This window comes from Sphaeramia orbicularis, chromosome 4 (genome assembly GCF_902148855.1).
Source record: "Sphaeramia orbicularis chromosome 4, fSphaOr1.1, whole genome shotgun sequence".
In the NCBI taxonomy this organism is placed as follows: domain Eukaryota; kingdom Metazoa; phylum Chordata; class Actinopteri; order Kurtiformes; family Apogonidae; genus Sphaeramia; species Sphaeramia orbicularis.
This window is the reverse complement of record NC_043960.1, coordinates 35,512,485-35,628,539: the sequence shown is the minus strand read 5'-3', so window position 1 is coordinate 35,628,539 and position 116,055 is coordinate 35,512,485. Positions and strand designations below refer to the sequence as shown.

Here is a 116,055-nt window from a genome sequence, read left to right as displayed (position 1 = left end):
TGTCACCACTACCCTCTGTTCCTCTGGTCTACCTTAACACTCTCTCTTCTTGCCAATATTCTGGCTGTGAAACCTGAGCCCGGGGCCAAATATAGCCCCACACAGTGAGCAGTTAGAGACCGAGACAGATGGGACAGCAGGCCACTGCAGAGGCAGCGCGCAATTGGACCCTGAGCTTTAGAGAGTTCCTGCTGACTGCCCGACCAATAAGGCTGCTCTTCTGGAAAGAGAAGCTTCATTTTGGCTCCTTTTTACTTAATAAACAAAGCAAACCTGGAAACACAAAACCAGGAGAGATCATTTGGACAAATAATTCACCTGAAGGTAGGTTTTGAACTGTTTATTGTTAATTCTCGACATAGGATTTTGTGGTTTGTTTGATAACTAGTTATAATATTTATGAGCTTAATTAACAACCCTTATAGCTTCTTCATAAGCACTAAGTCGAGAATGGTATATACAGTCATTGTTTTATATGACCACTTTATTTCTACTATTTATTTAGTATTTAATATAACATAAATACTATTAAAATTAGATTATACTATTATAAGGTACGCACTTAAGTTCAAATATTAAGCTTTATAAATTCCAGGAAAGAATAAGTGAAATCTGTGGCAGAAAATAGAAATGTTGACAGCACTGGGATGGTTTAACGAGCCGTCAGTCTGTGTCAACGTTGAAACATTTTCCACATTCATATTTAATCAGTGCTGTATTGCTTTTATTGTTCTGGTCAGATAATACAACAAAGAGCATAGTGTGGGTTTCCGTCCTTCATGCTTTTACCCAGTCCCTGTCTGTGTTGTCCACGTCCACCTGAGTGGGCTTCAGCGACCATGCTCCTGAACTCTGGGTTGGGTTATGCTGCTGCTGTGAAACATAGCCCAAGGGATTAAAAATAACAACAGCTGGTCTTCAGGACGCCATGAGGCACCGAATGTCGCCCTGTGTGTGTGCTACATGTATCAACACTATCAGTTTGACAGCATACTATACATTTAGAGTCACAGTCTAGAGAGATCAGAACGGACAAAATATAGCTTATGAATATATAAATAATATAAATATAACTAGGTGGATGTGACCTTTTGGAGTCAAAAAGCGTCTGTCAGGTACACTCATTTACAAGCATCATGTAATTTTGGATTATGATTTAACATGCACATGGCTCTGATGACTCCACAGAAAAAAAATATGGCAAGATATGCTGAAAATGAAGAAAGCACAGAATGAGAACAAACAGTCTTGTACATATTATGTTGTACTGTGGCAAAGCTAATGACACTGTAGCCATTCTCTGTCTCTATAATATTTTTGTCACTGCTAACAGGCTCAGTCATTTGATAATTAGTCAAGTTATTGTTGCAAAATAACTGATTTTTATTAAATTTAAGGCACTATATAATCCATAGTTTTTGTTCACTTCTTGGCAGCTTGTTTAATTGTTTACCTGAAAAATCTGAGCATTGGTGTTTTATAACCATTGTCAATAATAATAACAACTGGTTTCATTATTTTACTTCATTTGGAGTGACATACATATACGGGTCAGAGAATAGAGTTATGGAGTAAAATGTCCTGACAGATACAGAGTGGGTACAAAATGCCAGTCATGTCCACTATGACCGAAGTAAAAGCCTTTGCTAATACCCACCAACTGTGTCCAGACAACACTGGCCTGAGTCATCCTGCCAGCTATGGCTGAGACAGACATGATCTAGTACTGTCTGACTATTCTTATTTAGTTCTAGTTAGTATTTTATGAGAATGACTCCCTTTATGTTTGTCATTTCCATTTCTTCTGATGGGTGTATTTTTGTACTGTCTAAAATGTGATTGCGTGTACTCTTCCGGATAGTGAGAGCTGCTGTGTGTTTCAGGATGCAGGACGGGAGTTGGAATCAGCCACTCCCCATCTCCCTGCTGATGAAGGACCCAGCAGGGGGAAACTTGGAGGGCGATGGCGGGGTGTTCTCTGAGGCTTCCTCTGATGGGGAGCTCTACCTGGACTCCACAACAGAGCTGGGTTCGGCAGATTTTGCAGATCTTACTTCTTTCTTGAGTGCAGAAGAGATTAATCTTAGCCTAGATCTGGCCCGGGAGGCCTTTGGTGATACATCTGATGATCCAGGTCGCCCTAATCCTTCATCCCAGGAGCAGGCTCTCCCAGTTGTCCCCTCTGTCCCAGTGCCCACCCAGACTATTGAAAACCTCAACACAAGCCCATACTTGCAAAACCAGACCAAAGCTCCTTGTCCTGATGACAATGCCACAGTCAAAGCTTCGTCCGGCCACAATGCCCCCCTTAGGAAACCTGTCCAGGTATCCAGTGAGGCTCAAGCGTCTGCTGAGAAGATTGTACGTCACAAACACATGCAGCCAGTATATAAGCAGGATAAACCCAGGCTGGTCCATGAAGGCCTGGAGCTTAATGATCGGGCAGCGTCAGCCACAGAGTTCTGTAGCCGAGCAGCCACTTTCATTGAAGAGCTGTCATCCATCTTCAAAGGCTCTGCTCATCTGGAGCAGCAGGTGGAGGAGGACTCATCCTCTCCTGATAGTGGTTATCTGTCTCCTAGAAGCCAGCGGCCAGCCCCTCAGGGCTCAGCTTCTGCTCCCTCTCTGCCTCCTGCCCCACAAGAGGCAACCCACTACAGTCAGCCAGCAGTGGGCCCTCAGCCTGGAGGTCTAGAGGGGGTGATGGGGTCTGCAAGGTACCAACATTCAGGAGCTCCGACCACAATGGGACCCCTTTCCCTTCCACGATTCCTCCAGAAGCTGAAGAGTCAGGAGGTGGCAGAAGGGACGCCCATTCGTCTGGAGTGTAGAGTCATAGGAAACCCACTGCCACTCGTCAGGTACTGTTTGACCTAAATAATATGTGTACAATGTGTTTGATACCTTGATCATTTATTTCCCAAAGAACTTTACTACTTATAAAAAGCTAAGATTTATTGACAATTTTCCTACATGCTCCTAAAACAGTATCATCACACATCAGTACACTTGAGGTTGTAGCCTCTTAAGCCTAGTTGCCCCTGGTAACGGAGGAAGCCACAGTTCTGTCTGTGTTACCATGGTAATACTACATGACACTTGTAGTATTATACACATTCTATACATCCACATGACTAGAAAAACATCAGCTAAAAACTCAACTAAAGCAATTGTCAGACAACACAACATAATTCAAACAACAAGTGCTTAAATGAGTAAATATCTAAAACAAGCTAACAGTCTGAAACCAGCTTATGTCATGAATGATTTGATAGAACAGCAGACCAATGAGACAAACTATGCTAAGCTAACACTAAGCAGATCCCACAGTACAAGTACTATTTGTCACTGAATTAGCACAATTAAAGGTTGGATTATGAAGAAATGATCATGAATTTTGTCTGGCCTTTGCTGTTTTCTGCAGTGTGGTATAAAGTACTGGAAGGTCATACGTGTGTAGAAGTACAGGTACCCTACCAAAAAATTACTTTGGTAGAAGTTCACATCACCAACTGATATGCTACTCAAGTTAAAGTGATTAAGTTTCTAGTATGTACTGTACTTAAGTCTATCAAGTAATCTACAATTAAATGTACTCAAGTAATGTAAGTAGAAGTACAAGTAAATTATAATAATAACAATAAAAAAAAGCAGGCAGAATTTTGAATATTATAAAGTTTATCCAGGATTTTAAAACATGGTAAACTAAAAGACAAGCAGTCAAACTATTGAAAATGATGCCTACATCACACTTGAAAAACAAGGTTTCTAAAACCTAAACAGGAGTAGGCTACTGCTGGTGTTAGAAATGTCAGAATTTTTTTTTTTTTTTTTTTTTTAAAGAAAGAAAACTATGTAGATTCTTTGGCACCTCAAAACATGGAGTCTACACTTAACACATCATGAACAAGGAATCCAAAGTCTAAATAGTTTAGGCCCAATGACAAATCAGCTTCCTGACTTTGGAGTACAGTAGTGAAGTATTATTACTTTGTTACTATACAACACTGGTTTTCTTATTGTAACTTGGTTTAAACGAAAGAAACTTCTGCTATCAGCTAATAATCTGTTATGTTGTGTTACATTGAAATGATTCCCACTGGAAACAAATGGCTGAGGGCTTAACAGGATTTATTAGTTGTGCAGGTTTAAGATATATGTATATGAGATTTCTGAAATCTCTCCAATACAGTGAGTATGAATGGAGCTACATTTATAATGTAACATGTTTTTACAGAAGCATCGTGACTATCATTACTCTTTAGCTGTTTACTGGTTTACTGAGGAAACTTTTCCAATTAGATGATGAAGGCACATCATACATACAATAATGCACTGACCTACAGGGGTTGGACAAAATAATGGAAACACCTTCACCTCAAGATGATAATGCCCCAATCCATACAGCTAGAATTGTTAAAGAATGGCATGAGGAACATTCTAATGAAGTTGAGCATCTCGTATGGCCGGCACAGTCCCCAGACCTCAACATTATTGAGCATTTATGGTCAGTTTTAGAGATTCAAGTAAGACGTCGATTTCCACCGCCATCATCTCTAAAAGAGTTGGAGGGTATTCTAACTGAAGAATGGCTTAAAATTCCTTTGGAAACAATTCACAAGTTGTATGAATCAATACCTCGGAGAATTGAGGCTGTAATTGCCGCAAAAGGTGGACCTACACCATATTAAATTATATTTTGTTGATTTTTTAAGGTGTTTCCATTATTTTGTCCAACCCCTGTATATGAACAGAACCGTTCTTCAAGTGTGAGTGATGCGGAGCAGGCTGAACTTCAGAATATGGCTGTGCTCGGCCTCCTGTTAGAGATAAGCTGAGTGGGGTGGAAGGCAGCCTTAGAGGTGAGAGACAAACGTGTTGACAAGCGGAGCACCTGGTTTCGGGTTGTGGGGACTTCCACGCTGCATAAACACATTTGTCCATCGGTACCTGTGCCAGTTGAAGCAGGGACGCTGTCAAGTTTATGCCTGGATGAACTGTTATTCCATTTGAGAGGTCACACCTCCTGCCCCTGGTTATTTGCAACTATTCACCAGCACACTAAAAATACACTCCTCTCTTGTTTCTAGATAGGTCAGCCTCACAGCTCAGTCAACATCATTGCTGTTTACTAGAGAGACATACCTGAACTAATTAAAGTTTATATATATTTGAACGTGACAAACATGGCAGTGGGCTGATGGTCTTTCCACTGGGTGGACATGTGTCTTTCTGAAAGTTTAGACGTTAGGTCTCATGTTCAGTGAATTTGATCACTTTTATTATTATTATTATTATTATTATTATTATTATTATTATTATTATTATTATTATTATTATTATTATTATTAATCACTTCTAAATGTTAAGTAAAATCATTCTGCATATTCCTAATCTTGTTTTCATCCTGTACTTAGTTGCAGGACCTTGCTTCATTACTATATTATTGGAATCCAATAAAGCTGTAATGATGCAAAGTAAAGCTGAAATGTATGTCATGTGTGTACATTTCATACACATTTTACTCTGTGATTTTACTTTCTGCCACATTTGATAAATTTCAAAGCCAAAATTGAGGATAATGTGGGTTTAGTCAGTCCCTGTGTTGTTAATATGAACCATCCCTCTGTACAATCTGATCGACTTCCAGAGATTAACCTTTCAAAGTGTTTTGAGCCGGAGTTTGTGTAATCAAAGGGCATAGAGCCGGTGGTCCAGGATGGGTATCTCCTCCCCAATAGGCTCTGAGGGGCCTCTTCTGCGACTGTATAAATAGTCCACAGGCCAACAGGAGCCAGGCACAGGAATGCAGTCAATGTAATGACAAGGCGTTTTCAGTCACTTGGCACTACATCTCCCCACACCTTCTTGGGGAATATGAAGGTAGTATGTAGCATGTTTAACCTCAGAGAAACAGGAGAGCCCAGACACTGTGGCAATACTGGTATTATATAACAGGACAAATGAATGGGAGGCAAGGAGAAATGAAGCAGTGAAGTGGAAAAGTAAAAGAAGTGTTTTGCTTTCTTCCTTCCCTCCCTGTAATTTCATAGTATAGTTTACAAAGTGAGCCAAAAACTTATGATTTCCTTGGTGCTGAAAAGAAATAGAACTCAGCCGTGGAGTATGACATCGAAATAATTGGATCCTAGTGCAATTTTCTTTCCTTATATATTTTATGTTTGCAGGGCCACTGCCATTTAACCAATACCAAACACTCTGTGCTGTCTGTTATTTAGGAAGTAAAGAAAAAGAGGAAAAAAGTAACGGTATTGACATGTCTGCTGTTTTTGAACACTAGATGGCAGCAAATTATTGTTATTCAAAACAAAACTGAGCGTCGATAAGAAGCAGCGTCCTCTAGATGTTGATGAAATACATCCACAGCACTGTGCAAACCTAAATAGCACAGATATTTATGTACCAGTCTGTGTAGTAAGTAACAAGTAAATACAGGAAATGTGCGCACACTTTCACCACTAAATTGCTTCTATAGGCACAAGTCAGGATTTCTTCCTATCTCTGTTCATATGACAAACAAACACCTGAAAAACAGAAAGAAGTGTTTGACACGTTTCCCCTGTAAAGCCTGAACCAGCGACAGAAAATTCCAGTTCTTTGAAACTGGAGCCTTCATTGGCCCCTCTGAACAACCAAAACATTTTTTTTTCAAATATCAGTTTCCATGTATGAGTTTCAATTTTGCATCATATTTGATACATCGGGTCTCAATGGCCGAATATTATTATTTTTGAACAAATAAAAACATAATATAACACAAACATGTCTAACAAATTGGTAATTCCTTTACAAAATTGGCAAAGTTCTGCCTCCTTCTTCATTAATGACAATCTTGTAGTGTCACTGGAAAGGCCTCTGGTGGATGAATTCCTCCCCCGTGGTGGATTATCCGTGTATTGCATGTTTCTAATTGTATGCATCAGGTTTTTCAAGAAAAAAAAAAAATCACACTGATCATGTAGAGGGCTTCAAAACTCATGTATCAAATACAATACGTTTGGCGTTATAGTGTTAAAACCTAGTGTAAAACAGCTGTAGTTTAGTGCAGTAAATCTCATGTTGTCTACACACAAGTGTTCAGATCTGGTTAAGTGTGAACTGAGGTCACGCTATATGGTCTGAGCGGTAGGAACTGTAAAACTGATTAAACAACAAATCAAGAACTTTTGCATTGTGCTAGTGTTTGATTGAATATAAGGTCAATGAATGTGCACTGAGTTCATTTGAGTTGTAGGTCATATTTACATTAAAATGCACTCAGTCACCACTGAGCTTGTAGGTCGGCATATTAGCAGTATATTGGCTCTATTAGTTTTTATAAAGAACAGATTGACCTATATAGACCCAATGCTGTTTTTGCGCCACTTCCCAACTAAATATATTTGACCTTTCAAGTGATTTATCACAATTTACTGTAATATTATTGTCTGTAGTTTTGCATTTTTCAGTGTAAAATGTATTTTCCTATATTTAATTCACAGATCACATAGATGTTCATTAAAGCTCAGAGTAAATTCAAAGGTTATTATATCAGAAAAAGAGAAAACTGAGGAAAAAGGGACAGCAAAGATATCAATAACAGAACATAAAAACAAGTGTGTCCATCCACTGTCATTGATCCAACTCCATGGATTTTATTGGTGACTCAATGTTGTAGAAGATGACAGTGTTTCCACATTCACTACGGAGCCTCTGAACGTCCAAATGGGTCATATCTGATGACCATGAAAAGATGACAAACTGCATTTTACACCAATTATTTATATGTACTGATAGGTTTAGTGGTTCAGAAGTTATTAAACACTTTAGATTAGCAGATAATTTGGTTACCAATGGCTGTTTCGGTCTTTATGGGTTAATGCCTTATTCTGAATTAACATTCTACATCTACAAGGTCATTAGCTAACTGTTCATTAACTTCCTAATTACTGCTTATTGACGGTAAATAAATAACCTGTAAATAAATAACAGTCCTAATTTGGTGAGGTCACTCTCCTTAAAGAGCACTCAATAATTATCGTCTATTGTTACAAAACCACAAGCGTCTAAATAACGCCTTTCTTGCTCAGAATATGCTCTGCATTTTTCCAGTGTGTATGCAAATAAGTAACTACTTAATGATGAATATGTGCACTGTAGATAATTTACTTTACAATCCATTTTAAAATGTTTTTTTTCTATGGTTGAAGTGTGACGTCTGCATTCCACTCATGTTGTTCTACATTATTCAAGGCATATTTTTCTACTTCAGCTCAACTCATCATCTTCTTATATGTGCATATACATAACTTGCCTTTTGTATGTATCTTAAAAGTGACACCAATACTACTCATGTGTTTTTCCATATTTTCACGTGAAACTTAACGGCCTCCTTTCACCTTTTATCGTCACATCAGCCTAACCTATGTATGATGATTATGTTGTTTCATGAAAGCATGCAGACACATGTTTGTGCATGTTTTTCTTTCTTTTTTATAATTTTGCAATGGCTGAATATAAATGCGTTTCTCCCAGGCGAGTGTTCATTTCCCATGAGCAGGACCTTTGATGCGGCTGCCAGTCCGAGCAGGTGATGCACCTCCTCACCTCTTTGTTCATTCAGAATAATGAGTTGGCCCTGAACTGATGCGAGCATTTTGCACAGCCAGGGAAAGAGACATTCCTGGTGGTTGGGTGCTGGGCGCGGTCTTCCATGGTCAACCACAATTTTGTCTCAGCCAGAGAGTCTTATGGTACTGGGTGCCCGGTATTCTTCGATACGTACTCATGCTGCTTACATTCAATGTTTTATGCACTGTTTTGATTATAATGATGCATCTCTGGTATTGGGATCTGTGAGTGTGTGTGTTATGACCATGTGGGATCTAATTTGTGCATTTTTGCAGACTGAGGTCATTCTGGCCTTCTTCAAGGAGCTTGTTCTGGGGTTAAGATTAGCTGTTGGCATGAGGGAAATGAGAACGTACGCAGGCAGCACGAGATGCTTTTATGTGTTTCTGTGTTGTTAAAGAGAGCATAAATAAATAAAATTGTTGGTGTGAGGTCTGGCTGTGCAGAACACCAAACATGCTGTGGGTGCCTGATGACTGATTTTGCACTATTTCAATGCAGTACAAAGCAGACAGAGAAAATTCATCTCCAATTGTGGCGTACTCAGCATGTTATTTTAGGCATTCTGTGTGATGCTCTTCCATGTCATTACCCTAACTGCCTGCTGTGCAAACAGGGCATTTCAAAACTCCACTTGGAGCTGAAATGAGAGTGATGGGCACTTATGTTAGAGAGCAACTTGGCTTCTTCATTTCAAACATACTGTATAAACCACACAGGAAATTTTTAGAAGATGAGAGGCTGTCGGTCTTTTCTACAAAGAAATCTACACAATGCAGTGTCTCCAACATCAGGAAGAGACGACATTCCAGAGACCAGCGCTGGAATTTATTCTCAAATACATGATCCGTGTTTAACTTTAAACATGGCGCTCACTATGAGCTAATATTGACCGCAAGGATCACACACACACACACATGCACACACACACACCAGCAGGAATGCAGACCTACTACAGAAGAACACACACGACACACACACACACACACACACACACACACACACACACCCACACACACACACACACACACACATTCTCCAAACTGTTAAAGCTGATTTCATCAAATTTAAAGGATTTACAGATGCAAAGGTTTGGCCTCAAACATTGACAGTTCAGTCTTGGAATAATGGTGGAATAATTCAAGCCTTTATATCCAGAAGGGTTAAAATCATGACTTCTTGATGTCTGATACTTCCTGTTGGAGTGCAGCTACACTTGGATTCACTTTCTGTACTCTTTTTATACTTGGTCTGTCATTGAAGCCTTATACAGCTCATGCTCTTTGTGCTGAAAAGGCTTAATTTAACAAACTTATGCATTGTGTATCCAAAAACTAATTCATGAAGTACCATCTTACTATCCTTTTTTGTTTGTTTGGTTTACATATAAAATGCTATACAAAAGTCTTAGGTCACCTCTAGTTTTGTTGTTATTGCAGGGTTTAAATGAGCATGTATATTTATTTCTCATTCTCTTTTCTTCAGATACAACAAGAAAATACAGGAAATATGTGCACAGCCTTAAAAGACACTGAACTACATAGGTTGTAAAGGTTAAAGTTGCTATTTAGTGTGACCCCTGACCCCATGACAAGAAGCAGCACAAACTGAAACATCTGGCATGTGTTGAATGAAACCTGGTATAAAACATCAGAAAATTAACACAATAAACCTTTGTCTGAACAAAAGGGTTAAGTGCAAAGAAAGGTCACACCAAATACTACCACTGTGATTTATAGAAGTTTTTTTTTTCCTGATATGTCAGGTTTTTTTTTTAATTGCAGTGCATACTTCACATTTATCCAGATTGAATCTTAAAACATAGACTTAGAAATGCATATGTGCAGTCATTAGAGCTTCCCTAAACCAACAAACCTAATGTTGGCTGAGGACTTTTGCACAGTACTGTACACATTTTAGTTCATTCTATAAATGTTAAAATAAAAAAAAAAAAAAAAAAATTAGCAACAAAAACAATGAATAAGAATCCAAACAGTGAGTAAAAAGCATGTGATTTTTTTATTTATTTATTTTTTTTGAAAATTAAGAAAGGGATTTGCATGAACAATTGATAAGTCAGTCAAATGGTAAGCTTAGTTGGCATCTTTTTTTTTTTTTGTTAAGTCAACATTTTTATTTGGGTCGGAGGAGATTAATCTTTTACTTCATAGAGAAGTAATGTTTATGACTGTGTTTCTGCTTGAGTGTGGCATAAGTACGTAAAGTCTGAAAAGGTTTTTAAAATGCTCTAAAACTGAAGTGCTATAGTTATAGTTCAGCACTCCTTGGTTTGTCATTATTTTATTATCACTATAATTTGAGTGAAGGAGATGTGTAAACTATGATGTCATTACCAATCTGATGGACTTAAACTGAGTTGATAATTTGACTCCTAAAGTAAAGCCCATAATATAAAACCTTTCTTTTCTTGTTATTTTTTAATACACACCTGAATCAGTAGATGCACTACATAGAGATAGAGAATCAAACAGGTTAAGCATATTTTTTATTTTTCCTTATTAGCTTGTATGTTGTTACATTATTGAAGTTTTTTTCAGCTAAACTAAAGTATTTGATCTACTTGAACAATAAAACAGCATAGCGTTACATTCATTTTACACACGTAAAGAGCAAACACATGACAGTTTTGATTATGGCTTGGTTTTACAATGCTTGGTCTTATACAGACTGCAGTTTGGCATAGATAAAGGAAAAGACATGATACCAATTTGTTACTGCAGAAGTAGATAATGTGCTACCAAACAGCTTCGGTAGCCCTTCCTCCCACTTTGTATAAACCAGTCATGGTATGAGGTCATAGCAGGTGACCCACTGCTGACTCATGACGTAGTCTCGCTGTTATGCTGACTGCTTGGCCTGTTTCAGGAAAGCCATAATTTTAAGTTCCCCCTCATGGGCTCATTTGATCTTTGCAGGAGGAGGGGAAAGGAAAAAGCACTGGGATTTTTATACCTGCTTCTCTAAAAATTTTTGCAAGCATGATGTCATTTCATATTTAAACCCTAAATAATGAGAAAGCCTGCAGTGACTGCGTTGGTAAAGTTACACTCAAAATTAAGACTATATGGGGTAGCATTCCTGAAACCTGAAAACATTCAAGAAGGTACACCATTAACTACAGATACCACAGAGATATTTCACACTTTAGTGAGAAGGAGTCAGTTTGACGTATTACTTAGTTGTCGATAGGCTGATAACTGCACTGGCTGCGGTGAGTGTGTTATATATGTACAAAAATGTATTAAAGGCATGAGTACATTTGAGCTTGTTCACTACAGTGTGCCAAGGAATTTGAGTTAACCATAAATAGACAAAAGCACCGTTGGACAGACTCTATGATTACACCTTTCACTCTGCTGCTATTGTGCACATTGTACACATGTACGCATTCTTATACGCACGGTAAAACATGCAGATTGACACGCAGGCCATCGCTATTCCTCAGCGGTATGTTAATGGAAGTTGTGACGAATGGATGTGTCTGGTCTGTAGGTCTCAGCAGTGGCCCCTGGCCCTCTGCCGGTCTGGAGACACAGTGTGAAGTTTCACTCAACAAGGTGAAACTTTTCCTGCTCATCTTTCACCCGTGCAGTCTGAGGGTTTCTCTGACCTTGAACCGTAATCACATACAGTCTCAGAATTTACCCTGATCCTCTGTATCTGTGATGGTTTTACCCATGAACAACCCAAACACAGACAGGGACACTTCATGGTGGACGAACTAAGTGCTTTTACTCAAGTACTTTACAACATGTTTAGGTACTTGCACTTTACTTGACAATATCTGTTTTATACTACATCTTACTTTTTATTCCACTACATTTGTATAACAGTTACTTTTCAAATTACAGTTTTTATCCACATCCTATCCACAAAGGTCTCCAGATGTGTTGATTTTAAATGTTAGAGATAGTGGATTAAAGGGTCCCTAATGGGTTCAGAAAGACTTAAACTGCATAAACTTTTTTTTTTAAACTGCTGTTGGATTAGTTGAAAACTGCGTTGTTACAAAGCTGGAAAGAGGCATGTTTTGAGCTCATAAAAAGCAGATTTTTTTTAGATACATGGTTCATTCAGAGCAGTGATGCTACAAATGCATGATATTATGGAAAATGATCCATTGCTGTTGGTTAGGGCATTCACTTTTAAAATAAACTCAATTTTAAACATCTACAGCAGTAAAATGCAACATGCAAAAAAATAAATAAATAAATAAATAAATAAATATATATATATATATATGTGTGTGTGTGTGTATAAATATATATATACACACACACACACACACACAGTACTACATATATATACACTACTGGTCAAAAGTTTTAGAACACCCCAATTTTTCCAGAATTTCACTGAAAATGATGCAGTTTAATGTCTCAGTGTACTCTGAAATTAAAGCATAGAACAAATAAAAAATTGAAGTTAAAAAAGAAATCATGGAATCAATTTAGAAACCAAAAAGTTTTCTAAACTTATGATTTATCAAAATAGCCACCTTTGCCAGATATAACAGTTGAACCCCCCCCCCCCCCCCCAAAAAAAAAACCAACTAAAAAAACCAACTAAAAACAAATAAAAACTTAAACAAAAAAAAAAAAAATAAAAAAGGGAGAAAAGTAGTACCCCCCGCTCCACCCACATTGGTCCCCATTCACTTAATTATGAGTATTACATAGCTATTCTATTCAGTTATGTTTTCTATAGATGTTTTTATCAAAGTAAGAGAGGAATGGCTTCCATGTTATGTAAAATTTCTTGGTTGATCCTCTGAGAGAAAATTTGGTCTTTTCCAGTTTCAAGACAGACATTACGTCTCTTAACATGCATGAATATAATACTAATGTGAATATCATACATAATAGTAAAACACAGACAGGGACCTGTTTATTGCAAAGAGAACACTTTTAAGTACTTTTATCTGATAATACTATTAAGTAGGACATTACATTTTTACATGGTAGTATTCAGTCCATCACAATAGTAAAAGACCAGTGTACCTTTTCCACCAGTGGGTATATGCAATGATGCATGTGAGGCCTTTCATGATTATTATTCTAAAATAGGGACATATAAAAGAGATAATGAAGCATCACTTTGTACATATAATAGTACGCACTACTTCTACAATCACTTTTCCAGAGGTCTGTCAAATGAAAATAAATGGTAAAAGGAAAAAGACACGGTCAGTAAAATACAACCAAACCTAAAACCCATTTGAGAAAGGGTTAAATAAGAAAGGGAGAAGAGTGAGAGTCAGGGAAATGAGATTTGTAGAGAGTTATATAAGTGGATCAGTGACAGTTGAAGAAGTGGAATACCAGATTTAATATGAAGCATGTCTGTTGTGGACAAAGGCAGCAGTCATGCACGGCAGGAGGATGGTAATCTAAGACAAGTTCAACAGGAGGATGGGCAGAGGACACTCCATAAATCTTAACTCTGTGCTAAAGCTTTTCTCCCACACAGAAGGTCAGCGGTCCTGTTTGACCTCGTCGGAAAACACACACACACAGGACCATTACATTACTCCATCAAACCATGCACAGAAACCAGCAGCAGTACAGAAATCTACTAGAATCCACTTTACAAGAGTTCACAGAAAGACACTGATTCAAGAGTAACCGGAAATAGGAAGAGTAGAAAAATCTGTACTCGAGTAAAAATGGTCAATCAGTAGTAGAAATAAAAGTACTCATGCAAAAGTACACAAAAATACTGAAAAAAGTGTGTCAGTTGTAACTTGTGAACTTATGTAAAATATGCAAAAAGAAAAGAAAAAAAAGAAAGAAAAGAAAAGAAACACCATCACACTCCTGCCCCCCCCACATACTTTATTATATGGACATTAGTGGAATTGTTTCAACCACAGAGGTATTTTTATGATCAAAAGACAAAAAATGATGCATGTATCCAAATGTAACACAATAAAAGTAATGATTTATGAATGAACTTACTCACATAAGAGTAATAAAAACTATTGTCTGTTAGAACTCTTTCAACAAGTACAGTTTACAGACAAAACAGCATTTAAATAAAGTACATGGAACTCACTACAGCAACTCTCTGGCCTGATAGCTTTCTCCATGTTCTTCTAAAAGGCTGCTCTACCTGAGCCACGTTTCCACACCTTGTTGTTGACAGTAGCCAGGTCTTCAGGTCTGCCCTGGCACAGTCAGGTCCTGTCCTGTCTCAGTTCTGGCCTCAGTTAAGGTTTGTGGTTCTGAGTCATCCGGGCCTGGGTGTCTGCTGCACATCTGGGCTGTGAACAGTAAGCACTGGGCCACATTCCTCTGTTCACCTGTTAAATGACTCGGTGCTATTCATCATGCTTGATAAGCCAAAGCCATTAGATTCAGCTTACAGTAATCTGCCTTTTGATGAGATATTTCAGGCTGTTATTTTCCCCGCTCTTCGGATTCCTGTGTTGCTGCCAAAGACCTGTGTTTGATGTTGAGCCCGATCCAATTATGTATCTATGACATTAATGAAGTGGTGGAATTTCAAGTGGTTTGTGAACCTTTGATTGTTTTTGTCCACGCAGAAATTACAAGACTCCTTCTGTGTTTTTACTGTTGTCAGAATTCATTTCAGAACTGTAAAATTTGTGCTGTTGTGTTGCGTACTTGGCTGCGTGTTGTGTGAAAATCAGACTGTGCAGAGACGCTTGTTTTACAAGCAGATGAGAGGTCAGATGGGACCCGTAAAGACGAGCCCAAGCCTTCCTTCCCATGTACATGTGACAGGATAACAGCTGTATGGATGTTAAACTGTCTTACACAGAAACTTGTGATATGCATCTTTGTTCCTCAGTCTTCTCCATGTTTGTCTTTTGCCATAAAATATTCCCTGATGTCCGTCCTGTTAGATCAGATCTGTGGCTCCTGATATCATGGGGAGTTGGACTGAGGGGAAAGGGAAGAGGAAAAGAGGAGGATGCTTCATGCCTGGCTCATGTGTGTCTGTTCACAGTTCAGTCTATAAATTGTAATGAGGAGGAGAGGTCATGGAATTCCAAACCCAGCCAGCAACTTCAACTCTTTTTTTTTTTCTCACCATTTATCAACTATAGTAGTGTTTGTCTGCAATATTTTGTACAGTCATTTTAATTATATGAGCTATTGTGAAGGAGCTGTGTCCGGCTGTGTCGTCTTCATTTTCATTGTCATTGTCTTTTAGCAATTTCTTCAAACATTATCTCTGACTAAACTACTGGTCGGATTCATTTCAAATTTTATATGTTTATTTGAGATATTTAGATTTTTCAATATTTAATGAATTTTTCAAATATTAAAAAATTGCGTTTGATGGTTAGCTACTATTGAGCACTGATATGAAGTCATGTATTCACTTTGATTTGGCTCCATGACCTTTGACCTTGAGGAGTCAACCTCAAGGTCACCAATGTCTAGATTTCAACAATTTTCTTCTCCGAAACAAGTGATTGGATTCATTTAAATTTTTTATGTATCTTCATTGGGACAATGTCTACAAAGTTTGTTCACAGTTTTGAAAAATGTAGATTTTTAAATTTCAAATTTTTTGAAATATTACAAATGTTCCTCTTTACTTATAATGGTCCATATTATGATGGCTTATAGCATGGAAATGGTTACAGATATCAATATAGTTACTGTTGAGAACTAATAGGAAGTCAAATATGGACTTTGGGGTTCAGCCGTGGCCTAGATGACTGGAGTCAGCTTGTGAGCAATGGGTTGCTGGTTTGATTCCCTGGACTGGCAGAGAGTTGTTGGCTGATGTGCCCCCCATTTGCTCCCCAGGCACCTGATATGGTGAGCCCACTGCTCCTGGTCTGCAGTGTGTGATGCATGCATGATCTAGTGATGGATTAAAGGCAGAGGGAAAATGTCGGTCTGTTTACATGTGTGAACCTACTGACAAAATAAAGATTCCTCTTCTTCATTAAATTTGTTGAGTTATCCTCCAGTCAAAGTACCACCTACTGCAGTAGACTGATCTCCTGCATCAAGACCACAAGACTCTATCTAACATAGCAACAGAACCTGACAACCTCACAAATTCAACTTGTTATTGTACGTGATAGAACATGCTGGTGAGATACAGGGACACTGGTCCTGTTTTTCTGTCTCGGTTGAATTAACAGGTATTACTGACTAGTGTGTGTGTTCCCTTTATCCACAGTCTGGGTTCCATTCAGACTGAAAATATTTACACATAATGATGCTGAGGTAAACTATCCACCCACACACCAGGAGAGGTGGTCTGGCTGTCATACATGCAGATGTTTTTGTATGTTTGTGTGTTTGTGGCAAGGTCGTGGGTGGCTGTATGAGGAGGGATCATTTACTTGTCTGGGCTTAAAGATTTGCCAAAGTATGCTGCATCCTCTAAAAAAACATCTCTTAGACATGGCCTTTGCCTGGGATGTCAACTAAAATAGGACAGAAGCTAGCAGGCGAGTGACATTATTATATGCAGTACACAGTAGTATGACTCGGACCATACATGTGACCACAGATTTGCTGTGTGTGGTTACGCTGTTGCATTAACTCCATCTAATTGTTGTTCCCAGAAAGTTATGATACATACTGTGCCATAAATTAGCAGTGGCACAGACTGTTATGTGGTTTGTCTCCATCTGTAATTGCTCAGTGGCAGGAAGATTGATTATTGTGGCTGTGGAAGAACCTAGAAATTTGTAAATTGATGAAAATAACCGGATGTGATGTAAGTGCAGGTGTGGGCACATTCTCAATGCCTACTATTCATAGTTAAAATGAGCTGTTTGGCCACTGGCCACCAGTTGATTTCATTTATTTAGAAAAAAAATAAAAGAGAACTCAGATATATTACCTGACTATGAGATGAGCCTGGGTTGTGTTCTTCAGAATCCCATCTCAAAAAAAGCCCAGACACTTAAAATCACACATAAAAGATGCTACAGCAGTCCTCATCTAAACCACAGGAATGCTTTATTTGACACTTGGAGAAAAGAATTGATTAGACTAATTGATAAATTATTGGTTACTGAATTAAGTGACAATTATCTTGACAACTGATCATCAGTTTTAGCATTATTTTAAGTATAAAAAATTCAAAATTCCCTAATCGTAGCAACTTAATAATGAATAATTCCTTACTTACTTCATTTTTTATGACAATGAACTGAACATCTTTGGGGTTTTGGACCGAACAAGACATCTGAGGATGAAATCATAGGCTTTTGGGAACACTGATTGGCCTTTTTCCCCATTTTCTGACACTTGATGGACCAACAATTAAACAGGTCAATTACTGACAGATTTATTGCCACTGAAAATATGAACCTAGAACCCATCATTATAGTGTGTGATGTTTAGTGACATCTCCACACTTATCTTTTCAGAATGAGTGTGAGTTTTGTTTCATCTTTAGTTGAGAGGATACTAACCCTGGTCCACACTCAAACATAGTTGTCAGCAGCAACACACTTACATACAGTCTGTGACCTGAACACTCAGTGCCACCCTGGGGAGAAACACAAGTCCATTCTGAGCTAATGTGGAAACATGGTGGCCTTTGTGAAAGATGACCCCCTCCCTCGGATGATATAACTGTCTGATTTTAGGTTACAGAAATAATTATTTTTTCACAAGATTATCTACTGACAACAGACATATGAGTATTACATTCCACTTATGCCACTAGAGCCTATAACTTGGCTAACAGCTAGGTAATTAAACAGTTAACGTTAACATTTAACAAAGAATTTCAAAGCATACCATAAATTTAGTACCTTTTAAATTGTTGTGTTTTATATGTTTTATATGTTTTATATGTAAACTCTCACCAATGTTTCATACTTTTAGTACCTTTTAAATCATTGATGCTGTTTTATATGTATACTCTTAGTTTAGTGATTTATGTACAGTGTTAGAACTGAGATTTATTCTGTGTTTTATGTATTTTTTTTAGTGTGGATGTATGGATGAAACCCCTATTGTCTGTAACTTCTGCTGCTGCTGTCTTGGCCAGGACAATCTTGCAAAAGAGATTTTTAATCTCAATGAGCTTTTTCCTGATTAAATGAAGGTTAGCCCTATCGGCCCACCCGCGGGCCGAAAAAATTATATTAATATTCATCTACTATAAAAAATATAATAAATCAGGACAATGGATGTTTTTTCAACTTTTGCTCAAAGTTTAGATGCTAATGTTAATAAAAGTACATCAAAACTGTATTTTAGTGCAAACTTTAATGTTCAAACATGATTTTTAATCTTTGTGGGGTGAAATATACGCTATTAAAAATCTCCGACACAAACAATTAATTTATGCATATCATCGTCAATCCAGCCGAAAACAAAACAGGTGAGGATAAAAAAAATTCAAATTTCTCTTTTAGTTTGTTACAGTTTACTCAGGCATAGTAATAGATACAATATTTTAGACAGTGGGAATAGATTCTGTGAGGTCTCTAAATGTACATAGACACCAAGAACATCCATATGAACCTTATTATTGTGAAGTAATTCTTCATTTACTTTGGGTATGTCTTTTTAGGTGTTTTTCCCCTGAAAATATGGTCAGGGTTAAACAGGTTAAATGAAAAAAAAAAATCATCAGTACAAGATCTCGGCCAAAAAAGAATGCAACTATGGACAGAAATAAATGACAGTAACATTATTAGAACTTATTGAAAGTCTGTACATGCCACAGTCAAAGGCAGACCAACAAAATATTAGTGAGTGACTTTTTTAACCTGACAGTGTACTTTGGTGTGTGCTGTAAATGAATCACAGATGTCTAAAAGTTTGTTTGGCCACATATTTTTGTTTCTTTGTCTTTTGATAGACAAAGTAAATATCCCTGGATCAAAAAGAGTGGAAAATCGACAGAGCTGTGCTGCCTTTATGTCATGTGACTGATGTCTATGAGTAGCAGGGATGTTTGAGGGAAGCGTCTACTTTAATTCGACTTATAATCGATGTAACAATGCTGACTCTTTTTAACAGAGCTTTCATTGAACCTGTTGTCTTTTTCTCTTGTTGCTTGGTATGATAACCTGGCTCTGAGGGACAGAAGGTCTCTCCAGCAGGTGGTGAGGTGGGCCTGCAGACTTATGGGTAGGCCCCTGCTCAGTTTGTCTGAGCTTTACTTCTCGCAGCTCCAGCGTAAGGTCAGCTCTGTTCTCCTGGACAACACCCATCCTCTGCACAGGCAGTTCCAGCTCCACCGCTCTGGGTGCAGATACGTGGTGCCCAAAGGGAGTACAAAGCCATACAGGGACAGTTTCGTACCTGCAGTGATTGCACTATTGAACAGAGGGCATGTGGGGGAGCTCGAGGAGGCTCATCTCTCTCACCTTTAACTGTTTCATTCCTATCGGATCTCACTGCCAATAACACTTGTTTTTGAAGACTGGTACGCTGTGTTATCTGTTTAGTGTCTAACTGTTGTCGTGAGTTAACTTTGTCTTGTTTTTATTGTTATTGGACTGCTGTATACTCTTCTGCAAACAAATTTACCCTAGGGTACTAATGAAGAAACCTTGAATAAGTCCAGCATAAAACTATTTATTGCTCTATCATAGAATAATAATAATAAATAATAATGGATTGGATTTATATAGCGCTTTTCTAGACACCCAAAGCGCTTTACATTATTAACCCATTATTCATTCGCTCTCACATTCTCCCTCACACTGTTAAACCCACAGTTACATCTACAATTAAAAGTCAGTGCCGGTCTCAACAGGCCAAGAAGACACATCTCTTCTTGTCAACCAGGACTCCTCCACATTTACTGGAGGCTTCATGTTGCTGTTTGAATATGTGGCTTCATTTGTTTTATGTGGCTGATATGTTTAATACTGAGCTCTTCTCAAAGTTACTTTTGTTGGTTTTCATGCTGGATTTATTTGACAGTTTGGAGAATATATTGGTCTTGCACAATGACATCATGAGAGGACAGAGTCTCTGTTTTTGTTAGTATCATGTGGTCTCCTTGGAGTAAAAACAGTAGTTGCTATGACGATGCATTTATTTGTGACTTCAACTGACCCACAAATGACCTTGTTATAGAGTAAAATCTTCTGTGTGAATGGGCGTGAGACTGAATATGAGTGAACGCTTTGTTGCCTGTGGTGTGACTAAGAAATTATTTGTATTTGTGTGTGTGTCATAGGTTTATGCACCTGTGCAAGTGTTTGTATTCATGATGCTTTGAGGGACTAATGTCTGAATATTGTTGACTCATGCTTTGCTATCTGCACAATTCATGCTTTTTTATTGTCTTGTCTTTCTGGGTACAGACTGATCAGACATGAAATGGGTTCTGCAAGTCAGTCAGTAATTAACAGGAACATCCAGACTGTAAAAGCACTTCCTTTTATGTTTTATGGTCACTTTGGGAAGCACAGTGTTTGTTATCACTACATAGGCAAAGGGTTTTTTCCTAGCTGAAGAACTTAAATAAAATAACCACATGATTACAGTGTGTGCTACTGGGAGAAGCTGTAAATCAGTGTAATCTCACACACTTATAGAGCAGACCTGTCTCCTAACAAATAATCACTCTTGCCATTTCCCAGTGGTGGGCTTTAAGGGTCTTCACTGACCAAAATATCACTAGCTGCTTCTATGTTCAGGCCTGAGTGGAGCCCCTGCGGAGAGTTAAATGGCAAAACACAGCAAACCCTTTCATTCTACGCTGCACTGAGCATTGGCCATGAACTCCAAACAAACCTCAAATACTACCTTTATATTTGCTGACCTGGGTGAATTGTTGTTACGTTTTGTGAGTGTACTTTATGCATATATGTATGTGTGCACAAAGCATTACCAGACACAGTAGCCACAACCATCTGTCTTGTACTTGCCAGGTGCTGCCAGCTCAAAGTGGTCTATTTGGATCCTGACTTATCCAGGCTATTTTTGTTCAGCCCCAACTGGGCTTTTTAAGAGGCCTACTTAGTTCTGCCATGTGGTATTTATTAAAGAAGGACCAGCATATGTAGTGCCCACCCTGTTTTTGTCACACTGTAATACATATTATACCACTGTCATCTTTTATTTTGCCTTCCTGCCATCACAGACCAGAGCTCCTCGGGTTTCCATAGTGACAGGGTCATCTGACCATAGCGCTGGGTTTGCTGTGGTGCTTTTGATGGTCAACAGGCTGCGGCTCGGACATGTATAGAAGCAGAAAAGGCAGAGCAATCAAAAGTCACATTTTGCTTGTGACAGGGGTTTTATGAGTAAAGAAAGTCAAAAATATAAAAAAATATATAATCATGAATGTGCCTGTTCCAGTGCTGGTATCCCACAATTCATTTCACATCAGAAGAAGAGGGCAGAGTTTCCAATAAAAGCGACTATTTATTTAACCATTGTAGTCCCTATAACTGAAATTAGGGTGTACAAGCCAAAACCAATTTATTTAAATTAGATGTACAAATCTTTTTTTTTTTTTTTTTTTTTTTCTGCTCCTCTGTCCTGTGTGGAATTTGGCAGCTCCCGGCGGCTCCCTCCCTCTCAGCCCTCGACTCAGACCGAGTATTGTGTGCATGTGTGAGTGTGTGTGTGACTCAGAGTGGCAGTCCTGGTGTGAGAGTGTCAGTGGTTCAGTGTGTGTCATGCTGTCAGGAGGAAAGGCTCTGTTTTCAAACCAGGATCAAGAAAATCAATAGTGACTTCTGTTTTACTAACAGGGAGCAGCACGATTATTTAGGTAAGTGATGGTTAGGACATCTGCCTTTGTTAGTAGTGGCATTTTGTCAGTTTGCTCAGGTGGTAAATGAATAATTTGATGTTTGGACTCGAGCCATACCTTTGTCAGTTAGACTATTAGACTATCCTGAATAAGAGGAGGGTACTTGAACCTGACTAAGGCAATGACTTTAAACTGAGGAATGCAATATTTGGTTGATTATAAGGTTCTTTATTTCTTTTTTAGTGAGTTGTAACATGTTTTCAACAGCTCAATGTGGCTATATATGTGTCATTTCTGTTTCAATGAATGAATGAACCTGTTGCATAAAGTATTACAGTTTGCCTCTCACCTGTTTTAATTACGCTGATATATCTTGTGCTGACAAAACTGAAATGAAGTGAGTGTGTAAATGTGTGTGTATGTATATGTGCATGTGGGGACATCCCTATGACTGTCGTGTTTGTAGCTCAGCTGCTGCACATGTCTGTCACTAAATCAGTTGGGTGTCTCTCTGTTTCTTAAATGCACACCCAGTTCAGCTCCTGCACTGACAGACACTTTATACTTAACTCTGTTCAATGAAACAGTAAGAACAGTAGTTGCCTTGACAGCACTGACTAAGAAATTCTGTAATGCCTGTTGATGGATAGCTTAATATAGCCCTCCCACCCCCTGAGTTAAAATTCCTGGGGAAAAATGCTCTTCATTGCTTCCGGTCAGACCTCTGACTGTCATGTGCAGCTGTCGGTGGTCCAGAATATTCCAGCCAGTGCCCTTTGACCCCTGAGTCTGTGCCCTGATTATTAGAGATCCATCAACCAATGGCTCCCACTTGTTTTTTTCTGCATGTTTCATCTTTAATGAAGAAGAATATAACAGAACACTTAAACTGGACTCAGTGTCGAACCTAGAATGTGATACTTCCTCCATAGTCCAGATGACAACACTCAGTACAAGTGTCATTTAAAATACTTTGGCTCATTTAAGTGATACTGATAATTCATAATAATCCAAGAATTGTTTCCCACCATAAGATGATTGTTTATATTTTAACTAAACTGAATATTAGAAGACAATATACTTCATTACAGTTTGCTAAGAGGAGTAACATCAAACCATTCTCCATGATATTCACATGAGAGATGTTGCTGTTGATACTATGTTTTTTTTGCTAAATTTAATATTTGGCATGAGGAGGGTTGTGCAGGTTTAGTAAAAAAAAAACAAAAGCCATATTTAAAAGCCTATATTACGAAGGAGTTGGAGTTTTGGACTTTAAAAGTGCAACAGTAAAAAAAAAAATCACTATAAGCTACTTAGCCAATATGCTAAGTCATTAATAAAATGTATGTGAAGTAAAACACTTAACACATTATGTACCACTTTTTACAAATATGGACCTAGTCATCCATCCATCCATCCATCCATCCAAATTTTGAATAGTTAAATCCTGGTGAGGGTCACAGGGGTGTGTGTGTGTGTGTGTGTGTGTGTGGGGGGGGGGGGGGGGGAGCCTATTTTGGCCCCTTATGGTGAAGACATGGTACACCGTGGATTTGTTGCCAATACATTATAGGGGTGATGCATATACAGTAGATGAATAACCATTCACACTCACTTTGGAGGGTGGGAGGACCCTGCTTGGAGAATATGGGAACTCCACACAGAAAAGCCCACACCTACTCTAGTCTACCTAAATCACCAAAATCACCTTAAGTAATTTTTCTCATGCATTGGAAGAGGAAACTGGGAATGTCTGCATAGACCTTAGCTGATTGCTTTACATTAAAAAAAAAAAAATCAAATACAAAACAAATTCTGTGTCTGAGAAAAGTAATCAGGTCTTTTTTTGGCAGGTTAAATTGTCCTTGGTATTGAGGTTTTGCGATGGGATGTTCTGGTGTATCCTACATTTCAGCCTTATTAGCTTATTATACCAATATTCGTACAATTACATAACTGGAGGGCAGGTAAATGATGCATTATGTGCAATTATGTAAAATTACTGTAATAAGGACTGTGGTAGGATCTAAATATTTTGCAGCTATAGTGAGGCTGTACTTGCAGGCCTTTCACTGAGGCTTATAGACTTTCATTCATTGTTGGTTTCAGTCAGCATTCATGGGAAAGAGGAAACCTAATCTGCTTTCCATCTTGTGTTTGCATGAATTAGGAGATTTCTCTGTCGTGGGTAATAAAACCAACATTGCTTGCTATAGAGTTTGGGCAGTTTCAGTTGACCTCTATTGTAGTTTGTAATTAGGGATAAAGACAGCCTAGATGCCGCTCTGCTTGTCCAGTTGCACTTTGGTTGACTTTTGTGGTTGGTAGCTTGGAAACTGAAATACTAGGAGCAAACTCGTAAGAGAAAACAGACACAAAGACTTAGATGAAGTCTACACACCTGGTCTATAGGGAATTCAGTCCAATTCTGATGGGTCCTTTGGTGTTAAGTGTGTCTGTCCACAGCTGTCATTTTTAAGCTGTATTGAGGTTATTATGCTATGAATCCCTCCTCCTTTCTTTTTCTCCTCCTTCTGTGCTCTGGCCTCCACTCGTTTTGGGTTTGTGGTGAAACTGAGCTTTGCTTCATAAAATTTTCCATCAACAGCAGCAAATAACAACAGGGTCAGACGAGGAGAGTGTGGCCCTCAGCATGCATTTTCAGAGGCCGGGGCAACAGGCTCTGGTTTGGCCTCTCCCTGTGGAATGCTCTCTTCATCCCTATGTGACAAGTTTAGCGTGAAGTGCACCCTGAGAATGGGATACTCCTCCTGTTGCTATCACAGGCATCATCTGGCCTCCGTTGCTTATAATTGTTTTCTCACATGCTATCTTTATTCAGAGAGATGGTGATGGTGATGGTGTTGATGGTGGGATGTTTAGTCACCACCTGGGCTTGGGGTTGTGATGAGCGAAGCGGTGAGGAGTTACCGAGAACATTATTTACTCAGATACTTCGTATGCATGTGCTGAATAGCTGCGTTTCATAATGGTATTGTATTAAGAGGAAATGGGTGGTTAAGGCTACTTTCTGCCAAGAAATTTCTTCCCTCACCCTGCTTCCCCTCCAAATGAGGCTATTGATGGTTGAGTTCCTTCTCCTCCTAGACTGTGTATGACTCAACAAAGTCCCAGCTACTCCAATGTAAGAAATGCTACAAGCTGCCTCACCACGTTCAGCACATTCCACAGAAATGGAGAGGGGATTAAATAAACATTACCGTCTGTCTCTAAATGAGTTTACTCAGTAATTATGCATAATGGTGGATCATTAAGGTTGATTAATAAGGGGGTTTATTGCTCTTCTTGTTAGGAATGGTCTGTTCTTCCGAGTTTATGTTCAGTCAACCCTCAGAGGAGCACGAAACGATGAGTCCTGTGCCCTGCTCTGTGTTTCATCAAATTGTGCCCAAACAGATTTACATTTCCATTGCTTTACTCCTACTGTGCAGATGGTCTGTGTTTCAGATTCAGCGGGGAAAGCCTGGTAAAACTATGAGACGTAGTCAGAATGGAAAACTACTTGAAAGCTTTTAATAAAAAAAAAAAAAGCCTGACTTATAGGTCAGTGTCAAATGATTGAAACACAACTCTTTTTGCATTACAGTTCACATGTTAGCATATGGAAGTGCTGTATTTTCTTCTGTTGAGGTCTGGACAGATTCAGGCCAATGTGTGGAAAACATATCCCTCTGCTTTTTGTAGAAGTTACACACTTACACAAAACACACGACTACAGTACCTCCAACAGCCGTAGCATCCCCCATCCTGAAACCATAGTCATTAGTTAAATGATGTCATGTGTTACAATAAACCCCTTCCTATATGTGTTTAATTTACCAGTGCTCAGAAATGATTTTCCTACACTGAGAGGGATTTGTATTGTACAGCCCACATGTGATTGAACTCAGAGCATATGGTTGCAAAATCTAAAGTGGCCCATTCTGATTAATACAGTGAGTGACTTAAAAGAAAGTTGGGAGGTTTTTACCAACAAAAGAAACCTGAGTTTCCCAAGCAAATTCACAGCAGACATGGCAGTCACCCAAACGAGTTGTTTTCCCTTTTCCCCTGTCTGGCTGTAATCCGGGAAAATGGATTTCAAAACCACACAGACATATTGGTTTGCTCAAACAATAAACTTTTTAAATCTGAATCTCTGGCTGCTGTCAGTTTTGTACCAAAGAATTTGGGCCCTGTCACATAACAAAGTCGAGTTATATATGATCCCTGTTGTCTCATCCTTTCTCTGTCTGGATCAAGTGTTTGATGCTCAGACAGCTGCTCGGCTGGTTCAAGTGTGGCAGATGAGTCTTGGACTCCGCTGCCTCCGGGCCTGACAGGCCGGTGGATAAAGCCTCCCTGCTCGTGCCATGAACAGCTCTTCATTAGTCTCATGTCACAGTCTGTTTCCTATCGTTTAACACACCGGCGTCTGGCTGCGCGATAAAGCCAGCCAAGTTTCCGTAGTTTCACTTCGTCAGGCGATAAGGCAGAGGAACTGCCCTGTGAAGTCTATTGTACTGAGGAGGGAGAGAAAGCAGAAACGGAGCGACAAGCCTCTGCACTGCTCTACCTGTCACCGCCACTGATGAATGGTGCAGTGGGATCTGTCTAAATGGTGACACAGCGTATAATTTTTCCTGTCTGGCCTGGCCTGACTCATCATGTTCATGCACCTCCTGTTCCTGTACTTAACATTCATTCACATTCTGTCTGACTCTCTGCACCCACACCCACTGTGTCAGGTGTAAATCCTCAAGTATGAAGAGCCGTCTAAATATCATGGCTGATGGATTGGTTTCTGGGACAGGCATTGACCTGCTTGACTGACGCAGCAGAGTGTATAAAATCAAGTAATGACCATGCAGACGGATGTTGGGAAGTTTTATACAGATCTCCAAGTCCGCTGGCATGTCCTCGGGTCAGAGCTGTGGATGGACAGAACAGCTGCTCCTTTTAGGCATTTTGGGAATTCCTGGACCCCCCCCCCCCCCCCCCCTTTCAATGAGGAGGTCAGGAGGTGAACAAGACATGTATTCTCTCTTTTTTAGTGTGGTGATGTGCTGCACAGAGTGTGGAGTGTCAGTGGAGTGTTAAACAGATGTATCATAATGTGCTTAAAAACTCATTTAACTGAGCCCCTGAAATCATGACAAGTGAGCCCAGCATTTCTGTGAGCGTCTTTGGAATCTGACCATGTCTGTTTGATCATGTATTTGATGTGGGAACACATTGTTGGGGGGGTTTGCTTTAGTCATAACCCCAAAGTGATGCTTGTGCTGGGAATCTCATCCCTGCTGGGGCCAGTGATAGAAATATTCAGATACTGAAGTAGCTCTGCATCTAAACCTTATTTGAAGGATATAAGTATGAGTGGTATCAGCATCAACATCAGTATGTAAAGTCTAAAATGTAACTTCAATCATTACCAGCATATGAGATTATTGAACACTAGCTGACACTGTTTCTAAGTAGCTTGTGTTGTTACTGCTGCAGATATAGGGCAGTACAAGAGATACAGTCAAGAACTCAGGAATGAGCATAAGGATTTTTGTCAAAACGTGATCCCAGTTTTCCACAATTAAAGTACAGGCTGCACAAATGTAGGCAACCGAGACAGATAAGACATCGCTTAGAATAGAATTACTTATTGACCGTGGTCTACAAGCAAAATTCTCCCACAATAAAAGTAGTGAGACTTACCCAAATTTTAATCACTAATAAGGAAAATATAAGTCAAAAGTACAGGATGGCTGTAGTTTTTACCCTTGGCCACACTGGCCGTAGGGTATTGTCATCAATCGGTCGTCTGTCCGTCCATCTGTCCAAAAACTTTGCCATGCATTAATAGGTCAGGCCACTAGGTGCAGACCCCCACAGAGTTGGCCGGAGTCAGCCGGATACACTCCATGGATATCTTCGCATACTCGTACTGTACTCAAGGTGGACCCAAATCGGACCGTAAAGTACACAGCATGGTTAAGAGAAAAAGGAGGATGAGTGAAAATGCTTCTGTAAACCATCATCTGGAATCATTTGGAAAAACAAACATTGGAGTCTCCACTTCCTGTCCAGCTTCACTGTGGCTTGACAGTGGAGAATGGGTGAGAGAAATGGAACTAAACAACAACAACTTTCACCAGTATTTAGCTCAGGCCTGTGAAAATGACCCTAATGTTAACGCGAATGTTAATAATGCAGTGTTAGACTCCGGCCTGGCTCTGGGTGTAGGCGACACAGGCGGCTGATTAGGGCGACATCTGCTGGAGGGGGCGCCAAATTACAGACAAACAAATTAAAATAAAAAAATAGATAAATCAGAATATCTGTATAATAAACTTGAAACGCACCCTTTACACTTCCTTGACATATGATCTCTTAAATAAATCATAATCAAGCCTCAATATGACAAATCTTTATTACACTTGTCCTACTTTGTGGATTCTGTCATTCACATTTATTTCTTATTCACTATTAAAAGACATGACACCAATTCACAGGGTCTCTTAAACATGCTAAGTATCTAAACAATTTAAATTATTTCTCATTGTATATTTATTTCTCTTAGACTTATTTCTCATATATTTAAGGTTCATTTACATTAATTCTTTACTGTATGTACTGTTTTAAATACATATCTTTATACATCTATTGCACAAACCAATGTCAGTATTAATTCACAGTCTCAAACATTTTACATATTGCAAATCAACATCAGTGACAGTCAATATTTTGAAGACTTTCATAAGTCAGGCTCAGGGTTTTCAAGTGCGAGCAAATTATGTTTAAGATAAACTATTGGATCTCAATGTCTGAACACTGGAATTAATTCACTTTTCAGATTCCTCCCAGTGTAAAATTTATTAATCTATTTTATAAATGTACATAAACATATTTATATACTGTATGTAATGACACTTTATCTTATATCTTGAGAACATTAATCAAACAGCACTTATGTCATTTTTCCCAATTCATCTTATCAAACTATGTAAGATTGGACATATTTTGTCTCTGAAGTAGATAATTCCCAAAAAACTGTAGACCAGTGCCACCTTTAGAGTTGGTTTAACTGACCTTTTTTGTGTAGAACTGCAAATAATAATTATTTTCATAAGGATTCATCTGATTATTTTCACTCTTAATTGATTGGTTGTTTGATCAACAAAAATCTAATAAAATAATGAGATAATAGTGAGAAATGCTGCCACAATTATCCAGAGGGCTAGACAACCAAACCAAGACAAACAGGAATTATTAATGCATCAAAATAATAATAATAAAAAAAAAGAAAGGTATATTTGAGAGGCTGAAACCATAAAATGTGCAAAATGTTGATTCATTTAATTTAATTTTTAATGTTTTCAGATGAACATTCATCCAACTGATTGTTTCAGTCGTACTTGTCTGGACTACCAGTTTATATGTTTTGTGTAAAAATAATCATTAACATTTTTCAAAAGCCATGAGATAAATGAAGGGGAATAAAAACACTAACATTAGCCTTGGATAAGTAGTGTAGCACAAATATTAAGTGGTATAAAAAAAATGTAAATGTATTACATTCCACTGCTGGTTGGGTCACAGGTCAGGGAACAATGCTGGTGTTTTACAGACTCTGGGATGTGGTACCAGGCCCAGGCGCCTGTCCAGACACACAGGACTCTGATTGGAAGGAGGGGAAGGGTGTTCCTGCTTCCCGTAACACTGCGTCTCGTCACTACCTCAGGGTGGTTGATGACTGACAGACGTGGAAACTCACATATGCCCCAAGGGGCTGTGTGAGTATGTGAATGAGTACTTATTGATGTGTGCTACACTGGCAGGCCTCCATCATATTCACCAAAGGTATACTTAAGTTGGACTATTTGTCATCGCCTTTGCTTGTCAAGAAAAATTTTATTGAAAAGAGGCATAAATTTCAATAATGATCTGTATTACCTGCAGTCTATGATTAAAGTTTCCGTTCTTTACGGGAATATATATTTCTTTTGGCTAAAACTTACCAAAATACTCAACCACAAGACAATGGTGAAATAATATGTGATATTCAAGACTTGTGTCTGAAAAGCTTTAGTTTTCTGGGTCAACAGATTAGCCTTATTGTTTTAGCTCTGTTAAAAGTTACATGTTAATGTGGTTGATGGATACAAACACGATGGTCAAAGCTGCTTAATGTTGTGCTGAATGTAAAGTCATGTAGAAGAGAATAAATGTAAGAAAACAAGTTCAAGTGTAGATTTTATGTCAGTTTGATACCCCTCATAATCATTAATAATACTACACTCCACTCAAGTACTGGCTACATTTGCATGGATCACACTTCTCAGTGATGCGTACTGGGGTACAATTAAAATGTTCTTCCTCCTCGTTCAGGTGGTTCTGCGAAGGCCGTGAGCTGCACAGTTCTCCTGACATCCAGATCTGGAGGGATGGTGACCTGCACACTCTGGTGATCGCTGAAGCCTTTGAGGACGACACCGGCCGCTACACCTGCGTGGCCTCCAACAGCCTCGGAGCAGATAATACATCTGCAGAGGTTTACATTGAAGGTTAGAAATGAAAAGCAGCATTCATCAGGACAGTTCAAGTTCAGAAACAACCAAAGAGAAAAAAAGTAGTAATGAGAAGACTAGCGTTAATCTACTTTATTATTCAAGTAATGTGTGGTGAAACCAAACCATCTATGGCTTAATTCTTGCAGGAGCTTCATCATCAGATTCAGACGGAGAAGGAGGAGTGTCAAAGTCCAAATCAGGAGCCATGCCTCAGTATGTGTGTTTCTGTTGTGACCCCGTGACCCTTTGACCCAATGAACTCCTGAACAGATTAACTCAGCGGGCCCACCGCCTGTTCATGTTTAACTAGACCCTTAAAAGGGCCTTTAAGAGCCATAACCCTGACCCAGCATGACAATCTATATAATGAGACACACACAGCGTAAATGTGGCAAAAAAAAAATAAAAAAATCACCGTTCATGCATTCATTTCCAGTGAGATTTTACTTTTTCTCCACTTTCTTTTCCACTGTTTTTTCTCCTTTGCTGAATACACATAATATTTTGGTCCAGACAGAGTCTTGGTAGACCATTGTCTGTCAATATGTTATTCCAATCTGTATACAAATGCATATTTTGACCTTTTCAATCACTGTTTTGAGGATTGTGGAAAAACCACAGTAGTGTCCACTATGTCCTCTACTTGCATGTTTTAGTTGACCAAATGTTTTGATTGTTATCAGAAAAACTTCCTGGTTCTCTTTCTGTTTACACATACAATCCAAGATGGCTGATATCATCTTAATTGCTGTAGAGACGATTTTTTTTATATAAGGATCCTATTATAACCAAGTCCATTAAGAGTTTAGGAATGTATCACTTCACAAAAATGTAAGTTTTGCTTTATGTATTTTAGAGTTCAGAAGAAGACTACATCAATGTCCCTGACAATACGATCATCATCACCCAAAACCCCTGAGGTCCTTCCTCATCGTTCCACTCTGGTCCAGTCTTTATCTCAGCCCCCACAGCGGGTAAGACACCTGCAGTAGCATCCACTGGAGCCACAGTCATAAACACATGGAAAAAGGTTTTCACTGACATGTACAGACACATTTCTGAATGGAATCAATCTGATCATAAAGTCAACTCATTGTCTTCCAGGTGCAGAGTCCTGTGTCATCACTGTACGGTGCTGATGTGTCAGGTCCCCCTGTGTTCACCAAGGTATGTCTACCTACACACACTACATGGTCATGAGCAGACAGACTACTAATACACATTTAACGTATATTGTAGCTGCAGTTTTCAGTCCAAAAATGCCTGCACTCAGTCCTGTTCAGTTTGTTTTTGATGCTGAACTGGAGGAAGAGGGCTGTCATGCAGATGGTAGTGCACAGCATAGTCAGGCTCTGAGGAGGCCGCTCAGTTTCTCCCACATCAAACCGGAAAATCATTTTCTTTATGTACTTTATGACTTCGTGCAGAGGAACATTGCCATGTTGAAACATGAAAGGGATTTCCCAAAACTGTTTCCAAATGCAGTAGTTGGAAGCACACTATTACTTAAAATATTACCAAGATTCCCTTGAAGGTATAATGTCACATTTCCACAATAATATATTTTCAAAGGTCTACACCTATGTTATTGTACACAATATTTTATGTACTTACTGCTGTCATATTAAGACAAGGACATCATTTTATTTCATCACTTGTCAGTAGTGTGTATCCCCTTTATGTGAATAAATGCTAAAAACTGGACTCTAAAACCAATACAGTTGTATTTTTTGCACATTTGGCCACAGTGCATAATTTTTTTTGTTATTTCCATGCCAATTTGTAAAGTGGTAATCTAGTAGAGAACAACTATATTGATGTTTCTCAATATTTATTGCCTTACTACAATTTACAACCAGTAGCAGTGACCAACAGTTTGTCACCAGGCTAATATGTCCAGTAACAAAATGTCAGTAATAGTACTACTTTCCCATTAGATAAGTTGACCTAATGTTGAATTTTACAATATGTTAGACACATGAATATTTCATTAGAATGTGAATATTTGTCACTAAATATGATGCAAATAAAATTTAAATATGTAATATCGTCTGTAACCATGATTTCTGTCTGAGTCACTACAAATAGAATACTGTTAAAACAACAACTCCCATGATCCCACACTTCTTTATAATGTCACCAAACAATGTCTTCCACTATTGTTTTGATTGAGAGACCCCTACAGGTAGACATTTCATACTGTGAGTTTAATTAGAGCTGAGCCACAAACCAGAGCAGAGTTATGTGGTCAGGGGTCTGCACATACTTTTGCAGATTTTTTTGTATCATAAGGATCGAACACACACACGCTGACACACACACACACACACACACACACACACTCAGGCTCCTTTTATAATAACAGTATGCAGCAGTGTGGCTTTCAGCAGTGGGGGTCAGATAAAACATAGACTTCAATGAGAGCTCCTCCTCCTGCTCAAGAACACCCCTTTCCAGCTCAGACTCTTCAACACTCCCCCGGCAGCCCCTCATTCCCTCTCCCCGAGGCTACAGGCCTTGTGATGGCGAGACTGAAACAGGCCGAGGCAGAGCTTCAAACGGCCCTGCCAAACCCACAAGGGTCAGGTCTCTTTTCACTCTCATCCAGCCAGTCAGCTCCTAAATCATTTTCCACCTCATTACAGAAAGACATTTGTTTTTCTTCACCCCCACCCGCCTTCTTTAAAAACTGTCACAGGCTTTAATCATCTCAATGAGAGGATGTTCGCCTGAAGTGAAGCCTACGCCGTGACATCATCGATATAACACACACACACATGTTGTCCCAAACACAAAGAGAGAAGCTCAGACTCATATGGACTGAAAGCCTCTTGTTGATGGATGTTCTAGTCTACAGCCCTGACCATGTTAACAACAGCTTCTCCATCACTCTACACATGCTCCAGTTTTACACTCTGCAACAATTATCATATTGACTGGTGGTGCACAGTTTCTGCAGAAATTGGATTTATTTATCCTACTTCTGTGCAGATGTTGCAGGACGCTCTGGCATCGGACGGCCAGGTGGTGGTCCTGGAGTGCAGGGTCCGTGGCAGTCCCCCTCTGCAGGTCCGATGGTACCGACAGGGAGAGGAGATCCTCGACTCCCCAGATTTTCGTATTCTCCAAAAAAGTGAGACATTCTACTATGATGTAACACAGTAGTAAACGACACATCATTACCACTCTGGGAATATACTTGAGTGCAAGAAAATGTCAGGTATTCAAAATATGTAGGTAATATTTACTTCACTGTAGCAAAAGCTGTAGAGTAGTCTCAGCAAACTATTCTTAAAGTATGAAAAGTAAAACCAGTCATTGTGCAGTAAAATGGTTCAAGTAAATATGATGTTTTTGGACACATACTATTGCAGCATTAATGTGTATGTTGCATTTTATTGTGGTAGATATTTAAGTCTGAGATCTTTATATCCTCCTGAGACCCATCAATGCATTTTTGGCATTTTTTTCCTCTGTAGGGAACAAGAGTCGCTGTCCACTGCATAGGACATTCCATAAAACAATCAGTTGCATCATGCTGTTTCCAATTAAGGCAATTATTTAATGTAAAAAAAGCCAAAACTTGTACTTTCTTAGCTCTCAGGAGGATGTAATGTAAAGGAGGTTAATTCCCGCACATGTTTGTAGCATCACTGTCATTTTTGTGGTCTCAGAAAAGGAGGCTTGTTTGCAGCTTTGTGATAATACATTTCCAGCTAAGCCAAGAGTGCTTATATATGGGTGCTTCTGTGAGAGTGGTCCCTAAAAACAGGACATGGGGCTAAAAATTCAAACTAGATGTAGATTAATGTTATGAAGCACTTTGAGTCTATTTTAAAAATAAATATTTACTGAGATAAAAGAGAAACTATTTTTCAGATAAAACACATTTTAATATTTTTTTAATATTATTGTTTTATACAAAAATCTGCATGTAAGACGGTAAAACGGACACGAAAATTAGGTGCTACTATTTTTTTGAATATCTTTTATTCTCTCACAGATACATTTTGGGAATCAAACTAATTATGCAAGGCAGAGTGTTTCACAAAAATGACTGCTGTTGCAAAATCACTCAAGATTTATTTGTGTTTAAATGGGCAGGTTCTGTATGTAACGCAAGTGGACACGATGGGTTACACACAAAACCTGGTATGAGACAGCCGATGAATGCAAAACCCATGTCTGGATTAGAAAAACCACAAGGATCCTCAAATTTAACAGTGTCTTTATTTATAGCGCTATATAAGACCATTTCAAGCCATGTTTTCCAAATCAAATGCACTGACACCTAGGTAGCTTTTCCTATCCCAATTTTGGTCCTATTTTTGGCCTCAATATTTTATTAAAATTCATTAATTTTGGGATGGCTCAGAACAAGAGTATAATTTTTTTTTTTTTTTTTTGCAATTATATTAGGTCATCATTAGGTAAATCCTGGGGGGATATATGTCTAAATTTGTCTTTTATTATTGGGTCTAAAAAGCTGGCAAAGTGCCAGATTCCAAAATGAACCCAGTTTCATCAAAGCATGATAAGATAGAGCCGTTTTTCAGCACTTAATCCTTCAATTTATCATTCAAAACTCAACACATTTGAATATACTTAGGTTTTAGAGGACAGGAAGTGGAAAAAAATCTATAAAGTTAGTATCTAAGGGTGAAATGTACAACAGAAGAAAAGGAAAGTAGTAAGGTGATAGTAAATACAGGTAGACTACCTGCAATTTGTACACTTCATCACTGTTATAACACTGTATTTCAGCACTTACTTAACAACCAATACTCCACATATGAATCAGCAAAATATCTCTCTTTTTTCCTCCCTTCATCCCTACCTTCGACATCCTGTGCATCAGAACCCCGATCTGCAGCTGAATCAGGTAGGTCACCTCCTCCCACTCACAGTCAGCGGTTAAAATTACTAATGGGTTATCATGTGGTGTCTGGAGATGACGCTGCTGCTGCTAATGATGATGATGATGATGTTAATAATCAGTGGTTTCATTATCAGCTGTAACCTTTCGCTTGATTCTGCCTCCAGCAAATGATCACACCTACTGTGGTCAGACTGGGGAAAGTATGTGACACCCCAATACCAACAAACTTCAACTCACACAAACACATACTCACCGCCACAGATAAACAATGACACACACTAATTGATGTCAGATACTTCCCACCTGTATGAATCGGGTCATTTGTTGTGTTATTTTCATGCTGTGAGTCACTCAGGAACATCTGCACTCCTGATCTCTGCGTGTCTGAAAGTGAATGACATTCATCTTCATTTGTTTTAACGTCAGTCTACTGTCCACATTCGGGGGGGGTAACTCAGTTCATCCTCCATCTATTTCTCCCAAACATTATGACTTATCTCAGGCTATAAATCAAATGTCATAACAGTCCGATCATTGGAGGTGTACTGATATTTGCCTGTTTTTTCCAGAGGAGATCTGCACACTAGTGATAGCCGAGGCCTTTCCAGAGGATGGAGGTCTGTTCTCCTGCACGGCGTCTAATCCCTATGGCTCTGTCAACTGTTCAGCCCAACTCACTGTCACTGCAGGTGCGTCAACACAGACACGAAGGCAGCATCTGGGGTTAAAAAAAAAAAAAAAAATTCACTGACGTCACCTGAAAACACTCAAATTATGTCTGGATTTAAAATGCCATTTATAACAATAAGTTGGGGTCTGGATAACACATCTGGAAAACATTCAGAGGATATCAAGGCTTTTGAGGGGGGATATGTTAATCTTTATTTGACAGTTTCCTTTGCTTCACATCCATTTAAACTAAAGCCTTGCATTGCCAATTTTTTTTCCTCTCAAGCTTCATACTGTACCTCAGATGTGAAGGATTATGATATTGCATAAAATGCTTATTAAATCCTCATGTAAGAGATTATCTTGTTTTCAAAAGGTGGATTTCTTGTTACAAAATAATGAATGAAATCTGAATACTTTTTTCCCAAAGCGAGTGTATTCTTGCAAGTGAATCAGGGCTTCATCATTTCTCTGACCTCACATAGCCCCGTGTCTCCCCTGTGGTTTGAGATCATTTATAAAAGATTGATGTTTTGTTATCTCCGGCATCAAGATGTCGATCCTTTGTCCTGTTTATGCTGAGCAGCTCTGTGTGAGTACAGCAGGACGTACATATTTCAGTGTATTCCCACAGACTTAACTGTGTTTCTACTGTACAGGACTCACTGCTCAGTTTAAGGAAAGGCTGAATAAACAGAAATGGCTTCAGCCTGACTGGACACAGCTGCCACTTTAGATCAGATGATACAGACTTGTATGTGTAATCTTTACAGAGGAAAAACTAAACATTAATGTCTGACTTTTTCCACTTTCCTCTTGTTTGTTTGCCCTAGCAGCTGAAGATTCATCCAGTAATGGCATGTCTGGTGATAGCTCAGGGTTTGAGGATGCGGCAGCCTTCCCTCCTCCTCCCCCACCCACAGAGATCAGCCTCCTGGAGCTGCCACCCAAGATGCTGCCTCAGCCCAGCGCTGATGCTGTCCATACCAAGGAGCTGGAGATCTGGCCCAGCGTGTCTGCCCTGCCTCCGGTTCAGATTCAGGGCTCAGAGGTGGAGGACAAGGGGAAGGGATCTGTCCAGAACGGTCAACCTCTGAGTCCACCATCACCTCCAATGATGCCTAAAGAGACCACGCCACCCCCACCACCACCTCCTCCTCCTCCTCCACCTCTACCACTGTCTGAGCCTGCTACAGATTTCCCAGTCAAAGCACAGAGTCCAGCCCAGGCGGCACCAGACTCACCTCCGACCCCAGGCAAGCTGTCTCCATCCCCTGGGAGGGACGCTCTTCCACTGCCCATCAAGCCTAAACCAAAGCTGTGAGTACCTGTGATGTCCCAAGCGCCCCGAGGGAAGGCTAGTCACCTGTGTGTGTGTGTGTGTGTGTGTGTGTGTGTGTGTGTGTGGTGGTGGTGGTGGTGGTGGTGGTGGGGGGGGGGGGGGGGGGGGTTAGACAGACTAGGAGGCCTGTCTGAGGTCAACTCTATGTCTCCACTTTGTGAAAGGGTTAAAGGGGGAATCCCAGGCCTTGTTAGAACAAAAGCATTCCCCCGGCCTTTATGCTGGTGTCAGTGTGGCATCGTGTTTGCCAGGCCAAGCCTGCCAGCTGCCGTCTTTCTGTCTGTGGCTGTAAACAGATCTGTGTGGCTTTTTCTGGATGGCTCCAGTTGATTCTGTCTGACCTCAGACTGCATGCCCAGCCCAGGAAACAGCTATTGTATTTTTTTCCTTTGCACCTTTTCTGCTAGCTCTGCAGGGATCAGGTAGGATGTCACTGTTAATAGAGTACAGTTGGGCATCATATTGCTTTGTTTTCAATGGCCTGGTATTTTGGGATACCTGCTGTGAACGAGCCTCTTGTGCATGGGCTTTGTCTAAATTGCTGATAAAATTTCTCTGGAAATTTGTCCTTTTATTCAATATCATACATTCTGGAACACTTTGAATATTGATGAGCATTTTTTGTAGTGTAAGGCTGGTAAGATGGACATAGTGCATGGGAGCTACTGCTCACTTGGCATGCAGATGGAGCTCAGTTTAAATAGATTTTGCACCTAAACTAGCAACCTCATTGCATTGTCCTGTCACATGATGAAAAAGAGACTTTTTATATTTTATGTAAAATATGCATATTATTTTGATATTGATTGCCACTGACTACCCCGTAAACATCAAAAATAATGATGAAATGAGTTTGCGTTGTCAAGAAATTCTAAAGTTAATTCCATATGTAGTGTAATCAGTCATGTTCTGGACTGGTTCTCTTTTCTCTGTTTATGGGCCTGAACTGTATTTACATCCTTGAGTATTTTGAGCCTCCAGGCATCACTAATATGTTTATGATCTAAAATCAAAATTAAATAGGACTGTGTTACCAGAAAGTGATACTTTTGTGGCATTAATTCAATTGCTTTGATACTATTGAATATCAAAAATATGTTTACATCTGATACCAAATGTACTAAAGTAAACTTAATTAGCATCAGTGCAACACAGCACACATGTATATTATAGCCTACATTTTTATTAAATATACAATAGCAAGTGACGCCTAGTTGTAGCAAAGAGGCTTATTTTGTCTGTTGTAAAATGCCGAAGTGCAGAAACAGATGACTTCACTTAAACCAGCCGAAGAGCTAAATGATTTGTAATTTTCATTAAGTTAATATTGTATCAATAAGTATTGATAAACCAAGCTTTTAATACCGAAGATATTTTCACAGTAGTGCCAGTGCTTTACTAAAGTAATCTGTCTTCCTCATCTGTCTGGTCTTGCGTGGCATTTCTGCATTTTTTTTTTGCTTCACAAAAATGACCTAGATATGTAGATTTACCAAGGGTATAAGCTGAGGGTTTACTGTTTCTCTATGTGACCTGCTGCATGTAGGCCAGAGGTTGTGACAGTTTAGTAAAGCCTCGTTGTTGCCTTGCACAGTCCAATTCCATAGCATGTGTGCTGGAAATGGTCCTGCTGATGGGTGCTGCTGTATCTTTGTCAATATAAATGTTATGACATTTTAATTCTGTGCTTCCAGAGCTGAGAATGTAGAGGAGGAGACAGAAAATAACAGGTAAATATTCAAGTGTGAGGGTGATGGTCCGGATCAAATTAGTCATCATCATGAGAGAATAGACTATGTAAATGGTGTGAAGGGAAATGTCAAATCTGAATAAATGGATCACATGACACCAAAATGTGAAAAATACCTCACAGACAACAAGATTATGTATAAACCATAGCCCCAAATCTTTCAGCTGTGACAAATGTGGACATTCTAAATATTTACCTTTGTCTCCAGACCTTGGTTTCCATTTCTAGGTCCAGTTTTTGTTTCTCAAAATAGATAACAGTAAAGCTGCTTCTCCTGGAGTTTTCCACAATAACAACATGAAAACACTGCTAAAAACAATCAGCTCCAAACTGTGAAGCAATTAGGAAGCCTAAACTGTCCCTCTCCTGCCCCCTCCCCCTTAAATTCTGTAATTACATAGTAAAAACACAGCAGCCTTGTCATTAACCACAGGTCATGTTTGTGCCAGACTGTGCTCTGTTTCCTCAGGTTATGTGTAGGGACAGATGCTGCCCACTGAGGCTTATAATAAAGCCTGTCAATGGCTTTAGACTTTTAATATTTCTTCCCTGAGTCACACGCTGTTGTGGGGCATTAGCGAAACCTGCACATTTTACAGTTCTTTGTAATAAGTACCAAGAGTTTTTAATTAACCACTTTGTTGAATTGCTTTACCTTCAATAAACAGAGTGGAAACTGTGACCTTTTAACTACATTTCCATAAAGGCACTATCACTGGATGAAGTTTAAGTGGTTTATTGTGCAGTTCAGGTAGCTAGAGGCAAAAGTGCCTAGACATGAGAGTAACCCTCAATGGGAATTATTCCTGAAGTTTTCAGTTTTTACACCCAGGTAAATGCTGGTCATGCTGATATCCTTAAAATCACTTTGAGTTTTCATAGCATCCGTTACGATATATATGTGATATCACATGTTAACACTAGTGTTTATAGCCATAAACTAGATGAGTTCATGTTCGCAAATCTAGAATAAATTAACCTAAGTCATAGGAATAATACACTAGAAGCCCATGTGAGGGATGATTTCTGTTTCAATAACAGTGAGCTGAGATGAAGGAAGTAGCTGTGTGACTTGGCAGGCAGGAGAGACTACAGGAGACCTGAACTGTGAAAACAGTCCTGCTGTTTTTCTGTGCTGAAGGAAGAGGGAGCAGGGTTGGTAGTTATTTGGGTTTGATGCCCAGTGCTGATGCCAGACGTCAGGATAAGAATCAAAGGAAATTCTCAGGGGAGAGGCAGAGTTTGGAAAGTTAGATGTGGACCAGTCCCCAGGTTTAGAGAGCAAGCAGATTCTTTTAATCACATGGTAGAAAATAGAGGCAGATTCTTTTTTAGATTGTAAAGTAAGGCTACATAGATGCAAGTCATTAATAAACAGTTCATACATTGCTCCAGACTAAATCAAGTTACTCCTTCATTTTTTTCATCGATGTCTCCTGTTAAATCTCAGATCTTCTATTTGCATTTCTTACTCTAGTCATTGAATTAGATCATGTACTAATAAACTACTACTATTCATAACCCAGCAGAGGAAGCTTCACTTTAAAATTTGCAGCACATCATCATTAATACTACTAAGACACCAGCCAACATGAAACATCACTATATATAAAGTTATACCATTTTATTATATGGTTTTGTTGAGTATTTGATGATCAGTTCATGGCAGCGCTCAATGGTCTGTTATTTCTGTATAAGAGAATCAGCTCCATGTATAGAGTATAATTGTCTGTTTTATTCCGCAGAAGCAAAATATTCATGTAAGAAGTGGGATAATGTACAATGAGCCATTGTTATTGCAAGATAAAGCCCTCCATGATGATCAGGATGCTGTCTGGGTTTATTTTTCAATAATTCCATTATCCATTAAGCAGTGAAACCTATGCCATATGTTATATCATCACTAAGACATTGGCAAATCCTTAGTATATAAATCTGCTACGTTGATATGATGTAATCAGATATGCCAAATGGAATGAGTGTAAACATATGCCGATGATTAAACGCCAAATGCTGAATTCTTATGAACCATTTATAAGGCACATAACCTAAAAGAAAAAGGTTCAGCTAAAGTGATGTATTTCTCTGAGCAGATGTGTAATGCGACTTAACTTGTCTACAAGACTTTGATAAAGACCTGTACAGGTTTATAAATCCTGTATAAATAAGAGATAATATTATGAGACGAGACATAAGTCAGACTTTGCTCTCAACACAGTCATCACCATGTTGGACCAAGTTAAAGTGCCTTTTGATTCACCAACACAACTCAACCTTTGTACGACTAAAGGAGCACGGCTGGGTGTAAATGTTCACATGTGGCCATCGATAAAGTCATATCATAACACACTGATAACACCTGGAGTATGGTGTGTTCTTCCATGTTCACATGTGTAGATGGTTTTGATGGATGAGGTGTTGGTGCCGATGGTTTTCAGTGTCTGCAGTTTCCTGTACTGATAACGGTTCATATTTATTTGGTGTGACTTTTCACAAGAATGTTTTCACAAGAATGTATTATGACATAGTTTTCACATGTTTTATGAAAGCCGTGCTTGTAAATAATGTTTTTCGTATCGTCATGTTGACAAATTGCCTCTGTGTGCCTGAGAATGTGAGACAGGAATACCAACCAAAGGACAAGACATTCAGAAGTGACCACACATCAAGGTGTGACCACCATGATACTGACTGTGATAACAGGGGAACGCATTCTATTATAGGCTGGGATAATGTCTGGATGAGTGTCATACGTCAGGCAATGAAGCAGAGGCAACAATTATCCCTTAAACCATTCCACAGCCTAATCTCTCTTTCATAAGACCAGGAATCAACTTTGACAGTTGAAATTGTTCTCTTGCACGGATGGCGCTCCACAAAGTGCTTTTTATGTGAGAACAGAACTCTCACTAGAAAAATGTTCATTTTTACCCCGTATGGTAAGATTAGCAGTGATGAAAAACAGACACACACTAGCACCTTACAGGAACCTCATTTAGCTTTTTCTGTGACTTTTATGTTTTTGGAATTAAAACTAAAGCTAGATTGATTCAGGTTACATTGTTTTTACTGAGGATTTGTGTCAGGGCAGTCACTATGATTGAATAAGGGGTTGAGGGTTGGTGGTTGAGTGGCTTTAAACAAACCAAGGACCTGTTGTATAATGAATAAGCAGTGGCTCCATTAGTAATAGAGCATTTTAAAGTGACATATCTGAGGTGCAGGAGTCTGACTAACAAAATCAGAGATCATGCATTCACATCTCAGCCCAGTGGTCAAATTAGAATTTAGATCAGCAGTGTTGGGGAAGCTACTTTGCAAATGTAGCTCATCAGTAGTTCATCATGGCAGTTGTTCAAACAAACTACATTTCTACCCCTGGAAAAAGGTAGTTTGTAAAACTACGGTTAGAAGAAGTAGTTTTAGCAACTACTTTTTATTTTCAGCGTTAATTTGAGAATGTACATGTGGTGTATATGAAACAAAATATGGGCACGGCTGGGGTAGGACGTCGCTATCGGGTGGTGCTGGCAGGAGGGTTGTCCATGGTGGTGACAACCACTTGACGTTAGTAATGATAAGACATCTACGAAGCATTCGAGTCCTGCCAGGGTGAGCCAATCAGAGGCAGCGTTAGCTGTCAAGTCATGACATGATCATGTCTTCAAAGCAATTCAGGATGAAAGAAAAAGGGACTGTGTTGCGTCCAATGGTGAAATACAATTTATATTACAAAAAATAAATCTAAAAAAAGACACCTTAATTTTATGTTGCCTAAAATTGTAGTTTGCAAATTGAGTAGTTAAACTACAAAAAATTCCCCAAAAAGTACTTGAACTACTTGACGCAGCACAAAATATGAATGTAGTTTAACTACCAGCAAGTTACAGCAAAATGTAGTTTAACTACATAGTTCAACTACATGTAGTTTAAGTCTCCCCAACACTATAGATCAGATAATATCTTTATGCTTGAAATATAATAATGTAAAAGAAGTCATTGTGCAGTAATATGGTCCCTGTCAGTGTTTTACGATTATATATAATGTTTTTGGGTTCACGTCACTGCTGCATTACGATGCATTCTGCAACTAATTCAAGAGTTTTATGAGTTTATTTAGATTAAGAAAGAGGTTGTTTTTTTTTCTCAGCCCATGACAGAACCATTAATTCTTTAGGTTTTCACAAATATTGAACACATTTATTGATGCATGAATTTTAATGGAAGGTAAAGGGATGAAAACTGTAATGTGTTGTGTGAAAAATAGGAAAGTTATCAGACAAATGTGGTGGCGTAAGAGGTACAGTATGTGCCTCTGAGATGTAATGGAGTAAGTAAACATGTGGATGAAATTCAAATACTTAAGTAAAATGCAAGTGTCTTAATTTGTCCTCAAGTGCAGCATTGAGCAGTGTTCTAAAAGCAAAGCTGTCACATGAAAAAAAATTATGACGTCCACACATGCATTTAATTATAATACTGGCAGTAACATACTTCCAATATTAATATTTTACACTGGTGCTAAATATTTTAGTATTTAAGGATATTTTGCTTGTCATCATTCATTTTGACCAATACGATTATGTCATTTCAATACAATATAAAACAGACGAAAATCCAGTTATTTTGTGAATTATTACAGAGTGCTAACAGACAGAGACACACAGTCTATGATCCTCTACATGCAGGAGCTTAGAACAACATGCCAACAGTGTGTAAGTCACACCATGTGTGACATTTACACACTTTAAAAGTTTTGTTTCAGTCCACAGCATACTTACATACCACAGTGATAAAGATGAGGAATGGCCTAATCCACTTTAATGTGGCCTGTATTGCATGCAGCTTGACCTTATACATTTCAATCCCTATCCACTGACATAATTGCCATACCAGCGAGATTAAATGATTTTTGCAGTAGCTCCAAACCTCTTTAACCCCACTGAGGTTGTTGTCAGGGGGACGGCACACAAACTGAAGGCAACAAACTGCTCCTTGCCAACAGTCCTCATCATTCTCCCAATGTCACACACACAGAACGTATTGTACAAATGGAGCCGCAGCAGGTGATTGATTCTGTGTGTCTGTCCTTGTGTATTTTTTGTCATATATATCACATTCTTAGTAGGATTTCTCAAGGCTTGTTGTGTTCATTCAAAGCAGTGTCTATGTTTATCATTGTGTTGCATTGCTGAGCAAGGAGCTCTGGCTGCCAGGATTTGTCGCATATCTGCGCTGTGACTCAGAGCTTCCTCTCAGCAGTTTGTTTGTGTTTACGAGGTGCAAGTCATGAACTCTCTAATGAAGTATTAACAATCACTTTCTTGTCGAGGTGTTGCTTGTGGTTTTATGGAAAGGAGGAAACATGCATGTTAAAGAACCACATATGGCCCTGGCTGCACACTCAGGCCTTTGGTTGTGGTTCGTCATCCTCAAAAGTCCAATTGACCGTGGATCAGTCCCATAAGGAGTGTTTCACTGAATGCTGCAGAGACAAATTAAGAGAAAAGGAGAAAAGGTTGAGTTAAAAGGCAAAATGAAGTCACCAGATCCACAAGAGAGCAGGAAAGTAGATAATTTCACATCAACCTCCCTAGTCAGAGATGGGCAGTCCTTAAAAGGACATGGGAGTCACAGGATTGGCTGAGACTCCAGACCAACAAAGCACTGGATTGGTCGGTCAAACTATAATGACCTGCGTGGAATGGAGAAACTTTCCAAATAAGGAAGAGAGTTGTCAGAGCTGACCTTCATAACACAGAAAAGGGGGTTGGAAGAGAAAGAGAGAGTGGGGTGAGCAGAGGGATGAAAAGACACACACAGGGATGAGGGGAGCGAGACACCCAGGCCCAGGGGTTGACAGCATGGAAACTAACAGGCCTCAGTGATCCGCATGTAGAAAGCACACTGTGTTTCCCAGGAAAGAACACCCTGGTATGTTAAACACAGAGAAACACACAGATAAATACACATACTCACAATCACATTGTTTCCGGATGAGGTCAATCAACCTCTGATTAGATCCTGACCCTGGTTGTGGTGAAACAAGCGGTGTGTGTGGCTGCACGTGTGGTACAGACAGGATCTCCGTTTAGACATGCTCCCCACATGCAGTTTCCACTTGTAGACGCTAATTACAGGGTGTTAAAACAACTTAATGTATGTACACTCTAATCTCATGAGAGTGTCACCAAAAAGTGACTGTGAGCTCAGAGGAGATTCACTCTGACTCGCTTATCGGTGAGTCACCACGTAGAGAATGACTCATACTTCTAGACGGAGGAAAACCCACTCCTGATGACACTTTGACCTGCCCTCAATATTCAGACACAATTACACACACGATTCTAATAAATACCCACAACATCCCCCTAGACTCCCACCTTCCATCAACCCACTTGACTCATCTGGTGCTCCACAAATAGAAGCATTCCTCCCAAAAATAGAACTGAATAATCCTCTAAAGATTTGATTTCATCCCACAAAATGGAAAAAGATTGAGAAACTGAATATTTTTGAATCTATTTCACTTAAGGAAACCAGATCTGTGTGTTGGAGTTGTCTGTACACTCACACACCAGGCGCTAGAACTTTGTGTCCATTAATCACATTTTTCCAAACCTCCAAGACTGTACATATTACATCCATCTATTATTCTCTGCTCCATGTTTGGCCTGTAAATAATAGTGAGTGTGTGAATGGCAGATAGAGTTTCTGTGTGAAGAGGACACTGAATGTGGATTTTATTTCCACACAAGCTGTTGTTTCAAACTCCACATTAGAACGGACAAATTGTGTTTGCGTCATCTGACACTCAGCAGATTATCCAGATGATTCATTTCTTAAATCTGTCTTCCCAGACAAAAATATAATATACAGCACACATGGTGATGAATCAAGAATGACATTAGCATATATGTTACAACTCTATAGTGAAATATATTATTATCACACACACCAGTTGAATTTTAATCCAACCCAAACCTTGTTTCAGACACACAACAGGAATGAAAACAAAACACACAAACGATAGAACCACAACAATTCATCGTTAAGTTTAGAAGCAGTTCATACGTAAACTAAGGCCTTTACACTCATGGTCTGTATGATACACTGGTCTAAGACTTAGATGCTTTCAGAATAAAAGTAGTGAAACTTTATTAAATCCAGCTCACTAATAAGGAAAAATTCAGTTAAAAAGTGCAGGTTGGCTGTAGTTTTATGACTTAATCAAATAATGGGTATTACCCAAAAGGGAACTTTTTCTCTGAGCTAAAACACTGTCTGTACATTAGAATTCATTGACTATTTACAACCCCTCCAGTGGAAGATTTATCAGTCTATTATATAAATGTACATAAACATATGTGTATACGTAATAACACTTTATCATATATACTGAAAACATTAGACAACTAGTACTTGGTCATTTGTTTTCCAATTCATCATATCACACAGCAGAAGCAGATATTTACCAAAAAATTTAGACCAGTGACATATAAGTTAGATTTACACACACACACACACGCACACACACACACACACACACACACACACACACACACACACACACATATATAATAAAATTCAAATAACAAATTCAATTTAGACAAATATGAAATCCCCACTTGTATCATCATCCATATTTATATATATACTGTGCATGTCTCAATTTGTGAAACAGTTTCCATTTATAACAGGCTTTATATCTTTTGTACATATATCTGCATGCATGTTTTCACTTTATGTCCATATGAAAATTGATTATATATTCCATCAGCATATGGGTTCAATTCTGTTTCCTCAATCACCCTGTCTCTCTAGTCTGAAACCATCTAAAAAATAATATAAATGTGGGCAAAAAGGAAAAGGATGAGGAAATAGATATGGGTGTCTCTCCTAATCTGTCTTTCTTATAGACTTTTTCTTCTCTATGACTCTTAAAGCTGTTGTTATTTTTGGCTCCTGACTCCCAAAGGGAAGTTCCTCGGTCAGCAGCAGCCCACGACGCAGTGCACGTCTGAGCTTTTATTCTGAAAAGAAAAAACAACAAAAAGAAAGACAGTCTAACATAGAGTGGGCGCTTTTATTGTGAAGAGGAGGAGCTCCCAGACAGACTGAGACTGACTCACACTGAGAGAGAGAGAGAGAGAGAGAGAGAAAGAGAGAGAGAGCAATAAGCGACTGTGTCTGTCACCGTCTGGCTGCTCGGCGCTCTATATATGCTCCTCACACCTGGCAGACGTAGTTCACTCTCCTGTAGGGAAATATCAGGACAACCACCTAACAAGACCGCAGCACTGAAGGTAAAACTTTACACTTACTACTTTGTTGCACTTCACTTTAAGTATGCAGTTATGAGAGAATGACAGTAATGGATAAAACACAAAACTAAAGAAAAGCTCTGTAGTCAAGGTATTATTAGGAAACACTGTCACAACGTTATTTGGTCAAATTATATAAGGCAGTGCAAGAGTAAGATAAGGTGATTTTTTTCTTGGTTTACCATTTCGGTTTGTTAATATTTTATCATATGCTTTCATAGTGGGTGTGTGGTTTTCTGTGAGACACCCATTCATTTGCTGGAGGCTCTAGTAAGGTAGTGAGTTCAAGAAAAAGCTGGAGACGAAGCAACATCCCTGACAATGTAAAAAACAAAACAAAACAAAACAAAAAAAAACAAAGAAAGTTTTCCTTCTGGTGTTGTCTCTGTGATGTGGAGCGTCTGTATTTATATGGTGAGGCTTGTTTGTTTGCAGAGCTCCTCGGTGGAGTCAGATGGATTAGTGGACACAATAGCGTCTGTTAGGTGAGAAAGCTCAGGCTATAAGTCTGAACATCGATTCCTTCTGAGCCACTCTTTCCCCTCTCTGGCTCTTCCTCCCCTCCTCTCCTGCTGCTAATCCCATTTGATGGCGATGTCTTTCCCACTCCAATCCAGAGAAGAATGTCTTCAGCATTCCTGCTTTAGAGAAAGAGAAAAAAAAACCTCCCTGTCTCACTGGACAGAGAGACCGAGAGAGGCGGAGGAGTGGGGAGAAGTGATGGATGGAGGTATATAGAGAAAAGCGGGGCTCACTGATTGTGGAGAGCCCTCTTCACCTACACTTGGATATGAAATAGGAGCTTGTATAGAGAGAGCCAGAGGGGAGTTAAAGTAAAAGAAAGAGTATAAAAAAAAAAAGAAAAAGTGGAGCAGGGCAGGGAGAAAGTGGGTGATCGGAGCAGCCGTGAACTGTTGGTGTGGCTTGAATAAGGAAAACGCTCTGTGCTGTGCTTAAAAGAGAGGGGGGGAAAGGAAAACAGTCTGGTTCTGTTTTATGTGGTGTGTGTGTGTGTGTGCAATTAGAGCCAAAGAGAAGAAGGAAAGGAAGGGGGGAGATGGATGGAGGGGGGTGGGGAGTGGGGGTGCAGAGCGAGGAGAGGGGTTTGAAAATATGTTAAGGACAAAGACTGAGAGTGAACATGTCAGGGAAGAAATAAAGAAGAGAGAGGAAAAGTCGTGTGTGTAGCAGCAGCAGCTCAGACAGACTGTGAGATTATATTGAAATGTTATCGGAAACTTGGAGCTGCTTCTTCGCTCCCCACTGGTGAAAGTGGAGGGAGGGAGAAGATGAAGAGGAGGAGGAAGGAGTCAGGAAAGTGTTGTGTGTAAATGACAGAGACCAAACACTTGACATCTCAACATGAATACACTTTAAAATCCTAATTACTTTTACTATGGCTCATTTTCTCTCTGTTGTGTGAAAGTTGCATTAGATTTACTTTCATGAAGTCTTTCAGTTTGGTTTTAATTTGTTTTATGAGTGTAGGAGCACTTATAAAAACTAGAAAAGGCAGGAAAAAAAAGTTAATCAAACCATTCAATTCTAGTACAATATGTTGATTTTAGCTGCAGCTTTCAGTTTATTTCATGTTGCAGTGTTAATTTGAATGATTTTGAAATACTTTTTAACCCTATTTTGTCATCACTTCACTGTGAAACATTAAATCCTGAATCATTTTGTGTGACCAGACTTATTCCCAGTAATTACATGTTGAAATCTTACACACAAAAATAGAGAAATTTTGTCACTTGTCGCAATCATTCACCGTCACACATTTCCAGTTAAAATCTATTTGTCAGGTCATAATTTCTGCAACTCGTCCATCTGTTCCAACAGAGCGTGTGTTACTCATAGTCTGTCAGTCTGAGAGCTACGCGACTCACTGTGTTACATTCATGGTGTGTCGTTGCTCCAGGGCATCTGACAAAGTTCAGATTGACGCAGTGTAGTGATGATGCAACGCTATTAGGTGAATGCATGTGAAGAAGACGTGAACAGGGGTGTGTAGAGAAAACAAAACAATATCTGCTTCATTATTTTGATGAAATAGGTGTGTAAATCCAAGTAGTAGCACCAGTGTTGTCTCGATTTTTTCTTCCATTAGTGTCAGATGCATAGTGGTCTCTATTATAGGTTGTGTTTGTAGAATAGGTGTGATTCTGGACTTCAGTTTGACTTACTTGGATACACAGTAAATGATTTACAAAAGCGAAGGTCGTGCTGTTACTAAGCCACAGGTGTTTTCTGAAACAAATACAGTGAGGTGTAATGTAAACACACAACGGGCCTGTAGGCTGAAAGTAGCCAGAGCCTCGGCTGCCTTCACCTTTTTTTGCGTCTAAACACCTTTTAAAGAGAACAAGCAACGGCCTATTCCCCATCATGTTGTTGTTTACAGAAGGAAACCCCTCATTACCGCTGTTGTACACTCAACAACTTCCTGTTCTCTCCCTCGCACGCTTCCTGTCATCAGCAGGCCCGAGTCTAATAACGCGGCTGCGTACTTTTCAACCAGCTGCAAAGCTACTGAGATGAGCGTTGGATAAACCTGCAGTAGGAGAGTGGATGACATTCTCACACACCCAGCTGTTATTGATCAGGAAGCACAAACAAGTGGCACCGAGTAAACATCGCCATTTAACATGTTGACGTCTTCATTGATTAGAACAAGATGCTGCTGTTAAATACCCTCTAAGTCTGGCATGTCCCTGTGTTCAGATACATCATGTGGCAATAAAACACACTTTCTGTAAAGTTACTGTCAAGCTGTTCCTGGGTTTATTGAGCTTTTGCATTTAAGAGACTCCAGACTTGATTCACTTTGCCATTTCTGACCTTATTTCTTTTTTTTCACTCCACTAAAGAATTTACAGACAGGATCTAGACAAAAGGAAAGTATTTTTGAGGATGAAAATGGAAAGACAAAACACTTAACTACTTTGGCTATTTATACTCCCCCCAAAAAAAGAGGTAATGAAAGAGAGGGCGCTGTAAGAGTAATGCTGTGTTACAGTTGGAATGACAGACAGAGGAGCTGGAGCATTTTCTCTCACCGAAGCGCAGTGCTTTGTGAGCCAGTTGGCCCAGACCAGAACAGCAAAACACAGAGCTGTTGGCATGGCGACAGAGGAACACTTCCCTTTTCTAACTCCGCCACAGAGACAAAGAAAGAGAGAGTGATGGAGCCTCTCAGAACTCCATGATCATGCATACAGTGTACCCAACAGAAGAAACAACACACAGGTCACATTTTAAGAGGCGTCGTGCTGTTTTAGAGTAAAGTGTAGGTAAAAAAGTAGACAGCTTAGAGTTAAAAGCAGGATGAACTGTGTGAACAGTGGCCTTGGTGTACACACTGTGGTCTGATCCTTGTCCTCTGCTTGATATAAATCCCTAAGTGGACAATAAAGCTATTCATGCTGCAACTGAGATAAAATGGCCTTTACACTAGCAATTATAAAGCACCACTAAATAGTCCCATCCAATCTGACAAAGTTATGATACTATTAAGTCTAGTGGTGTTCAGGTTGGTAAATGTCGTGCCACTGTGTTTTAAAGTGAACACAGTACAGGATTCTGGTACATGTCACAAGAAACAAAAAATTCTCCATCATCTGCACATAAATGCTCTGGTTTAAGCTGTAGTTACCGTCTATAGAAAGCAAAAAGCACCTTTTAAGGCAAACAGTGATGTCAGTCACAACTGGACAACATCCATCCTGAGATTAAAAGCAGAAAAAACTAATCTCTTTGAATAATACAACCAACTCCTAAAATACAATGCGCTACATAAGTGGGTGTTAAACATAGGAAAATGTTGTCAGGGTCTTCGAGGTCTTCCGTGCTGAGGCAGTAAAGCGGCGTGTCAAACGGAGGAGGGATGAGGCTGTGAGGAAATTAAGTGTGTTTCCTCTCTGCTGGAGCAGACGGGCAGGGTGCTTCTGCCTGCCGCTCTAAGAACACAGCCAAAAAAGGAATCAAACGGGCTGCAGAGCTCGGCGAGCCTCAGGAGCTGCCAAACTATTCCTGTAAAAGCACTCTTTTGGTAGAGGCCTGACCAGGAGACGTTCAGGGAATGTAAAGAAAAATGTACACAAAGAGGAGAACACACTGAGTGGACTGCAGTTTAGTGAATTGTGTAAGAAGAGCACCAGACTGACAAGGAAGAATGATTGCAATGGACTTGTATATTACATTTATTTGGGCATGTCTCCTCTTGAGTGAGAATACAGCCCAAATAACTGCTTAGGACAGACTAATCTGTCATGTTGCTGTTGGCTGGTGTCATGGATTTGTTACACTATGCTACAACTGTCAGGTTTGCCAATTATTCAGCGGTGTTGTTTGCGATGTGTATGGGGGGCAAGGCTGCAGGGAGGGGTTTTTTTCCTCTGCATTCTTACAGATGAAAAATAGTCCAAATGCTCCACTGATTATTCGACATCTGGAAAAGATTTGGACATGTGAACTGGGTCCTGGTGGACTCCTGACAACGTGCACCGCTGGGATGTACAGTATATTCAGAACAGGCGTCCTATGAAGAACTCACACACACACATAACAGTGCACTCTGAAGGGTTATAACTTTAACCTTTTCCCAAAGACCCATGTCCCACTGTCGGTCTTCGAGGACAACTTCTTAGAGTTCACTTCTGTCTTGTGGTTTTCAGAGTTAGTCCACTTTAAAGCCCTCCTGATGAATGTAAAGTTCAGTGAGAAAAGAGTAACTCTGGGTTTCAAACTGATGACATTACAACATTTCTAGCCTCCCTCTGTCCCACAATGACGTTGCAGCTCAGTGAATCAACCGAGCTGGGGGAGCAATTGGGTGGCCACACCTCTGGGAAAAAACATCATCACGACCCGTGCATGGCAACATCACATTAGTGTTTTTCTTTCATCACAATGCCTTTGACACGGCAGGAACACAGACACAAAAATATCTGAGCCCATTTCAGCACCAGACTAGTTCAAAGTCCGTCAGGGTAAACTGTGGCGCAACAGGAACTCTAATACCACTGTTACACTTATCTCCTGAATCCTTTACCATGTCTGATGGATTGTCAACAGGCTGGCTTTTTAACAAGTCTTTGTTAACGGCTAGAGGCTGATAACCTATCAGTCCGCGCTGCTGGTACAGGGATTTCCTTCCCAGAAAAAATACTATCACACACACAAATTGTGTGCATACCACTGCTGCTAAGCCTGAAGCTATGTCACCTACAGAGCAGAGGAAAAACAGTCCACTTCCATTCACACTCGTACTGAAGGTCATGTGCTGATGTCATCCTTAAAACGCTTATGTTGTAAAAATCAGTTTTTAGACCAGTGGTTTCTGCTGGACAGTGGTGGAAGAAGTGTTCAAATCCACTGAACTTACACTGCGAAAATAGTCAGAGTAGTTTGGGATTCATATTACTGCTACTTCTATTGTAGATGAACCTATTTTGAATGTTGTTGGGTGGTTTGATCTACGGCACTGTATCATATTCCAAAAGATCATCACATTTGTAGCTTTGCTGTCCAGACAGATATGTATGTGACTAAAGAGTCACTTTTCCTGAGTTTAGAAAAACAAGCCCACAAAGTTTACTCCAAACATTCAAAATCACCACATTTTGAGGAGACGCAGTTAAACACTGGACACGAACAGGGTGAAAAATCTGAAAACTAACTGAAGTTGTCAGACAAATGGAGTGGAGCAAAAAGTACAGTATCTGCTTCTGAGATGTAGTGAAGTGGAACTAGAAAGCAGCATAAAACGGAAACACTCAGAAGTACAAGTACCTGAAATATGCTGTTAAGTTGAGTAATTGAGTAAAAGTACTCAATTCCATTCCATCGGAGCTCACTGACTGCTTCCTTCTAGCTCTTTGATTGACATTTAAACTCTCCATCGATTATGCTAACATCTGGCATCCAACATTTCTGCCAGTTCTGTTCTGACTACAGTTGAATAGAGACCAGGCTATGGAGTCACGCACAAAGTGAAAACAGCTGCAGGATTTTGTAACAGTTTTACAAATCTGTTACTTTACTGCAGACCCCCTAAAGAATAAAAACATTCTTTATCAAAACATAAGATGACTTTAGTTTCTGATGACTGTGACTGATGACTACCCCTCCTCTCGTCTCTGCAGGAACGCCTCCCAGCTGAAGCAGCTGCACGACCAGGTTCTTCTAGAGCAGCAGGAAGCAGCCAACTGGCACCAACAGCAGCAGGAGGAGCAAAGCCAGGAAGTCCCGCCTCCACCACAGCAACCTCCTCAAGAAGTTCCTCCACCTGCTCCTCCATCCCCACCTCTCCCCCCTCCTCCCTCCTTCCAGGAGCTGGAGAGCAGTACAGCCATGCAGGCCAGCACCTTCAACTACGCCCGGCCCAAGCAGTTTATCGCTGCTCAGAGCCCAGGGGGGGCGGGCTTCATTACCCAGAATTCTGGATCTTCAGGGTCCAGTCTGTCTTCACCCTTGTCTCCTCCCACTTCACACAAGCCCTTCAGCAGGGTCACCATGCCTCCTTTCACCAAGGCCAGCAGCTTGGAGTCCCCCAGTTCTCCTTCTTTTCCTCCTCCACCTCCGCCATTCCTCAGCTCCAGTAACCTGTCCTCTCCATCAGGCCCCGCCCAGGACTTCCCTCCTCCTCCACCTCCTCCGCCTCCACCTGTCTCCATGTCTCCAGCCCATTCAGATATGTCCTCGCCATTCTCCTCTGTTCCCCCGTCTCCGGCTTCCAGCTTCTTGTCTTCGGTGTTGCCCTCCACACCCTCCACGCCTTCCACACCCAGCAGTCCTATAGTCAACGCCCTGGGTCTTCCTAAAGGCAACGGGACTGTGTAAGTACCCCTCCCACAAATACACCCCAAAGCAGGGATCCAAAGTGTGAACTTGATCCAGATCTAAGCAAAATGTATCCAGGGGCCAGAATTTTTTTATGCAAACATTACATGGGGCTGGTTTTGAAATAAAAATGACATTTTTGTACAAACATTTCTTCCAAAAATGACTACACTACAATACTTTTTGCTGTACAAGTTATGAAATGGAAGATTCCTATTTGCGGCCCAGATGTGGTGCACGGGCCGCCAGTTGATGATCATTGCTCCAGAACTTTGGTTACAGAGTCTGTCAGGTTATGTAAAGTTTTTTATACACAACTCCAAGCCAGAACAGCACGTCTCAGGCAAGTAGAGATGACATGTTTACATTTTCATATTGCATGTTTACAGGAAATCGCTAAGTAAAGGGCCTTCTAAAACATACACACACACACACACAGACACAAAAGTCCTGTCAAGGTGCATGAGCCTCAACTCACATACTGCAAGAAAATATTCGCATGGACCTCAAAGAGAAAAATGTGTTATAATCAAATCAGATTTCAGTATCAGTATGAAGCTGTTGGGTGTTTTCCCTGACAGACTCTTTCAGATTTAGAGTTGTGTTTCCAAAAGTGCAGTTGGACTCCAGTTCCATGTTAACCTGCCGATAAAAATCAGCAGTGGAAGAAGTACTGAGGTTCTTTTCTTAAGTTAAAGTGCCAAAACAGCAGAGTGCTAATCCTTCTTACATGAGACCAAATTGAAGAACAGCTATTTATTTGGTTCCTATGAGTGATATATTATTGTACACAACACCATTAGATTTCCATTAGTGAAGCATTAGAGTTGTCGCAGCTTGTTACTGTTGAAGTTAATCTGAAAAAAACTTTACATCCAGTTTTAATTACATGGACACTAGATAATTAATGGGAAAGGAAGGAAGAAAAAACACAGTTCCAATACACAAATCTGTTTTAGATTTTAGGCTTTTTCTCTAATCTTTGATTTTGGTCGGATTTTAGATCTGAACATTAAATAAAGTGAAAAAAACACTATTTAGCAGAGCCATAAACAATTGAGAGATCTAAAATGTTTTCAAAGTTGTCAGAGGTAAAACTACTAAAAAAACAAGACAACACAATATTTCCTCTGAAATGTACTGGAAGTAGCATGGAGAGTCAAATACCTCAATACTGTCCTTACATGCAGTACTTAAGTACATAGTTACTTTTTTACCACTGCTGAAAATCTTGTGTGGATAATTGTATTCTTATGACGGCCCTACAGTAAGACATTAGCTTTTTTTCTCCCCTAAGGACATTCCACCTTCATCTCTTTGCCAGTAATTTTTCATCAGCCCCTCACTCACTCTGCTACTCCCCCTCTCACGCTGGCATTCCTGCAGGAATTGCAGGAGATAAGAAGACATGCTGTGGAATGCTACAGCTGGACATGCCCAGATAAGGGTTGATATGAAATGTCCAGAGAGAGGAAAGAGGAGATGCAGCACGTGTGTGTCTGTGTGTGTGTGTGTTGTTAATGTTGACAAATGTCCCCTTTCAGCAAAGCGTTCCCCAAAAAGTCCTCGGTCACCAGGACGCCACGCATGGCCTCTGACTCGGACATCCAGGGATCCAAAGATGCTGTGATCCAGGACTTGGAGAGGAAACTGCGCTTTAAAGAGGAACGGGTTAGCAATGGTCAACAGGTGTGTTTGTGTGTGTTTTAGCATCATTTAATCATGTGTGTTTGCAGTAATTAGAGAATGAGTGTGTCCAGTAATCATTAACACAGATTAACAAGACAGATAAATATTTACAGAAGAGCACTGTTAAGTGTATTTAACCCATAAAGACCCAAACATCCACCATCAGCCAAAACCATCTACTGATCTACACTGTTTAATACCTGTTGATCCTCTAATTCTATCACTACATGGAAATAATTGATGTAAAATGCAGTTTGTCATCATTTCATGGTCATCATATATGACCCATTTGGACGTTCAGAGGCTCTGTAGTGAACATGGAAACACTGTCATCTTCTACAACATTGATTCACCACTAAAACCCATGGAGTTAATCAATGACAGTGGATGGAGACATTTGTTTTTACATTCAGTTATTGTTATCTTTACTGAAAAAGTCACTTTTTCGTCAGTTTTCTCTGTTTCTGATATAATAACCCTCAACTTTAATCTGAGCTTTTATGAACATCTGCATGATTAGTGAATTAAATGTAGAAAAATGCTTGATTTTTACAGAAAAAAATGCAAATTACAGAGGACAATATTATAATAAATGGTGATAAATCACATCAGAAAGGTTAGATATAAAGAAGAATTCATTTGGGAAATGACATAAAAGTAGCACTGGGTCTTTATGGGTTAAAACACGCTCAAAGGAAGACAAAATGTTTGGTTCAGACATCTGTAATCAACATCAGGCGCAGATACAGTAGCTAAGTGATGTGTGTGTATAATGTGTGTGTTTGCCACTCACACACTAACCTGCGCTGACCCCATTAATCCCTGCTTCCAGAGGTTAACCTATGAGGAGAAGATGGCTCGCAGACTGCTGGGTGCTGACAACGCTGCCACAGTCTTAAACACACAGGAAACAGAGGAGGAGCCAGTCACACAGGTACAGTGGCTCTTAACTAAGATCCACACACCTCACACCTGGAAGGGGATATCTCACACACACACACACACACACACACACACACACACACACACACACACACATACACACACACTTGAAAGAACACAGGCTTTGTCTTCGCAAGCATTTTACACACATACAAACCACAGTGTTGCATGAATATGACACAAGCACCTTCTCTCCTGTCTATTGTTTTGACCACTGTCACTTCACTGGCGTCATACCTATCTTATGAACACTGGCTTTCCTTTATATACTCTCAAATCAGAACACACCCCCACCTGAGTCTTGTAAACACTGCTAAAGCGGAGTATATAAACACTGTACAGTCCTCCAGAACCCTCCATAAAAAGCTCTGTTTATGCAGACTTGCAGAAGCCAGTGTTGCTGCAAACATGCTTAGGAGTAACACTGTTTGAAGGATTGTGTAGTCATTTGTCAGACTGTGAAAGACCCAAAGGATTTCTACAAGTGGGAGAGAATAGCTCCTCCACACAGACTCATCACTACCTTTGCCCTTATATTAAGGTCCTCATACAGTATTGGCTTTGAACTTGCATGAACTAGCTTGTTTCTTCTTTATCAGTCATTATAAAGCACATGTTAAAAGCCTTCATATTCTACAAGGCCATTAGACCTGAAACAGGCAGAAATCGGACGACAAAAGAAAACCCCACAAACTGAAAACACATCCCCCTTTGTTCTCCGTCAACCAGACAAGAACAATCACTGTAGAGTTGTACAACAGCCAAAATGAACACCCTATGATTGATAATGGTCTGTAATCAGGGACAACATTTTCTAAATCCTGAAAACTAGGTCAAATAAGGTCCAGAAGTCTAGTATCCTCTCAAACAGCTTGAATAACAATATGCTGAAAAGCTATTATTATATTTTTGCCTTGTTTATGCCACAAAGAACTGTCTACCCCAACTTAAATAACAGTTTTCCCTCAGTTTCTGCTTACAGGTAGTTAATAAGAAGGCTGTTGTACATGGATTATTAAAGATTATGGATTATTATTGTTTTTGGTGTATTCTTTCTTTCTTTCTTTCTTTCTTTCTTTCTTTCTTAAGCGACGTCTGGTTAATAATGAGATAATAGCCTAGAAGCTGTAGAATGTAATGATTCAGAATAACAGTTTAATAAGTGCTTTGTAATGACTAATAAAGAGCTACTATGCTACTAATACAATCAAATGAATATGTGTACATTAATAATAAAAAAGTGCCATTACTGTTTTCTAATTTCAACAGTTTACTACATTAAATACAACGATCAGTGTTTATATATAAAATGAAAGTAAACAGAGGCTAAACAGGTTCCAGATTTAAAATGGTATATTCCGTTAACAGAAACTTGATTATTTTCAATAAGTCAAGTCACAGTTTTCAAGTCCAAACCACGCCATCCCATGTGATTCTGCCCGTTGGCATGTGGAGCAGTCCGATCGGTCGAACACTAAAGCATCGCATGTTATGAGTAGAACTGAACATGTGGCTGGTGATGCATCAGTGCCAGATGGTGGGCATGTTGTGTTTTCTTTGCCTTTTGATGTTTTAATGTGATGTCATGCATGTTTTTCCAAATTTAATTTAAATTTAATTTGGAATATGTTCACATACACACAACCATGTATCGCCCACTTTGTCATGCACAGTGACAGCAAAAACACAGGCAAAAACTTATTTTTTCTCCCAACAGGAACACAAGTCATCTGAATGTTTCCCTCAAAAGGTTAATGAAGCCTTTGTCTCTTCCTATCACCCATTGTGTTTTTCATTCACCCTGTGTCAAATCTTTCACCTCCTGCGTGTAACTGTGCACACAAAGTCACCCTAAACTATTTGTTGTGTTCATGGACCAGACCAAGATCAGAACTGGGAATTAACTCATAGGGAAGCGAATGGCAAAAAACAAATAATAATAATAATGCAGAATTGGCTCGTGGTCACTTTGGTTCTATGTGGTTTCTCCATTATATTGAAAAACCGGTCTAAACACAACAGAAAAAGGCAGTGTTTTTGTTGTGTTTTGGCTCAGCTTCTGCACATTTTACTGTTTGTTGCCTTTCATTTTGGATCCAAATGCTGCAGCATGTCCAAACTTGATATGTCACCACTTTTACTCTTTATATCTTCTATTTCCTTCTTCGGGAGTCGCAGTCACACAAAGCATGCAGCATTGTTATTCTGCATTTGATATTAAAATGCTATTTAAAAAGCATTTTTACTCTCGTTTGAGCTATTGGTAGTAGGAGTAATGTAATCTGGTTTAAATATGCAGGAGCATGCTGCAGCAGCTGCGTCTGTGCTGTTTTACGATAATACCTCAGTAGATCAGGACTTGTGTGATTTGCTGTCATTATGAGCAGCGTGGTGAGTTCAGGGGCATACATGCTGGTGGTGCAGCTGTGCCCGAGGCCTGTCATTATCTGTGTGATGTGTCATCAGACCACGTTGCTCTCCAGATGTTCCCTCTCCCTCGCCTCAGCACAGCTAAAGTGATGAGAGATTGATGGAGGAGGTGGGAAGGAGTGGCTCATCTGGGAAGGGAGAATTAGGAAATTGGGAGAAAGTTAGTAGTTTTGGTGAGAATAAAGAGGTGTTAATGTGTTAAGGTCTGATTTAGGACAACTATACGGCCTTTAATAGTTTTCCTGACACTCGCACGCTCTTCGCCTGTGCTCTGTGATCACACAAACCACCCACGCTATGATCTCATCCACTGTCAGTCTGTCTGACTTCGCTCTCTTGTTTATTTAGGAATATAAAGTGTCCAGCTTTGAGCAGCGCCTGATAAGTGAGATTGAGTTTCGTTTGGAGCGTTCTCCTGTGGAGGAATCAGACGATGATGTGCAGCATGATGAGGACTCTGCCGGCCGGGGGGTGGTGCCGTCCTTCGACCAAAAGCTCAAACACTATAAAGTCTTTGAGGGGATGCCAGTCACCTTCTCCTGCAAAGTCAACGGAGACCCCAAACCAAAGGTGAGAAATACTACATGTCAGTAATAAACATAATAACATGCTGATGCTGTAATTAATTTGGGGCTCCACATGAACCCACTGTTTTCAGCCTTTTCTTCTGTTCCGTCTTCTTTCTTCTTCTGCCACTTGAACACATGGGAGTCCCTCTAATTGGAACAATCTCCTCATTCTGTTCATCAAGTTTAATGTCTGTGCCTCGAGCACTTTGGCACCACCAGTTGGTTGAAGGTGTAGAAGTATTCATGCACCTAACTGGTTTTTAATGGAAGGATCAAGCCAAAGTTCAGCACCAAAAATTTGGGTTGATGATCCTCAAACCAAACCTTACAAAAATGATCACTATGAAAGTGTTTGTGGAAATTGGCAGCAAAGTTAAACAGGAAGTGAAGTCATGTAACAGCAATGCAATGATGTATCAAAACAAAACTTGGAACGCGGACGTAGGATCCTGTTTGAGGAGGAGCGTTTTAGTTTTATTTTGCCAAATAACTGTTGCAACAAAAAAGAAAAATCTGTAGCCCACTGAAAAAGACCTGATAGATGTGACTGTCATATCAGACTATCAAAAGTTTTACACATTATAGGCTATAATTTTCTGAGATGATAGGTGAAGCCTCCAGACAGACTTCAGAGATTGTCCAAAAACACCCCTTCACCATTATCAGTTCAAGTCTCCATGGTAACTCTACCATGTTTAACTGCTTGTTTTATTATTAGATTTAAGTATTAAGGCCTTTTAAGACATGGATAATGGCTTGGCTCTCTTGCTTGGGAGTTGCTGATTTGTGATGTTGGTGATGGAGGGTGTAGATACTATACTATACGGTATGCTCTGTGTGGAGATAAGGGGGGGCCTGGGCTGCCTGCCTGTCTGCATTAATGATACGGTGATGACAGTCCACAGGATGAACCCGTTTGCACCCGGTCTGCAAAATTATGGCACTTACTTGTGGTCATTGCTTCATAGGTCTACTGGTTTAAAGATGGCAAGCAGATTTCCAAGAGGAGCGAGCACTACAGGATCAGCCGTGATCCTGATGGGACCTGCTCTCTGCACACCGCTGCAGCCTCCCTGGATGACGACGGCAACTACACCATCATGGCAGGAAACCCAGAGGTGAGCAAGCTCTGGAAAAAAAAAGATTAAAATAAAACGTATTAAGGAAAACACATGCATTCTCAAAATGCATTCTCAGTTTGGCTGCCCAGGAGATGTCAGCGCTCATTAGCAGGAGAATGATGAGTTCAGAGATAATGGTCTTTTGCCTGAAGAGGAAGAGGGCGTTGAATGAGACAGGAAATAACTAAAGCCCTCATGAGGGTCAAAAGTTCATGCGCTACAGGCTTTCTAACAGCCTTTACAGCTCTAACACTCACATTTTATTTCCTCCTCCCTGTCGGACTGCTGCTTGTGCTGCGGTGGAGTGTCAACACCTCATAAGCTCCCTCTCTCGTCTTTTTCACAGGGCAGAGTGAGCTGCACCGGGAGGATGATGGTCCAGGCTGTGAACCAGCGAGGCCGAAGCCAACGCTCTGCACCTGGACACATGCGCAGGTGAGGCTTCGACGACCGACGCGATGGCGGAAGCTCTTAATCACGATCCCAACCTTCTGGATGGCACATCTGCTCAACATCTGCACCACTTCTGTACTCACTTCCTCTCCCACACAGATTTAAAAGTGCATAATAAAATATTCCAAGAAGCACAGAGAGGCTTTCAGCTGCTATTTACCCAAATGTTTGCTGTGGGCTGAATCACACTTTGTCCATTCAGTAAACAAAAAGCTCAGTGTTAATTGAGAGGGAACACCTGTTTGCTCTGTTTTCTGTTGCTCTAATGACCTTGTATAGACAGTGTACATTCATCCAAGTCCAAATATTAAGAAATGCACTGAGGATGGCAGACGCCCATCACAGAACACAAAAAAACACCTGTAATCTGTTATCTACATCAACACTCCCAAGGGCTCAAAGATGTTCTGAGAGGAGATAACAATCAGTGTGTCCCAGTCTCTTTATTTTCCTCTTTGGCTGACATGCAGGCATTATAGTGAGGTCATTGTTATTACAGGGCAGAGTCACAGGAACACCTATGGGTCCTGACCTGCAAGTTTAAGGTCTAATAGAGACTCTCATAGACCGAGAAAGAGTCTATGGATGGATGCCAGATCAGGAAATAAGACCACAAAAAAGGCCTCAGAAAGTTTATATTATGTCTGTGAAAGTGGTGGTAAAAAGGGTAATGAACTATAAAAAAAATCAGTTTTTCATTCTATTCCTGAAATGTTAACAAATGTCATTAAAAACAAATTGTAAGTTTGTATGTTTCCTTTAAAAGCATTGGAATTCATGCTCTGCAAGGGGTTCTTCATGTGAACCAATGAAAGTTTTATTGGCTTAGTGCAGCAGAAATCCATTTTAAATCTGGAACTAATCTGTTTTCAACTTAACAGTTTAAGTGATTTTTTTTTTTGTTCAATATGTTTTATAGTAAAATTCCGCTGTTTATGAGACAGAGGTTAATTCAAAGTTGCAAAATGCTTCTAAGAAAGAAAAAAAACTAACTCTCACTCTCTCATCTTTTTCTTATTCAGGCCCAGATCCAGGTCCAGAGACAGCGGGGATGAGAACGATAACATCCAAGAGCGTCACTTCCGCCCTCATTTCCTGCAGGCGCCCGGCGACCTCATAGTTCAGGAGGGTCGACTGTGCCGGATGGACTGCAAGGTAAATACACGCCTCATGCCGAGAGCACAAGTACCTGGACCAACACGGATGTTCACGCATTGATAAAAAAAATGGAAGGAAGGCAAACATGTTGATCTGAAATTTCCATATTAAACATCTGTTATGCATTGATTAGATTGATTTCCTGACTTCACATGAGTATTGACATAAAAACTGTAAATGATGCATTTACTTGTTCAAAGAATCCCATTTCATGCTCATTTCATGCTTATTTCCACGCAGCTTCCATTGGTAAGAGGATTCGCTTCAGTGTAACTGGTCGGATTTCAACAAAAAATGTTGGGTTTGGGACATTCTGAGCCTGTTTTAAACTTAAGAGAGAAGACAAATTACACACTGTGTTTTTGGTTTGTAAATCTCTGAACTTTTATGCGAAAAAGACGGTTTTACATGCGACCGCAGTTTGAAGGCCCTCATTGGGGACAAATTGTGTCAGAATCTGCCTCATTTACAGACACGTACGGTTAAGTTTAGTGCCACTAAAAACCACAGACTCTTCCTCGTCTGATTCCAGTTAGTTAGTCTTTGATAACAGAAAGAAAGGAGTGATATGGGTTAAAATAACTGAGACATGGCTGGAAAGGAAAATGCCTGAACCAAAGAGAATATGTTAATCATAGTAATAGAGAAAGCCATTTCAGATCCGCCCTTTAATTCAGCGTCTCTTACTTTCAGGGAGGCTCCGTGTCAGTGCTGCCAAAGAAACATTTCCCTTTCCGTGCATTCCAGTTTCTTTAGGCAATAAAAAAACTACATAGAAGAGATATTTCATCACTTCCTTGTGTTTTGAATGGCTCACACAGCAGACAGGGACAATACAGAGGTGTCACTTTTCAAGGATTAAGTGGGATCAGGTTTTCTGCAATTATTCCTCCCCTACGCCTTTGTTGCCACATTTGCTCATTTTCTGTCTTGATCCACTCCGTCTTCACCTCAACCCCCCCTCCCCTTACATCTGCAGAAACTCTTTGAAAACAGTCATGTAACAAAATAAAACAGACCCACAATTAACTTACTATAAAAAGACTGTCTTTTTGGGCTCGTCAGAAATAAACCCAGTCTCCATTCCTTATGAGCCACTAATGTCAAGGGTATTTATAGCAAATATTTATTTCCAGATCATTCGTGGCTTTCTAAACTTTCCATGCTAAAAATGTCCCAAGCACTGAAAGAGTATTGGTCTCATTCCAAAATGATCGGAGCTGACATTCCTTTGTGTTATCTCTGAGTGTGTTCACTCAGTTGTTGGTCATTTGCACATGATAACGTACATATCCACAGTGACATGTTTTCGAGGTGCATTTCTGAGCAGGGAAGCGTGTGGATAACCAGGCTCCTCAAGACAAACACAGCACAGACTGATTAACCAAACAGGACTGTTTTCATACTCCCAGTAAACACACACTGCTCCCACAAAACACATGCAGATAATATTCTGATTTTTGCCAACAAAAACAAGCACAGACACAAAGCAGTTTTCAAAGCATTCAGTGGTTTTTGACAGTGGTTTTCTGCCTCCTGTAGGTGAGTGGTTTACCCACTCCAGACCTCATTTGGCAGCTGAACGGACAGACCATCCGCCCTGACTCCGCCCACAAGATGCTGGTGAGGGAAAATGGTGTCCACTCATTGGTCATCGAGCCTGTGACGAGCCGCGACGCCGGCATCTACACCTGCATCGCCAGCAACCGGGCCGGACAGAACTCCTTTAACCTGGAACTCATCGTTGCAGGTAAACAGAGACAGAGCATCTCTGGATAAAGTCTCTCTGGTACCCATAATGCAACATGCTAATATGAACTCCATCCACAGCCAAAGAGATGCACAAGGCTCCATCATTTGTGGAGAAGCTGCAGAACACAAGCGTGGCCGAGGGGCATCCTGTACGCCTGGAGTGTCGCGTCACAGGCGTTCCATACCCACAGATCTTCTGGAAAAGAGAGAATGAGTCGTTCACTCACAACACAGACAGAATCAGGTACAAAAATATTCAAAACCAGCCCAACAAAGGCTCTCTGGTGTTCACTTCAGCCTACAGGTTTTGCCTTTTCATGAAATTTTAATCATGACATTCCTTACATTTTTGTCAATGTTCTTGTTCTTCCCAGCATGCACCAGGACAACTGTGGCTATCTTTGTATGATCATCCAGCCTGCTATGAAAGAAGACGCCGGCTGGTACACGGTGTCAGCCAAGAACGACGCCGGTATCATATCCAGCACTGCACGCCTCGACGTCCACAGTAAGTTCAGAGTCTTACACTTGATGTCACATGAATTAGATCCTAGGATATACAACCTGTTAGACGGGTGTTAACATTATTATGTGTTTGAAGTAAGAGCTAGTATAACCTCACTGACAGCAGTATAAACATTTTTAATTGTTAGATCAAGACATTTCATCTATAAAGTGTTTATGTGGTCAGTGGCAGATCTGGTGGTCTTTGTATGTTGGAATGGGAGGACGGTTTATGGGAATCCTCACATATGTGAAAATGAATTCAACAAAAGTACAAAAGCACAAAAATACTTTAAAACCTATAACTGTTACATCCTACCCCTGTATCAACACACCACCCAAGTGTTGTTAAAGCACAGCAGGAACAAGACCAATGTTCAAGCAAAACTGTGCATTTCTTAAAAAGTAAAAGTATTAGTAGCAAAATGAAAATAATTCCATTTCAAGAAAAGGTTACCCCCTGTGACCCTAGTGAGGATAAAGCAGGTTCAGAAGATGAATGAATGAATGAGTGAATGAAGAAAAGGTTCTGCTCTGTAAAAAATAACAAAAATTGTACTTTTTAAGTCTCTTTTGGTCAGTTTATTGTTTGTTTCAATCATTTGAGAAGCTTGTGGATGTAATGGTTGTGCATTTTCACAAGTGCAATGTTAAGAACACAAATGTTAGGACAGTGTGTGTGTGTGTGTGTGTGTGTGCGTGAGATCAGCCTCTGATTGTATTTATCAGTCTTATAATATAATACAAAACAAGTCCATGATGACATTGACTACACTCACATAGTTTTCTTGACACCTAATTATGTTAAGAGCCTTATAAAGGCTTTATTACCCATTAACGAACTAATACTTATTGTCTGTGACTGGCTGAATGAAGCTTCTCTTGTGTTTCTTCACTTCCTTTGCACATATTTAACCCTGCTCTGTTTTCCCTTCAGCTCAATGGCAGCAGCCCAACCTCCCTAAGCCCAAGAAGGTGCGTCCGTCCACCAGCCGCTACGCCGCACTGACGGAGAGAGGCCTGGACGTGAAGGCCGCCTTCTTCCCCGACTCCAGCCCGCTGCAGCCCGGCGGCCTGATAGAAAGTGATGACCTGTAGAGACGGCAGGGAAGCGTGAGGATCACCACCGCAAATAAAAAATAAATAATAAATAAAGCCTGAAAACTGCCCCCCACTCCCAGCACTCCCCTAGATACTTTGATGACGACGGGGAGGGGCCGAATATAACTTTGTCCACCTGTGGGACTCTGTCATTGAACTGCAGAACTAAAAGGGCAAAGTGAGCTGGTGCAGCTGTGGCTCTCATATGTTTTCTAGTATGACACCATCCATGATATAACAGATTTCATTAAGTGGTTTCCCAAAGCTTCATGTTATTAACTGGACCTGGAAAATGATAATAAGACTGGTCATAAATATGCTCATATGGGGACCCTGTTTAACAAAGGGTCGCCTCTTTAAGTGCCTCTCATGTCTGTAAACATTAAAACAGGTCTCAATTTGACGTATTACTCCGACTATGCATGTTCAAGTGGTGCCATTTGCAATACACAGACTAATCTATAAGTAACCCTCCACTGACTATTTGTAGAGGCGCCAATGGCTGAAGAAGAACTGAAGGATTCAAAGCATCGTAGCTTTGACGAAGGAGAGAACCCAGACTTTTATTTTGGGATTTGTGTAGCACAGTGTATCTGATTGTAGTTACAGTAACATACAGTCTCCATGTTATCAGGTCATACAGTAGTGTAGTGTTGCAGATATTGGACAAGGCCGGGCCTTACAAACAGTATGTTTAGTGTTTTTTCTAATTTAGACACAGAGGGGGTTTGCGAAAGAGATCTTACACATATAGATGAGATGTGTCAGTTTGTTGAACTGGTAGGAAAGACAGATTTAAGAAACACATGAGAAAGTGAAGGTGGTCGTCATCAAAACGGGAAAAAGCAGGTTTCTTGATGGACATGAACATTTGATAGAGGGATGTAAGTGAAAGAAAAAGAATGAGAGCAGCGGAGAAGGCGAAAGCTGTGCAAGTGACATGAAAAACTCTGGTGATGGTGGGACATTTTGGTGACTTTTTTTTCCTTTTTAGTGGTGTGAATTGAAATGACACTCAAAAAAGGGTGCTGTGAAAGGTTTCAGTGTATTCGTCACATCACCCGTTTTATTTTTGTATGAAAAAAAAAAGACAATTTACTTTCCCGTTAGCCTTAACATAAGTTATAGCAGCAACCTGTTCACTGATAAAACAATCCTTTCTGTATCCTGTCATTTTATAAATATATGTACTGCCTTAAATCACTTTTAAGCTTAATGCAAACACAACTTCTTTGCATGTTATTTTATTTGGACACTTGTACAGTGCCAAACAACTTTTCCCACAGTATTCCGGGGCAGCATTACCCTTGTACTGGGGTGAAAAGTGAAAAGCAAAGGTATATTTATATCTACTATTTTTGTCACCTCTGTAATACTATACAAAGTGGACATCTTTCTCTCTGTGTCTGTTCAAAGCTTGCATCAGCTGACAGTTACTGTGTTTGCACATTTCTATGCCAATCGATGCCTGTATATGGATTGTTCTCCTGATATTATTTTAGGTTATGAAAGTTAATAAAAGGCAAACTCTTCAGAGACAGCGTGAGATGTTTTTATAGTCCGGCAGGCTCATTCTAAAATAATAATAGACAAAAAAACATGCAGTGGAAATCTCATTCTTTACTCAGAATTTTAACAAGAACGATGATGAATTAAAAAAACAACACAATTTAGATTAAAACTTACTTTGATTATGTTTATGGGTGAGAATAGTGTGTTTCAAGAGGGAAGTGAAGGCAGGTTTTTTTAAAATCTAATCAGTCGCCTCAGACCTCATCAATCCACACTACAGGACCAGAGACGTAACCAGACACTCAAAACATTCCCTGAGCTAAAAATACCCCCCACCCCATCCCCACTGCTACCTTTAATTTCCTCCAGCTGCAGCCCCGCGTGCCTGGCCCCTCCAGAGGCGGACTCAGGAGGCCGCTGGTGGATGGGGCCACATGTGCAGGCTGTGAGGGGGTCTCCCATGGGGACGTGGTGGGGAACAAAACATGAGGCCGGTGATCAGTGGTGAGCGCTTTACAGTCATGGAAAAAAACAACAGCGTTAAATCTACTGATCAGATTTGGGACCGTGGGGCACGGAGGTCTGGACTGGGCCAGACACTCTGGAGTCAGAAGTGTTAGTCATCACGACCCGCTGTCACTCACATCAGGCCACGCCCACTGTGAGTGGACGGAGTGACTCAGCAGAAAAGCAGTGATTCTCTGGCAGATGTGCAGCCGAGGGTCCACTGTCAGTAAGCACATGCATTTTTAGAACATGTGCATTGTGATATCGCATTCATCTTGTTTAAGAAACATTCCTTAGTGGGTTATGTCAGAAGTCAACCTAATGTTAAACATTTTCAGTTCATTATGTAATGACACCCACATTTTGGAACAATTAACAGCCCGGATGCATTATTTAGTACATTTCATCACCTTTTGTCGCAAAGAGGTCTTATTGGAAGAGTGAACAGGGTTTTTCAGGTCAGCTTTTGACATGAATTTAGGTTACATTGGACATTAAATATGATAAAAAAAAAGCTGATATAGTTTAATGTACTTGTTTACAGTAAGCTAACATGCACAGATTAAAACATCCACTGAAGCCGGTTATTACATAGAGCACTGCATTATTACAGTTTCATCATAAAAAAGTAAGACTTTAAATGTAATCAAAATGAAAGAATTTATAGCAATATTTTTACAAACTGTTAAGCAATGTTTTACAAAATGCAGCAGGTATTTACAATATGCTGCAAATTACAAATGTCTTACAATTTGTGAAGATGTTACACAATATGGTGTTTTTACACGAAACGTAGCAATGCCTAAAACTTGATGTAATATTAAACAGACACATTCCCATGTAAAAAGTCTAAGAAACATCAGGTCTTGGTACTTCAACGTGAATTTTGTAGTTACAGCATTAAAATGACTCAAATATTATTTACTTTATTCTTTATTTATTTACACCAAATGAAATCTGAATCTCTCTAGATAAACATGTAGATATAAAATGTATAGACAGACAGTTGACAAACTACAAGGAAAACCTGCTTTAAGTGTCATTGTTGACCACTGTGTCTGTGACATTTACTGGTGTGATTCATACCATTCTTCTGAAACATATTCCCTCATTTGTTGTTTTGATGATGAAGATGGAAGAGGATTCTGGGTCTAAAATCTCCCATGGGTTGAGATCAGCTGACTGTTAAGGCCACTGTGTATTTCCACTCTCTACATGGCCAGCTGCAGCCCTCCGTCCACCACTAAAACCTGTCCTGTAATGTAGGGAGACTCCAAAAGGAAGAGGACGGCATGGGCCACTTCCTCTGGTTCTCCAAATCTCCCCAGTGGGATAGAACGCAGCTTGTCCTGCTCCTCCAGCCCTGTGGTCATGTCAGTGTGGATGAAACCTGGTGGCGGAAACATTAATAAACTGTAAGAGAAGATGAGAACAGATGTAAAGGGACAGTTGGACACATGTTCTGTACCTGGAACTAGAAGGTTGACCCTGATTTGGCGTGAAGCAACCTCTTTAGCCAAGGAGCGTGTGAAGCCCTCTAAACCAGCTTTACTGGCGCTGTAGACACACTGGCCAGCGTTGCCTTTAAGGCCCACAACAGAACCTGTAAACAGGAAACAAACAATGTAGAACCTGTCCCTGTCAAAAGCGCAGGTTTACAAACTGATAGGTGAGGTTTTACTATTTCTGGTTTTAATTCATGTCAGAATTCATAAAATAAATTAACTACCATTCTTGTTGAGGTTAAAGGTCCCTGTTTGTGCCTATAACTAAATTTGATAAAATACACTATAACATATCAGTGCAAATTCTGCATGTGCCTCCTACTCACTATTCTCAGAGCAACCCATAGATCCATTTGTTCAACTAAATGTTTCAGATCTCAAACATTTAATTATGTCATCGTCATTGTAGGAAATTTGGCTTAGGAGGCCCTCAGTCACAGGCAGTAACTTATACCACCCAAAAAAATAATAAAAATCTAATTCACCAAAACCTTTTTGACATAAATTTTACAAAAGCTTTATAAAATTAAGAGATTGACAGCAATTTATAAAAGAGAGTTGATTGGATTTGAAGAGAAATCTCTGTTCTGATTTATTCTGTGGATTTCACTCCTGTCACTTTGAGGCTTTAAAGCCAAACTCTGTGAGTCACAGGGCTTTGGGAGTCAAACCGTGTGAAAAAGAAAGCAGCTACATTTGTGGAAAAGGGTTTTACTGGTTGTAATTGGTCTTTTGATTATTTCCAAGAGCTTCACTCCACTCCGGTGATGACATCATCTACCCCAAGTCTGAACATTCTGCGCAACTGGAAAAACTGGGATTTTGAGAATAATCAGATTCTTATGTGTGTATCGCAGGTGAATAACACACATTCAGGATTTAGTTAAAGCTATGGTTTAGTTTTAAAGAGATGACAAACTGAACTAAATATTACTAAAAACTTAAATCCAGGTTTGATTCTTTAAAGCAGCCTCTGAAAGCTGAGGAGGCAGAAAGAGTGATGAACATCGCCACCTAGTGTGTGAACTGAAAACAACACTACAGGTTTACGGTCACAGTCCTCACTATTTGAAAGAACATATGAGATGCAATGATAGCCTGAAAATGGCAAGTACTGAAAAAGGCAAACGTTTGTTTATGTGTTTTGGTTCCTAAAGATTTAGTCATTTTATGACCATAAAGCTCCTCCACATCTACACATGTTCAACCAAAACTACTTCTCTCAGAGCTGCCCAGTAACCACCCACATGACTTAGGATAGTAGAGGGTGCTAGAATTACCTACAGCATGTGCGTGGTGTTAAAGTGTGGAGATTGGTCTGGATATATAAGACTTTACAGTTAGTACCGATGTTAACAATAGCTGCCCCCTTGGTGTGTAGCATGCTCCGCAGTGCCGCCCTGCAGGTCAGCATGGTGCCCAGCAGGTTGGTGTGAAGCTGAGAAACCATGTCCTCTGGTTTAGACCTCAGTAACAAAGCATCCCTGAACAAATACAACAACACAAGTCAGCTGTTCTGAGCATTCACATGTGCTCGTATGTTGTTCAGTAAATACAACCAGAGGTGTCTGCTCACCTGTTGATTCCAGCTGCATTCACAAGATAAGAGATGTTTCCACAGGTTTTCTGGATTGTGTTAAAGGTTTTCTGAACCTCCTGCTCTTTGGAGACGTCACAGCTGAAAGCAACATGTTCAGCTAAAAGGAAGATAAAGGTACAGAAAGTCCATGAGCCATGTTTACTGCAGTCTAATTAAAGCAGCCACATGGTTTACAGTTCCTGTTTTTCACATGCGAGCATTAGATTTGGCTTTATAGTAACTGCACTGAAATTAAGCTGAAATTGGTTCACTGAATGAGGCCTGCCTTCTGACACATGCATATATATGTACAAACAAGTGACAAATTACACCAAAATCCCACATGACAAGGTTTAGAAAGTGAATATACACCGGCTGCCTCCAGCACAGCCTCAGTGTGACTGTGAACTGGATGAAGGACAGACACCAGAAACTCCCTCATTTGTGGTTTTGATGACGGTGACAGATCAGGTATCATCAGGTATTTTCTTTAAAGCCGTAGCCAAAGGTTTTGGCAGTGACACAAATGGAATCTTTGAATAAATGTGATTTATTTGCTGGTAAATGTCTTTGATACCTATAACATAGAAAGTCCTTCAAAATGTTCTTCCCTGCACCTCAGAAAGATGAGTAAAGTCTTAAAAAAAAAAAGAAAAAGAAAGAAGAAAAATTTTGTCACTGTTAAAACTTTTGGCCACGACTCTAACTTTGGCACCGTCTGTATGTGTCTGTACACTCTACCTCCGTGTAAAGACGCCACAGTGGCCTGGGTGGCGTCTTCATTCCTGGAGACCACCACCAGCCTGCAGCCCCTCTCCGCCAGCAGACGGGACACGGCCCGTCCAATGCCCCTGGAGCCCCCGCAGACCACCGCCAGCCTGGACATGAGCCCAGGAGATCACACACCCTGCAACACTCAGTCCAAGAAAACCAGAATATTTGGATGAATAATCTACGAAAAATCTTACTCACTTTTTTTTCCATTTTCAATTCTATCATATTTCAACCATCTGATTTAATTTCTTCATTAGCTTAACATTTTAATTGACAAACTGGATTATTCTTAAGCTTTTATTGTTTTTATTATCACTGTTTTTCATGGACGTGGCTTTATTAAAATTAAGATCTTTATTTCACTATAATGTGAGACGAAATATATGTTGTATTATAGCATTGCCATTAACATTATTCTTTAATAACCCAACGAACTGAGCACAAAACAAAATTGTGCATTAATATTATATTCTATTTTTGTTGAGGGGATTTTTTTTCCCCACCAATATCTGGTCTAATTTATGATATCAAATACCAATCAATTTTTGAAGATTTTAACCGTTTAAATGTCAGGGTTTTGTCATAATGCCAGATGAAAAAACAAAATGTGAATTATTTTCAATATATTACATGCAAAGTAGATTATTTTGTGTTGAATTATTGCTGGCTGGGATATGTCAGTGATCAGCAGCAACATTTTAATGTGCTATTATTTTCTGTGCAATGTCAAACACTCACACTCATACTGCTCAGCACAAAAAATGCTTTCTTCAATTCTACTTTGATTTGACTGAGTTTTAATGTCACATTTTTTGCAATAAACAATGTAAGTGTAACACCTGTTTGTACACAGTGTAGACTTAATGTAGGAGCTGAACTGGAAATAACATGATAAAATAAAAATACATAGTCGTGTCAGACTTCATGCCATAGTCATGAAGCCCTGTGAGGGGACTTTGCTGTGATATTGGGTTCTATAAATAAAACTGAAATGAACAGAATGATGAATATGGCAAGAAAAAAAAAAAAAAATTAAAACAAGAACACAACAGTATTTACGGGTTAATTAGATACATGAATTATTCTTAAGGTTTGATTGTTTTCATCAGCACTGTTTTTATGGACTTGGTTTTACTAAATATTATACCTTTATTTCAATTTATTACGAGTCGAAATAAAGGTTAATGTTATTCTTTATTAAAAACGACCACAAATTAACAGAACTATGGAGAAAACAGTGTCACAGAGTCACTGCAGTCTGTTAATACGGTTAAACCTCAGGAGTTAGAGTAACTCAAACTGAATATTTTATGTCATAAAACATGCAGTTTCATACCTGATATTTATACAGTATGACTCCAGCGAAATGAGTCTTGGGTGGAGAAGTTTATTGACTGGAAACAGCCGGAGTATGAGAGGAGAAGGTGCTCATGGACGCCGCCATGTTTTTTCTCGGTGTTGATGCGTTACGTCACTTCCGTCGATAGATGGCGCAGTGGACACACAGCACCTTCATTTGTTTATTATTCCATGTCCAAGGTACTCGGATTTACTTCTGTAAAAAGTATTGAATAATTTCACTTTATTAGCTTTAAAACAGCCGGAACTTACATTAATATGTGTCCAAAAGAGTAACAATAAGATATGATCTTTCAAAAGCTTCTGATAATTTTGAAGTTTAACTTTGAATATTTCGATAAAACATTATAATAGATTACAGGACAGTAAGAGCACACTGATAAAAGAAAATTAGAAAGAAAAAAAGAAAAAGAAACTAATACTAACAAAAATTATAGAAACAGCGGCAAACACGAAATAACACATCAGAACTACTACTACTACTACTACTACTACTACTACTACTACTGATAATAATATTAATAGTAATTAGAAATAAAAATAAACATTATATTGATGATGAAGTCTCCAGTATACTTATTCTGCATTAGTTTCATTAAAGCTATGTTTTTGTTTTTTTCAGTCTAAAGGGTAGCAGTGCATTTCTTAGTAACACATTAAAAAAAAAAACATCTCTGACTTAACTTTCAGGAGTTCTCTTTATTTCGCAGATCTCACATGGTCACCAGATTACCCGACTCACTGAAATAGTACATACTCTGTTCATCACAGTCATTTATTCTCCTGATTGTGTCATGTGTCATTGTTCCCTATGGAAATATATTTCTGTAGAATAGCAGGCTGGTCACGGGTGTATAAATAAGTGAGTGATGCTGAGAGTAGGTGGCCTTGGCTTACACCTGGACCATCCATCAGACCGAGCAGGATTGATTTGCTGGGGTTAAATCACATTCATAACCTGTGCCAGAGAAGACCTGTGACCCGGAGCCTCATGAATCAGGTTCTGTGTAGTGTAGTGTATAGTCCTGCTGCAATGTACACTAACAGTGCAGTCACCAGACATATGAATAGTATTAGTAGTTATACAAATGCTTATTAATATTAAAATGTGACACAGACAGAGGGTTTGATTTATTTTGTCTATAATCCAAGACATTATTTCCCTTTTTCACAGCTTAGTGATCTAACAGTGCTTGACACCAGACTGTACTTTGCTCCCTCATGCGCAAACGCATGACTGCATTCAGACGTGCACAAACATTCAGATGCACATACACACAGATATGCAACTAGGAATGCACACACACACACACACACACACACACACACACACCCATATGGACCTTGTTCCATCTCAGTAGATCCTCTGGTGATATTTTTTGTTTACTGACTTGTGCACGTATTCCCTGAACCGATGTTTGCTTTCGATATAAATGACAAAAACCTTGTAGATTCAGTGTTGCACCCTAGTGTACCTGCTGTGCTGTAGCTATTGTGATGCATTTCCTTTCTGTGAAACGCCCCATGAAAACTAATCTCTACTGGATTAAAAAAAAAAAAAAACAGTCTTATCCTCAATAAAAACACATTTCCACACTATTTGGTATAAGGTGGGGATATTTGGACCGTGCACTTAATCCGAAATGGCTTTGCCGGCTGGAGTCAGTTATCTATTTGTACACTAAATAGTTCAAGAAAGATTTAAGTCAACAATCCTCTCACTTAGTGGCTTTAAATGGTCGACACACCCTGAGCTTATCAAGAAATTCTTGACCTTGAGACTCAATTCCTGGTCATGCTGCACATATAGTTCCCTGCATTTAAACATATCTAAATCCCCATCCTCCACTCTGCTGTAACCAAACCGACAACTCACATTTCTGTCAGGCTGCAACGTTCCTGCATATATTGTAAGTGTTTGTATGCAGTCCACCAAGGCAAAACAATGCAGAGGAACCCACACAAAAAATATGATGAACTTTGACAGAATTATTTAAAGTAGGCATATTCTTTGCAGCAAAAAAATGTTTTTTTTTTTTTATTATTATTCCTGTTCAGTACAGTCTAGCTCACAAACTGGGATAAGTTATTTCCATGGTAACCCATCCTCTGCAGGGAGCTGTGTGCACCACAATGACCTCTCTGGGTGCCTGTCAGTTCCTGTCAGTGTTTCCGAGCCAAACACACGGCAAAGGCTCACCTCTCTTTGTAAGAGTCCGCATGAGGAGCTCCGCATGTGACTTAACCCACATAGATGTAATTAGGAACACTTGTCTTTTTACTGCTTTTTTTCTTTTTTTTTTTGCAGGAGCTGATTCTTAAACAGTAAAACCCAGAACCTGTGCACCTTGAGTTTATCAACACCACCAGATTTTTCTTATAAGGAAGGACGTGACAGAAAGGTGAGGTGAGGACATATGTATTACATTCTGTTTGCGCCAGCTTACATCTCTGAAAATCCATCAGGTTTGAGAGTTCTGCCCTGGCTGCAAGTGGTCAGCATCACTATAGGGTGCTCAAAAAAAACAAAACAGGTAAAGATAGTACAACATTTCCACACACAGGACACAATAACTCAACCTGGGAGAACAAAGTATGGAAACCATTAGCTTTTATTGTTATATAGATTTTTACAAAATGTGCTATTCCCTCAAATACTTCAGAATGTTTTTCACATAATAGACTTGTGCCAAATATGTTGTTCAGTTTCACCATTTTTGACATTAAAATAGACTAACTAGACAAAAAAAAAAAAAGAAAAAAAAATCAAGTAAGTCACCTTGGCATGAGGAACATCTGTTAAGTTAATAAATGAAAACATACTGTAGTATGGTAACTGCTGAAAGACACACAATTCACAATGTGCAACTGTGCAGCCGATGCATGAATAACATGGACAAGAAGTCAGTAATGTTACGGTAGTGCATGAATGTGTGCATTTGTATTTTAAAGGCTTCCCAGTGAAGTGAAAAAACACTCAAGAGAAAGAGTTTAGCACAGAGCCTGAGGTTGGTGTGGTGACTGCCAAGACAACAAAGCAACATCAGGTTATTTTCTAACAATAAGTACCAATTCAGAAAGACAAAAAAGAAAATAAAGGCCCTAACAGTGATTTGTACCATCCTTTTCCACACTCCAAATTTCACACAAACTACAACATATTCCAGCAGTCAGTTACACAGTGGTCCCCTCAATTAACAACAAAACACAAAAAAAATAAAATAAAAAATACAAAAACTCTGGTTCTCAATTCAGTCAGTTAATTAATTCTTAAAAGCAAAATATGAAATGTCAAATTCGGCACAATTCAGTGATTGCCTCAGTCTTGAGTGTTATAAATTACCCCTCAGACCTCAGAGAACATGGTGAAGATCAGATGAATAAGTCACATTACAGCCAGACTATAATGAGCACTTCCAACTATAATGAAACTTTTGTACCTTCAGGTGCACTAGCAGGCTTTCATTTACATCAAACAACTTAACTTTGGGGGCAAAATACATTAATTTGTGCTTTTGTGACTACAAACTGGTCTTCACTTTCCAAAGTATTCAATAAGAATCTACCTATCCCATTTCTTTTTAAACACCAAAACTACAAATCCCCACTGATCACAAGGAAAACTTACAGTAATTCAAGTCTTAACAACACTCATTAAAACTTTGTGTAGACGAAACAAAATAAAACCCAACCCTAAATCAAAAATCAAGGGGGTCAAAGTGATTGGTTTCTAGACACATTTCCACAGATTTCCACACCTCTTTTTTGTGGAGTGATACAATGATATGTTACTTTAGGCAAACATTCTGTGCTTTAGCTAGCTTTGTTTTTTTTTTTTTTTATTGCCTTAAGTCACATTAGGAATGAGTTTAGTGTTTAAAGTCTAGAGCTTGATGAAGGGTGTCCTGTGTGCCTCGACTGCGTCTCCAGGTTAAGAGCAGCAGGTGTCAGCCTCTGTGGAATTTGTAACATAAATATACACTAAAAAAGAATCTGTTGTGCGCCGTTACTGAAATGTCTCGTCACCCTTGTGATTCCGAGCTACGTCTGGGTTTGGCTAGAGACGCCGAGAGGTTAGGAGAGCAGCTACTCTGGTCAGTAAATAAAAAGCAGGTACAAAGTAAGCAATATCCGAACTGCAAAGCCTGTTTTGGAGTGTGTTTTTTTTGCATTTTTAAAAAGGCATAACAAAATGCTTCTGCGGTCACTTCAAATCCTGCATGTTGCATTGCTAATCACATGCAAATATTAAGCCTGCAGGTAGAACAGTCTTTAAAAACTTCAACCTCTGTCACACCAAAAGCAGGAAAAGATGAGAGGCCAGTGAATGACCCACAGATATACCTGTGATGTGCAATGTTCACACGGATGTGAATTGTAGCTAGAATGTGAAAAATCTGTTCACCAATCCTCAGGTTTAGGTAATGCCTTTGGAGCTGGCAAAAAAAATCCTTTTTTTCTACTCTGCAGCACAAGGGATGACACTGCCTATTTGTTCTGGCATGCTGCATCTGATCCTCCCATCTGCTGAAAGTCTAGGACGATAACTTTTATCAGCAGCATAAGGGAGAAGAGTATAAATGTTAAAACAGAGCATAAGGCGTGTGCCAGCTTAACCCCTTAAAATGTTGCACTACAAAAAAGGCCAATCTATGAAATAAGTTAAAGTGTGTTACATATCTATATCAACAGCTCATATTGGTTGTTTTAGGACTAATTGTCTTTGTATCCTTATATACAATAAAGTGAGGAACAGTACAAGGCACACATTTAACAGCTGAATTGTTACAAAGATATAAATAACGAAGAAAAAAGTAAAGTTCATGAGTAGTGTGCTCTCCTCCGACTTTCTCCACTGTGCTTTTATCGACAATATATCCTGTTCTTCTCTGCAGCTTTGTCATTGTTCTGTTTTTAGTGACCAGAGCCACAGTTGGCCCCGAAAGAAAATCAAATGTCTGACAAGTAGGGTACTGGCAACCTTCACTGGGCTGATGTGTTTGGTTGTGTGTTGTTAAATGCTGTCTACAAAGCTGCCGGGGAACAGTCCGGTCCTGCCGTTCCTCTGCAGCGTTCCTTTGAACCAGCCGTCTTCCCTCTTCCTGTGAACAAACACAATGTCTCCCTCCTTCAGTTCCAGCTCAGCCTCGCTCTGGGGAGGATATGATACCACCACTCTGTACCTGGGGAGGACAGCCAGAGGCACAGTCAGTGACCGATACACACCGCAACAAAGGCGCCATACCTGTGATATAGTGTTACAGTTTCAATGCACAGGGCAGATGAGTTAACAATACGGCGAAACTGCGGCTTTACGTGACTCTACCTCTCACATATGATGGGCCGTGCGTCATGTTGTTGAGATAAGAGAGAGGAGCAGGGCTGCCGGGGAGGAGGGGCGATAGGGGCGCATCCATCCAGGGGGCTGCCCTTCCTGTGAGAGGGCTCTGGGGCTGAGGAGGAAGATGATGACGAGGAAGAAGAAGAAGAGGCAGAAGCAGCAGCAGGTTCAGGCTCCAGGGCGATAACAGAGCTGGAGGGCGAGGAAGTGTCAGGTCCCACAGCGCCTTGGAGGAGCTCTCCAGCAGCGACCTGTTCCGCCTCCAGGGTGGGAGACGAGGGGGGCGAAGGGCGAGACTTCTTCTTATTGGAGGACAGCAGCTTCAGTAGACTTTTCTTTTCTCTCTGCGGCAACGAGACAGAGTCAGAGACACAAGTGATTTTGTGAAACCACAGACAGGTTGGGTCTAGTGCCTGGGATTGTCTGTGTCTATGACAGACACCACTGTGGTAGGAGAACTATTCTTAGCAAAGACAGGCTTTAAACTGTTGGTTAGAGGTATAAAAGTATGTCTGTCTGTTCAGAGACATCAAAACCAACCAATAAAGAGGTGAAATCAAAGACAGAAGCTAAAACTTTATACAGTGATTAGTGAAAGGTTTCAGTGACTGTTTACAGCAGAAAGAGCCAACAAAATCCAATATTCTTACTAAGCCATGTACATCACTAATGAAAATCTGATATTCCTCTAATCATTAAAGAGGATTTTTCCCACCATTAACACACTTGTTCGATGGAGTAAACACGGCCAATGATTTATATTCAGTCTTGAACAGGTTGCCGTTACCATATTTGCACAAAACTACACTTGTTAGAAATCTTACTCTATATTTGCAAACCAGAGGCTTTGTTAGTGAATTGTAGGGCATTTTGCTTTGTTTATTAAATTTCAACTAGCTTCACAGAAATCCCAGTCTTTCATATTGTCTAGAAGTTGAGGTGTTTCACCTTTTAATCAGAATTTGGGTTTTGAGCCTTGCAGGCTGTTGGGCAGTTGGTTTGTGTAGAAAGTACAGAGTTGACTATAAACAGGTGAGAGGCTGTAAATATGCACTGAAAACACAGTAAGTCCAACACAATACTTGCATAATAAGAAGAGAAATCATTTAAACCCAGATGTCCAACAGTTCTTGATGGTACTGGAATACTGCTCAATTCCAAATGAAAAATGCTACAGGTGTGATTAGCATTTAATAAATATGTGTGGGTTCTGAGAGAGTATTTAGAGATCAACCTTGACATCCTTGTCCAGTCTGCAGGCGAGGGCAGCGTTGGTGGATTGGTTGGGGTTCAGAGCAGAGCTGTTCCCAGGCACAGAGAGGACTGGTATCGGCCTCAGAGCGTCACCCTCCAAGGATGCAGCGCTGACGTTGGGTGGGGTCAAAGAGGCAGCGGCGCAGCCCATGGCCACTCCAGCCCGGGTGCAGCCCAGGGAAGCATTGGGAGGAAGGCTGCGGGCACACTGCGAGATGTGGGAGATAAGTCACAGGTGTCGCAGACTGGATGGGTGTCACTGCTGCTGTGGGGCGGTCCTGGCTATGACAGGCAGCTGCCAATCAACATTCAACAAACAAACCCACATTAGACGTTTAGAACCTCTCGCGTACAGCAAAGCATGTAACAATACAAACTGTACTCAACAAAATGTAAGACATTCATTATGTAAAAACACTCACTGTGGTAATAAATCATCTGAACACAATGTTGATTATATTTCCCTACATTCACAGGTTATTTAGGTAATATTTTTGAGGGGTCCTGTCAAAAGACCACTGCAATATTCAACACATGAATGAGAATTTGCATGTCAGTTTTTAATATTAAGTTCCTCAATTTGACTTGAGCTGATTTTATTACGTCTCTTGTGAATAAAACATGAGAGCCAGATGTAACAGTGGTCTAATTCAGTATTTGTTAAATTAATTTCAGACGGCAACCAGGTCCTGGGTTTAATCCCAGTGCTGGAACGAGTCTGTATGTTTTCCCTTTGTCTGTGTGGGTTCTCTCCAGGTGCACCATCTTCCTCCTTCCGTCCCAAGACATTTACCTCAATAGGTGACTCCGTCAATCTAAAAGTACCAGTAGGTGAATATATTAGGGCTGCATGATATTGAAAAATACTGACACTGCCATTTTTTTTAACCCTGCAATATATATTGCGATATGAAAAAATACTCAGGAGGATATAATAGCTGTGTGGCACCAACGAAAACAAATTAGTTGTGTTTCCAATCGTGGCGACAGTTTTCAAGGCACTGTCGACATAGAACACGTTTCAGTATCGTCCTTCTTATGGCTGAAATAATTCTAGATAACTGATATTGCTTTTCTTTTTGGCACCAAGTCTTCATTTTTGGTGATTTTCTCTTGTTCGTTGCTCATTTTTCAATGTTGCTACCAGTGACTCACTCCATGTGCAGGGGCGTGGTCTGCTTCAGCAAACTGATTAAGAATGATTGTGATTGGTGGATCGTTGTGTGCCGTGTGTGTCAGGTACCCAGGTTGAACTTCGATTAGAACACATTGAGTTCATTTGCCTCCTACACTGCAGTACCTGCAATGTGACTATTGTGCACACGTACATTGTGACAACGATGCTCAAACGATATATTGTGCAGCTCTAGAATATATGTATATATGTCAGCCCTGCAATTAATGAGCAACATATCCAGGGTCTGCTGTAGCTTTGCACTTTCGAGGATTAAAATCAATGAATGAATGTTAAAAAACAAACCAACAATGCAGAATAAACAATACACCCTGGAATTTCATTTACAACATTACAAAGTTCAACACCTGGTATATTTAACTCTTTCAGTGCCATGGGCCGATTAAATCGGCTTTACGAATACAACCTTTAAAGTGCCACGGGCCGATCAGATCGGCTTTGGAGAACACGCCATATTTGTGTACAAACAAACCATCCACCCCCATTTCTTTCTCACATTTCGATGACGTTCTTTCTGTGTCCCCCTTTTGAGACCAATCAGATGGGAATTTGAGGTCACGCGACCGAATAATATTTTTATATCTTTTTAATGTTTCTTATTCTCCGGTGTTTCATCAGAGGGAGCCCTCCATGCCGGGGGGCGGCTGTGGACTCCGGGGGCTGTGGCACCTTCTCTCACTGGGGTCCGCTCCTTTCTGGTGGGTGGGGGTCCCAGTTGGCCCTCTCCCACTAGTTGGGATGCGGGGCTGTGTTGCTGGTGCCTGGTCGCCGGGGTCGGTGGCTGCCTCCTGGTGCGGATGGCTCCCTGAAACAGCGCCTCCTAAATTGATGTTTTACTTTTACTTGTACATTTTTGTTCTGGTCTACCCGTGCTCAGTCAGTCTTCTTAAGTATGTGTGAGCTTGTGGGTTTGCATGTATATATGTGTGTGTGTGTGTGTGTGTGTGTGTGTGTGTGTGCGGGTGGGTGGGGGGCGGTACTGATTTTTAAACTGATATGTAAAGCACTTTGTGCTACAGTTTTTAATGTATGAAAAGTGCTATATAAATAAAGATTATTATTATTATTATTATTATTATAAATTATGCAAATTCCGATCAATAATGAATCGGCTGCGTCCGGTGCGTTTTGAATCTAATCAGCAATCGGTCGGATGTTACCGAGCGGTTTCCTGCAGGATTCTTCAAATATTATAAAAACGACGCGAAATACTGAAAAACGGCCAAATTCTGTGGCACTTTCAAGGCTTATTAGCCCCTTAACTGTCTGGCACCGAAAGAGTTAATAATGTCTTAACATAAATTTATCAGATTCGATTCAAATTGCGTGTTACAGAATAAGACAGATTATTAGAAATTGTGGGTGTTATTGCATCATAAAGAGTTACATTTTGCTGTGTTATTACATAATTCAGTGTTTTTCATAATGCACTGTTTCACAGCTTCGGTCCACATCCTATCAGTGTCTGCATTGTACCTGTCCTGACTGCGTTGCGAGCCTGATTCACAGTCATCTGAGAGCTGATGTGCATTGGAGCCTTTGGCTGTTGACCTGTGGCTGTCTGAGCTGCTGTTACCGCCACCACAGGCTGGGGGCTTGCAGATACAGCACTAGAACACACAGTGAGGGGTTTGTTGAAGTCCGGCCCAGGTACGATGGCACCCAGGGGGGCAGACGAGGGGCTGACAATGGTGACACCTCTGCCAGCCTGAGTGCACAGGCTCAAGGGCACTTTGGGCTGGGTGCTCCCCGATGCTGTCCTGAGGGGAGAACACATGAAGAGGTGTAAGAGGAAAACATTACACCAACTGGATGATGTTTACATCTTACAAAACATATTATTGTTCATTTCATGTTTACAGTGTTTATGAAATGACATGTTTATGTTAAGTCATTACTGTTTCTAATTGGCCCTCCTTTTATTAATAAAGGATTTTGTTCTGCTCTTACAAACTAAAACCCAACTATGAAGAGCATGTGATTTATTCCATGAAGGACCACACATCAGTTTTTTAAAATGTAAACAAAGTCAACTTGTGTTTTGTTGTAATTCCAAGCACCTTAAGTTCCCACCAAAAAATGCAAGGAATTAAAAGCTTTGATGTATTGGAATTCTTCGCAGAGCTTGAGTGTCTCTAACACATGGGAGTCAAACACCACTATCATCTGACAGTGGATTCCATTTAAAATAAACAAAACAGGCAAAGCTCTTGACCTGTGGCTTTATGAAGCTGATGCTCAACCCACCATTTGCGTGACTTCAGTATAATAAGTGACTGACCTGCTGACTGGACTCATGTAGTTTCCAGGGAAGACTCCAATCTTGCCTGTGTGCATGGAAGTGCCTTTGAACCAACCATCCTGACACCGTTCAAGCACCAGAAACATCTCTCCCTTCCTCAGCTCCAGCTCGTCCTCCTTACGGGGAGTGTAGGGGAACATTGCCACGTAGCTAAATCAAACACAAAACAAAGACATTTGCTAAAGACCAAAGCAAACATGGGATTTCACTGTAAACTCCCTCCTGAAAATAACAGCAGTTTAACATTTTCCACATCAAGCCATTTGTTCTGGATTTATCCCGCTGTCTAGCTGTACATCTGTCATCATCTCCACTGAGACCCTCCAGCAGGGACTGTGCCCTCTGACCCAGAGAAAATCAGCACTGGAGGACAAAACAATTTGCGGGTCATCTCTCTACAGTGGAACCTGGGTCTGGCATGGCAGTCAGCGAGAAAGGGATTCTCAGCTGGAATGTTTTCAGTCTGATTTTGTGTCGTCAGATGAAGGGAACACGGATGTCTCAGAGCCCGATAGGTTGCAACGCTGACACAGACAGCAGCAGGAGAACAGGCATGAGTGTAATTCTTATCAGGTGTGTGGCGTCTTGGAGGAGTAATGAGGGTAAAAGGGTCAAAAGTCAGAGGTGACAGAAAGGATCTCCAATGAGACCCAGGAGAGTGTCAGACCACAGGCTTTGACCCCATCACCTGTGCACGAGCTCACACTATGCAGCCCCACACTGACAGCTGTGACGGGGGGGGGGTCGCAGACAGATAAAGACCTCCCCCTCTTAACTGAGCATGTGCAGAAAGGCCCAGGGCCATCGGTGCACAAACTGCTTCTGACATTTCACTGCACATTTAAGAAGAGCACATATTTTAGTGTGGGACTGTTTTTATAACTCACACTGTGGGTCTTTGTCTCCCAGTTTGGTCGCTTATACTGGGGGAGGGTCTCTGTCCGGCAGCCAATGAATATGCAGCTCCGCCAGCAGAGGACTGAGGGGGAGGTGGTGGGGGTGGTGGGAGAGCATCCTGTAATAAAAACAAAAAAACAAACAAAAAAATAAGATAGTTGGAAAGTGCTGTATGTTTAGAAAACACACATCCATCACCTATTTCCTGTCACTACAGCAGAACAGACAAAAAGTAACAGTAGACCCTCAAAACAACAAAGAGTGGATGTTACATAAGTGGAGAAACCAGTTTGTTTATCATTAACAAAAGGGGGAAAGAGAATGAGGGATCATCTGTTATCTGGGTTATTCCCTCCAGTTTGCTGACACTGAGGGAGAGTCTGGTTTGGCAGTCGCTGTACTCTTGTCTCTGACTTCCCCTTGCGACTGAGAATCTCCTATTCTGCTTGTTTGTTTGTTGCTAGGAAACCACATAGCGAGATGTTAAATCCATTGCAGTATTTAATTGGGACCATATGAAATGAAAAACTGTGGGCACACTTCAGAAAGAAACCCAAAGCAATCCTGAGTGAATTTATCTTGACTCACTTGTTTTCCCTTGTTGAACGTCTGTAATGACAGAAGGGATTCAAGTTTCTGACTTGTAGTGGCGAATTAGCACTCTTTTATGCTTCTTGTTTTCAATTTGCAGGATTAAAATTAAGATGGAATGAAGCACAAGAAAAACAACACAACCATGTAACAGTGTTTTATTAAGCTGAAATGATGACTCCTACACCTAAGAACAGACAAGTCTTCCCAAGCTCGACACTGCAGTGAGCAGCAGAGTAATAGCTTCCATGACACAATGGGGGAGGAGAGTGGCACTCAGACAGCCCTGTGGTATGTGTATAGGCCTATGTGTATGTGTGAGTGTCGATGTGCGTTTTGGTTCACTGCTGACGCTTGGGCTGAGATAATTAGGTTGCCTGCAGGCTGGAGAAATCATCTGTACAAAAACATCATGTAGGGTTCCCAAGTGAAGCGGAGAGCTCAACCTTTTGTGTACACATTCCTGCTCATTCAGAAACTCCACATGCCAGAGCATACGCACAGACAGACAGGAAGTGTGAGGGCTGTTGTGTAGGCTGTAGGGATTTCTTGACATTTTCGTTGTACTGATGTTTTTTTTCCTACTACAAACAGGGAGCAGCGTGTTCAGTAAATAAATTTGTACCGTGAAGATGTCACATTAAGTTACAAAGTTGTGGAAGAGCAAAGAGATCTTCTCTAAACAGGCTGAGCCGTGTTGCTTGCTAAAAGCTGATTTTCTGCTGTTACATGTCACATTTTTACATCGACTCAAACTTGTAAAGGTGCAGCAGTGGCTCAGGAAGCAGAGTGGGTCATTCAATAATGCCAGCACATGCAGTTTACTCTGTTAGTCAGGTTTGTTGGAACCATTGGTGTAAGTTATTCAGTCTGCTAAATATTCAAGATGAAACAACATGTCATTTGTGAATTTTATAATCATTTAGTTGGTTTGGCATTGTGATTTCAAGATTTAACACCCCAACAATATTGATGTAAGAGACCTGAAGATTCCACCTACCACAGGGATAGATGTGTAACTTGTCTCTGAGGGAAATGTGAAGACCGTTGCCGTAGTGACAGGACTACTAGGGGGTGGGGTCACGATTAGCCCAGTTGTGCAAATGTGTACCTGTCAAGAGAAGAGAAAATTGAGCCATCAATAGTATGAAGCGAGTCTGATTTTAAGCTAAAATGAAGAATAGAACAGGATAAACAGCGGCAGAGGGTATGAAACCTGCATCGACTCTTTCTGAGGCATATGTGGAATGTTTGATGAATTTTTAGTATTGTACAAGACAACACCTTTTAAATATATACCAACAGTTGTGTCAAAATGACTGTTTTCACAACAGTGTTCTTATCCCTGTGATCCAATTGGCTGATGAAGCTCAGGTGACCAGCCAGCAGAATATCACACTGGGCACATAAAGAGAGGTGGCCTCACCAACCCGTACTCAACATGAGTCACGATGGTGTCCTGGTAACAAGGCCATACTGTTGGACACCCAATACCTCCCTGAAGCTTGTGGTTTCTACATGCATGACTGCTCCAGACAGAGCCGCCTCCTCTTAAGGTGAACCTTTGATTCTTTCTTCCCCGCTGCCTTATCTACTGTGCACCAGGTGTAGCCAGGAAAAGCTAAATGTAACAATGTGCTTATAAGTGACAGTGAAATGACTGCCTGTAAATTGTGTGTATACGCACACCTTGTGAGTATGCTGCTGTAAATAAAAGCATTTGCTTTCATCAACAGCCGCCCGTTTTCTGTCCTTGACAATTGCTCATCTTGTCTGGTACACTGGTAGAAGGGAGGGGTGCTCTTTTCTAAGACAGACAACTCAGCCCCCTAGGCAACTAGGGCTTACCTTTGTTGTTTTTTTGTCTGGGTGTTGGGAGGAGAGAAGATGAGCAGAGGTGAAGGGGGGTTGAGAAGAAAGGGGTTGTGCCGTGCCTGGAGAGACTCTTGACAGTGTTTTTATTAAACACAGTGATCTGTAAATCAGACATACTGCTGGGCCTGTTGTCAACAGGGGAGGATCGTTTTACAGGTGTAAACAGAAGTTTCTTTAATTCTCTAACTATCATGATAACCATTAGTGGGGAAACCAAAGTCTGGAGTCATTAAATTACACCTTTTGCAAGGAAAGAAAAATAAATCACTGCGACATGAAAAGGCTTTGGTCTGGAAAAAAAAAAAAAAAAAAAAAAAAGACGGAACATCCTGTCGAGTCACTATACTGTCGACACATCTCATTCATTGTAGATTAAAGATTAATGGCTACGCTTAATGGGGAGGTAGCTGCAGGAGAAGGCGGCACAGCTGATACATACAGTATGAAGTAGGGAGCCAAAGGCCAGCCTCAATACTGTCTCTGTGTTTATCAAATGATCATAAAACAGCAGCTACAGTGAGGACATATTTACAAACATTTAAAGTCACTTTAATTTTGAAATACTTAGATGTAGCCCCTTCACCTTAGAGACTTTAAGCTTGTTCTGAAAGTTACTGGTGTTTGAAGTCTTATTATGTTAAACCTAGAGGGGATTATTTCTAGATATGGACTATACTTAGTTTATTCATAAACAACATGAAACAAAAATGCACTGTTTATACATTTGTTTGCAGTGCTGCAATAGATCCTTGCTGATGGACCACTGGTAAATCTGTAAGAAAGAAAAACCTCTAACAAATGATGAATGTTTAATTCATTACGCTTTCATAGTCCTACATGCACATAAAAAGGATACCAACTACTTGAAAACAGTCCAAAGGAGTACACTGTTATTTTTATCCATTAACTAAGATTACTGGACTTGAACAATGCATTACACACTGTTCCACAAATACCTAGCCTGGTCCCTGTTCACTTAATGATTTTCAGCAGGAAGAAGAAATGACTTTAAAGCTCTGGTTGGCTGTACACTTGTCCTGCCTGTCTGTCTGTCTTACTATTAAACACCAAGTCAAAGCCAATCTCCTGGGACTGACTTCCATAAAGCAGCTGTGAGTAACTGTAATTCACGGTTGGTGTGGAAACCTTGAGGGCTAAGCTGGAGTCGTTTTTGCGGACGAGTGGAGTCACGCACCCATGACTTCAAACGCTTGGATGGAGCAATGGCCTGTTTGGTATGATGAGGAAAGGGGAAGTGAGTCTAACTGCTGACAGAAGATGCTTTTAAAGAGCAACAAACATCTTGTGAAAACAAGAAGGGCCCAAGCCTGATACTGTTTCTGTGTTGTGTGATTGTGTATTGTTTGATTCTGTCCTTGAGTTCTGCAATTACACACCACTGAATAAGATAGTGACAAGTCATGTGGTTAAGAGAGTCTTTTCAACCTGTTCACTGGGTTAAAGAATGTCACAACATGCCTAATAAATTCTCAATATACAGCTATCCGTGTGAAATCCTTGGTGGACTCCCTGTACGTAATTCAAGCAAGTATGATTTAATGGTTAAATGAAGAGTGTTTCCTTTGGGTCATTCAGCTAATTCTAATAGTGATTTTATTCTCCACAATGACTACAATATGTAGAACAGGCAACACTGTTGTCCTATAACTGTCTCTTTTTGGTGGTGTATCATACCTGTGAAGGTGCGCTGCAGGACAGTCCCCCACTGATCTCCCCAATTCGGGCAGCAGCTGTGGGGTTGCTGGAGCTGATGAGAACAGGTCCACTAATCTCCATGGAGTGGCGCTGAGGGGGAGGAGCTAGCATGGGTTTGTGGGACATGGTCAGAGAGGTGAAGGAATGTCGCTTCTTGCTGTTCTTCTTCTCCCCTGCACGCTGGGCACCATTGCTCTGGGGCCCCGAGGAGGCCCCCTCTCCAGAGTCTCCGCTGGAGTCCGACGGCTTGTCCAACTCTATAAGCTGCCGAGCTGCCGAGTTGAACTAGGAGAGAGGAGGAGGTTCAGGGCCCAATGAGGAGAGGAGTAAGATAGAAAGAGATAAGGTGGTGATAGTAATGTTTGTTATAAAGTTAATTATAATGGATCTTTTATCTTTAACTAGTCACTAGAGAAGAAAAGCAGCAGATTAATCCATCAGATCTTTACACTCCACATAGTAAGTCTCAGGGTGCTGACAGTTCTAATCCAACGGTGCAACTGCTGCCATTGCGACCCTTTCAAGCACCGTAATGTGTGACTGGAAGGTAAAAATCAAAGCAACAACACTAAAAAGGTTTCAGTTAATCACAGGGTGCTCTCACTTGCTGTCACACATTGCCCCAAGCTGCTCCCTCTACTTAAGACATAAAAGGTATAAAAGCTTAGCAATTTCTTCCAATCCAGGAGAAAAACTGTGCAGGTTCATCAGTGACATGCCAGCACATTAAGCACAGAAAGGATTAAGTAGAATATACAAGGTGAGGAAGCTTAAGCTCATTAGATTTAAGACCACATTTAACAGCACTTGTAGATTACTGTCTGACTAAGTCAAAGGTCAACAAAGGCTACTACAGCCATGACAAAACTGAGGGGCATATGCAGAAACAAAAACAGCTTTTTTTGGTTGCAATATTTGTTTATGACTCTTCTCTATTTGTTAATTAACATGAACATGAGTGCACACTTTGGAGTCAAGAGAAATCAAAATATCTTATTCTGTTATTGTTACTTTCTCACTTTTGTGAAAATATATACCCTGACAAGTATCGTGCATACTGTGTCAGTAAACACTTGCTTTGGTGCATGAAATTTGAATAGGTTTTGTACCTGGATAGAATACATAAGAAGAGAATAAAGAGAGCTGTAACAGCTTCAGAATGAAATGAACCTCTTTAAACAAACCTCAACATGCATCTGTGATGCTTCTATCAACTATCGTTCTCATGCAGGTGTGGCAGATCGTTTCATTTTACCGAATACATTTCCCAACAAGATATATTTTGTGCTTGTTTATGCTATCCATATTGATGGAAAGCGAACAGTCTGACAGCTTTTAGGGGAAAATGTTTAAAAGGACAGAGATTTATACATTTAGTCTGGATTATCCCACATACTTTTAAAAGAGAGCTGTATAGCTAGGGGGAGTGTAAGACTGTCACAATCTAAAGCTTCAAAGACATGTTTAGTGGTTTTATGAAATATAGGAACATATCAAAGAGAGTGGAATAGAAGTATTGCACAGATTTTGCAAGATGTGGAAGAAAAAATGGTTGTAACATTGTTCAAAGGATCTCAGCATATTTCTAATGTTCAATATGCATTTACTTTGTTAATGACTGGTGCAAACTGTCTTACCTCAACATATGAGATGGGAAAAATTCCAATTTTATCTCCCAGCATTCCCTCTGCCCAGTTCTCATCCACTCTGCGTATCACAGTCAGGATATCATCCTGAAATTTGAAACATATAGAGTGTTACATGAAGGAGGAGAAAATAGTTATGGATACTGCTTACTAAGTGTTTCTTGTCCTCGAGGAACAAATACTGAACTGAAATAATGAGGCAGGGGCGTTGTTTTATTAAAGAGAACATGCCCATGAGTAAAATGCCAGTGTCTCAGACATGACACTAGGTTTGATAAAACCACTTACTAAGCTTGGTTCTGTTTGTGCTCATGTGGCACACATGACCAATTGATGACAGAATACAACAACATCAAAGTATGACCCCAAACAGCTGGACAGTGACCAGCTATGGAACCACACAATTATTGTAGCTGAGCCGTGCCTGGCTCTGTCTGGCAGTTTTCTATCAAGCTTAATTACAGCTGTTCATCAACAAGCCTGGCTCACAATCTAAACAATTTCTATGGGCGTTTCAGCTGACAACGCTTACATTCTCACACAGGAAAACACATAACTTGAGAAAATGAATGCTTACAAGACAGAGTGTCAGAGTAATGAGAGGTATTTTTATTTTACTACAGTCAACACGTGGCAGAACTGGGGGGGTTGGTGCAACTCCTGCTGCTGTGTCTCACCTTAGAGAAGGGCAGACAGTCTTTGTCTGCCTCCTTATCTTTAAGCTCAAAGTCGTACAGAGCTTTACACTGAGGTGGTGGCTGCGGCAGCGGCTTGATAACTTGCACAAAGTTGGTGGGGAAGAAGCCGTGGATGCCTCCCATCTCCCCATGGTACCAGTTTTCATCCACTTGCCGTCGTAGAATGATGATGTCACCTTTGCTGAACTTGAGGTCCCCTGGTTCTTTGCCATCATAGTTGTAAAGAGCCTTGGCACAAGGGAGCTGAGGTACACCCTGTAAGCAGAGTAAGAGTGAATGAAAACAAGCACAAAGCCTAAGGCAATGTCCACAATAATATTTTTTATTTTAGAATGTAGAATGCTTCAGGACTTCTGCTGCATTTCCACTGAACATCTGCACTACTCTGGCCTTTTCTGGCAGTGTAGTCTGAATGGACAGATGGGAAAATTTTGGTAGGATAATGTAGAAACCGCTGCCTGATAAGTTCTTATCGGTAATGACCTATTCTTCTCGGATTTGTAGATATCCTCTCCCATTTCCAGCTTTGTTATGAGCCCTGCTGGTCATGAATAATACATTTTATGCACGTTAGAATGGTAAGAGAATGTTTCAGAAACTTTGCTAAAATGCTGGGACTAATGAAGATCATTATTATTTTAAAATGATGTTTTTAAACTGAAAACATATCAGTGTGGATGTAGCCCATTTCCCACTTCTCTACCACAAACTCAACAGTGGTGAGACAGCTTTCAAACAAAAAAGTTAAGAGTAACAACAGAGAATGAAGTCACTCCGTTAGTATGACAACTTTGGGAAAATATTTTGCTTTTCCCTTTCTGAAGTTAGGTTTGATATACGGTGAGAAAATGGGACACAGGCTTACTTCAAAGATGCAGCATTCATGCAAAATTAATCACCAATCGAGAGCACACTTCCAGAAAGGTACAAGAGTGGTGCTAGCAAACTGTGGAATGGAAAATATTGAAAGAGAAAAACGCAACAAGGCACTGCAACTTAACAACAATCTACAGCATTCACAGTCTTTTCCTGTATCAACTACAAAGCAAGCACAAACATATGAAATAACACCTCATTTCTGACACTTTACAATAAAAGTTTAAGCAAATCTGCTCGTTTTTTAAGACTCTGTAAGTTGTTCTATTTGTGCTGTGATCATCAAAAGACCTACGTAGTGTGTTGACAGTCAAAGGGTGATGAGCCTCGCTGGTTGTGACTAGCTGACTAACGCCTTCAGAGGGCTCAGGGCTCTGTCCCTTTATCTTGCAGAGGGTGTTTTTGTATCTCAGCCTGCAAGTCCTGGAGTCCTGAAAGGCCCATTCAGAGAATGACAATCCAGGAAAAGAGGGGACAGCGAGTAGGGGGAGTAGCAGGATAGAGAAGCATCAATGTTCTCCATTCAGGGTGGGTGTCCATGAGGAAGGCTCCAGTCCAAACCAAACCCCCCACCATTTATCCCAAGTGCAGTTGGACATCCTTTGCAGTGATCAGAATCACAAACACTACCACCTGACTGCATCTCAACAAACATACTGGACAACATCGACAGTGACATGAAAAATGGCTACAGTGTATGCAGATACAGAGAGATAAAGTAAGCCTGAGAGAGAGGGGTTAAAGCAGAGTTTGGAGCAGGCTCTGCAGTCTTGTTAAAGACTAATGAACCGTTTAAAGGCTCAGAGGAGAATAAAAGTACAGAATGAGCAGTGATGGTGAGCCAGGGTGACATTACCCTACTGCAGAGAATCACACAGCCTGAAGCGCAGAGCCAATCGGTCTCTGGCTCTGCTGGCCCAGCCTGTAGCAAGAGAGAGGAGGGAGGAGGGGTACTGCAGCCCCCTGCATACTGCACTAGAACTGGGCCTCCTTTCAGGGGGGAAAACTGGCTTTTGAGCCCACCCAGGTCTGGCAGAGAGTTTTGGGATGAAAATGAAAATCAAAGTGGAAGTGCTAACATTTTTGTTTCAAATGACACCACACCAAATCAGTAGGCTCTGATTGATTTGGTGAATGTGAAAGGCTTTTCACCCTGGCGGTGTGAGAGTCCTAAGTGACTGTTTGTACAAGGTCAAGGCTTAATAAAACATTTAGTAGCAGCACCATGACCAAAGTCAGCATTGTTATGTAATGACTTTTACACATGGTAAAAGTCATTGTCCTCATAAAATGTTTAAAGCAAATGAAATCTTGCCTGCATATGATCCTGTAACAGAGAAGCACAACCTACTGAATGTACTCAGCATTAAAATAAGGTTAACCACTCAACAGTGGTTTCTGCTTTGCGTTTGTAGGATGATGACCATGCTACAACAAGTCAAAATTCAAATAAAGCAGTAGTATAAAGATAAGGTACAGATTGCAGATTTGCACAAGGTGTAAAAGTGGCCTTCATGGCTTCTCCTCAGCTGGATTTTCTCTCTCCATTTGGGCTTCCAAAAAGATCAGTTGCACAGCAGTGATACTTGTCTATCCTTTATTTGATTTAATTGAAAATGAGTAAGTAAACAAAATTGGCTTTAGGGTTAATATCCGGTTTGCAGCCATGGAGACACTGGTGTGGTGGCTAAATGAGCCTTCATAGAGCAGCAGTCCTCTGGAGAAGAGCAGGGACAGTAATTCTAATAGGAATGCAGATACAAGACATAAAGACACAAGATGTGATTAGAAATAACACATAATCATACACACTATATGTGCATGTTAGCCCTTTAGATCATCATTTTTGCATGGATTTTTTTCTGCAGACAAACCCCGGTACAAATTCAGGTGCCAATACCAGAGTCATGAAAATAGGATCTCCACCAGATATATTTGTCCTGATCAAATTAGAGGCAAATGCAATTTTTCTTTAATCCACTTTTCCAATTGTTTTCTACAAGTGCGCTAAAATTTATGGTAGTAATAAAAATACAGCATATAGTAAGCCACAATTGGGATGCCCTAATTCTCTAATGAGAATCTGTGGGCCTCATCTAATGACTTCTAGCCTCTTTAAAAATTTAAAGTGCATGATTACACACAATGGCAATATTCCACTTGGATCAAAAGGCAGCTGCAAACCACAAGAGGCTCATGGTTATTTATTTTGCAGCCCCCAACAATGTCTGGATATAATTTCATGTTCACTACAATTTATGCCATGTTGATCCCGACAAAATCAATGTCAAATATGCAGTTGTAGGGATGTAGATGAATGGTTCACTGGCTCAAATATTTCTGAGAACAGACAGCAACACAGTGGTGAATGTAGAGGTCCCTGAGGTATAAAGCCAATTAAAATCATAATTTTTGTCCTTTGAATGTGTTAGTACTCAGTGACAGGTGGATGAAGAGATAAAGCGATACAACGCTCAATTAAGTAGGTTGGCAATTAAACCAGGTAAGTGCTTTCACATTCAGCTGACACCACCACATATTACATCACTGAACAACTGTGACAACTCCAAGTTTTAAGTGAAAGGTCAGTCCTGAAAACTGAAGCAAAATGTGATAGCACTTTAATGGCAGCATTGCCTTTTACAGATTTATTTCCACTACAGTTTACAGGAAATGTCAGAAAACATGAGAAATAATAATTATTTTAAATAATATTTTTAAATCTGATTAAGTCCATTGAGGAGAAAAGGGCAAAAATTACATATTTACCAGTCAGTATTTTGTTATTGAGGTGGTCTAAGAGTAAAAAAGAAATCTACCCAGTTCTGTGAAGTCTGTTTTCAGGCTGCAGAAAACCCACTCTGTGATACTAGCATTGGTTGATAGTGGGCAGTTTCAGGTAGGGAAGGGTTAACAATATGATTGACAGCTGCATTTACCGATTTCTGATCAGACTCAGTCAGATGTGACTCACCTGTTCTACTCCCTGGCTTAACACAGAAGCAGAGTGAAATGGTGTCAGATTCATCTGGATTTACAGTTAGTATTTTTATTTGAACACAACTGGAGAAATTGTGAAAACATAAACAAAATCTCTGTTCTATGGTGACATTGTGGACTTTTTTTTAAGTTTGTATGTTTGAAACAGGTTAAAAATCTAACAATGACCGTTCCACCAAATTGCGCATTCCTAGTACACACACTGTCTGTTCCTTAACAGAGCTGATCTCAGCAACTACACCCAGTATTAATATCAATCTAAGTACCAATACCTTGACATTTACTTTGTGTACATGGAGTAAGGAGAGAGCCTTCCCAGCAATACCCAAAAAGCCTGTTTGCACCTTTGGAGAAGTCCATATTGTCATCTAGACTGAGTTCTCAAACATCTGTACTGGAACTTCAACTTGTGTAAACTTTCATTATTACATTTTTATTTTCAGTGGAGTCTGCTTATGCAGCTATGCGTACATAAGGCAGAAAAACAGACAGAGAGAGGAAAAAGAGAGACAGATTAGGTCCAAGGTACAGAGCATCAGCTGGTGTGTGCAATTACTCCTGTATCGCAGATAATGCAATTAGACCGGTGTGCTAAAGGGATTTGGCTGTTATAGTGTTGTCTTCCACAGCACTGGATTATAACTGAATTATCTGAGTGTTCTGCTCTACAGCACAGCCAGATACCAACAACCAGTGAGCAGAGACATACAGTCATACATGCATTAGTGTAGTACAATGGAAGTAACACTGGATCATATGGGGATAATTACACTAACAGCTTGTCTTTACACAATCCTAGTGAAAAAGGATTTTAAGGATAAAGTCTAAGTTGTTTAAAGTTGGAGGGTTAAAACGAATGTGAACTAGACAACTAAACAACACAACAGAAGCACACTTACTAATGAATCTTCAGTGCTTTAAATACACCATGAACAGCCACTAATATGTCAAGGTTACAGTTAACTTCTGATCCGTCAGTGGTTCAAAGGTTGTCTGTAGACAGAAACCTTTACCCCCTACGTCCAAGTGCCAGACATGAATCTTCTCTCATATGGAGACCTGCAGGAGCTCCACAGGGGGTGGGAAATGAACAGGGGGGACCGCTGCCAAAACACTGTGTGTAGGGGTAAATCTGTCTGGTTTGCTTTTCTACAAACACCACCACACCAAGACATGTCAGATGTCCTACAAGAGGAGGAACCAGAAGCATCTGTTGTGCTGACCAGATGGTCATTGTACATTTGTTATTCATTACCAAGTTACTTTTTTTTTAACTCATCATTTTGCCATCAACATTGCAGAACAAGCAGTGACACATGATGAGAATGAGGAATTCTGAAAGCAGAAGCCATCTTGATTCCATTAGAGCTGCTTACGTTTAAATTGATTCCTAATGGCCTTTTTAATGACTACTGTACAGCAGGCTTCTTTCACAGCCTCCCCACGCTGTCTGACAACCTGAGGGTTTCCTAATGTAAAACACAGAATTGGGCAAGAGATGTTATCATGCTGACTTTAAGCAGTTATCCTGCTCCACCGGAGGGGAACATGACTTATTGAAATCTAGCCAAAAGTAGCATCATAAGTTTTGTAAAAACTTTGCATTAATTTGTTCAATAGATGCTAATATATTTCACAGCAGAAGTTCAGTTCTGTATCAAATAGCTTTGTTACAACAAAGCTAAATCTGATTAGCAAACAGAGCGTGTCACCATCGACTGGTTTGGAATGAAAAAACTAGGTTGTATAATGTGCTGAAAAGAGAGGGTAAAAGGTACTTTAATCACCGCTATAGTAAATTGGTATATTCCATTACTGTTTTCCATCTGAAATGGCGGACATTTTGCATGGATGAGACTGAGTAATAATGTGCTCCTCCTCATCAGTCAACACTATCTCTTAGTACCCACCTACCATACTTTCATGATTTACGAGAAAATCCAGGAAAGCACTAAGAAAACAGTTGATCAGTTGTGAGTGAAATGTTGAAAAGATGTTTGAATCCACCGTTAGAAGTTGTACGTTTTCATAAAAACAGGAAAAAAACACCCGAAACAGGCATAAAGTGTTATCTTTTCCGAAGCAATACAAAAACCACAACACATAGTATATACTGATGGAAAACAAACTTTCTGTCATCCCCTGTGCCACGCAACTAACACTGCTTTAAAAAAGGACTATCAAGAGCATGACTCAACGAAGAGTAAACAGAGTTAAACAATCATAATATGTCAAAGTTTGAGTCACTGACATCTGAATAATGTTGTCACACAAGGGCTTTCATAAGAGCAGCAGCCACCGCTTACTCATCTGGAGCTGTTGTCTCCCTCCCAGTCTGAGACAAAAGAAAAACTTCCACCCTGGTTTCTATGGAAACGCCACACAGGAACACTTTTATTTTTGCTATTTATGGGTCTCTTGACAGTGCTGTGAATCTTGAGAAAAGTAGTCATTCAGGATCCTGCCAGTGTCCAGAGGGTGTGGAGATGGGCCCCAGGGTGGTCAAGTTAAGGGGCCAACGCCGTCATAAAAACTAAAGATACAGCAACACACAGTAGGACGGCAACATCAAGGGCCAAGTATCAGGGGCTGCATCTGAACTGAGACAGGTATTTATTGGAGATGGAGATTTGTAAAGGAATGTACTCTTGATTCAGCTTATTTGTGATCTACTATTGTGATTACTTGGGCATCAGTGCATTGTACACATTACAATAAACCAAAGTTTTCACATTCACTTTAGTTCATTTGGTTTCATTTCTTAAATAATGACTTTGAGAGAAAAATGCAGAAATAATACAAACTAACTGAAATCAGTATTCATGAAAAGGTAGGTGATGCTCAGTCTAGCGTAGTGGAAATCATTTATCTACTTCACTGCATTTTCTGAGAATGCAAAGAGATGTTAATCTACTCAAGCTTTTCAGGAACTTTAAGTTATGAAAGTTCTCAGGGATAGCTAGTAATAAATTTTCTTGCATTAGTACGACATTGGTCAGAACTGTAATATTTGGAAGATCCAGTTTAGTAAAGATCCACACATAGTACAGTTGTAAAGGACGTTATAATAGTTGGGGACAGAAAAAAGTTGATATCTGAACAATCCGCCAATAACATCCCCTACTTACATCTAAGTTAGTGTTGTAAAGTAGTAAATACCTAAATGTAAATATAATAACTAAGATGTCCATATACAATTGATTATTGAAAAAATCTGAAACTTGTACTGATTTAAAGTGTGTCCAATCAGGATCCAGTTTAAGTTCTGAAGGGAAACAGTTGCACATGTTGACTCCACAAACAGAGAAAGAAGTCTGTCCAAATGAGGATTTACGTAAAGGCGCCTTACATTTCCCACTGAAAGCTCCTCATGTTACTGATCCTGAAACTCTAAGAGGAACCCCGAGGTCAATGAACGTCTGCCAAACTTAGATACATGGACATTTATAGATGAATTTTAGCTCCAAACTTAGCATATTTTATTTCTTAAGAACATGACACCAATGTCACTGGCCTCCTGTCCAACATTTTAATTGCTCAATTGTATATATCATCATAAGAGGATTGATTATTGTAGATGTTGTACTTCCAGTGAAGAGACTTACTACTAACCAATGGCCACTATCAGAGCCAAGTTCTGCTCATTTCTCTTTGATAGTGAGTTGACAAACACACATTGCTGCAGTGGGTAATGTAATTGTTTTTAAAGCCCTGATCTAAAAGATCAGGAAATATGAAAGTGTTTTCAGTCACTTAAAAAAGTTTTACTATCATTAACTTTTGCTACAATTACACTGATAAAAGCCAAGAAAAGAGGAGTTGCACACTCTTTTCATATAATAGTACTGGTTTTATCTTTTTATGAAAATCTAAAATTTCAAGTCATTTTTTTCATTTTTTCATGCTGTCATAAATGGTACAGATTATTCAAACTTTTCAAGGTATTTCAAGAAGACAATGCATTGCCATGACAACACTACTTACCACAGCAATTAGCATTTCTGCCCATTCATTCATCATCTTACATTTACACTATGCCTCCTACCCCAAACCAACGCCATCCCTACAACTCACTGTGCTCGTTTGTTTCCCCTCACCACATAGCAAATGAGGTCCAACACATTAATCTACAGGCATGAAAACATGCAGAGCAGTCTGGACGCCAGATGGACGCCTGGATCACATGTGATGAGAAGAACAGGAAGTTTTCAAAAGCCCTCAAATCTCTCCTCCTGTTCCTCCTCATGTTCTTTCATGTTCCCAGGTCAGTGGAAGCGAATACTTATGGTACACAGAGAAAGAGAGAGACAGAATATCTCCTACTTCCCTGACTGCCTGTTACAAAGCACTCAGGAGTAACCACTCACTGACCCCTGCAATCTACAATTTTACTGGCAGTTCCTGACCTTGAGCTGTAGCCTGGGGGCTCATGGGAATCTTAGCGCTTGACTGTGATCAAAGCTTACCTTCCTGAAGTGGAGAGGCATGGCCTGTAAGGCCAAAATGTGCCTAACCAGGAAACATAGCGAGTTTTCTATGTAAAAAGACATGTGGTGAAGGTGGAGGTGGTCCAGTCTATAAAAACATTCAACACATGGACATACAATGAATACATTTCTGGGCTGCGTGCATGGTAAGCTATAGATTAGTTGTCTGAAGGAAAGCATTTTAGCAGGAAGAGAGCATGGATTTTACTGCTGAGCTGTGCTACATACGGTTTTCATGAAGGGGTGTGTGTGTGTGTGTGTATGTGAAAATGCAATTACAGAAATCTCTTTACTCTTTATGTAGCCTTACAAATGCAGACTGGCTTCTTTACCTTGCTGGCCGTCGGTGAGGGGTAACGGCTGGTTCTGGGTGGCCAGAGGATCACCCCGTCTGCCTGTCTGACTAAAGACTGAAAGAACAGAACTCTTTAACTCTGCGCCAGTTCATACACTGGGCTTAACAAATGCTCTCACAGGAACCCACTCACATTTCAGAACAGAGGGAGGAAGCCAGTTGAAAGCTAGAAAGACAAGGGCAAAGAAGCAGTGTGAGATTAAATGACTGAAAAGCTAATGAGACACGGAGAGGAAGCTGGATTGACGTGCTGAGTCTATATCTTGTTTCTGTGACACTGACACACAGACAGTGGGCCAAGAACACTTGTTTAGTAAAGCCCAAACAGCAAGAGAAGACAAAGAAATCTGAACAGAAAAACTGGGAAAAGCTGGGGTTTGTAGCTGACAGTCATAATGTCACATTACAGGATACTGCCTTCCTCAGCATTATTATAATCAACAAAAACTAACACAGAAGACGAACAGTGAAAAAAAAAAAGATCAGTTAACTTAAATGTAAAAATGAAGTAAAACTGATGTACAACAATAAAATGACTTTGCATGGCATTTTTAATAGGACCGTGTGCACTTGTAAAACTTACTTAAAGTACAATGAAATCAAAAAACAAACAGAAAGACTGAATATATAACACTTGTTGAATTACACAATTATACCGAAGAACTCTTTGATTCTCGAGCCAGTGTTTGGAGAAAAAGCTTTGTTTCAATCTGATTACAAGCTCAGATGTCCATTTGTCACATATTTAATGCTCTGGATTAGTACCAGGAGAGGAGTTCCACATATGAGACACCTATGAAGTTTGCTTGTATCCAAGTTACAGAGGGATTAGTTCACAAATGTCACAGTATCTGTGTATTGAGTACCAGTCAATATGAGCTGAATACTAAGTATTTCCTCACATTACTCTCCACTGTGCTGGTGAAAGCGTGCAGTGTCTGTGGCCTTTTGTTCCTCTTACTCATTCAGGGTGAGCCACCTGCTCAGCTCTGCTCAGACTGACTTCGATTTATGCAGGACATTGCATGCTGAAGGGAAATTTGACAAGGAAGTTTCTACAGGCTGCTGGCTGACCAATTTAAACTCATCTCAGTTATCTCCTACAGTAGTTAGTTTCATGACTCTTCAATTGTCCAGTGTTGCATGTCAGGCCTGTGGACAACTCAAGATCTTTTGCTTGCATTGGCTGGTATTTGTACGCCTCTCCAGTGGACAAACAAAGACAGGATATTGACACAGAGCTGGCAAAGGGCCAAGGTACAAACACTGCATCTGTTCTCCAACTCAAGAAGCAGCACAACACTGACCATTTTTCGCTTTCTTAATGGAGTGTTTGTCCATTCCACCCTTGACTTAACCCAGAAGTAACAAGTAGCTGCGAGCTCTTCTTTATCTACTGTGAAATGATATATGTGTGTGTGTGTATATATATATATATATATATATATATATATATATATATATATATATATATTCATACACACACACACACACACACACACATATATATATATCTATTAGGGATGTAAACAATTGTCGATAAGAATTTGCTCAATTAAATTATTAATTGTCCGTTAATTGCCCTTGTCCACCTGTCCACACTTGTCCGAAGGCTGCGGTTTGTCCGCGCTGCGACGCCGCAGCTGGGATAGTCGGTCATTGAACCGGATCATGGCGTTGATGAGTTACAATGTCTTTATGGACATGATGGAGCCAAACACAGACTGGCCCGTCTGTTTGTGGGAGCCAGAGCCGCCAGGATGACGTAGGCAAGGTAGGCAGCTGCCTAGGGCCCCCTTGCTGAAGAGGGCCCCCGATGGCCGCATGGTCATTTATCTGTACAATTTATTAAAAACTATCCATTGTAAACAAACCACCACAGTGAGGCAGCGCTAACCCTCTCCTGTACTGTTTTGTGACTGGGGCCCCCCAAACTAGAGGGAGTCCCCCTATGCAATGACAAACGCTATGAGGGTCATGTAGAAGTGACATCCGCCCTCGTGCACCCCCCATCACATCCCCCACTTGCTGTCAGTGGAGGAAGAAATGGTCTGTCCACACTGAGTATGGCGGCGCAGCCATTTAAAAATAACATCAATGATGAAGTGCTCCTACCCTTCAGGGTTTGCAAAAAGACAAAAAAGAAAGAAGAGGAAAAACGCCAACGACACAGCGGTAAGTATTAAGTAAACCATTGTTTTCTCCAAATAGGCTACAAGTGTGTGATATGTTTTAAACTCTGCGAAAAAAAACCCTCACATCAGTGACCAAACACAAAGATAGATGTTAGCATGAGAGGGTGATGATTCAGTTCAATAACTAATCATATACACACAACTGTGTTCTGTGTGAAGAATTTAAGTATAAAATAAACACAACTTCTCGATCGCCCTTTTCTATTGTTGTACAGCGTTCCAAAACTTCTTTTGAGCTAAATAATTTGGATGTGGAGGACCAAAGTACGACAACATTAAAAGTACTTTGTCATGAAAAGCCAAAAACTAAGCCTACTGAAGTGTTTTCACTTACTCTTGACAGTTGTCTGCCCCATGCTGCGGTCACAGAGAGAACTTCATTCCAAACAAAATCGTCTGGTCCTATGAATCCCACCCAGTTTGGCCAAATAATCCATCAAGTTCAATGTACATTTTCAGTTAGCTAGCAATTTCCGTTGGTGATCTCTCCATCCCATTAGGATGTCCCTTTTCCATTGCATTTGTCCATCTCATCAATACGTATGTTCCTTGTGTTGCAGCGACACGGTGGTGCAGTGGATAGCACTCATGCCTCACAGCAAGAAGGTCCTGGGTTCAATTCCAACACCAGTCAACAGGGGGCGGGACCTTTCTGTGTGGAGTTTGCATGTTCTCCCTATGTCTGCATGGGTTCTCTCTGGGTACTCTGGCTTCCTCCCACAATCCAAAGACATGCACTGATAGGTTAATTGGTTAATCAAAATTGCCCATAGGTGTGAATGTGAGAGTGATTGTTTGTCTCTATATGTCAGCCCTGCGATGAACTGGCAAAATGTCCAGGGTGTACCCCACCTTCGCCCATAAGTAGCTGGGATAGGCTCCAAGCGACCCCTGTGACCCTAATGAGGAAAAATGCGGGTTCAGATAATGAATGAATGACTATATATACACAACTATATATACACACACATATACATATGTGTGTGTATATATATATATATATATATATATATATATATATATATATATATATATATATATATATATATATATATATATGTATATATATATATATACACACACACATAAACTCACATCGGTCTTGTTTTCCACGACTAATCAGCAAAAGATGTCTGGCTGATAAAACATGATTTACTCCAATTTCAGGAATTTTGGATATAGTGTCAGTACGTCCCATTACCTATGATTATCTGCTGTGTGGCCGCCTGCCATAGTCTAAACTGCTCATCCAGTTTCATAATGAACATTTTTTACACTTGTCATGATAACATAAAAAGTTCTCCAACATTGTCCATTACGTCTGTGTTTCAGCAAAGCATCTGTGTCAAACCAGGATTACTGCACAGTCTGATGACTTGGATATCTGAAGAGCAATGCAGACAATCAGGGCTCATAACTCCTCAGTGTCACAAACACATTACATAAACTCCTGCGTGTTGAAATAGCACAACCAAACACTTTTCAAGCTGACAGACTCTAAAGAATCACTATGAACTGACTTAAATAGACTCACAAGTCTAGCAAAAATAATGATACTACTAACCCATAAATGCTGTGCTTACACAGTCAGAAACCTTGTTTGGTGTGTTGAAACCAACTGCTCAAATTCATTTCAGCTTTTTTTAAATTATTATTTTAAATTTCTATACAGATGCACTCCCACCAAAAAAATCAGTCCATATTTCTGGAACGATTCATTCTTACTGAATAGAGACATTCAAGGCCTCTGGTGTATTTTTTTAAACAGACAAATATAGCTAAAAAAAAAAAACACTGTGCTGTCAGGTTTTTACTGTATTGTGCAGTCTTGGCACCAGTCATGAATGGCAACATTCCCAGTTTGTGTGACCTTTATCATGTCATTCCCCTTGCTTTCTGCCATTGTTTCTTGGCTCCTCTCTACTATAAACAAGACAGAAAGGACAGTTCTGCTGACACATCACAAAAATGTGAGTGTAGTAATACCATTAGAAACTGGAGGGAAAGGAGAGACAGAGGCTGGTGTCTCTAAACTAATCAGCAGGCCCATATATGTGGGAGCTGAGCCTCTACTAAACATGATCAGCATAGAGATCACACCTTTCAGAATACAAATACAGCCTGGCTGGTTTAAACCTGGGTGACATTTCCACACAGTGTTGTCACAAGGCAGTTTGTGTACTCACTACACACCTGTGTTTTTGTGGTTCTAGACTGCGTAATGGGCCCTCATGGATCTAAAATCAGTCTGTGACTCATTAAAACAAACACTGCCCCTGGTTTCATCAAGTCAAGCTCACCCAGGGCAGGGTGTGTGTTTCTGCACAACAACTGAGCTCAAAGTGCATTTTCACCTAATCACAACAGTTCTGAAGGGAGTAGAGAGGGGTTTTAACTCTGTAGTGCTTCCTTCTGGTCATGTGAACCTCACTACCAAACTCCCCAGCCCGTGTCTTTGTCAATGTGCTCCACTATTCAAATCCACTTCAACAATTAACCACCAGCTGTCACTAAAAAAGACCTCACACATGTGGTGTAACAGAAGAAACTGGCATTTGGTAGCCTGAAATTTAACATTTTACACCATCATTTTCCATAACATGAACGTTACTACTGCAAGGAAGTGTTGCCAGAAATCTACATTAAGAGGGAGATGTGGCCATCACGAGTACTTCAGCAATACTAAAGTACATCTGACTGCAACTCTGCCCAACGATCAAATCTGTTGTCTATAACAGCTGTTCGTGAGCTGTTGCAAAGAAATGCTGGGAGTACAGAAGGACTAACTGTCTTCCTAAAGCTGACTGCAGATATTTAATGGGACATAAAATGTTCTCAAACAGCATCCACAGAGGACAGAAGCATTATGATCAATTATTTATTCACTGATTTTATCTTCATCGCCCAGTGTAGCAGTCTGAGATTGTCTATGACTGAAGCTCATAAGAGTCTTGAATAGCTAATCATTTCATATAATGACACAAAGTTCAACTTATGCAAACAGCAGGGAATGTATTTGATTTAAAAAGCTGTCTGTAGAGATTATGCTTCACTACATGTGCTAGGGGCAAAAATGTATTTGATGTGGGAAAAACCACCCAAAACATAGAGCCTCATGCATCCCATAGAAATTTATGAGTTGTATGAGAGTCATGAGTGATGGACAGTTAAAATGCAGAAGCTTCAATTTTTTGATGAAGGTAAAATCTGTCATAACACAAAATTATAAATGAAGTATTGTGATGCTACAGAGATGCCCAGACTTACAAATCATATTGTCCAAATATTGTACATCATTATTCTTGTATTTTTTTCAGTGGATAGAAAATGCAAGAATTACCATTGTCACTAAAACTGTAACTCATTAAAAATACTTGAAAAATGCTTTCCATTTAGATTTTCTTCTTTTCACACAGCAGCCTATGCTGTGTGAATGTAGCTGGATATTTAATGCAACATTCACACTACATATTTAAAAACATGTAACAAAGTGGTAGATGATACACTATACAGTCACTGTGAGAATGCTGCAGTGCTAGATGCTCTTGCACAGCTGGAGTAGAGATGCCACCATGGGGACAAATGCAGATTAACTGCACCTCTGGGCCATAAAAAACAAAACAAAACAAAACAAACAAAAAAAAAAAAACCAGGAAACTGTTCAGAAGGCAGGAGAACTGCAAATACGCAGAAGAACATTTTTCCAAGAAATTCCTTTGCCATCTCAGAAGGAGGTCAGGGACCACACGACTTCATGCAACAGCAAGGTGAGTCTGAGGCAGCTGCTGCAGCCAGAAGGTGTATCAATAGCCAGTAATAGTTCTAGGGTCAGAGGTCAAACAACTGAAAACAAGACTCCCTGCTAATCATGATTCTGCCTTAGGGATGGGAACCAAACACTTAACATGCCAGCAGTCAAACGGCCCATGGATGACCAATTCTGGGCCACCAATCACAGCAGAGGGTGGAGGTCAAACTGCTCTCTTAAGGCCAGGCAGGTATTAGGACCAGCTTGGAATGAGGGCAGAGAAACAATGCATGATAGGTTGTCAAACAGCTGACAAAACAATGAAAATAATAAATTCCACAGAAAACATTTGTTACTTCCCATGCAGTAAAACTAGCATATGTTAAACAGTGCAGTGCTCTGAGTTACATTATTGCATGATGAAAAGCGCACTTAAAGTAGGCTGCGGGAATAAGTGTCCATGGAATATTTTTATCAAGGACCCTGGAGCTGTAGCACACATACGAGTGCTAAAGAAAGGCTGTCACTGGCCAGGTGTGACAGCACTGTGGCAAGAAGAGGTCATGGCTGCTTCCTTTACTATTGTCTGACTGACAAACTTGACAGGAGATGATAGATGGGCATAAGAAACCACAGCGGACCACCCGCAGTCTAAAGGTAAATGCACAAAAGATATCTAAAATCATTAAAAAAAACCTTCAAAGTATCATCTAGGTAAAAGAGTCAAAACTGCAGTAGAGAAGTACACCAATATTATTTGAAGATGATGACTTACTACAAGACAGCTGCTAGAGCGGGGCCTGCCGTGGGGCTTTAAGGCACATCACAGACACATCACTGTATGCCTGACTATCAGTATCAAGAAATCTGCAGATACTATGTGTATGTGATGGACAGAGTTCTGTAAGATCTTTCATTATAACAGCAATGAAGAAAATGCATAGAATGTATAAGATATCAGGCAGACAGTACGTGTAAACACATGTTGATACTTAAGAGCTTTTACTGAAGGAGGTGAATGTGAACTGGCAAGTGGGACGAGACTAGACAGGCCCAGTGTTTAGAGGAGAAACAGTGACCTACTACTACTCATGGCATTCCTCAGAAAGACACTAATATGAAAGATCCTCCTCTACATGGGAAAAAAGGTTAAAAGAAGACTGAGGTATATAAGACAATTCTTGGTGGTGCAGAGGCTGGAACACGCTGAACGTAGAGAAGGACGAAGATGCAAAGCTGTACACCCTTCATCAGGGGTGCAGTGTTACCCTACAACGAAGAAACAACAAGGCTGCACCTCAATCGCATGATTAATCCTTTTGAACTTCTCCTTGGGATGATGTAAAACCACACTTCAAGAATGGTTATTCACACAGGACAACTCACCACCAGCATGGTAAAAGAGGTGAGAAAGAAGCAATGAGAAGCCGTGAAAGGTAAAAAAAAACAAAACAAACAAAAAACAAACAAAAAAACAAAATTTCTACACAGGGTTCTCGCTAGCGTCATTGAACGCCGGGGCCCCCGACGACGCTGTCCCTGGGGGCCCTGATGCTGAGATTTGACCCGCAACGCTGTCTTTCAACCAGCGTAGTGGTGTTTTTTTGTTTGTATTCTGCACCTGCTTGTGTGTATAGCGACTAGCTTGGCAGATAGATAAGTTTTTCAAGAAAAGCCTGATGCCGAAAACTTCTCTCCAAAGCTTTTACTCGAGACTTCACTGTGAAACTGCAACATACATACAAAACATGTCTCAGTTGTGTTCTTTGTTGCAGCACATTAACATAGCATTATACATTGAAATGACTGATAAAAGACCGCTAGCTCGATGCTAACATAAATGGGAAAATCCATAGGCATGCTAACGATTAGCATCTTCAGATTGACTTACGATTTACAACGTCTTTTAATCTAACAACAAAAGTTTACATCAGAGACAGGTTTTACTATTCATTACCACAACAACTGAACATAAAATACTCACAGGCAAACATTCTTTCTGGCCATACAAACAGAATGAGAGAAACGTGTCTGCTACTTTCTTCCCATGTCTGAACTAGCTACGGTAACACCGAAAGTACAAAACATACACCAGTGCAACGTATTCCGACCACCAGAGGGCCCCCTTTGCTTGCTTTGAACAACAGAACATCACAGTGTGTGTGTGTGTGATCGTCCAGCGTAATGATAACGAGATTTGAATTTGAAAAAATATATACCTTAGTCTTGGCGTAAAGCGCTGCAGGCAGGAAATGGGAACAATATAATCAACACCCCTTTGTGTGCCTTGATATTGTCTGACGCCCGCCCGGCAACATCACTTGCCTTACGCTCATTGGCTGACAATGAGACTTCAATTAATTTATCTTATTTAAATGGACCGATCACCTGTGGAAAATTACCTCTAAAATTTAGCCTGTGCATGCATGTAGTGTGAGTGCCGCTCGGATTATCCCTAATTTCGTGCAAGTGAATATTTTTCTACGATCATGTCTGTGTCGAAGTGCAGGACCAATGCCAAATGCAAGGGTAATATCGCATTGTTTTTTGGCTTCATTCCTCAAAATTTGCCCCTCAAAATGCAGGAAATAGTGTTTCAGAGAGTTATAAATTTCAAAATTTTCCAAGGGAGGATGCCCCCAGACCCCCCTACAAAACTCGCGCAGCGCACTCCATACATGATCCCCCTACGCTGTGAAAAAATCCCAGTGAGAATCCTGCTACAGAATCTTAGTTTTTACAAAATCACTCTATACAAAATAAAATGCAAAGACCACAATCTGTTACAAACACTGACAAACCATTGTTTCTGGCAGACTTTAAACGGTGGACACTGTGAGCCCTCAGATAATACTGGAGGCAGAAGACTCAGAAGGGTTAGATGTTCATCAAGTTGGGCAGAGATTCTAATTTAAAAAAAACAAAAAAAACCCCAAACATTTGTTTTGCAAAATATCTATTTGTGTGGCCCACCTATGAGTGTATTTCCACCCAGTTTTTAACATGATTTTGCATGTGAAAAGACCTTTGATGGATTTTAAAGAATCTCAAAGTATCACAAAAAATAGTTTTACACTTGGAAGGGGTGGAACATTTTGCATACTGTTAAAAAGAAAATAAAACTAACTGAACTGGAAGCAAGTCACATGATATCTATGAAACTTATTTACTGAATTTAAGTGTTCATGCTGAAGGAGATGAAAAATAGGACCAAGGGTCGTGTAGTCCAACGACATATTTAAAGACATTAATTGACATTCGTTTCACCTTTCAAGGTCACTCAAGGTCAAAGGTCATGGCACCAAATGAAAGCCCGTATGTGACTTCCTATCTATTGCCAATAGTAATTATATCAACATCTTTAATTGTTTTGAAGTTGTAGCACTTTGAAAGTTTTCCCATTATGAAGCAACGGGGATTTTTAAAATTTCAAAAGTTCATTAAAAAAATTTCAATAATTAGTATTTATTTGAACAAAGTTGGTAGACCTTACCCCAAAGACGTTCCACAACAAACATCAAGTCATTCTGACTGATGGTTTCAAAGAAGAAGATTCTTGAACAATTGTTTAGGGACCACGGATGAACAACAACTGATACCAATACTCCATCAGACCCTTCAGGCTGTTGGACTAAAAATGGAGGAAAACAAAGCATGTGAGAATAGCTAATGAAGAGACTGCAATGTTGCTTGAATTAATAAGAGAAACAAACAATAATTCTATTTCACATGGGATACAGCAACAACACAGCCATATGTATCAAGGACCAAATTGGAGCCAACAACTTGAACAAACTGTTGCACATCCTGACCAAAATGCATCAGAGGCTAAAGTAAATTGAAATGCATCATTTTCTGAAAATTTTGATAATTTTGAGATACCTGACTAATGGACTAACTAGTGGAGACTGGACATACCGGAACTGTCATAGTATATAAGCCAGTGGTGTATTTGTTTTTGGGGTTGATAAGTTAAAAATAGTCACCAACTATAATGTTAAAAGACAACTTACAATTTAACATAAAAAACTGCAGCTGAGGAAGAGAAAGACAAGAAGAAGACTTAAGCCAGCATTAGACAAGCTTTTAGAGCCAAGTTACCAGAGATACTAGTTGCACTGAAAAAAAAAAAAAAAAGAGTTTTGTTTCTTCAGAATGAGAGTCAGCAGTCAGCAGTACAAGGAGAACGGGGAGCAGTGCCGACTCACTGTCTAATAAACTCTAATCTCATTAGACCCTTAACAGGCTCCAGTCTGGATTTAGATGGCAAGGAGGGAGGAGGTACACAGCAGAAATATGGGGGGAAAAATACCGCCTGTGTCAAAGCCTCACAGGAGAAAATTACAGGTGGTTGCAAAATCCTTTGCACGCACTGTCCAGAAGGTCATGACTACATGTAGACCTCAGTGGGAAACACAGGGGAGGCAGTAGAAAAAGTGTGAGTGTGTTGAGAGAGTGGGAATGAATAGACCAAAGCGCTCTTGAAAAATTCCCAGTGGAAAGGAGTAAGTATGCGTTTGCCAGAATGTGGGCAGCGCAAGGCTGTAATGACGGGGTTCTGAAACACAGGCAGAGGTCAACCAGTCGGCCAAGAGGAAAAGGCTTGAACAACAATATGATGTCATCAAAGAGGGCCGGTGTGACTCATCGACCTCAGACGAGGGAGGTGCACAGGAATTTTAATGAGATACCTCTCCATAAGAAACTCATAAACAACATTCTTCTTCCTCTAAAGAAATACATCAACTATGAAACAATAAGACAAAATGCACGGCAGCCTCATTTAAAAACCAAAAAACCTCAAGGCACCTGGTAGAGTCTTGGAGGTGACAACGCATTAGACCACCTTATTCAATCAGACGCATGCACTAAGACTCTGTTTAACATCCTGTTGGTTTAGAATCAATTTTACTGGATTAGAAGGGAAACCATGACACCAGGAGGGGGATATCAAATGGCTTATAACAGAAAAAAACTTTCCTTGTGTGAAGCTCCCATTGCTAAAGATGAGAAAATGACCTAATTACATCCTCAAGAGCTTATGAGAGAATAGTGTCTCATTTCCATCAGCTAAACACACAAAAACGCAAGTCAGAGCACACGCATATGTCTACGAACAGCCACATCTAATACTTAGCTTAGAGTGAAAGTAATATTCTTAAGTACACCCTTTTAAATAGCCAACAATGTAGTGTAGCTTAATGTTTTATGACAAAAGGATAAAAATATCATGAAAGATAGTCTATTTCAAGTGTGTGTGAACTCCCAAGAGGTCCTAAATTATATCTAAAGACAGTCGCAGAAATCTCTAATTCTTCTGCCTTCACTCAACGCGGCTCCGACCCCTGACTGCCACGACTCATGAACCCTGACCCCTGGCCTCCAGACAACTCCAATGACTTCACTTGCTCTCACACAGCAAAAAAATTCACCGAGTGATCTGTTTTCAATCTGTGCGAACAAAATACTGTGTTATATGAGTCAATGAGGGCAAAGAGGAAGACAAAACATCCATGAAACTGAGCAGTGTGGAGGTGAGTCACCAACCTGACCAGACAACCACATGGCTCTGAATTCAAGACAAGCCTTTTCATTCACCCTCATCAAAGAAATGCCAGGACAGAGAGTCAAACAACTGCTGCAACCCTGGAGAAGCTACGAGGCGGGGGTAGAAAGTGAGGTTATTCACTAAACATTTGTCCCATTTGGTCCTGACACCTTCACTTAACACTCATCAGCTTCTGTTACTGGTAGCCTTCACGCACACAAAATCTCTGCTGGCCACTCTACACGTGTCGGTCAGTTAGGAAGATCAGAGGGGACCCGAAACAAAACCCTGTTGTGCATCTGTCAGGCAGCCCTCACCGCTCTGCCTTTCCAGTCATTCTCTCTGGCCATTTAAGAATTGGAGGTGGAGCTCTGCTTGAACAGGAGTACGGCACCAAAGGAGCTGGTTCAAGCTGCAAGATACCTCCCAAAAATGGAAGACAGACGGCGAACAATGAAGAAGTGGGACTGAGGGTGTCTCCCGGGGGCAGTGAAGCGATCAGTCCCCATGGAGCGGTGGCCACAGATCAGGCTCGGCAATCAGCGAGAGCTTTGATCTCAGCCTTTTATGTTCAGAAAATGTTACACCTGCACAATCGTGTATCCTCTTGTTCTACACCATCTGAAAAATGCTGCAGGATGTCAAGTAGATGTTAGTCAATAACATCAGTGAGAAATGCAACGAAAACAGGACAGAATCTGAAACACACTCACACACAGCCTTGTCACTTGAGCATTGTACAGTCCTTGTCTACACTGAGGATTACAATCAACAGCTTGGTAGTTTTTATGCATTCACTTCTTTATTAGTAACAGGCTTTTCATAATTGAGGGAAATTCCGCAGAATGGCTTTGAAATGAGCACAAATCCTCTGAAGTGATACTCTGGCAAATGAGGCGGGTCCCCCAGTAGCGATTTACAGCAGGGTCTCTGATCTTCATACCTGCATGGCTGGGCAGATACATTATCAGCGCTTTGACATTCCAATGATTCTACACAGGACCTTGACATCTTTTCATCTACTCTATCCTCCCCTTACAGAGACCTGAGCTCCACAGAAAGGGGCCCGCAGATCTTGCACAATTTCAGCTCTCACATTTTTTAGACCTGTTTTTTTGTGTTATAATGTTTAACAGACAGTACGTGACATTATTATGCTTAAATGTTATTTTTCCCCACAGTGCCCATTCTTAATTTCAACGCCAAATAGTCTAGCCAGCTTTGAGACAGTTCACCCACTTGCACACAGTGAAGATTATTGCAAATATCTAAGAAATGGTACTGTTTTTTCAGATAAATGCCACCCAATACTAACAGAGGGTTTGCTACAGCATCTGTCTGTTTCTGCACCTGGTTCAATTTGTGTTTCCACAAGGACAAGAAGATTGATAGTCACACAAATTCATGTCTCCTTAGGCTTCCAAAAGAGGAATTTAAGGTGTTGTGTCCTGCCTCCCTTCATTTAACAATTCATCTCTTTCATCAGTTTTAAAAGCACTGCTAAATCACAAACACATAGCAGTTCATAATTTAATTTAGCTTCTCTCACTTTACAACAACCACCCTCTAGTCCCACCCTTCATTTGTCACAGCAATTCACAAGAAACACTTAAGCAGGGATCTCAAGTGTAAGAAAGAAGACTGGGATTTTGGCAATGTCAGCAACTAAGAAAGACCTGAGAACACTCCTTATGGGAAAAGCACTGCTGCAGCCAACAGAGAGAGCAGATTCATTTGTTGGCTCTACTATTAACTGCTCCAAATCACTGCCATTAATAATGTTGGGCTTCTAGTCAACTGGCCAGCTTTCAGATCAACACGATAACAGTTAATCTTCAGTGAAGATTAGAGAGCCAGTAATGCAACATGCTGCTTTTAATCCAGACAGATTTTCTCTGTATTGTTTCAGCTTCGCCCTCACAATAGGAAACAAGCTCATGCTCAGTGATCCATGTTTAGCCACAGTGAGTATACTAACCCGCACAAGGGTGCTCTTAGCCTGAGCTCGCTGGGGTTGCGCTCCTGGGGTGCCCTGGTCCCTGGTTCCGCTGCTGTGTGCTCTGGCAACAGCCCCAGATGTACCATTTGTACAGACTCCTGCTCCAGGACCTGCCCTTCGAGGTCTCTGCTTTATACCATCCAGAAGACGCACAAGAAGGATGTTGCTGGGGAGTTCATCCACAGCACACTCCACTAACGTCCTGCACTCTGGACAGCGCAACTCTCCACGCGACCCCAGGATGCCTTGGAGGCATCGGCGGCAGAAGGTATGCTGACAGGGAAGCACCTTTGCTGTGGCATCGAGCCGCTCAAGACAGACAGGGCACTCAAGTAAATCCAACAACACTGACTCGTCCATTCTCTGAGTGTTCTGCCTCCTGTTCAGCAGAAAAACAAGAGGCTGAAAAGGTGTTTGTGTGGAAGCAGGACCAGTGCCATCACGTCACTCCCATGCCTCGGCTATGGCCATGGCATCTGCATCATCTAGAGAAAAACATGGTAGCATGCAGATTAGTCAACTGTAAGGGTAAGAAATAGGTCACTCATAGACATACATAGACAATAGACATTACATATGGCTGAAATAGTTGAACAGTGTCAGGCTCATTTGTTGAACACGAGAATCATTACCTTTTAGTCACATTGGAAAGACTGACTGTACCTTAGTGATGAACTGACAACACAGGTAAACACAAACGTACTACACTAGTGTCTCACAGTTGATTAACAAATTGAGAATAGAAAACCAAGTTAATCCTATTTACTTCAGCAGATAATTACACGTGGGAACTGTGATCTTGCATCTATGACTCTCGTAACATTTGTACAGTCAGCTCACAGATAAAGTTCACAGAAAGGGTGCAGGATTGAAGGACTGTGATTTATCTTTAAAGAGCAACAACATGATGAGCTGTTTTACATTTACACAGTCATCTCACGTTTCCGTTACATTAAAAATCAGCCTCATGTAAACCTTCTTACCGCTGACATCGGATGTAGACACTTAAAAGCCAAAACACAAAGAGTGGCCACAGTTTTCAATCTTGTTCAGCGTAGTGTAATATTACTCCGGAAAATGTCAATATTACGTAACAACTAGCAGCAGTACATAAAAAACGTGTACTGCACTTCTTTGGCCTTTTATGACCGAAAAAAATCAGAGAAGTAGTGTTTACTCCTCAGAAACATGAAAATGTATATCTACGAACGTAAAACTAACAGTTGTAATAACTTTGCTAGCATAACCATCGCTAACGAGGGGGGTCACTACTTTATTGTTGCCACGCTTAACAAACAAAAAATAAGTTTTATGAGCATTTGTTCTTTGAAAATGTTTCCCTTAACTTAGCAGACAAAAAGAAATACGCTTATAAAAATTGAAAACAACTCAAACACTAAAGGCGATTGAGCTTACCCCTTCCAAAACAGGACTCCTCCTCTTGTTGCCCCGTATCTTCTAATTCTTGCCTTCTTGCTAACGTTACTAGTTAGCAAGCTACCTACTTGCCACGTATTTAGAGTATTCAACACGCAATATTGTTCTTAAAAGGTCTCCAGAGGCGTTCAATATATAGAACAGAAATACAGTTAGTAAATACTAGAGTAAAACCTAACATGAAAAGCAAGCAGGCGAGACAACGGTACTCCAACTACACCGAGCGCCATGCTAGTACTTCTGCGCTGTTGGATTGTGTTGCTGCTGGAATCGAGCAAAGAGGGGGAGGGAGTACGTGGACTTTAGGTGCTATCCGGAAAGCGCAGAACATGACTTTAAATACCTGCACTGAAACGTTTGTGAAGTAAATTGTTAATATCTAATGGCAGTAACCAATTATATTAAAATCAGCTTGTGAGAATTTTTGTAAAGCACCGAAAAAATAGGTACACACATAATTTTCGTCCTTAGAATGGTTGACTACGATGTATTTACGCTCTTCATGCTGTCACTTATAGATAAAGTATAGATACAGATATAGTAATCTCCCTACTCATTTGTTTTTTCAATAGTTTCCACTGATAAGTCATGCTTCTTTAAAAAAAATACAAAAGCCAAAGCGCATCAAGGTAGATTGATTGAAATGAAAGGAGGGAAGAGGAATTTACGAGGTGTCAGTGAAGGCGTTGTCACAAGGGCGTGAACTGAGCTGCTTAATGATATGTAATGATGTGTCAAACAGCAGCATCTTTTCACAGATCTCGTGGAAAAGAGCTTTTTTTTTTTTTTTTTTCTCCATTTATATATTCTTCATCCATCTGTTTGTAACTGTAAGATTTAAAAAAAAAAAAATACCCTTAAGTTACACATTTCTTACACTGATACAGCACAGACAAATCAGTGCACATGGGATCACAGCCTACTGTTATCTGGACCCAACATGTTCACCCTTATGATTTTATTTTTGATACTCTTGCCAAAAAAAAAAAAAAAAAAAAAAAAAAAAAAAAGTAGAGACATAGGGGCATCTGGTGGTCACATTTTTAAAATACTGACTATTACAGAAACACATTTCTCTGCTTTTTATTGGGAGCAGGACTTACAGGAACAAGACTAACCAACAAGCTTATAAAAGTGCTATAAATGCCGCTACAGTTTTATGTCCTGCTTGGCAATTTTTCTCGTTATTGCTGCAGAATGTTGGTTTAGCATTTTATTACAGCTGTTTAATGAGACAATTACA

General features: G+C 40.2%; 3 protein-coding genes across 7 annotated transcripts; 1 reads left to right on the top strand and 2 right to left on the bottom strand.

The window, feature by feature from the left end:
- Positions 1-233: 233 nt before the first annotated feature.
- palld (palladin, cytoskeletal associated protein) lies at positions 234-67,954 on the top strand. Of its 4 annotated transcripts, none has more exons than XM_030131503.1 (22): positions 234-324; positions 1,884-2,861; positions 30,712-30,887; positions 31,040-31,106; positions 31,750-31,867; positions 31,998-32,060; positions 33,885-34,026; positions 35,752-35,775; positions 36,342-36,461; positions 37,278-37,761; positions 54,001-54,693; positions 56,242-56,386; positions 57,219-57,320; positions 59,046-59,078; positions 60,107-60,328; positions 61,296-61,445; positions 61,795-61,883; positions 62,924-63,056; positions 64,602-64,809; positions 64,890-65,055; positions 65,186-65,319; positions 66,253-67,954. In XM_030131503.1, exons 2-22 carry the CDS (start codon positions 1,885-1,887, stop codon positions 66,411-66,413), a joined length of 4,407 nt encoding a protein of 1,468 aa, XP_029987363.1. In that variant the 5' UTR covers positions 234-324; position 1,884; the 3' UTR covers positions 66,414-67,954. The 4 variants fall into 4 exon arrangements, with proteins under 4 accessions (XP_029987363.1, XP_029987362.1, XP_029987364.1 ...); XM_030131502.1 differs by having other exon boundaries at positions 37,275-37,761; XM_030131504.1 differs by lacking the exon at positions 59,046-59,078 and having other exon boundaries at positions 235-324; positions 37,275-37,761.
- Positions 67,955-68,019: 65 nt separating this feature from the next.
- Positions 68,020-73,742, bottom strand: cbr4 (carbonyl reductase 4). Of its 2 annotated transcripts, none has more exons than XM_030131538.1 (6): positions 73,630-73,742; positions 72,261-72,434; positions 71,517-71,637; positions 71,288-71,424; positions 69,904-70,038; positions 68,020-69,825 (listed from the first exon to the last, which is right to left on the bottom strand). In XM_030131538.1, exons 2-6 carry the CDS (start codon positions 72,403-72,405, stop codon positions 69,647-69,649), a joined length of 717 nt encoding a protein of 238 aa, XP_029987398.1. In that variant the 5' UTR covers positions 72,406-72,434; positions 73,630-73,742; the 3' UTR covers positions 68,020-69,646. The 2 variants fall into 2 exon arrangements, with proteins under 2 accessions (XP_029987398.1, XP_029987397.1); XM_030131537.1 differs by having other exon boundaries at positions 72,261-72,426; positions 73,630-73,735.
- A 2,504-nt stretch (positions 73,743-76,246) lies between these two features.
- Positions 76,247-115,051, bottom strand: sh3rf1 (SH3 domain containing ring finger 1). Its single transcript, XM_030131513.1, is given in 13 exon segments — positions 76,247-78,835; positions 78,979-79,337; positions 80,228-80,435; positions 80,437-80,542; positions 82,919-83,202; positions 83,724-83,894; positions 84,632-84,759; positions 86,233-86,343; positions 88,803-89,108; positions 90,461-90,556; positions 91,147-91,422; positions 113,355-113,860; positions 114,792-115,051. Coding segments are annotated over 12 exon segments (2,595 nt in total). The 5' UTR covers positions 113,736-113,860; positions 114,792-115,051; the 3' UTR covers positions 76,247-78,666.
- Between the last annotated feature and the right edge of the window lie 1,004 nt (positions 115,052-116,055).

What these genes read in the sequence shown, in the direction of transcription:
- palld (XM_030131502.1), top strand. Translation starts at nt 1,885, where the DNA reads ATGCAGGACGGGAGTTGGAATCAGCCACTCCCCATCTCCCTGCTGATG. An exon ending in ATCAAGCCTAAACCAAAGCT is followed by an intron (nt 37,762 to 54,000) that starts GTGAGTACCTGT and finishes TCGTCTCTGCAG; the next exon opens with GAACGCCTCCCAGCTGAAGC. An exon ending in ACGGAGACCCCAAACCAAAG is followed by an intron (nt 60,329 to 61,295) that starts GTGAGAAATACT and finishes ATTGCTTCATAG; the next exon opens with GTCTACTGGTTTAAAGATGG.
- cbr4 (XM_030131538.1), bottom strand. Translation starts at nt 72,405, where the DNA reads ATGTCCAGGCTGGCGGTGGTCTGCGGGGGCTCCAGGGGCATTGGACGG. An exon ending in GGCAGCTATTGTTAACATCG is followed by an intron (nt 70,039 to 71,287) that starts GTACTAACTGTA and finishes TCCTGTTTACAG; the next exon opens with GTTCTGTTGTGGGCCTTAAA. An exon ending in GGTCAACCTTCTAGTTCCAG is followed by an intron (nt 69,826 to 69,903) that starts GTACAGAACATG and finishes TTCCGCCACCAG; the next exon opens with GTTTCATCCACACTGACATG.